Consider the following 133,463-nt stretch of genomic DNA (forward strand, 5'->3'; position numbering starts at 1 on the left):
CCCTTTCAGCCACAGCTAAAATGGCTGGGACACAGGGCACCAAGTCCATAGGGTGCACACAGCACAGGGACCCTGGGCCTGGCCCACGAAACCATTTTTTCCTCCTGGGCCTCCAGGCCTGTGATGGGAGGGGTGTGTGAAGGTCTCTGACCTGGCCTGGAGACATTTTACCCAAGGTCTTGGGGATTAACATTAGGCTCCCTACTACTTATGCAGATTTCTGCCGGCTTGAATTTCTCCCCAGAAAAAGGGTTTTTCTTTTCTGTTGTATAGTCAGCCTGCAAATTTTCCAAACTTTTATGCTCTGCTTCCCTTAAAAAACTGAATGCCTATAACAGTATCCAAGTCACCTCTTGAATGCTTTGCTGCTTAGAAATTTCTTCCACCAGATACCCTAAATCATCTTTCTCAAGTTCAAAGTTCCACAAATCTCTAGGGCAGGGGCAAAATGCTGCCAGTCTCTTTGCTAAAACATAACAGGAGTCATCTTTGCTCAAATTCCCAACAAGTTCCTCATCTCCATCTGAGCCCACTTCAGCCTGGACCTTACTCTCCATATTGCTGTCAGCATTTTGGGCAAAGCCATTCAACAAGTCTCTGGGAAGTTCCAAACTTTCCCACATTTTCCCATCTTCTTCTGAGCCCTCCAAACTTCTCCAACCTCTGCTTGTTACCCAATTCCAAAGTTGCTTCCACATTTTCAGGTATCTTTTCAGTGATGCCCCACTCACTCTACTAGTACCAATTTACTGTATTAGTTTGTTTTCATTCTGCAGATTAAGACATACCCAAAACTGGGAACAAAAAGAGCTTTAATTGGACTTACAGTTCCACATGGCTGGAGAGGCTTCAGAATAATGGCAGCGGGTGAAAATTACTTCTTACATGGTGGTGGCAAGAGAAAAATGAGGAAGAAGCTAAAGCGGGGCTGGGCGCAGTGGCTCATGCTTGTAATCCCAGCACTTTGGGAGGCCAAGGTGGGCAGATCATGAGGTCAGGAGTTCAAGACCAGCCTGGTCAACATAGTGAAACCCCATCTCTACTAAAAATACAAAAATTAGCTGGGCGTGGTGGTGGGTGCCTGTAATGCCAGCTACTCGGGAGGCTGATGCAGGAGAATTGCTTGAACCCGGAAGGTGGAGGTTGCAGTGAGCCGAGATTGTGCCACTGCACTCCAGCCTGGGTGACAAAGCTAGACTCCATCTCAAAAAAAAAAAAAAAAAAAAAAAAGCTAAAGTGGAACCCCTGATTAACCCATCAGATCTTGTGAGACGTATTCACTATCACAAGAATAGCATAGCATGGGAAAGACTGGCCCCCATGATTCGATTACCTCCTCCTGGGTCCCTCCCACAACATCTGGGAATTCTGGGAGATACAATTGAAGTTGAGATTTGGTGGGGAGACACAGCCAAACCATATCATGCCTCATTATACCCCCTCCCTCGCTAACCACCATTAGAATTTTTTCCCTAAGGAGTAAACAGAAACCAGCCCTTTGGAAAGATTCACTCCACCCTTCGTTTAACCAACACCCTGACACTGACCGTCCCTTTTGCAGTTTCCACAAAACAACAAACCAGCATTCCTTCATGATAAGAGATCACCAACCATGGGCTGGTTCTTTTTTGTTGTTGTTTTTCACTCAGATCAAGTTTCCATATATTCAAAAAATAAATAAAAGTTTAAAAAGTTGTCTCACTAACTTTAGTTTTAGAACTGACTGACATGAGGCATTTCTTATTATCAAAGTCCACCCTTCAGAGAAGATAAGAAATTTCTGAAGTCTACCTACGGATTCTTTTGGGATTCATTCTGACTAAGGAATATTTTTTACAAGAAAAACCTGGAATTATGTAGAAAAGCATTTCCCCAAAATGGGAGGGAGCCAAGAGGGAGCCAATATTTCATTGAGAGAAACGTTTCTTTGTTTTGCTCACATTCTTTGAGGAGCAAGAAGATACTAACTCTCCAGATGTAGGTGTTCTGAAATCAATATTGGGCGCTTGCCTTTGGAATCAGACATCTCATGATTTGGGTTTGCAGTCCTTCTTTTTGGTGTCTTCAGGCTGAGTTTACTTGTAGGAGTACTAGGATTGCTCCTCAATGCTAATAGAAAGCTTCTGCTCTTACCATGATGTTTCACTGTTCTGTGGCATGTTTTACAAGTAATCAACAATACACTTTTGGAGTCTCTGAACTTTTTCACAATTTTTGCTTCTTTAAAACTGAGTGTATAATTTCATCCTTCTAGATTAATCAGTTTCTGTATTTTGGGTGTCAATGTGGCTTTGGGTTTGAGACACACTCAAAAGTTATCCAGAATCAACAACTGCAAACAGTATGGACATGTTTCTTCAAAAGTGCTGTTATCATAGGAGATAGCAGGCTTGGCCCTGGCAGCTGTTGTGCAGTTCCTGCTCTGAAGCTTCAAGGTAGTGCTTCTGTGTCATGGCCGTCACTGCCACTTCCTTGTCACAGGGACCTGGTGAGAAAACACGGCACCAGAAGTTGGCTTCCACCATGGGGTGGTTCTTGCCAGCCTAAGGAGGATGTGCAGTGAGGATTTTCATGTCTCAGCTTCACATTTTGTTTTTTGTTTTTTGTTTTCTTCTTGTTCTCATTCACTCTGTTTCCCAGGTTATAGTGTAGTGGCATGATCACAGCTCACTGCAGTTTCCCCAGCTAATTTTTGTATTTTTTGTAGAAATGGGGTTTTGTCATGTTCCCCAGGCTGGTCTTAAATTCCTAGGCTTAAGTGATCTGCCCATCTTGGCCTCCCAAAGTGTTGGTACTACAGGTTTGAGCCAACACACTTGGCCTGTTTCACCTTTTGACATCAGAGGCCCAAAAACTTCACCCTGGGATCATGCTAAGGCCACCATTGTTGAACATGGGTCTCATGGAGAGGTGTAAGGTAAATGGATGTGCTTTGGTCAAGAATAGGCCGAGGCAGACATGCAGGCCAGCGTGACTCAGCAAGTTTGGAGCACAGGCACACAACTCCACTTGTTGTATAACGCATGTGCGTAAGCTTATACTTGGCTTAAAGCCACTATTGTTTGTAAAAGCTACAGCTGCCCTGCAGACGCTGTACATGGGGCATACACTCAGAGGGAGAGAGTGAAGCTCCTGACCCTGTAGGGAGAGCCAGCCATCTTGCAGATGGACATGAGGGGAGCCAGAAACCAGCAAGTGTGCCATGGAATGCAGCTGTAAGTGCGGGAGTGACAAGAGCTGCAGAACTGGCTGCTGAAAAGGGATGCAGCTGGAGCAGACAGTTAAGACAAAGGAACAGTGTAAGAGAGCTGCTGAATAAAACCATATTTTACCTGCCTACAGCCCCCTGAGTGTTCTTTCAGCTATCTGCCACCCATCCACCCACTCCCCTTGGACCTCAGCATGGGCTGGAACCTGACGCTTGGTGTGACAAGAGGCATGAAGGTCAATTGCACATGCGTTTCTCATTTTATAAATATTCATGACTCCTCCTATAGCTTATTGAATATGTATATGTGGCCACCCACTTCAGCATAAATTCCTGTCTTATTCTTCTCACCCTTGAAGTGCTTGTTCCTGGCTTCTGATGGGAGATTATGCTTTTCAGCCTATCAAAATGGCCACTTGCAGGCTGCAACCGTTTATGAAAAATAAAGCTCTTCTTTCCATACTTATGAACCTCATCATTCTTCAGTTGCCACTTTTTTTGAAACAAAGGTGATTTTAAGATCACATATAATTTATTTGAAAATAATACTAATATATATTATAATTTGGTCTTTAACCAAATTATAATAGATATAGTAGCTTTCTGAGCTAGTATATAATAGCTTTCTAAGAACATTTATATATATGTTCATTTATATGTACATTTCATTTCTTATATATAATAGTTCTTTAAGAACATTTACATAATATAATAGCTTTCTAAGAACATTTAAACAACAGAGAACTTGATCTTAAACCAATCAAGATTAAATAAGAAAATAACAATAACTTTGTGTTCAGTTTCCTCATCTGTTAAATGAAAAGAAAAAGAAAAAATAATAATAATTTGGTCAAAGAGCCCATCATGAAACCATGAAGAAATGTGTGTGTCCACATCTCTGACAGATCTTGCACTTTAACCATTGTAAGTAAAATGGCATTTGTTTGGGCAATATAAGTAAAAATAAAATTTTAAAAATCTCCCATTTCAGAAAACTTCTCTACAAAGAGAAGAAAGAAAACAGTGCTATGATTAAATAAGCATTAAACCAGAATGTGATGCTCAGCTCAGACAATCTGCTAAAGAGATTGCAAGACAGAAAGAAATCCACAGACATACAGCTAGCTGGACATAACCCATCACATTAGCAGGTGATTTGCAAATTGGAGTCAGGTGATAGCCAGTTAGCCCATCTCCTCCCAGGAGACTGGGAAGATAGGGTGTTATCTTCCTTGATGACTACCTTTCAAAGAAATGACTCCCAGGTCCTTGAGAAAACATTCCTGAATCATGAGCCTGGAAAGAGGCTTATTTAGCTATTTAAAAGACTTACATACCTTTGAAAAGGGCTGAGAGAAATTCTTAAAAAAAAAAAGATAGGGCAAAGTAGAGAGGTGGGTCTCTTATTTTCAACAGGAAGAATTAAGTTTCTTATTCACCCTTACACACACTCTGGGGTTAGTTAATCAACTGAATTCGTGTTAGATAATGAGGGATAAAAGGTAATTCAGCAAATGTCAAGGATACAGTTTTCCTTTTTGGCAAAGCAGCAGAAACATACTCACTTTCCTAATTGCCTAGGCCAGGGTTTTTCAACCTTAGCACTGTAAAGGGGAAAAAATATCTTTCCTTCCCCTCATCTTAGGTTCCTTGGCTGGGGGGCCCTGTAGCAAAAGATAGATTAACAAGAGAAAAGCATCCAAATTTACTTCATATAAGTTTTACATGACAGAGGAGCCTTCACAAGGAAATGAAGACCTAAAGAAATGGAGTAAACCTGAGTATTTTTATGGTAGGTTTGATGAAGAGTGGACAGTCATAGAGAAATATAATAGAGCAAAGAGTATGATCTAATGGTAGTAAACTAGGGGAAACAGCAAGTCTTGCTTTTCAGATTCTTCTCTGTGTCTCTTTGTCTTTGAAAATAAGGATGTTCCATTTCTCTTGGTGTACGGAGAGTACCTCTCATATATAAGGTCTTATGATCTGCTTCAGGGGAAGTTCAGAAAATCCTTTCCAGGTGCCTTTCCTTTTCCTTCTACTTTCCTTCCCCTTTTCCTCTCCTCTCCTCCCCTCCCCTCCCTTGCTCCTCCCCTTCTCTCCCCTCCCCTCCTCTCCCCTCCCCTCTGCTTCTTTTCCTTTCCTTACCCTTCCTTTCCCTTCCCTTCTCATTTCTTTCTTCTTTCTTGCAGGATCTTGCTATATTGCCCAGGCTGAAATCGAATTCCTGGGCCCAAGCGATTCACCCACTTCAGCCTCCCAAAGTGCTAGGATTACACCTCTGTGCTAGGAGCCACCATGCCTGGCCTGTTTTTGCTATAGGGGTGTCAACAGTGAACCTTATGACAAGTGAGGAGAATTACTTTTTCTCCCCTATGCCATTCTACTAATTTCAGTGATTGGCTTTGCTGTGCCAGGCAACCCCAGTTGGGTTCTGTAACACCCCCAGATGATGTCTGATGACCCTGGCCTGACTTCAGCAAGAATCCTGTTAGACTGGTTTAGCCAGAACCCCCCTTTACCCTGCATGTTTTCTTTCAATAATTTTCCATCCACTGACCCATACCCTGCTCCTTGGCTCTAAATTCCCACTTGCCCATGGTATATTTGGAGTTGAGCCCAATATCTCTCCCCTACTGAAAAATCCCATTACGGTGGTCCCTAAACGTATATGAATGGTCCTGAATAAAGTCTGCCTTATGAAGGGGTTAAGAACATGCCATCCCACAATATGCTCTGGCAGATTGAGTATTTTTGAGTTAGAGGCACTCAAAAAATGGCAGATGCAAGAAGATCACTCTGACCTTCCTTCTGTTTCCTAAAAGCAGGAGATGAAGTTCCCACATGTGGGATATTCTGCCTGTTCCAGAAGGAAAGTATCATTCTTATCATTAAGGATGGGAAGTTGAAGCTGAGGGGAATCTGAACAAACCAATCTCATAGACCAATCTTCCTAGCCACTGCACTACCCAATACCCTTTGCTGCGTCACATTTTCACAATTTACTCTTTGTTTAATTCTTTATATAAGTGTTCATCTCTAGCAATGTCTTTGGATTTTCATTTCCTTATGAAGTCCCCTGTGCCATGTAAAACTGTACTAAATTTTTTGTATGCTTTTCTCCTGTTGATCCCTCTTATGTCAATTTAGTTCTCAGCTTGTGGGGTGAAAAAAACAAATCCTGAGGGCATTTTGCCTCTCTTTATGTAGGGGAGGAAAAATAATGCTCTCCTCCAACCTTCATGAGCTCTTAGCTGGCGCTCCCTGTAACAAAAGACAGATTAACAAGAGAGAAACAAATGGAAGTTTAATAACATGTGTACCTCCTGTAACATGGGTGATAACCAGAGAAATGAGTAAATCTCTAGAGTAGATCTCAAAGAAAGATTTTAAAACCTCAGGCTTGAATGTCATTATTCTCTGAAACAAAGAAATAAGGATGGAGAGAATGGCCAGCTAAGATAAGATGGCCAGAAAAAGCATCTTAAACAAAGGTACATTTGTTATGCAGATTTAAGTTGATGCCTTCCTTCTTTATTGATTAAGCATCTCTAGAGACTTAGTCTTCCTTCTCTTCCTGGTGCAGAGAGGGAGGCACACTTAAAAACGGAGACTGCCTTTATAGCTTCAAATTTCTCTTACACAAAAGGATAACTTTCCAGAACTTCTCCTGTGTCTGCAGTTTCTCAAAATAACCAGCTCAAAATAAACCTTATGCCAAAGAGGCCTATTTTGGGGTGTCATATTCTGGACTCTGGCAGTCATATTTTGGAGTGGTATGTCCTGAGCCCTGTCACTTACTGTATTTTAACAAGGATCATCAGATGATTTTTTATCTAGCAGAACTTAGTGTGCCACTGGTATACAGCACTCACAGGTTCCCTTGTTACCGGAAAGGGGTCCCAATCTAGACCCCAACAGAGAGTTCTTGGACCTCCTGCAAGAAAGAATTCAGGACAAGTTCATACAGTAAAGTGAAAGCAAGTTTTTTAAGAAAGCAAAAGAGTAAAAGAATGGCTACTCTAGGCCGGGCGCGGTGGCTCACGCCTGTAATCCCAGCACTTTGGGAGGCCGAGGCGGGTGGATCACAAGGTCAGGAGATCGAGACCACGGTGAAACCCCATCTCTACTAAAAATACAAAAAATTAGCCGGGCGCGGTGGCGGGCGCCTGTAGTCCCAGCTACTCAGGAGGCTGAGGCAGGAGAATGGCATGAACCCGGGAGGTGGAGCTTGCAGTGAGCCAAGATTGCGCCACTGCACTCCAGCCTGGGCGACAGAGCGAGACTCCGTCTCAAAAAAAAAATAAAAATAAAAATAAAATAATAAAAAAAAAAGAATGGCTACTCTATAGGCAGAGCAGTGACATGGGCTGCTCAACTGAGTTTACTTATAGGTATTTCTTGATTTTATGCTAAACAGGGATGGATTATTCATGAGTTTTCTGGGAAAGAGGTGGGCAATTCCTGGAACTGAGGGTTCCTCGCCTTTTAAGACCATATGGGATAACTTCCTGATGTTGCCATGGCATTTGTAAACTGTCATGGCACTGGTGGGAGTGTCTTCTAGCATGGTAATCATTGTAATTAGCATATAATGAGCAGTAAGGATGACCAGAGGTAACTTTCATCATCATCTTGGTTTTGGTGGATTTTAGCTGCCTTCTTTACCATGGCTTGTTTTATCAGCAAGGTCTCTGTGACCTGTATCTTCTGCCAATCTCCTATCTCATCCTGTGACTAAGAATGCCTGACCTATTGGAATGCAGCAGAGTATGTCTCAGCCTTATTTTATCCATCCCCTATTCAAGATAAAGTCACTCTGGTTCAATCGCCTCTGACACCCATGCCGTCCTTTTTCCGAATGGGTCAGTGAGGTGGAGGTGGAAGCACACGCCTTTAACATCCTCTTCTAATCTCCCCCAGCACTATGTTCCTACCTGTCCTCTTCAATTCCTCTTCTTAACACTTTTGATACAGTTATTTATGAGGATGCCTTATCTCTGCTGCTAAGCTGCCTGTTTCCTTAGGACTGCATCCTGTTAGATTCACCTTTATATCCTCTGTAGCACACAACAAACCCTCAATAGAAAGTATGGGTGTCATGAAACAACTTCAAACAGGAACCAAACTGTAATCCACCTGTGTCTTAAATTGATGGCTTTCTGGTTTCCGCAGTTAAATGAGAGAAAGGTTTTCTGCAGCGTTCAGATTCTGGAAGCGAGGCCCTTAGCTCTACGGACTTCATCTTTCCCTTCTCTGTATCATTTCTTGCTCATATTTATGGAAACACACCATGGCCAAACAGCTCTATTGTTCCTTCCTTTGCTGGCCAACAACTGTTTCTCCAGTTCCCATTGTCCTTAAAGGGTACCAGAATGTCTCACCCCAGAATGTGCCTTTTTGGCTTATGAATTATTTTGAGCTAAAGACAATTAAGAGCCAGCAGATACAGGAAAAGTTTTTTATCTTCTGATGACTGCCTGAAAACAAAGTGTATTAGTCTGTTTTCGCACTGCTATAAAGAACTACCTGAGACTGGGTAATTTATAAAGAATAGAGGTTTAATTGACTCAGTTCCACATGGCTGGGGAGGACTAAGGAATCTTCCAATCATGGTGGAAGGCAAAGGGGAAGACAGGCACATCTTAAATGACAGCAGGAGAGTGGGGTGGAAGTGCCTCACACTTTTTAAACCATCAGATCTCATGAGAACTCACTCACTATCATGAGAGGAGCAAGGGGGAAATCCGCCACCATGATCCAATCACCTCCCACCAGGCTCCTCCTCCAATTTGACATGAGATTTGGGTGGGAACACAAATCCAAACCATATCATTCTGCCCTGTCCCCTCCCAAATCTCATGTCCTTTTCACATTGCAAAATACAATTATCTGTTCTCAACAGTCCCCCATTCTTTACTCATTTCAGCATTAACTCAAAAGTCCACGGTCCAAAGTCTTACCTGAGACAAGGTAAGTCCCTTCCATCTATCAGCCTATAAAATCAAACAGTTACTTCCAAGATACATTGGGGGTACAGGTATTGGGTAAATGCTGCCATTCCAAATGGGAGAAATTAGCCAAAACAAATGGGCTACAGGCCCCATGCAAGTCTGAAACCTAGCAGGGCAGTCATTAGATCTTACAGCTCCAGAATAATCTCCTTTGACTCCATGTCTCACATCCAGGTCATATTGATGCAAGAGGTGGGCTCCCAAGGCCTTGGGCAGCTCCGCCCCTGTGGCTCTGCATGGTACATCCTGCATGGCTGCTTTCAGGGCTGGAGTTTAGTGCCTGTGGTTTTTCCAGGCACACGGTGCAAGCGGTCAGTAGATCTACCATTCTGGGGTGTGAAGGACAGTGGCCCTCTTCTCACGGTTCCACTAGGCAGTGCCCCAGTGGGGACTCTGTGTGGGGGCTCCAACACCACATTTCCCCTCTGCACTGCCCTAGAAGAGGCTCTCCATGAGGGCACCCCCCCACCTGCAGTAGACGCCTGCCCTGGACATCCAGGCATTTCCATCCATCCTCTGAAATCTAGGTGGAGATTCCCAAGCCTCAATTCCCAAATCTGTGCACCCACAGGCCAATACTATGTGGAAGCTGCCAAGGCTTAGGGCTTGCACCCTCTGAAGCCATGACCAGAGTTGTACTTTGGCTCCTTTTAGCCACAGCTGGAACTGGAGCAGCTGGGATGCAGGATGCCATGTCCTGAGGCTGCACAGAGCAGCAGGGCCCTGGGCCTGGCCCACTAAACCATTTTTTCCTACTAGGCTTCCAGGTCTGTGATGGGAGGTGCTGCCATGGAGGTCTCTGAATTGCCCTGTAGACTTTTTCTCCTAAAAAAGTTTTAAAAGGCTATTAAAATTTGGCTCCTCTTTACTTATCAAAATTTCCAGAACAGGCTGGAATTTCTCCCCAGAAAATGACTGGCTACTACATGGCTGGACTGCAAATTTTCCAAACTTTTATGGTCTGCTTACAGTTTCAGATAATTTCTTTGTTCGTCCATATGAACATACACTTTTACCAACAGCCAGGTCATATCTTGAATGCTTTGCTGCTTAAAAATTTCTCCTGCCAGATACCCTAAATCATCTTTCTTAAGTTCAAATTTCCACAAATCTCTAAGGCAGGGGCAAAATGCCACCAGACTTTTTGCTAAAGCGTAGCAAGAGTGACCTTTACTTCAGTTTTCAGTAAGTTCCTCATCTCCATTTGAGACCACCTCAGCCTGGACTACATTGCCCATATCACCATCAGCATTTCTGTCAAAAACCATTCAACAAGTCTCTAGGAAGCTCCAAACTTTCCCATATCGTCCTGTCTTCTTCTGAGCCCTCCAAACTGTGCCAACCTCTGCCCATTACCCAGTTCCGGCATTGTTTCTACATTTTCAGGTACCTTTATAGCAGCGTGTCACTCCTGGTACCAATTTTCTGTGTTAGTCTGTTCTCACACTGCTATAAAGAACTACCTGAGGCTGGATAATTTATAAAGAAAAGAGGTTTAATTGACGCACAGTTCCGCAGGCTTAACAGGAAGCATGACTGGGAGGCCTCAAGAAATGTACCATCATGTTGGAAAGGGAAGCAAGCACCTTCTTCACATGGTGGCAGGAGAAGGAGCGGAGGTGCCACATCACTTTTAAGCAATCAGATCTCCTGAGAACTCACTATCACAAGACCAGCAAGGGGGAAATCTGCCCCCATGATCCAATCACCTCCAACCAGGACCCTCCTCCAATTCAACGAGATTTGGGAGGGGACACAAATCCAAACCATACCACAAAGTAAGTAAATTTTGTTTGTAAAAAATTTTATATTTTTGAAGGACACTTCCATTTCTAAAGATGTCTCTGTACCAAGGACAGAGCTACTCCAGGGAGATCAGTCCTATCCCCTCCATCCCCCTCCCGCCCCCAGAGTGTTATCTGCATAACAGGACAAGTCTTCCTTACCTTACATTTCCCCCTCCCCATCCCATCACTTGCTTCCTCTGCTCAGGAGCCCAAAGCCCCCTTTTATTTGTGTAGTTTAGTCTGTATATAAGCGTCAAGCATCTGGCTACCTCCTTGAGTCACATTTTCTCTCATTTGTACATATATAAATTAAACTGTTTTTTCTTCCTTGTTTATCTGCCTTTATCAGTTTGATTTGTGAGCCTCAGCCCTTGAAGCTAGGAGAAGAGAAGGAAAAAGATTTTCTTCTCTATATCCCCCAAACACTAACTAATTTCCTGTTCCTATAAAGAATTTAAAGAAGACTGGCACTGGAAAGGCCCTGACGGTGATGAGGAAGACCAAGCCATGGCTCTCTCTTTTATCAGAGAGTGTCCTATTTGGAAAACAGAGCCCATCTCAGATAATTTTGTTGAGGGAATTTGATGTAGGGAACCAAATAGAAAAGTGTTGAGAGAATTGGAAAGTCAAACAAAGGACAAGGAGGCAAGCCAAATATTAGCAACAGCAGGAGGCTGCTACTACCCATAGGACTAGAAAGAGCAAGAGAAAAGGTGGTATTGGGAAGCCAGGAGCCAGAACCACCACCACTGGGGGGAGCTAACCACTTTGGAGCCTGCCCAAGGAGCTGAGGCTGCAGAGGGGCTGCCTCACAGAAGCTGGGACCTTAGAGGAGATGTAGCCAGAGATGCTGCCATATCTCCTGCCAGTGCCTCCCACTGGCCTATTGAGAAGGAAAAACTTTTCCTTTACTATCTTACATTCAGTAGCTCAGGGCCTGTGAATTTAACAGACAAAACACAGAGTCACAGGAGAAAAGACAGTTTGTGTGTGCAATGCACACATGAGTGCTCAGTGAGGAGTCACTGGGTGTGGTGTGGTGGTTAGAATTTGGGGCTTACATTCCTAACTTCGTAGGGGAAAGGGAGAAAGGAGAACAGTTTCCTCATGAAAAAACAAATAGATTTCTTTAGGAAAGACAAATCGGTTTTTTGGGGAACAAACAAAAAACAAAAAACAGGAGACAAGAAAGTTTGTAATAATGTTTGTCTGTTAGTAGTCTTTCTGTCTTCTTCCTGGCCATGAAACCACACTGGAGGGGGGATTTATTGTAGGCTAACTCTTGGTCTCTCTCATGGGAGGAAATCTGCTCCAAAGAGGAAATTTATGGCACCTTCATTTAGAAGTTTCTGCTTTTTATCAGAGAAAGGAAGCTCTGAGAGGGCTCCTTTTTGTATCTGTTGAATCTCAGATGTCTTCAGCTTAAAATAATCTTTATATTGTCAACTTAAATAACAGAGAGAGGCTCTCTAAAGAAAAGATGTTTATTTGGGAATAGAACATTGCAATAGGAATGCACATACCATAGTAAACTATGTGCATATTTAGGGAGGTAAAGGAAGACAAAGATTTTTAAAGGAAAAAATGAGGATTATGTAATTGTTGTGAAATAATTATCCTTGTCTATGAAGATCAATAATAATGGTGGCACCAGTCCAAGGTTGGACTGGCAGTTGCTGGGCAGAAGTCCTTGCAGAAGTATTTTATGTGCAAAGTTGTGTTTAGTTGTAGAGTCTTTTTCATGATCAGGCGTACAAGCATGAAAACCCCCTCTTCATGGCCTTCCCGGGCTCTGTTGTCAGGGTTTTCTTAACATCCGTGACTCCATTTTGACTCTGACATCTTTCACAATACCAGCTCTGGAGCTCCAAGTGGGCTCTCACAGACTAAACTTAACTGGGCACCAGGTCAACAAGGAAGACTGGGAAATGGAAATGCCCAGGCTCTGGGCCCTACAATTCAGAGAAGAAAACAGCAGGGAATTGTTCTGAGAACAAATAAACAGCCATCCCATTTCTTTTTCTGTGGTCAGTGGTGATGTAGCTCCACCATTGCCCCTTTTGGAGTACTCCACCATGCAGGAAACACTGCCTACCCCCAGACAGCAAGCCCAGCAGTTCACTTCCGGCTTTCCTTGAATTGCCACCTTGATGGTACTGCCTGAAAAGCAAGAAGAGCTTTTAATCTCAGAGACCTCCACCGCCCTCCACAGTCGCCTACATGTAACTACTAACTTACATTGGTTTGTTAAGTAACATCAAACTGAAGTGCTTAAATAAAACACCCCAATAACACTCTGAACCTTCTTAATTCACAATATAGATGTGGCAAGTGTTCCCAGGGATAAGGACTGGAACTCATTTCCTTCCAAGCCACTTGAATTACCTGTGGAACAATTTATCTGCAATTCTAGCAGAGACCAGCCAGGACATCTGTTACCAAAGGTGGTAACAGATCATTGACGTTCTCATTCAACAGATCATTGACGTTCACTAAGGAAAAGCGAACTCTTGAGTGGGTTTCTCTGATCTCAGTCTGCTTAGTGGTCTGTATCAGACACAGGAACTCGATTGATCATTATTTATGGATGAAACCATTCGCCATTATGAATCAGTAACGTGCCAATTGTGCATTTGGAATAAATAATGGGAAATACTTTTTCTCATTGCTGAATTGATAATGAAGAAGTTTTGACAGTGCCTGCTCATTTTTCAGGAAAAGCCAACAAAAAAGGACACATGAAACTTGTAGGGAAGCCAGCCTGCACCTGCCGTTCACTCTGCCCACAGTAACAGAAGTGCGGATGCAGCCACCGTTAGTGTGTTCTGCCCATGGTACTATTCAGTGAGGCATCAGACCATGCATCAGACCATTTGCACATTTTTCTGTGCGTGGACTCATGTCCTACTTTTGTGCTTCTCTCAAGGACTTTCGGCTTCTCCTGAAAGAACACGTGTTCATCCAGCCCAACATCTTGGCAAAGGCAAGTTTTTTTGGCAGCAGGGCCATTAATGATAGTAGGTGCTGGCAAAAATGTAGGCAGCCGGGGCTCAGGGGAAGGCAGTGACCCAATTACTGACAGCTGTTAGAGCCTCGTTTCTCTGCCTTTTAGTTTCCCCAGCAGAGTGGTACCGACACCACCATCATTAACAGTTAATTTTGATTTAGTATGTCTGCACAGGCTGGGACAACTAAAGTGCAGCCTGTTGCCTATAAAAGCTCAACTCTCCCCTTGAGGTCATTTTGAATTGCACCTGCTCAGGCCTAAGCGATGGATGGAAGAAGCTTTTCAAGGTCATTCCAGTTTCTAAAGGCTTCCTCCTGCAGCAGGAGTCTTGAAAGACGAACTTAAGAGCTATGCAAAGGGCTGAAAAAACTTATGTAAAAACCCTCTTTCTACTCCCCTGTGATCATACTGAGAAAAAACCCAAGAACTAAAATTAAGTTAAAGACCAAGACCCAGGTTTTATAACAACCAAATGTCAAGCTTAGTGATGGTATTTTTAAAAACGAGCTAAGTGGAGCATTTTGAACAAATATTGGAGGGTGACAAAAACTCTCTTCTTGACCAAACTTTATTTATTACTTTGTTTTAAAAATAGATACAGGGCCTCAGTCTGTTGCCCAGGCTGGAGTGCAATGGCATGATCATATCTCACTGCAGTCTGAATCTTCTGAGCTCAAGTGGTCCTCCCACCTCACCCTCCCAACGTGCTGGGATTATAGACGTGAGCTACCACGCCTGGCTCAAACTTCAGAAAGACTCCTCTGAGCTCTCTTTTTGATGAGGCCTCAACTTTGGCCTATAAAAACTACAGACTCTCAGAATAAATGATTTCATTCACACTCTCTTCCCCACTAAAAGACTTGAACCACCGGTAACATAGTCTCTAACAGTTAAGGCTGAACCCCTAGGATGACCCCTCACTCCCCTTAAAGTGCCTGCCTGGGAATGCTCAAGGCTGCTGGAGAATTACTGTTTGTTCCAGCCCAAACCTAGTAATAGGCAGATAGGCCCCTTCACCTGCCTGCCTTTGAGCAGTACCTTTAGATTTGCAGGTGTAGATGCTTTCTCTCCGTCTTTGTGATGTTGGTCTTCCACCATCCAGAACTGCCTCCTCAAGAACCCGAGGGCCATCTTGTTTTTTTTTCTTTTTGAGATGGTTGAAATGATTCTCCTGCCTCAGACTCCTGAGTAGCTGGGATTACAGGCTCCCACCATCATATCGGGCTAATTTTTGTATTTTCAGTAGAGACGGGGTTTTACCATGTTGGCCAGGCTGATCTCAAACTCCTGACCTCCAGTGATCTGGTCGCCCAGACCTCCCAAAGTGCTGGGATTACCGGGCATGAGCCACTGCGCCTGCCGGCCATCTCTTTGAAATGCAAAAATTCAGGGAAATAACTCTGCTTTCCTTACCAGATCTCCCAGCAGGGTGACCACTGCGCTCTAACTAGCAGCAGCACTATCTCCTGTCACAAAGATGTGAGGGGAAATCTGCTTTTCTTCCACATAAGCACCAATGAACAAACCCAGTCCCTGCTCAAGCTCGGTCTGGTTCCCTCATCCTACTCCCTCATTCTCCCTTTAAGACACCCAGTCACCTCTGCACAATCAAAGTAAGCTCAGTTCACACTGGATCTCTTCCCTATTGCAGTGGTTATGACAGAATAATGTCTATTTTAGCACTTTACTAGTGTCTGACTTTGTTTTGACAAAGGTCAGATACATTTTCTTTTTGTCATAGGGAGCACGGATTAGTTTAGACAGACAGACCATGGAGCTAACGAGACGAAGGTTATTATGAACTTGACCTCCAGATGGCTCTGCCCATATTGTGGTGGCATGCGCGCACCTCTGTCAGGCGTTTCACACATGCTTTCCATTGATCACAAGGGAGACCAGATGAGAAAGTAGTGCTGGCTCAGCACAAACCGCATGCTGCTGCCCATTTCGTTTCTCGTTACTGCCTTAAGAGCTCCAGCATACAGATGGTGCAGCTCACAGCCTCTTCTTTGTACACCTCAGCTGGAAGAGTACCTGTGCTCTTGCTCCCCCAAATGCCTTCTCTCTGACATCCCCAATTCTCCCGTCCTTTTAGCATCTAGTTCATGGTCCCCTTCTACCACAGGTCCTTCCCAGACTCTACCTACCACTTTGCTCACTCTGGTGCCTACAATATTTATCTTGCATACTCAATATCTCATTTTGTTACCATGGGTAACAAAATTTCGCTACTCCTAAAAGAAATAAGGACCAAGTATTCCACCTCCTGCCTTCTACCAGTATCAGGCCAGTATATTGAAACTATTCAGTAAAATACACTTAAATATTTTCAATGAGCTTTCAATAGCTTTGACAAATTTCAGTAAAATGACGTTGAATTCCTTCATCATTTCTAGGATGGACTATAAACTTTTATTACAACTCTCAAAATGCTTACAAAGTTATGAAAAATCAAACTAGTGTTGCTGCACTTTGTATGGAGTAGGTAGTCTATTGCCTATGGATTTTTTTCCAATTTTATGTGTGATCATACACTAATATTATATTTTACCACAAAGGAAAAACGTTTAGCATTTGGCATTATAATAGCTAGTTCTTTACACTTTCATTGCTGTTAGCCTACATTTTCATAACTTTATGCATATCTCTTTCTTATGATAGTATACTTTCTGCCCATTTTAAAAAGAGAAGAAAGGTTTGGGAAAATGTTATAGACTAACTAAATGGCTCATAAAAACTCCTCTGCAGTTAGCGATTCAGACTTCCGGTTATCTGTGTTAATTGGATCTTTGTTGTTCTGTTTTAATCAACTAAGGATAGGACTTTTACATTTTACTTAAACTGTTATAATACTATAAATAAATACTTTAATACTAATATCATAAATAAAATATTTTCACTAGAGAAAAGTGCAATCAATAAAAATGTGAGGTATCCATCACAGTAATGTTTGTTTGTTTTTTTTCTTTTTTTGAGATGGAGTCTTGCTCTGTTGCCCAGGCTGGAGTGCAGTGGAATGATCTCAGGTCACTGCAACCTCTGCCTCTGGGGTTCAAGCTATTCTCCTGCCTCAGCCTCCCTAGTCGCTGGGATTACAGGTGCCCGCCACCACGCTAATTTTTTGTATTTTTTAGTAGAGATGGGGTTTCACTATGTTGCTCAGGCTGATCTCGAACTCCTGACCTTGTGATCTGCCTGCTTCAGCCTCCCAAAGTGCTGGGATTACAGGCGTGAGCCACCACGCCTGGCCACAGTTAACTTCTATATAGTTTTCAGGAATATAAAATAATCCTGTCATGGGTATTTAACTTAGATTACTCATGTGCTAAGATCCAGAAGGAATCTTCCAGAATGGTGGTTTTCCATTTGTGTTCCACAGAACCCCAGGATGCTGAGGAGTTACTTTCAGGTATATTGGTTTTCTATTACTGCTGTAACAAATGTAAAAAATGTAGTGGCTTAAAACAACACGGCTTATTTACCTTACAGTTCTGGAGGTCAAAAGTCTGAAAAAGGTCTTTCTAGGCTAACAACAGGGATCAGGAGGGCTGTGTCCTTCTTGGAAACTCTAGAGGAGAAACTGCTTCCTTGCCTTTTCCAGCTGCTGGAGGCCACCTGCATTCCTTGACTTGAGGCCTTTTCCATCTTCAAAGCTAGCAACGGCTGGCTGCGTCTTCCTCAGGTCAGATCACTCTGACTAACTTGCCTGTCTCCTGCTTTCACTTACAAGAACCTTTGTGATTACATTAGGCCCACCCAGATGATTCAGGTCAATCTCTTCATCTCAAGGTCAGCTGACTAGCAAACTTAATTCCATCCACAGTTCTAATTTCCTCTTGCCCTGTAACAAAACATGTTTATACGTTCCAGGCATTAGGAGTTGTTGAACTTCTATGGTTGGCCATTCTACTGCCTACTACCTCAGGTATCTCACAGATTTGAGTTCAAATTCTAAAACAGCAAAAACAGGTTATTTAAAATATTTAGAAGAAACAAAACACACACTCAAATTAAAAATGTACAGCTTTCTATTTTATTTTATTTCTGGAGACAGGGTCTCACTTTGTTGTCCAGGCTGGAGTTCAGTGGTGCAATCACAGTCCACTGTAACATCGAGCTCCTGGGCTCAAGCAATCCTCCTCCCTCAGCCTCATGAGTAGCAGGGACTACAGGTGTGCAACAGCACACCCAGCTAATTTTCTTATATTTTGTAGAGAAGGGGAGTCTCACTATGTTGCCCAGGCTGATCTTGAACTCCTGGCCTCAAGCGATCCTCCAGCCTTGGCCGTCTAAAGTGTTGGGATTACAGGTGTGAGCCACTGTGCCCAGGCAATGTACTGAATTTTAAACACCAGAGTCTACCAGTGTATTAACTTGTGCTGCTAGGTCACTTGTTTCTTTGAGCACAAACCTTAGACGAAAACTTCTGCTGCCATCGATGTGCAGATACCTCATTTTGGCAGGGAGTTTGATCATCTAATACATGTGGTTCAGTTAAAGCAAAATCCAGTTATTTCCTCCAGAGTAAGACTTATTCTGAATAGCAAAATTTTTATATATTGCATACCTGTGTTATCTTGAAAGACATTTATCACGTCTTCAAGAAGTACTTCCAGTGGTCACATATCACTTCCATAGCTTCTGAAGACAAGGATTGAAGGACTATTTTAACAATGAAAAATGAAGGAAATGAAGCCCACTAATTCATCATACTCAGTTTTCTCCTCCAAGTTTGCTTTAGAACATTCTAAACATAATCATAAGGGACAACAGAGAACTCAAAGCCACCAACTCAGTGGGGAAGGCAGATCATACCTCCCTACTATGCAGTGCAGAGTCCCTTGTTGGTGTGCAGTCAGTGGCAGAAACAACTGCCCAATATTTTGGTGTGATTGTTCCAGCTGTCTGGAGGGTATGGCTCTCAGAAAACTATCCACTCATTTTATTTAGTCTGGTGCAATACAGCTTTAACCCACTGTCCTTTTTCATATGTATTAATGTCTTTCAAGAACATTTGAGTAAATCCATCATATAATATCCTGATAGATCCTACATTTTCACAAAAGGAACATTAAAAATCACTGTTGCTCATCAATATTGCATTTCTTGTAATCTTCACACCTACCTACATGTTTTAAAAGTAGAAGAGAAATACTAATTTATCTCTTGACCTTGCCTCAACCTGGACATTTTCCATTGTATTTAGAGAGTGAAGACTGCTTCACAGATACAAAGCTAACATCAGAACCTTTCTAAGAGACTGACATCTTCCTATTCCAGGTTAGGTATGAAAGGTGGAGTCATACATTAGATATTTTCCTTTGAATCTGATCTTTCTGAATTGTGCTAAAATAGCTCTCGCTGTGTTGACATCTACAGTCAATGAAGAATAAGGCACAGGGTTCTAATAGGTTACATCCTTTGAAAAAAGGATAAACTGTGTGCCTCAAATTTAAATGGCTTAAATAAATTAAATTCTCTCTCACAAAAAGCCTGAAGTCTTAGAGAGAATGTCTAATTCTGTAATTTCTTGCATGTCTCAAGATGTTTATTTTGTCTCTACACTAGGATGGGCATGGATTACTAGGGTCTTTTCTCTATACCTCTGAGGATATGGCTTTATTGTCTTTCAGCACAGCAGTAAATAGGTATTAATAGAATTCTCATACCTTTGGACTGTAATCTGTTCTTATTTTTTTCTCTCTAGAGGCTTTATCCTGAGTGTTCTGATTTTTCATTGCCATGTGTCTAGGTATTGGCCAGGACCTGGTGGGGCCCTTTCAATCTGTTTTTCATCAGCTCCAGGGAAATTTATCTTGTATTTGTTTGTTCTTTCCCTCTGGTATGCTTTTTAGACATACAGATGTCTGAATCTCTCCTCCATGCCTTTCATTGTTTTCTTTCATAGTTAGCAATTTTTTTGTTCTATGGTTATGCAGCTCAGAAAGATTCTTCAACTCAAACTTGGAAATCACAAATTGGCTCTCCAGGTCTGACTATTCCTACTATCTAATCCACCTTTTTTTTTTTTTTTTTTTTTTTTTAAACACAGAGTCTCACTCTGTCGTCCAGGCTGGAGTACAGTGGTACAGTCAAGGCTCACTGTAACCTCCACCTCCTGGGTTTAAGTAATTCTCCTGCCTCAGCAACTTGAGTAGCTAGGACTACGGGATGCCTGGCTAATTTTTGTGTGTGTTTGTGTGTGTGTATTTTTAGTAGAGATGGGGTTTCGCCATGTTGGCCAGGCTGGCCTTGAATTCCTGGACCCAAGCAATCTACCTGCCTTTGCCTCCCAAAGTGCTGGGATTATAGGCGTGAGTCACTGTGCCTAGCCAGCTATTGAGTTTTTCATTTTGATCAAAATATTAATTTCTGATATGTTAATTTGATCTTTGCCTTCTATCTAGCATCCACCCTAAAATATTAATTATGGTTTTCTGAAATCTTGATCTGTTGCTTATTAATTGCCTCCTTCGATTGTAATTCTTCTGTTCGCTGAATTGCTGTCTCTATTTTATGGTGTTGACTTACTCACAAACATTTGGCATTCTTGGTTCTCTGAGCAACTTAGTACCTGAGAATCCTTGTTTTCTGCGTTTTCTGTTATCAGACTGTGGTAACATGCTGAGGGTTTGAGCCAGTAGCTTTTCTTGTGGGTGTATGGAGGTTATCTTCTATCTTTTACTCCTTGCTGGATCCTGTAGGATACTGTTTTAGCTTTGTGGGAAATGCCACTAGTGTGTAGTATTCTGCATCAGTGAGGGAGTAGGAAAAGCCTGCTGGCCTAGGATGCTCCATTTGGCTTTTTAATCATCATGATCCTATGTGTTAGTGCCAGTCTTCACTGTTTTTCTGTGCTGTTATATACTTAGGCTATTTTCAAATCTCTATTTTATTTATTTATTATTTCGAGATAGAGTTTCGCTCTGTTGCCCAGGCTGGAGTACAATGGTGTGATCTTGGCTCACTGCAACCTCTGCTTCCAGGGTTCAAGTGATTCTCCTGCCTCAGACACCCAAGTGGCTGGGATTACAGGCGTCCACCACCACGCCTGGCTAACTTTTGTATTTTTATTAGAGAAAGGGTTTCACCGTGTGGGCCAGGCTGGTCTCAAACTCCTGACCTCAGGTGATCCACCCACCTCAGCCCCCCAAAGTACTGGGATTACAGGCATGAGCCACCACGCCTGGCCCAAATCTCTATTTTAAATCATTTCATGGGATTTTAGGCAAGACGAAAGGCAAACACATATGCTCAGTCTGCCATCTTGATCCACTCCTTTCCAAACACGTGTAGAGTAGCTTGTGCTGCAAATGAACACAATCAAAAATAGAATTATCAGTGTGATCAGGGATGGGTCTAGGCTCTGTCACTTGATAATGGGGGTGATCCTGGCAAGCCACACTTTTCACACTGGTAACGTGAGGAGAAAAATGGCTGCAAGGAATCATCTAGACAAAGCATGAAAGTGTTCAGCATAGTGCCAGCACTTGGCAAACCTTCAAAACATGGTAGTTTATTGTCACCCTTATTATTGTCATTGAATATAACAAAAGAAAATATTACACTTTTGGCTGGGTGCAGTGGCTCACCCCTGTAATCCCAGCACTTTGGAAGGCTGAAGTGAGCGGATAACCTGAGGTGAGGAGTTCGAGACTAGCCTAGACAACATGGTGAAACCCTGTCTCTACTAAAAATACAAAAATTAGCCAGGTGTGGCGGCACATGCCTGTAGTCCCAGTGACTGGGAAGGCTGAGGCAGGAGAATCGCTTGAACCCGGGAGATGAAGGTTGCAGCAAACTGAGATTGCGCCACTGCACTCTAGCCTGGGCAACAGCGTGAGACTCCATCTCAAAAAAAAAAAGAAAAAAAAAGGCCAGGCGCGGTGGCTCACACCTGTAATTCCAGCACTTTGAAAGGCCAAGGCAGATGGATCACCTGAGGTCGGGGGTTTGAGACCAGCCTGACCAACATGGAGAAACCCCATCTCTACTAAAAATACAAAATTAGTCGGGTGTGGTGGCGCATGCCTGTAATCCCAGCTACTCGGGAGGCTGAGGCAGAAGAAGGGCTTGAACCTGGGAGGTGGAGGTTGTGGTGAGCCAAGATTGTGCCATTGTACTCCAGCCTGGGCAACAAGAGGGGAAACTCTGTGCTCCTGTCTCAAAAAAAAAAAAAAAAAAAAAAAAAAAAAAAAGCACACTTATCAACATGATTATAAATTACTAGAAATTGTTAAATAAAACCAAGTATAACAATGCTTATATATTTTTGGTGTTACTTCCTATCACAGTGAGATGGAGTTCAAAAGCTGCAGTGATGCTTGTGTGGAAAGGCTCTCACAAATGAAAGCATGAAGTCAGGGAGGGCTTTCTGAAAAAATAGCAGTGTGGAGATTGGAGGAGAGGGTGGCTAGGTTTGAAAAGGCTCACACTTCACCAAAACATGGGTGTGCTCCAACAGAAAAGCCTCTTTTGGGTAGTTGTTTAAAGGTATAATGCAAAGCAGAAGAGACTTGGATGTTAGAAAGATCTTGAAGTTAAGCATCTTAGAAATGGGCCAGCTGGCTCGTAGCTTGAAAAGAATCTATAAAGAAAACAAAATAAAACCTGACACCACACTGGAACTACTGACATTTTACTGTTTTGAAGCCTTAGAAGAAGGAACTGCAGATACGTTCTTTGATGCTTCAGCATAGATGACACCTTCAAAAATTCCACATTTGAATCTTTGATTTGCCTAAAGTTTAATTTGGTTTAAACCAATAGGTAGAAATCAGCTATTTATAATATAAAATATATTTTATAGAGTGCTAAATATATGTATGTAGAAAGAGAGAAAGGAGAGAGAGGGTCTTGCTCTGTTGCCCAGGTTGGAGTGCAGCTCCCTCTAGCCTCATACTCCCAGGCTCAAGCGATCCTCCCACCTCAGCCTCCTAAGGAGCTGGGACCAGAAATATGCGCCACCAAGCCTAGCTAATTTTTTAATTTTTTGTAGAGACAGGGTCTCGCCATGTTGCCCAGGCTAAGCTTAATATTTTTCTAAATGGCATGGTAGCCATTTGTCTCAATTCTATTCACTGAGTTATCCATCTTTTCCACTGTGACTTGAAGTGTCATCTGTACTAGCTGTTTTCTCTGCTTACCCCCACTTCTCTGTCTTCTGAAAAACCAAAACCCAAACCTAAACCCTATATCCTGCTCACAGGGGTGGGAAATGGACCCACAAAGGACTAATGGGAACCCTTCCTGGAGACTTTTCTAACTAGAGTTGGCAGCAGAGAGCTCTTTTTGCTTTCATCTTGAAGCCATAAGGAAGCAAGTCTGGTGCTGCCCGACAAGAGATGGTGAGTATGGATGGTGTTAGGATTCTCTGGTTCTAGCTGCCCTAAGGCCAATTCTATTGCTGCCTACTGTTTGAGAGCCTGGCCACTAAATGTCCCTTTTGCTTAAGCTACATATGCTTGCATTTCTATTACTCAAAACTGAAAAACCATGTTTATTAAATTCTTTTTTTTTTGAGATGGAGTCTTGTTCTGTCACCCAGGCTGGAGTGCAGTGGTGCGATCTTGGCTCGCTGCCTCCTCTGCCTCCTGGGTTCAAGTGATTCTCATGCCTCAGTCTCCTGAGTAGCTGGGACTGCAGGAATGTGCCACCACACCCGGCTAATTTTTTTGTATTTTTAGTAGAGATGGGGTTTTGTCATGTTGCCCAGGCTGGTCTCAAACTACTGAACTCAGGCAATCTTCCCACCTCGGCCTCCCAAATTGCTGGGATTACAGGCATCAGCCACTGCGCCCAGTCTATTACATTAAATTCTTAAACGTATTTAGGTCTATTTCTATTCCCTACTTTGTTCCTTCCCACTTGTCTGCTTCTCTAGAACTAAACTGTTTCAGTTTCTTTATATTTGAATATCTTTTAGGGCTAATCATCCACCATTACACTTGATACAACCTTCCATTGAGATTGACTTGGAGAAACATTGATAGAAGAGTGAGGGGGTGTGTGTGTATGTGTGTGAAGATCGTCCTAAACTGCAGATACAGGTATTCAAGTTACTGTAAAGGTACCCTTCTCCCCGCCCCCTCACCTCTAATCTTAAATTAATAAATTAATCTTGGATGATAAATCAGTCTTTCACAAATTGGTTAGCAAGAATTAGAGCTTTGGCCTGGCACAGTGGCTCATGTCCATAATTCCAGCACTTTGGGAGGCCAAGACGGGCAGATCACTTGAGCCCAGGAGTTCGAGACCAGCATGGGCAACATGGCAAAATGCCTTCTCTACAAAAATTAGCTGGGCAGTGACACGCACCTGTAGTCCCAGCTCCTTGGAAGGCTGAGGTGGGAGAATCACTTGAGCCCGGGAGTAAGCCTTGAACTAGGTGACAGAGCGAGACCCTATCATCTCAAGAAAAAAAAAAAAGACAGAGCTTTACTTAATTGGGTCAACTAGTAAACCTGGGGTTTCTAGACTTAAAAAAAAATCCTTAAGACTGGACTATGGCCCATTGTGAATGCAATTCAGAGGCTGGTTCAAACAGCCAGCAGGCTAGCCAGCTGCTGTTTTACAAATCTTTTTAACTGCAACAAATGGAACATGTGCGGTGAAGCCCAGAATTCTGCTAGGACATCAGGATGCCGTACTTTGACTTGTGTAAGGAAATGCAGGGATGGGAGTGGGGCAAGGATGATGGAATGTAATACTAAAGATAAAATCAAGGACAGGTATAAGAAACACTTAGGAAGGAATAAAATGGACAAATTTACCAAGACATTATTGTATAATGATTAAGTGTGTGGATGTTACACTGGGGCTGCATGGGTCTGAATCCTTGCTCTGTGACTGACGAGTTCATGGCCTTGGGAAAGTTACTTTAGTTTCTCTGTGTGTCAGTTTATTCATCTGTAAAATGAGGATAATAATAGTACCTGTCTTACAGATACTATTGTATAAAAATTAAATTAGTTAACTCATATAAAGCACTTACAAGAGTTCCTGGCACATAGATATTTTCTATGCATTTGCCTAGTACTCTAGGTAAATGACTACTAGATTATAATGGCCTAAAATGTTAAGGCACAAATAACTTAGACTATGGATTTATTTGCAAAGTTTCCAAAGGATGTTTCTTAGACAGGTGGGTTGATCGTTAATCAAGCAAGTTCAGTACTCATAAATATTGCTAGTTAACACTTTTTTTCTTGCACTAGTGTCATCTACATTTGAGCTATGATTGTGAAAAGGGAGCGGCAATATTTAAATTGTGTTTAAAGAAAAGCTTCCAATTGTTAATTGTGGGTAGTATTCATTCTTCACTGAGATTCCTACTTCTTAAGTGTGTGGGTGTTGGTCGCATACACACATGGAGAACTTGGACATCCAGATTATAAAGTAGTGGCAGCAAAAAGACCTGGGCATAAATGCGGGGTCTATGATGCTTATAGGAGGGAAAGAGCACCTAGGTGTGGGGTAGGGGTGAGGATGAACCTGGAATAATTTCATAGAGGAGACAGAATTCTAGCATTTTTTAGTTACTCCTTGAAGTATTAGTACATTTTAAAGATAATTTTCATGCACTGGAAATAACAAAAAGCAGTTAGGAAATGGAGGGTTTGGAAATCCTAAGGAAAATTCTGGGGATTTCAAATAGTCCAATTTGATGAAAGAAATGGGTAAGAGAATAATGAAAGATCGGGATACAAAGGTTGAGCATAATGTTGATGAAATTGAATTTCATTTTGTGGTGGACACTATAGACTGTTCAGCAGAGAAATAAGTATTCCAAATAATGAATTGTTAGTGAGAAGAGGTATATTCAATGATTCATAGTTCTTAATGCATACTTAAAATGTATTTTTTCATTTATAAAGTATAAGTTATTTTTAATAAAACACATGTACAATAAATAATTCATATGTGAAAATGCTCATCAGATAGCTTCATGCTTTGTCAGTGGAAGAAGCCACAGCACCAGGGAAATCAGAAGGTAATCTTAGTAGCTCTTCTACTTCTTCTTGCAGGGCCTCTGCTTTTTCATGCAACAGCATCTATATTTAAAAAATTAAGACGTGAGGCCAAAATATGCATTGCTAGAGAATTGCCAACAATTTTACCACTGTCCATGGAACACCTGAATCCTTACACATCAGAAATCTAGACATTAAAACTATAATGAGATTGAAAAATGGCCACTTAAGAATAAACGATTATAGTCAATGAAGAGGAGGCATTTAGTTAAAACCATTTTAGCTGATCACTGCCTTTTAGTATACCAAAAATAAAGCTTTAATTCTCCCAAAGATTTGTTTTATTGAAGACTCAGCCACTTAAAAATTAACTTTTAATCTATAAAATCTAAGACAATTTTGCAAAAATTTAATTAGCTCCTGAAAATGTTATCCTTTATATATATGCACTTTATTATTCCTCAAAATTTAGTATGCTTTTAAAAAGCTACCAGTATTTCAAATAAAAGTTTTATTCAAGTTCCTAAACTTAAAACTGTTAATTTCAAAAGCAACATAATGAGCAAAAAAAGTATTTCCAAACATGGCATATAAAAGATGTCAACGAATTTTTGCCAAATAACAAGCTATATAGATCAATAAGAATAATAAGTAAACTACACAAAACCCTTGTGTCAGTATTATTATAACACAGAGAGTATCAACAACCTCAAATTACTTGTTGTTTAAAAAAGCCCACCAATTTCTGGAAGAACAAATCCCGCCCCTCCACTTTTTTTTTAAGACGGAGTCTTATTCTGTCACCAGGCTGGAGTGCAGTGGTACGATCTCAGCTCACTGCAACCTCCGCCTCCTGAGTTCAAGCAATTCTCCTGCCTCAGCCTCCCGAGTAGCTGAAACTACAGGCATGCATCACCATGCCCAGCTAATTTTTGTATTTTTAGTAGAGATGGGGTTTCCCCATGTTGGCTAGGATGGTCTCCATTGCTTGACCTCATGATCTGCCTGCCTTGGCCTCCCAAAGTGCTGGGATTACAGGTGTGAACCACCGTGCCCAGCCTCTTTTTTTTTTTTAATTAAAAAAAATTTAAAAGGCTTTTTTCGTAGAGACTGGATCTCCCTATGTGTCCAGGCTGTTCTCAAACTCTTAGGCTCAAATGATCCTCCTGCCTTGGCCTCCCAAAGTGCTGGGATTGTAAGTGTGAGCCACTACCCCCAGCCAAAACCAGTTTCTTGAGCTCCCACCCAAGTGTTTGCAGAGATCTAGATGGGGTTGAGAAAAAAAGCACAAGACAAGAGGGAAATAGAGGGTCTAAAATGAAATAAAATCACCTCCAGAGAGAAAAAGCCTACCCAAATATAAAAATGCTGAAAACAGAATGTTGGTTGATTAAAGCATTGTTTATAGGAAGATATTTAACATGCATGTGGGACTCTAGGAGGCAGTCTTCAAAAGACAATGCTTTTAGGGGAGAGAATGGGTGAAAAGGGAGGTGCCTTTTGGAAGCTCAGACATGAGGGGAAGAGGAAAAAAGGAAAAAATGGATAATCTTGTATGGCAAAAGGAAATTAAAAAAAAAAAAAAAAAAGACAACAAAGGATACAAACCCTCCTTGCATTCCTCTCCCACCCCAAGTCATCCATTAAAAAAAAATACTTTGCTACTCTGACAGAAGAGAACACTCTTGAAATGGGATCTCATAAACCATTCCAAATGACTATGTTGTCTAAGATATGAAGAGGTACAAGCAGTTCTCATCTATACAAAACTACTATATAAAAAGAAAACAAGGCCGGGCGTGATGGCTCACGCCTGTAATCCCAGCACTTTGGGAGGCCGAGGCGGGCGGATCACGAGGTCAGATCGAGACCATCCTGACTAACACAGTGAAACCCCATCTCTACTAAAAATACAAAAAAAAAAAAAAAAAAAAAAAAAATTAGCTGGGCGTGGTGGCACACCCTTTTAGTCCCAGCTACTCGGGAGGCTGAGGCAGGAGAATGGTGTGAACCTGGGAGGCAGAGCTTGCAGTGAGTGGAGATCACGCCACTGCACTCCAGCCTGGGCAAGAGACCGAGACTCTGTCTCAAAAAAAAAAAAGAATACAAATAACCCAAACTCTTCAGCTCATAAAAATTTCCCTCCCTGAAAGCAAACCATGAAGCAGAAAAACTGTAACACAACACTCCAAACAAGATTAAATATTCTCAAATAAAAATCTGGAGATATGAGGAGGAGTGGAAATGCTCACTGAATAAGAAGTTAAAAAACTAAGAAGCAACATGGACAAAAACTGGAAGAAATGATACAAAAGTTGACTGAGCTCAGGGATGAAATAAAAGAAAAAGGCAAAATCACATTAGAAATAAAAACTAATAACTATAACTAAATAATTGGGTGTCCAAAGAAAAACAGATTTAAATAACCTAATTAGGGCTACTGAAAAAATTTAAAAAGCAGGAAAACAATAAAGAGAATAAAAATGAGACAGGCCAGGCATGGTGGCTCACAGCTATAATCCCAGCACTTTGGAAGGTTGAGGTGGGAGGATTGCTTGAGGCCAGAAGTTAGAGACCAGCCTGGGCAACATAGTGAGACCAAGCCTCTACAACAATAACAAATTAGCCAGGAATGGTCTATACCTATAGTCTCAGCTACTCAGGAGGCTAAGGTGGGATCGCTTGAGCCTGGGAGTTCAAGGCTGCAGTGAGCTATGATGGTGCCACTGCACTCTAGCCTGGGTAACAGAGACCTAGTTCCTCCCCCTCCTCCTAAAAAAATATCCGTGAGGGAAGGAGAAAAAGTAAAATGGAATACCAGTAGAATTTGTGTTTCAAATGTGTAGCAGCCACACTGAAGCAGATTTTTTTTTAAAACCCCAAACCAAATAACATTTTAACACATTGTTTTAATTATATACTCTCAGAATGAAGACAAAAAGTGCTGTAAATAAATACTGAATTTGTTTGTTTTTTTTGGAGTGGTATAAGTTAACAATTCTGCAGTTACTTTCAGTGCATTCTAAGATTGAGGAAAATAGAGAAATATATTAATAAACACAGGGATGAGGTTTCTCATTATTGGAGAAAGGAAGTACAAATATGAAAAAGAGGAAGACTATAGCAAGTCCTGTATGGGATTAGTGTGGCAAATTAATGATTGGAAATTCTTTGACACCTTCATTGAGAGATGGGATCTAATTCTACTCTTGAATCTGTGCTAGCCTTTGTGATTCACTTGTAACTAATAGAATGCAGAAGAAATGATGCCGCATGACAGGGCTCAGTTTAAAAAAGGCCTTGGGGTCTTGAAATGAGATCAATCCAAGGTCATGTGAATCCTCCCTCTCAGACCCTAGCATCCACACTGTCAGAAAGCCAAGCCTAGGACAGGCAAGGTGGCTCACACTTGTAATCCCAGCACTTTGGGAGGCCAAGGTGGGCAGATTGCTTGAGCCCAGGAGTTCAAGACCAAACTGGGCAACATGAAGAAACCCCTTCTCTTAAAACAAACAAACAAACAAAAAAATGTAAATTAGCTGGGTGTGGTGGTGCATGCCTGTGGTCCCAGCTACTTGGGAGGCTGAAGTGGGAGGATCACCTGAGCTTGGGAGGCTAAGGTTGCAGTGAGGCAAGATTGTGCCACTGCATTCCAGATGGGGTGAGAGGGTGACCTTGTCGCAAAAAAAAAAAAAGAGAAAGTCAAGCAACATAGAGATTATAAATAGATAAATAAGAAACTGCAATATTTTAAAAGATATTATACCAGATTGACTAAAAAGAGACAGAGACAATACAAAACATCAAGTGCCTCTGAACATATATATATATTTTAAATTTAGAGATAGGGTCTCCCCCAGGCATGGTGGCTCACTCCTGTAATCCCAGCATTTTGGGAGGCTGAGACGGGTGGATCGCTTGAGCTCAGGAGTTGGAGACCAGCCTGGGCAGCATGGTGAAAAAAAAAATTAAAAAAGGTAATTTAGTTGGGCATGGTGGTGCCTGCCTGTGGTCCCAGTTACTTGGGAGGCTGAAGTGGGAGGACTGCTTGAGCCTGGGAGGTCGAGGCTGCAGCAAGCCAAGATCATGCTACTGCACTCCAGCCTGGGTGACAAAGTGAGACCCTGTCTCAAAATAAATAAATAAATAAATAAATAAATAAATAAATAACATTAATTAATGAAATTAAATTAAAATAGAGATAACATTGATTTGTCGCCCAGGCTGGAGTGCAGTGGCCTGAGCATAGCTGACTGCAGCCTTTATCTCCCAGGCTCAAGTGATCCTCCCACTGCAGCCTCACGAGTAGCTGGGACCACAGGCGCACATCATCATGCCTGGCTAATTTTAAAAAAAAATTTCTTTTGTAGGAACAGGGTCTTGCTATGTTGCCCAGGCTGATCTCAAACTCCCGGCCTTAAGTGATTCTCCCACCCTGGTCTCCCAAAGTGCTGGGATTACAGGTGTGAGCCACTACACCTGACCCTGATGAACTCTTGAACTTCAGTATTCTTGAATTGTATATAGGAAGCACACGGAGAAAGCTACCTAGCAGCAAACATGGGCTTATTGTTTATGGAAAAGGGAGAATGACTCAAATGAGGGAACCCAAAGCCAAGAAAAATCATTCCGAGAGAAGAACTGGGACATAATTAAAGAACTGGCCACATGTGGCTGGCTGGATTTCAGAACTGCTGTTATGCACTACCGATTTTCCTTCTTTATGAATGAGAGTGTACTATGGTTATCCTATTTCTGGTTTCACTATTTTATGTAGTATCTCTTTAGGTCACTGGTCTTCAGAGTAAGAACTGTAACTTGTGAAACTGTACTGAAGGTGCATCACTCACACCCGGACTTGATCTAGAATACTGGATCTGAGTCTGATGTTGTGATATTATGATATACATATATTGGTTTTCATCCACGGTTTCTGGCTCATAACTCCCACAGCCCTTGTTACAATGTTGGGGCACTTTAGACCTCAGGAAACAGAATTTCTGTCTCTGACCTTCTGCCCTCCTTTCGCCTAAGGCAGAACTCTACTCTGATCATTGGGTCTTAAAACCCTCATTCCAGGCTGGGTGCAGTGGCTCATGCTGTAATCCCAACACTTTGGGAAGCCAAGGTGGAAGGATTGCTTGAGGCCAGGAGTTCAAGACCAGCCTGCGCAACATAGCAAAGCCTTGTCTCTATTAAATAGAGCAAAGATTAATTAAAAATTAAAAACATTAGCCAGGCGTGGCACCTGTCTGTATTCCTAGCTACTCCTGAGGCTGAGATGGGAGTATTGCTTGAGCCTGGGAGGGGATGGCTGCAGTGATCTATGATTGTGCCATTGCACTCCAGCCTGGGCAACAGAGCAAGACCCTGTCTCCAAAAAAAAGTAAAAAGACCCTCATCCCAGAGTGTCCCACCCCATACTCTGGAGAAAAGAATGCTGCACAGAGAGGCCAGAAGCATCTGAACAGACAGGTCTTGCTGGGTTTCCCCACTTGGTCTGTTAGTATTATTAATAAATCATACCCTTTCGGTCCAGTCACATTTCTACATGATTGTCGATCATGCCAACCCAATAAAGTTTCCATAAGAGGTCTAAGAGTATAGGGTTCACAGAGCCTCCAGACAGCTGAGCACATGGAGGGTGATGTGCCCAGCGAGGACATGAAAGCTCTGTGCCACTTCCCCCATACCCTGCCTTATGAATCTCTTCATCTGTATCTTTGTGATATCCTTTATTACATACATGTTTTCCTGAGTTTCGTGAGCTGACTGAACCCAGAGAAGAGGCTGTGGGAACCCCAACTTGAAGGTGGTTGGTAAGAAGTTTTAGAAGCCCAGACTCCAGCTAGATAGTGTCAGGACACCCAGCTGATGTCTGCTGCAAAAATAATTGCTTGTTTTTTGGGAAGAAATCCCTCACATTTGGTCACAGAAATCTTCTGTCTGTGTTGTGTTTGTTGAGTGTTCAGTGGGGGAACAACAACAACAAAAAAGACTGAGTTTTTCCTAATAGAAGCTATAATGGAAAGGCCTTTTGGGGGTTAATATATTTTGCATGCGGGAGGAACAGAAACAATTTGTGAGCAGAGGGCAGATTTTAAAGATAACTGCAAATTGTTTGAGACTCTTCTCATGAGGAGGTGGTCTGATCCCCTTTCCTTTCAATCTAGGTCTTAATGGTTTTCTAGTAACCAACAGTATGCAGTGGAAATGACATTGTCTGACTTCTGAGGTTGGCTCCGAAGATTTCTTGCATTTTCTGCCTGTATATCTTAGAATGCTCACTTTCTGGACATTCCCTCTGAAAACCTAGTTTCTACGCCATAAAGACTGAAGCCACATGGAAAGGCCATATGTAGTTGCTCCAGTTGACTGAAAAGCCCCAGTTGCCTCTCATTATCAGCTGTTGGTCATGTGAGTGAGTCACCTGAGTCATCCAGCTCGGCTGGGCCTTATGACTATAGAGCCAGTCAACTTCTCACTACAGCTGCATGGGACCCAAGTGAGAAGCACCCAGCTGCACCCCTCCAGAATTCCTAATCTACAAAGACATGAGCAAAATAAGATGGCTGTTTTAAGCCACTAAGTTTTGGAGCTAGACTCTGTTATACAGCATATGTACCTGGAAAAATCAGAATTAGAGTTATCAGTATGAGCTCATGGCCTTCAGTAATTTACACGTAAGTATAGAAAAATGCATAGACATACATCAGCTAGGGTGTTCCTAGCTAGTGCCCTAGTTCCACGGGCCTTAGAGCTGGCTTTTGGGCAAGTTCAACAGTACATTGTAGGCAGCTTCCTGGCAGTTTTGTCAGCACTCCAGTGGGCAGTTTCTGCTTATTAGCCTTGGCTGTAGAACCACAACAAACTTTCCAGCATCCAGTGGCAATGAAGTCTGAATCCCATCCATAGGGGTGCTGTGGGGTGGGGGTGGACCACCTCTCAAATGTATTCCTTCCTGAATTCTTCAACGTTCTGTTGACCCCTTAGAGGCCTGTTGAAATTACTATGTGGTTTATGCCTCCTAATGATTAGATGCTGACAGACACAGCCAGAAAGTAAGAAAATACTTCAAGAATGATGATGAAGGTCAAAAAGCCACACAAACCAGTTTTCAGGGGCTTCCACTGGCCAAATCTGAGGCCATTTGAGCACCAAAATAAGTAACGTTATTAATGGGTTATAACCCATTGAATATGTCTGAACCTATAAGCATGTACTGATAAATGAATAAATAAAGGAAAAGCTTTTCCTCATAGTAAAACATCAGTAAATAAATCCAGAAGGAATAATGAAGTTAGAAAATCACCACTTGATAAACATGGAAATAATGGAGTTAGACAAACATCACTAGTAAATGCCGAAACAAGCGTGTCAAAGTTTAATGAACTTTTTTTTTTTTAGGTGCTACAGCAAAGGAAATGACTATAACTTCATCCCTACCAACCCCAAGAACTCCTAATTTAACAGGACAAGGTCAGTCTTAGTGGTTTCATCTATAAACTCAGGGTAACACTGACTTTGTCCACCTCATAGGTTTGTTGTAAAGAACGATTAAGGTAATGTAAGCAATGTGAGCACCATTAAAAGACGATGGAAATTTGCTTTTTAGCTAATTCTGATTTATATATGAAAATAGTAAAACAATGAAGTTTCAAAGAAGCCAAGCAATTTCAGACTTAGAACTATAGTTGAGATCAAGAAGGAAATAATCTCAAATTGCTGTGGAATAGCTTTACCCACAGGGAGCAGAAGGCAATGACAAACTGGGTTGTATCTAGCAAAGGGTAACTAGGACAGTGAATGGCCTAAAACTCGATTATTTAATACAGATAAAAGCAACAGAAAAGAAAAACCCTTGGGGACAATAAGAGCTGTTTTTGAATATGTGAAAAACAGCATACAAACAAAAAAACAGTCCAGTTCCAGACGTAGTACTCTGATGCAATGGTAAAAATTTTAAGAAGGCAAAATTTAGCCTCGGTATATCAGGATCATTTTTGTAACACTAAGAGCATACAAAAATAGAACCACCTAATTTTTGATGAACAAGCTCCTTGTCAATGATGGTGCTCAAAGGTGGAGAGACCAGATGTCGGGATGCTGAGGGAAGGATTCCTGTGATGAGAACTTTGGGAGGCAGAGCTCAGTGACTTCCAGGGTTCTTTGTACTTCAATGAACCCTTGAAATTGTCTTTTTTTTTTTTTTTTTCTTTAAGATAGACTCTCACCCTGTCACTCAGGCTGGAGTGCAGTGGCATAATCTCAGCTCACTACAACCTCCACCGCCTGGGTTCAAGTGATTCTCGTGCCTCAGCTTCCCAAGTAGCTGGGATTACAGGTGTGGACCACCACGCCTGGCTAATTTTTATATTTTCAGTAGAGACAGGGTTTTACCATGTTGGCCAAGCTAGTCTCAAATTTCTGGCTTCAAGTGATCCACCTGCCCCTTGGCCTCCCAAAGTGCTGGGATTACAGGCATGAGCCACTGCACCCAGCCATTTTTTTTTTTTTAAGACAGAGTCTCACTCTGTTGGCCAGGCTGGAGTGCAGTGGTATGGCCTTGGCTCACTGCCACCTCCGTCTCCTGGGCTCAAGCAATTCTCCTGCCTCAGCCTCCTGAGTAGCTGGGATTACAGACATGTGCCACCAAGCCTAGCTAATTGTTGTATTTTCAGTAAAGATGGGGTTTCACCATGTTGGCCAGGCTGGTCTCGAACTCCTGACCTCAGGTAATCCACCCGCCTCAGCCTCCCAAAGTGCTGGGATCACAGGCATGAGGCACCATGCCCAGCCTTTTTTTTTTTTTTTTTTTGGAGAGGAGGGGCGGGACAGGGTCTCACTCTGTCACCCTAGCTCACTGCAGCCTTGAACTCCTGGGCTCAAGCGATCCTCCTGCCTCAGTCTCCTGAATAGCTAGAACTACAGCACAAACTACCATGCCCAGTTAGTTTTTACATTTTTTTGCAGAAACAGAGTCTCATGTTGCCCAGGCTGGTCTCAAACTCCTGATTTCAAGCCATTCTCCCATCTTGACCTCCCAAAGAGCTGGGATTACAGGCATGAGCCACCACTGAAATTTTCTTTATTTTTTAGCAAGTCGTTTCTCTGTTTAGCAAGGTTTGTATCATAACAGATGCGCTATTTTTACTCACAAATATGAGTATGTACTTTTGTATCTATAGAAATAAACAGTTATGCAATGTTAAATGTTTTTGTTCTGATGTCTACAACACAAGCAAATAACAATACACAAGATTATTAAGGTTAAAAAATGGTTTGCTTACCTTTGCTGACGCAATAATTTGCTTGGCTTGACGTCTTGATAAATGATCAATTGTCTTTATGAGCACTTCAGGATTTGCATTAGCTAAGTGCATTAGACTTTTGTAACCTGCACTGTATAACTGTCTTGCTCGACCCTGAAAAGTGTTGCAAAAATCAGTAGGATAATAATTTGGGATTAGAAAAAAGAAAAGCAAGCACTTTACTGAAAAGAACAAAAACTGCATGTAAGAGACCAGGATAAACTAAGATAATAAAGTAAATATGAAGAGATAAGACATGAGAATTCTGAGGAATTTTAAAAAATGCATTTGGGTGGTTGCAAACTGACCACAAGATAACTATAGTTCTATCCAGCTTGAGTCAACTGATGTGTGCTGCAATCAACAATAGAAGCCCATTAAGGCACTTAGGTTGGTGGCATCATCTCATATTCTCAAGTAAAATGTTCCAGTCCAGTATCTTTCTTTCTTTCTTTCTTTTTTCTTTTCTCTTTTTTTTTTTTTTTTTTTTGAGACAGAGTCTTGCTCTGTTGCCCAGGCTGGAGTGCAATGGTACAATCTTGGCTTATGGCAACCTCCACCTCCCACGTTCACGAAATTTTCTTGCCTCAGCCTCCCAAGTAGCTGGGATTACAGGCGCATGACACCACACCTGGCTAATTTTTGTATTTTTAGTAAAGATGGGGTTTCACCATGTGGGCCAGGTTGGTTTTGAACTCCTGACCTCAAGTGATCCTTCCAAAGTGCTGGGATTACAGCAGGAGCCACCTCATCAGGCCAAGTCCAATATCTTTCAATGTTCTCACCATCTACTCAGGGGACCACTGGTGTCTCTGTGTGTGTGTGTGTGTGTGTGTGTGTGTGTGTGTGTGTGTGTATCCTAAGTAGAACTCCTCTGACTCAAGAACTGAGTAACAGAGAATAAACTGAAGTTGAGGGTTGGCTGAAAATAGAAAGCCAGAAAACCAGTTGCGAACCCTTTCTTCTTACTCTCTTAGAAAAAATACAAATGACCCTTGCTGCCACTGAATCACCATTACCTTAAACAAGCACTGAGTCCAAACTGACAGAAGGTAATTCTTCAAAGGATTGGAGGAAGGAACAAGTGTTAAGGACAATTGGTAGCACAACATACTTGGAGACAGTCACCCCCACCCTTCCTGTTATGTTTTTTTTTTTTTTTTACAACTGAGATTTTTCATCAGGTATGCCATCTAATAACAGTGGATTTCTGGAAGGCCATAGCAGCTATTTGTTTTAAATAAAAGACTCCCATGACAAATGAGCAATAAGGCTCTTGCTGTCACTTCCCCTGTAATAAGACTTCACAAAATAATAAAACCTGGCTTCTGTATTAATTGACATAATTTCAATTGGGAAACCGCAAGCTACTGACCTCTAAAACTCCAGTAACTTCCATGAGAGGGATTAGTTCTGCCTTTACACAGTAAGTCAGCTTCTTGGTAAGTTCTACCAAAAGGGCTCTGTAAACCCAAAACTCCTCAAGCTCCTATAGAACACAAAGAAATACATAAAATTTAAATTTTATAAGTTATTTCAAAGTTTGGTTTGTGTGATAGGGGGCTGAGAGAATGTTCCTTATATAAGTTCTGGAACTTGAGTTAAGCCACAGATGAAAGATGATTCTAAGCAGAATGGATGTGAAGAAACATGGTGAGAACCCTAAGGAATTTGAGGAACTGGTTTTAGGATGAGGACAAGACTGAAAATTGAAGAATAAGTCAATAAAAAGTTCTGGTCATCTTAATCGAAATACCTGGAAGCAAACGCACAGTTTTTCTTTCCCAAGTGACTAAAAACAATTCCTACGTCTGGGAATTTATCCTGAAGATGAATATTAAATATGGAAATATTCAAATATAACATGATGTTCAATGCAACAATACAATAATAAAAATACTGGAAGTCATGAGTCAGTAACTGTTCAAGTTAGATGGATAAATGAGAATTCAATATAGTATTTTGTCAAATATATTTGCAATATTCTATTATAGTAATTTATTTTATTTTAAAGATCCCTTTCTAGCCTTTGGATATCACTGTGAGAGTACATGATGAATGGAACAGCATTAGCTAGCCTCTTGTGACCACTAAGAAAGAAATCAACATGGCCGGGTGCGGTGGCTCACGCCTGTAATCCCAGCACTTTGGGAGGCCGAGACAGGCGGATTACGAGGTCAGGAGATCGAGACCATCCTGGCCAACATGGTGAAACTCTGTCTCTACTAAAAATACAAAAAAAATTAGCCGGGCGTAGTGGCGGGCGCCTGTAGTCCCAGCTACTCAGGAGGCTGAGGCAGAAGAATAGTGTGAACCCGGGAGGCAGAACTTGCGGTGAGCCAAGATCGTGCCATTGCACTCCAGCCCGGGTGACTGAGCAAGACTCTGTCTCAAAAAAATAAAAAATAAAAAGAAAGAAATCAACGTAATGAAGATGGTAGAGTAAAAAGAAGAAAACCTTGAACAGAACTATTGAATCAATCAACCCTGAAGCTGCCTTAGTTCTGGCATGCCTGTTATATAAAATAATTATTTTTTCTTATTGTTTAAACCTTGATGGGTTTTTCTGTAACTTGTAATTAAAAGCATCTTAGCTAAGACAATTAATGTACCATTTCACAGCATTTATAACTTTTTAAAATAAAAAATACCTTAAAACAAGGTTGTCCAACCTGTGGCCCACAGAGCACATGCGGCACAGGATGGCTTTGAATGTCACCCAAAACAAATTTGTAAACTTTCTTACAACATCATGAGTTTTTTTTTTTTTAGCTCATAAGCTATTTTTAGTGTATTTTATGGGTGGCTCAAGACGATTCTTCTGCCAATGTGGCCCAGGGAAGCCAAAAGATTGAACACCTCTGTCTTGAAATACTGAAAGTAGACCAGATGTGGTGGCTCATGCCTGTAATCCTAGCACTCTGGGAGGCCAAGGTGGGAGGACCGCTTGAGTCCAGGAGTTTGAGGCCAGCCTGGGCAACACAGCAAGACCCCTGTCTCTATTGATAATAATTTGAAAAATTATATACATGTAATATATATCATATAATTATATAATATTTACATTATATGTAATTCTATAATTATGATATATAAAAATGAAGTAAATTAATTAGAGCACAAATTGTCAGCTAGATTTTTCTTAGGATGAGCCATCAAATTATTGCTGTGTTTCTTGATGCTTTATAGAGTTTTTTACTTGAACAATTTTATAAGGCTCAAGTCCTCATAGTCACAATGAAAACAAAGGGAAAAAATATTAGGGAGAGTATCTTTAAATATAAAAAAACCACACACAGAGAAAACCTAAGAAAATACATTTTAAAGGCTAGTTTCTTCTTATTACCAATAATTTTTGTCTTCTGTTTAACTAGCATGTGCTCAGGGGGTATAAACCAACATTTAAAAATCAGCACAAGTAAAAGACATTTAGAAAGCTAAATTTGTTAGAACAATTGTCATTTAATCCAAAGTCAAGTATTTTTGAATTATTTACTCCCTTCATTAGCACATACGATAGAATTAATTGCCATATGCATATACAGAATATGAAAGTTTAAGAAAGGGAAAATGAAGTAAATTTTAAGTTTAGAAAACAATTCATGGGAAAAAGTTTTAAAAAATTGACTTGGAAACAAATATGGAAAGGATTATTATGCCATCCAATAAGAAGAAATTTAAATGCAGCAAAAATGGCTTATATTATAAACACACAAAAAATTATCTGGATGTAAATGTCTGGTAAGCTTTATTGTGCTATTTAAAGGAATTCTGAAAGCTTATTTTAATAAAGTCTTAAATCCATCGCAAATGCATATGGCCAGAATAAGGTTTTCTTCTTAAACTGTTCTATAAAATACACATTTGATGTAAAAACTTTAAATAGTTGCCTGACACTGGAAGCAAATATAATAAATTACAGTGGCAATCAAGAGAATATGGGGCCAGGCGTGGTGGCTCATGCCTGTAATCCTAGCACTTTGGAAGGCCAACCTGGAGGATCATGTCAGCCTAGAAGTTCATGACCAGTTTGGGCATCATAGTGAGAACTCCCCATTTGTACAAAAAAATTTTAAAAACTGGCTGGGCGCTGTTGCTCATGTCTGTAATCCCAAAACTTTGGGAAGCCCAGGTGGGCGGATCGCTTGAGCAGATTAGTCTGGCCAATATGGTGAAACCCTATCTCTACGAAAAATAAATAAGTTAGCTGGGAGTGGTGGTGTGTGACTGTAATCCCAGCTACTCTAGAGGCTGAGGCAGGAGAATTGCGTGAATCCGGGAGGCGGGGGTTGCAGTGAGCCAAGATTGCACGACTGCACTCCAGCCTGAGACTCCATCTCAAAAAAACAAAAAAAAATTAGCCAGGTGTGGTGGCACATGTCTGTAATCCCAGCTACTCGGGAGGCTGAGGCAGAAGGATCGCCTGAGCCCCAGAGGTCAAATCTGCAGTGAGCCTGGATCGCTCCATTACACTCCAGCCTGGGCAACAGAGTGAGACTCAAGTAGCTGGGACCACAGGTGTGTGCCACCATGCCTGGCTAATTTTTGTTATTTTTTGTAGAGACAGGGCTTTGCCACATTGCTCAAGCGGCTGGTCTCGAACCACGGGTTTAAGTGATCCACCTGCCTCAGCCTCCCAAAGTGCTAGGACTACAGGTGGGAGCCATGGCATCCAGTCAAAATTAAATTTTTTTATTTTTATTTTATTTTTTTGAGACAGAGTTTCGCTCTGTCGCCCAGGCTGGAGTGCAGTGGCGTGATCTCTTCTCACTGCAAGCTCCGCCTCCCAGGTTCACACCATTCTCCTGCCTCAGCCTCCCGAGTAGCTGGGACTACAGGCGCCCATCACCTCACCTGGCTATTTTTTTGTATTTTTAGTAGAGACGGGGTTTCACCGTGTTCGCCAGGATGGTCTTCATCTCCTGACCTTGTGATCTGCTTGCCTCGGCCTCCCAAAGTGCTGGGATTACAGGCGTGAGCCACCGCGCCCAGCCTAAATTTTTTTAAAAAGAGAATATGGTACTACATAGTCGCAGGTAGCTGTTGGATATAGGTAACTTAGTAACCAAACACCTGACATTTTTATTACTCAGGTGAAAGACATTCACACGGAATCTACATCAATAGGTTGTTTTTAACAGTTAATTCCGAATACCTGAAACTATTAATGGTGGCTTTAACAGCTGGGTTAAAAATACACTTTTCATTACGTATTTTAGTTGACTCAGTAATTTTTGTATTGTTACTATAAGTACATAATAGTACTTTCATAAACAGATAAAGACAAAGGTACATTTTAAATAGTTTTTTAGTGCTCCGTAATAACAGAATATGTCAACAAGGAGAAAATGCTGACATACTAACTGGCTTATTAGTTTAGTAACAGTTAAAACCAGAAGATGCACAAAGTACATATCATATATTCAATGAAATTACCTCACAGAAATGTAACACACAAGATGAGAATGAGGCAGCTCCAGTGAGAAGATTTTGTATATATCCTCGAGGCATATTAAATTTTTCAGATACAGTCCAAATGTTGGTCTCTTTGAGCAAGGTATAAAGAACAAAAGACAGATATAGCCTGTTGACAATGTCCTTGTCCACCTTCTAGAAAGACACAATCAAATAAATTCATTTACTAGACCTGCTAAAAATGTATGTTATTAAAATTGGACAAAAGGAAAACTTGTATTACAGAATAGCAAGGATAGAATAATTCCACAGAAACAAAACTAATTTCTGACAGATGTACTCCAGATTAATTCAAATTTATTATCATTTTTCCAACTATAAAAAAAAGATAAGGCCAGGCAGAGTGGCTCATGCCTGTAATTCCAGCACTTTGGGAGGCTGTGGCAGATGGATTGCAAGAGCCCAGGAGTTTGAGATCAGCCTGGGCAACATGGCAAAAATCCGTCTCTACAAAAAGACAAACTAACAAAAAATGTGGCCAGGTGTGGCGGTGCGCACCTGTAGTCCTGGCTACTTGGGAGGCTAAGGGATCACTTGAGCCCAGGAGACAGAGGTTGCAGGGAGCTGAGATAGCACCACTGCACTCCAGCCTGGGCGACAGAGTGAGACCTTGTCTCAAAAAAATAAAAATAAATAAAAGTTAAAAGATAAACCAAATTATTTCCAATATAAATTAAACTTCCTTCTACAGGGAAGGAATTGTACCTCCTCTCCATCACTCCACAAAAAGAAATGTACAAATCCTAACCCCTGGTACCTGTGAATGTGATCTTACTTGGAAACAAGATATTTGCAGATACAATTAGTTAAGTATCTCTAGGTGAAATCATCCTGGATTTACAGTGGGCTCTAAATTCAATGATTAGTGTCCTTATAAGAGGAGAAGACACAGAGAGACACAGAGAAGGCAGCAATGTGAAGATGGAGGCTGAGATTGGAGGGACACATCTATAAGCTAAAGAACACCAAGGACTGCCAGTAACCACCAGAAGCCAGGAGAGAGGCACGGATGGCTTTTTTCTCAGAGGCTCCTGAAGGAATCAACATTGCTAATACCTTGATTTTGGACTTCTTGTCTCCTGAAGTGTGGGAGAATAAATTTCTGTTGTTTTAAGCCAACCATTCGTGGTAATTTGTTATGGCAGTTGTAGAAAATGAATACAGGAAAGGAGGGAGGTGGGGACAGAGACCTTTACAGTTATTTGGTATTTGTAAATTGTATATGTGTGTGACTATCATTATAAACTAGACAAATGCACTTTAGATAAATATGTTAATAAGCTTGTCTATATTATAAACTAAGAGTAAATATTAGATCCTATTATTTCCACATGGTCCAAGCTAAAACACCTGAAAGAGATAGAAAAATGCTTCCTGTAGTTGATGATTTTGATTCTGTGTACCTGCTTTTGCCTGTGGTGCCTAATGACCATATTTGTGCATAAAAGATTTCATAGCTAGTATCAAGCTTAGAAACTAATTAATTCTTAAAACTGAGGAAAAAACGATGAACTTAAAAAAGAAAAAGTAGATATAAAAAATAAAATTAGAGGCTGGGAGTGGTAGCTCACACCTGTAATCCCAGCACTTTGGAAGGCCAAGGCAGGAGGATGTCTTGAGTTCAGGAGTTCAAGACCAGCCTGGGCAACATGGTGAAACCCTGTCTATATTTTTTAAAAAATTGTAAAATAATAAAAAAAAAATAAAATATAAAATTATATCCTCCATCATAGTAAAAGAATGAGATGAGAACTTACGGTGACATATTGAAGGATGTATGAGTTACAGATTCTGCAGGTTGATACTGGATCACTTTTTTAAAAGCATTAAGCTGAAAAAGTATGACAGTTGAATATCAAGTAGGAAAAGAAAGCTATTTAATTTCCCGATTTTAGTGCATATTCAGTACTAACTATAAATTGAGTCAATGTAGGTTTTTACTTAGAATGTATTTCCTAAGCCAAGAAAAATGATATATTATATGGCAAAACATAATGATTTATGCCAATTTCAAGATCTTTTGTGGCAGAGCATTATAGGTGGCTCATGCCTATAATCCCAGCACTTTAGGAGGCCGAGGTAGGAGTTTAAGATCAGCCTGACCAACATGGTGAAACCCCGTCTCTACTAAAAATACAAAAATTAGCTGTGTGTGGTGGTGGGCACCTGTACTCCCAACTACTTGGGAAGCTGAGGCAGGAGAATTGCTTGAACTTGGGAGGCGGAGGTTGCAGTGAGCTGAGATCATGCCATTGTACTCTGGCCTGGGCGACAAGAGCAAGACTTCATCTCAAAAAAAAAAAAAAACTTTTGCAAGAAATCAAGAAATGTTCAAAAAAGGTGGATGGGGGGGCTCTTTTTCAATGTGGAGAAATCAATTAGATTTTAAGCGTTTAAATATGTTCTGTAGAGTTTTAAAAAATTATACCTCCAAAACATTAAACTAGTAATTAATCCATTTGTAATAAAGATAAATTCATGTTCATACTATTTTAAATATGTATCAATTTGACAAATATTTGTTGACTATATTACATTAAATGTAACATAAACTCTGGATTCAAGCTTAAAAAGATGCATTATTCTAATAAGATTTTTGCATGTTTATTATTTGATAATGAGTTCCAAATTAATAATATTGTTTTTATTTTACATTTTAGAGTTTGATATAAAAGGTTTGTTTTAAGAAATATTTTTATTCAGTATTTTGAAGGTCTAAACAACACAGCCATTTCCAAAGTAAAAGACTCAATCTAAAAATTGTGATAATGTGAATGCTTAAGTACTACAGATACTTTTATTTTTATTTTTGAGACAGGGTCTCACTATGTTGCCCAGGTTAGCCTCAAACTCCTGAGTACAAGTAAATCTTTTGCCTCAGCTTCCTGAGAAGCTAGGAGTATAGGTGTGTGCCACTGTGCTGGGCTTGCGGGGTTTTTTCCTTTTTTTTTTTTTAGACAGAGTCTCTCTTTGTTGCCCAAGCTGGAGTGCAATGGCACAATCTCGGCTCACTGCAACCTCTGCCTCCCAGGTGCAAGTGATTCTCCTGCCTCAGCCTCCCGAGTAGCTGGAATTACAGGCACCCAACACCACACACAGCTATTTTTTATATTTTTGGTACAGACGGGGTTTTACCATGTTGGTCAGGCTGGTCTCAAACTCCTGACCTTGTGATCACCCGCCTCAGCCTCCCAAAGCGCTGGGATTACAGGCGTGAGCCACTGCGCCCGGCAGGATATTTTTGATTTTATGACACAGTGATGCATGGGACACCGCACCATCAATTTAAGTGTAAGTAAACGTCATCTTCCCATTTTACAAAATGAAATCTGTACTGTCTACGCAAATTTAAAAGGTATAGCGGAGGCTGGGCGCAGTGGCACATACCTGTAATCCCAGTACTTTGGGAGGCCGAGGTGGGTGGATCACCTGAGGTCAGGAGTTTGAGACCAGCCTGGCCAACATGGTGAAACCCTGTCTCTACTAAAAATACAAAACTTAGCCAGGTGTGGTGGTGGGCGCCTGTAATCCCAGTGACTCAACACGCTGAGGCAGGAGAATCGCTTGAACCTAGAAGGCAGAGGTTGCAGTGAGCCAAGATCACGCTGCTGCACTGCAGCCTGGGCGACAGAGTGAGACTGCATCTCAAAAAAAAAAAACCAGGTGTGGGGGAAAATGGTAGCTAATTAGGTTTCAATGTAAGTTGAACTGCCAAAGAAAATTTTAAATGGAAAAAAAAAAAGTGTATTACAAGGGAGAAAAAAACATTCTCTTAAGGAAATTGAAGATATGATTACCAAAGAATTACTTCAACTTCTCTTAAAGTTAGTGTATGCATTTGATAACTTGCTTCATGCCTGCTGGCTGAATTTCAAAACACCAAAATATATAAGTATTAGCTTATCCCCTTTAACCTTCTAAAATGCTTTATGTAATATAAGTACTAGACTAGGAGTTCTTTGAGGATGACAAAAGCAATAACAAAAAACCCAGACCTGCCATATCTTAGAATCCTTGATACCAAATAGAAAGCCTAATATGAAGTTTCTAGAAAATGTATTTCCTCCTTTGAAATGAACTTATATCAGGATTGTGTAATATTATGAAAACATTTCATGCTACCCAAAAAAAGGCCATCACACCACCCAGAAATAAATGTTGTTTAAAAATATTCATACATTTTGGGTGCTCAGGTATGTTTTAAGTAGTAAAATGAGAATTATACTAATTTAAAGGAAAAAATGTAAACCAAAAAAGATCAATATCATGGTACTAATTTTGTTGAAGTGAACTTAGTGAGTGAACTAAGTGTTGATTGAACTTATTATGTAGAAAGAAAAAAAGAATGTGGTACCTTTCTGATGGCTTGACCTGATGCTTTCTTCCCAAGAAAGCTTTCAGAGACTCCAAGAATGGCAGCTACATTTTGTTCTGCTGGACTGAGTTGGCTAAACTACATGGAAAAAGAGCAAATAGATGGAAACATAAAAAAATCCATCATGTGAACCAAATCCAGTATTTCTTTTGATATCACATTCTCATGATTCAGGACACAAAAAAACAAGATAAATATATTTGTAAATATTGCAGCTTTTAAAGTTGTATCATTAGAATATAACATACTCTAGAATTACTTAAAGGCATGGCCACAACTACTGGTTTCCATGGACTATGTGATTATGTTTAATAACGGATGGCTGAGGGGAAGGAGAAGGAAAGGTTTTGAGAGTAATTGCATTATATAGTACCACTTAAAAACAACTTACTTCCTGAATAATGTAAACTCAGCAAGTTGAGAAGAGATGAAGGAAAAAAAAACAAACAGTAATGATTTAAAAATATGACATTAAAAATAAAGTTAATTTCCTGCAATTAAAAGATGTACATTACCTCTGCCTAATAAATGTTTTTGTTTCTGTTTTTGCTTTTTTTTTTGAGACAATCTCATTCTGTCACCCAGGCTGGAGTGCAATGGTGTGATCTCAGCTTACTGCAACCTCCACCTCATGGGTTCAAGCCAATTCTCCTGCCTCAGCCTCCTGAGTAGCTGGGACTACTGGTGTGCAACACCATGGCCAGCTAATTTCTGTATTCTTTTAGTAGAGACGGGGTTTCACTGTGTTGGCCAGGCTGGTCTCGAACTCCAGACCTCAAGTGATCCTCCCACCTTGGCCTTCCAAAGTACTGGGATTACAGGCATAAGCCACCACACCCAGCCCTAATGTACATTTATACAGCTAGCCTATTCACAGTAAAATCATAATATACTGTATGTTACCATTTGGCTTTATAATAAGTATGGACAGTTCTACTTTGTGATGGGTTGTAAAATAAATATTCCTTTTCAGTTATTAATATCATTGGGTTTAATGTATTATCATACCTGGCTCTGACTGAGCTCTCATATAATTAAACTCTCAATCATCAGAGATGGTTTTCACTGTTTTCTTTGCATTCTAGGCATTATAAAATGCAGTGATCATAACGTTAACTTTCTGTGGGGAAACAGGACCATCGATAATTCTTTTTTCTTAACCTTTATTTTTTCAATAACAAATATGTTTATATTTGAGAAAAGTAACATTTCAGTTAAACAAACCATAAATGCTGTTGCCAGATTACAATTTTTAAAAACTGAAAGAAAAAATATCCAATTCCAAATATATTTTAAGAGAGAAAAAAAGTGAATAATCACTTGATAAAAAGCATATAATAGGCCGGGCACAATGGCTTACACTTGTAATCCTAGCACTTTGGGAGGCCAATGTGGGAGGATCGCTTGAGCCTAGGAGTTTGAGACCAGCCTGGGCAACATGGCAAAGCCTCATCTCTACAAAACAAAACAAAACAGCATGTAATAACTAACAAACGAAGTAGCCTAAGTTGAAAAATGTTATATTCTCACCTGCCTGAAGTATATCATCCAATCAGGGTTACTCTGTGAAACCAGATCATAGGGGGTTGTTAGGTAGATTAGATGAAGAAGGCTTTCAAGCACAAGTCCTTCAAGACCTTTCTTCAAGTCTCTGTAGAGAATGTCACAATAAGCTAAATCTATAGTTCCTAAAAGAAAGATACAAATACTCAATCTTTCACAATTACCAGAGGGGCAAAGACATGGTTTTAAATAAAGTATTGTGTAGAAATTGCTTAAATATAGCAAAAAGTCTTCAAAATCTCTTATAACATCTTATTATATAACTATTTTGGAGGTCATTTTGATAGTATTCATCAACATTTAATATGTACATACCTTCTGATCCAACTATTTTGGGGACTCTAACCCAGAGAAACATTTCCATATGTACCCCAAAATACATAGAGATGTCCATGCAGCCTTGTTTATAACAAACAAAAATCAGAAAGAATGCAAATGTCCATCAACATTGAATGGTTAAATAAATTATGGTACATCCACACTACAGATAACTACAGTATTAAAAGAAAAATGAGATAGATTTAAAGAGATTCATCTGATAAGATGTTCATGATATTTTATACATGAGAAAAGCAATTTGGAAAAAAATATTTAAATGATGATTCCATTTGAAAAATACATGCATAAAAATATTTGGAAGAATACATATCAAACTGGTAGTAGTAGCTCCTGAGAGAGTAGAAATGGGAGAGGAGTATGGCATTTTCCTTAGCATAATTCTGAGTTCTTAGGTTTTTTTTTTTTTTTTTTTACCAGCAGACATGTATTATTTTTCATTAAAAAAGAGCCTCAGCCTAGACAACATAGTGAAACCCCACCTCTACTAAAAAGACAAAAATTAGCCAGGCATGGTGGCATGCGCCTGTAGTCCCAGCTACTCGGGGGGCTGAGGTGGGAGAATCATTTGAGCCCAGGAGACAGAGGTTGCAGTGAGCTGAGAGTGCGCCACTGCACTTCAGCCTTGGCAACAGAGCATGTTGTATGGTTGCTAGGGAGGGGAGCATGAAGGAGGGATGCCCACCTTATTCTCTATATACTTCTGCAGTACTTTAATTACTTATAATTCAAAACATTTTTCAACTTTTGAAAGTTGAAGGAGTTTATCAGCTTACAAAATAAGATTACTGCAATTAATATAAAATTATAAACGCAACTTAAAGAAAGTATAATTTTTTATTTTTTTATTTTTGAGACGGAGTCTCACTCTGTTGCTCAGGCTGGAGTGTACTGGCATGATCTCAGCTTAATGCAACCTCTGCCTCCCAGGTTCAAACGATTCCCATGCCTCAGCCTCCCGAGCAGCTGGGACTACAGGCATGTACCACTATGTCTGGCTAATTTTATTTTTGTATTTTAGTAGAGACAGGGTTTCACTATATTGGCCAGGCTGGTCTCAAACTCCTGACCCTCAGGTGATCTGCCTGCCTCGGTCTCCCAGAGTGCTGAGATTACAGGCGTGAGCCACTCTGCCCAGCCTAAAGAAAGTATCATTTAATTTTCATTTTTTCCAATGTGTTTCCTGTGATCAATAAGATTTAGGTAAACTCTTACCCTTAAATGAAGCTCGTCCCAACTTTGTAATATGAAAATTATATTGGACCTCCTCTTCAGACTTACAAATAGTGTCTTTTTGTAGGAGTCCTTTTTCTGTCAGGTATCTAAGTGATTCAACAGTTATTTCCCAAAGACTTTTTTCTTTCAATAAAATCTTTTGCTGAACACCAAAAAATGTACCATTCATGAAGTGATAGATGTCATCAAGATTCGTTGCAATCTGAAACAATTCAGGACATCACTGGAGCATTTTCCTTAACTCAAGGCATCACCTTGAATGCATATTAATCAAGATGATAACTCATTTCCATACCTCAAAGCTATTTAAATAAAAAATTAGTATTAAATCTACACAGTTGCATATATAAATTGATAATAGCAATTTAAAATTAACAAAAAATATAGGGGGATGATAGCTATTATATTCATGCTTTTTATGAAAATATGTACACATTTTTCTTTCCAAAACTCCTTTGAATAAGTCTTTAAATAATTTTTCACAATATCTCCAAAACTGTGCTATTTACTCCCCAACCAATTTTCACTAATTCTTACTCAGCCTCTTCTCTGCACTGCTTTCCACCCACCTGTGAAAACATCCTTTAGCTCTAAAAGTTGCATTAAAAAAAAAAAAAAAGCATGGAAAATACAACAATTTCTACTAAAACAGGGTCAGACAATACTTTGCCTAAAATGTTACCTAAAAATAGTTGATCTCTACCTAATTTTGTCTCTCATATTCCTATCTCCATTTCTTGTTCTTTCACTGCCTTTTTCTCTCCCGCTGTTATTCGCTATTTACAACTTACAATGGCAATCATAAGGAATACTTAACCCTCCATTTAGTATTCAGATGTAGAGTTGGCTCTGAATTAGAATAATTTTTATTAGCCAATTTCAATGAAATCAGCATGTTATACTAAAATATAGTCAATCAATAAGTATATTTCTCTCTCTTACAATTCTGATGCTATTTCAGCTGGAAAATTTAAGTCATAATTTCATGTTAAACCAATATAAGGGGTAAGAAAAATATTATGGGGCACAGACATTTTCTATTTCTTCTTCTCACTTTAATAAAAAATCATTCTTAATATAGTATTCAATTAAGCTAAAATTATACTTTTAAGATATTTAAGAAGTGATACTTGGTTTTTGGATTATTAATGTACTTAGTTTTTGTGCTATTTCCTACCTAAATGATTAGATTTAACACTGGAAGAGTGCAGGAGGGCAGAGGAACCTTTACTTGATCCCTCTATCTACCATCATGTCATCTTTCTATCCCTCCCTGATAAAGTTTTTGACATAGTAATTGAAACCCACTGGGCCAGCCTCTGCTTTTGGCTTCTCAAAGCCAGATCTCCACTGATGCCCCAACTTGTAAGTTCACCCACGCTCAGTCCAAAGTTAATTTCATCACCATATCCCAGGTTAAAGAACAAACAAACAAAAACAGGCCAGGCGCAGTGGCTCATGCCTATAATCCTAGCACTTTGGGAAGCTAAGGTGGGAGGACTGCTTGAGGCCAAGAGTTCAAGACCAATCTAACCAACATGGCAAGACCCCATTGCTAAGGAAAAAAAGCCAATTTCATTAATTCAAGTATTTATTAAGTGCCAACCACATGCCAAGCACTAGGATTCAGTGATTTTTTTTTTTTGAGATGGGGTCTTGCTGTGTTGCCCAGGTTGGTCTCAAACTCCTGGGTGCAAAGAATCCTCCTGTTTCAGCCTCCCAAAGTGGTGGGATTACAGGTGTGAGTCACCACACCTGACCATTCCATGATCTTTTCAAAATTATTTACCTTAATCACTGAAGTGGATGAGAAAACAAACAAAATTAAAAGAAAAAGATTAAATAAAAAATTAGTGTAAAATCTACGCAGCTGCACATATAAAGTTACTGTATAACTTTTTCACTTCGATTATCTCAGATAACAGTAATAAGACAAAAAAATTTAAAAAAATACCTTCAAACCAATCAAAGAGAGAAATAATGTTTGGATTCCCTTGGTGAATTCCTGAACAAGATGGCTGTAACAGTTTTCCAATGGTCTAGTTATTAACTCCAATATCTATAAAGGTCAAAGCAACACCATGCTTTGTGTTATTATTAAAAATAAATGGCATTTAATATAAATATTTTATACTTTACATAAATCTTGTGGAGCCAGAAGACGACCAAAAAAATAAAGACAAAAGAATTTAACATTTTGTTAATATTTTTTCATTGTCTAAAATATATACATTTTCAAACCACTCTTTCTAATTCTTAACCATATAGGAAAGAAAGCATCATTTAAAGAAAATTAGTAATTAATTTTTAAAAGATTACTTCATAAAAGGGCTAGACCAAAGACCAAGAAAAAGACAAAAACAACCAACCAACCAAACTGAGTATTACCTGTTGTTTGTCTTTTTCTTGCAGTATGAGGATACTCTCCCCAATAGTATCTATTCCAGCACGACCAGCTCTCCCAATCATCTGTTTATATTGATTCCTCTTTAAAAATTCCTTAGCAACATAGGGAGCTCTTAAAATAACTCTGTGGAATTAATAAAATTAATTAAAAGTAACACTCTACAATAAACAGCACCAATTTAAAAAATTCTTAATTTCATTATATATTTGTGATATTAAATTTAATGACATACTAACACAAAATAATAGATAATTAGTGTTTATGAAGAATCTATGATTTCTCAGGTTTTTACATATGTTATCTATAATTCTTACAAAACTCATAGTAATAATATACTTTTTAATTACATAAAATGAAACTCAGTTAAGTGACTTAACCTAAACTAAAAAATCAGTAATTACCAGAGCTATCGTTTGACCTCAAGTCTGCCTAGTTGCAATGCCTACGATCAATCTGTAGCAGTAGTCTTCAAAGTGTTTTGACTTTATACTTCATAAATAAAAAAAGTGACCATACACCATTAACCTATACATAACTATTTATGAATTCTTGTTATTTTGAACCGTATAAAATTGCAGATTTCAGCTGGTTTTGACCTACAAAAATGGTGATTTCAGCCAGGCTCAGTGGCTTATGCCTGTAATCCCAGCACTTTGGAGGGCTGAGGTGGGAGGTTCGCTTGAGTCCAGGAGTTTGAGACCAGCTTGGGCAATACAGTGAGATGCAGTTTCTACCAAAACCAAAACAAAACAAAAAAACTGGTTGGGCATGGTGGTGTGCCCCTGTAGTCCCAGCTACTTGGGAGGCTGAGGTGGGGGGATCACTTGAGCCAAGGAGGTTGAGGCTGTAGTGAGTTGTGATTACATCACTGCACTCCAGCTTGGGCAACAGAGTGAAACCCCATCTCTTAAAAAAAAAAAAGCGTGATTTCAATTATGTTCATATATACAGAAGTCTATAGTCAGCTAGTCAGCTTTCCTATCCAAAGGGAAGAAAAAAAATCTATTGTTTACCTATACTAATCAACTTCTTCTTTATTTATAAATCTCAATATGCAGAAAAGATTACCAAATACTTGAAGAAAACTAATAACATAAAAGAAACATAACATGAATATACAGAATAAATGACCACAAAAACCAGATACTATAGGGAACAGAAGAGAACTTTTAAAAATCCTTCCCAGCACTTTGGGAGGCCGAGGTGGGCAGATCACGAGGTCAGGAGATCGAGACCATCCTGGCTAACACGGTGAAACCCCATCTCTACTAAAAAATACAAAAAACTAGCTGGGCAAGGTGGCAGGCGCCTGTAGCCCCAGCTACTGGGGAGGCTGAGGCAGGAAAATGGCGTGAACTCGGGAGGCGGAACTTGCAGTGAGCTGAGATCCGGCCACTGCACTCCAGCCTGGGCGACAGAGCGAGACTCCATCTCAAAAAAAAAAAAAAAAAAAAATCCTAATTAGCATTCATAGAAAATTCCAAAGAGTATTATATCCACAATATAAGAGTAGACTATTGGCTGGGCACGGTAGCTCACACCTGTAATCCCAGCACTTTGGGAGGCTGAGACGGGTGGATCACGAGGTCAAGAGATCGAGATCATCCTGGCCAACATGGTGAAATCCCGTTTCTACTAAAAATACAAAAATTAGCTGGGAGAGGTGGTGCACACCTGTAATCCCAGCTACTTGGGAGGTTGAGGCAGGAGAATCGCTTGAAGCCAGGAGGCGGAGGTTGCAGTGAGCTGAGATCATGCCACTGCACTCCAGCCTGGTGACAGAGTGAGACTTTGTCTCAAAAAATCCAAAAAAAAAAACCAAGTAGACTATTATAAGGAAAGAACAAAAGAGAGTTCTTAGCAATAAAAAAATTAATTTAAAAATTCATAAAAAATTTGAAGGGCTGGGTGTGGTGGCTCACACCTGTAAATCTAGCACTTTGGGAGGCTGAGGCGGGTGGATCACCTGAGGTCAGGAGTTCGAGACCAGCCTGGTCAACATGGTGAAACCTGTCTCCACTAAAAACACACAAATTAGCCAGGTGTGGTGGTGGGCACCAGTAATCCCAGCTGCTTGGGAGGCTGAGGCAGGAGAATCGCTTGAACCCAGGAGGTGGAAGTTACAGTAAGCCGAGACCGCACCATTGCACTCCAGCCTGGGCACCGGGCAACCGAGCGAGACTTTGTCTCAAAAAAAAAAAAAGAAAGAAAAGAAAAAAGAAAATTATATTGAAGAATTGAATAATGAATGAGAATAGTTCATGGATACAGGTAAATACTGATTTTCTTTTTTTGAGACAAGGTCTCTCTGTCGCCCAGGGTGGAGTGCAGTGGTACAATCACAGCTAATTGCAGCCTCAATCTCCTGGGTTCAAGCAATCTTCCCACCTCAGCCTCTCGAGCAGCTGGGATCACAAGTGTATGCTACCATACCCAGCTAATTTTTTTTAATTTTTTAATAGAGATGAGGTTCTTGCTATGTTGTTCAGGCTGGTCTCAAACTCCTGGGCTCAAGTGATCCTCCCACCTTTGCCTCCCAAAGTGCTGGGATTACAAAAAACTGATTTTTTAATATGGAAGGTAAAGTTGAAAAAAATCACATGGCACAAACATGTGCTTACATTCTCACACACTATGAAAAATGTGTAAGAAAAGATATGAAAGCTGAATCTAAGAGGCCTCGATCCTGTCTAAGTGAAATTATAAAAGCAAGGAACAGAGATAATGGGAAGAAAAAGAAATAATCGAAAAAAATTACTCAAAGAGGAAAGGCAAAAAGCTTAGATTAAAAGCATCCACCCAAGTGCTAAGCCCTGTGAATGAAAAGTAGTAATGTTGGGATTGTAAAATCAAACTTCCTGGGTTCAAACCTTGGCTTTAAAACTCATTTGTTGCATATAAAGTTGGGAAAGTTATTTAACTATTCAGTGCCTCAGTTTCCCCTTCTATAATAGGTATGTAATAAAATATGACCTTCCTCACAGAGTTGTTGTGAAGCTCCCTGAAGTCAATGCATGTAAAGTTGTTACTACATGAAGGGGAGGGGAATGTAGTAACTACAACTATTATTATACACCATGAGGAAATTGGAAGGTTAAAGAGAAAAGTCTAAAAGCTTCTGGAAAAGAAAAACAGCAAATCCATGCAGAGACAAAAATGAGCAACACTGGCCTCTAGAAAATATGGAACAATATTTACAAAGTCCCTAAAGGAAAAAAATTCAATCTAGAATTCTTTTCCTAGTGAAGTGTGTGTTAAAGTGTGAGGCCAAAATACAGGTATCTTCAACTATGCAGAGAGTCAAAATGTTTTACCCCAAAGCAGCATTCTAAAAAGGATTACTCAAGGAAGGCAAAATTAAAAAAAAAAAAAATCAGAGAAAAAAGATGTGGGATATAAGAGGCAGTGGTAAGCAAAAAACAAGTATGATTTACAGGTAAGTTTAAAGAATTACTATATAAGATGAAAGAAAATTTTAAAACCTGGCACTAAAATTCCAGGTAATTGCAACATTCATGGGGCAGAGTAGAACACATTAAGGACATGCTAAGCCTCTTGTTATGTTCAGGAGAGGATAGTTATTGATTAATTCTAAAGTAATAACAAATGTTTGATTACAACTTAAAATTTTAAGAGTAACCACTGGAATAACAGAAATAGGATATGTAACTTTCATTTTTTTATTCGATTGTCTGAAAAATGGAAAACTTAATCAGAGACAGAAATTGAAAATAAAAGAATGGAAAAGGGTACATACTTGGCAAAAAAAAAAAATAAGTCCTGGTATTCAAAGCAAAATTATTAAATGAGCAAAATGAGTACTTATTGTATTGATAAAAGGTATAATTCAGCAATAAGATATTTGAAGTAAACCTTTGTATATCTAAATAGTTTTGAAATATAAAAAGTAATGACTTCTAGAAATGCAAAAAGGAGAAACTGACAACTACATAATTTAAGTAGGAAACTAACACACTTCTCTGAAATTGATAGACCAAGGAATCAAATATAGTAGGAAAATAGAGAAGCTGAAAACACAATGAACAACTGTGATCTCAATGAGATGTATAAAACTGCATATTCAACCGAAAATACATATTTTTTAAACACTCATGGAAAGTTTATAAAAGTTGATCATTTATTAGCAAAATACCCCAGGATCATAAATTATAAAGGGTATAAGTCAATTACACAGGCCCATACCTTTGGTAATAACTGAAAAGGTAATCAAGGATCTGCTTTAAAATATATATATTAGACTCAAATTGCCTTATGGATCAGCTCTCCAAGATTTCAAGGAAATCTCTACATTAAATAAACTCTTTCAGATCATAAAAAAGGTGAAACATTTGCCAACTATTTCTACACAACCAGATTAATAAACCCTAACCATCAAAACCAGATATAAAGAGCATAAAAGGATGGAATTCTAAATCAAGAAATCTACTAATATTATTTTTCATCACATATTTCATTAAATATTCATTAAAATATTAAAGAAAATAAACCAACCAATCAACTCAGCATATGCTAAAAGAACATTTGATAAATTCTCAGCCACTATGGAGAAAGCATAAAACAACAAAACTCCTTGCAAGCTAGAGATGGAAAAGTTCTGAGCCTGGTCAACATTTACTTATCTCCTACCTTCGAGCTGGTAGGTTGACACCTGCTGCTAGGGTAGATGTGCAGGTAAAAAGACAGAGCACTCCTGTGGAGTAGGCCTCCTCCAAGAGTTTCCTTTCATCACTTGTTAAGCCACTATGGTGATAGGCAACTCCAAATGGGATAGTGCGCTTTAAAACAGGACACAGGTTGCCATTGCCAATATTCTTCAAGTTCTTAATTACCTCACATTTTTCTTTCTCCTTGTGCTTCAGATATTCCCTATGAAAAAGATCTGTTAGAAATATGAACCCTTGATCTTTTAGTGACAAAATTCCTACCATTTTCATTTTAGTAGATGCTAATGTAAACATTCTTTAATGTACTATTTTCATTAAGTACATTAAATGTTCTTAGAATTTTGATTCTGACTTCATTAACTATTAGGCAGTCTCTCAATCTTTCTGTGGATTACAGAACCTTGTGAAAATCCTATCAAAACTAAGGAAAGGTGGGGTGCGATGGCTCACGCCTGTAATCCCAGCACTTTGGGAGGTGGAGGCAGAAGGATTGCTTGAGCCCAGGAGTTCGAGATCAGTGTGGGTAACGAAGTGAGACCACCTCCCAACAAAAAACAACAAAAATTAGCCAGGCACGGTGGTGCGTGCACCTGTAGTCCCAGGTTACAGGGGAGGATGAGATGGAATGATTGCTTGAACCCAGGAGTTCGAGGTTGCAATGAGCTATGAACTTACCAGCCTGGGTGACAGAGCAAAGCCAAAGCCCTGTCCAAAAAAAAAAAAAAAAAAAAAAAAGGAAAAATACAACAATTTACATAAATATAACACTTTACATATAATTTCAGAGGGTTTGTGGATTTCCCGAAATTCATTCCTGTACTTCCTTTGAATCCATGGACACCAGGTTTAGACCTTTGCTCTGGATGTTATAGCTGTTTTTTCTTTATAATATACGTCTTTATAGGGAATAGTTTTTTTAAGACATAAATTTTCTTCTCTGAAGATGGAAACATATATATTATTAAATCATACTTCTATGGTAAAACACTGTCTAAACACTAGCACTTTAGAAACTTCATTCATATCCTGCAATGTTTCCATCACTTAGCCAGTGTCTCCATCTTACTACCTTGAATTATTCTAAGAAAATGAATGATTTACTGAGAATACTTTTTTTCAATAATTTAATGTCCTTAAGCTTTTATAATCAAAATCGTTGTAAAAGCAGACTGTTACCAAAATGAGTGACTCCTTCCTGTTATCCCAAACATTTTTATCTTTTGCTATTCAATAAATTTAAGTCTATCTTAGACCAATCCATGACAGTAGGATTGAAAGAGGAGGTAGAGGTTGACAAGATTAGCATTCAGGTTAATAGACTATGAATAGTGATACAGCATTAGCTAAAGAGATGAAAGAAATTTCAGAAGATGATAAAACCACACATGAGACAAACAGGTGCATAAAAAACTGAACTGTTAGTACTTAAAGTAACTTCATACTTATCTCTATGAATATGACAGAGCCAATATTAAGACACTACAAAATTACAAGCCAACACATTTCTTACTCAGGAAATTATATCCAAATGTCCATACAACTTAAGTGTGAAGTTTACTAAGAAAACAAAGGCAGGCCAGGTACAGTGGCTCACGCCAGTAATTCCAGCACTTTGGGAGACTATGGGGGGCGGATTGCTTGAGCTCAGGAGTTCAAAACCAGCCTGGGCAACATGGTGAAATGCTATCTCTACCAAAATTACAAAAAATTAGTTGGGAGTAGTGGTGTGTGCCTGTAGTCCCAGCTACTTGGGAGGCTGAGGTGGGAGGATCACTTGAGCCCAGGAAATGGAGGCTGCAGTGAGCTGTGTTTGTGTCACTGTATTCTAGCATAGGTGACAGAGTGAAACCCTGTCTCAGGGGAAAAAAAAAAAGGAAAAGAAAAAAAAAAGGCAATGGAAGATACAATTCATCTCCTCAGTGGTAAACAGCGATTAGTCCGTTGACTGACTAAACCAGTGGTTCCTGTCTTTGGCTATATGTTGGACTTGCCTGGGGAGCTTTACAAAATGATATCTGGGTATCACTCCCAGAAATTCTGATTTATCTAAGATGTAGCCTGGGCTTTGGAATTTTTAAAAGCCTCCATGATGATTCACTATGCAGCCAAGGTTTTGAACCACTGACCTAAGCCATTATATTACTTAACATTCTCTTACATGTTACCTTAGAGTTTTCTTTTTCTTTCTTTTTTTTTTTTTTTGATGGAGTCTTGCTCTGTCACACAGGCTGGAGTGTAGTGGTGCGATCTCAGCTCACTGCAACCTCCGCCTGCCAGGTTCAAGAGATTTTCATGCCTCGGCCTCCCCAGTAGCTGGGATTACACGTGCAAGGCACCGCACCCAACTAATTTTTTGTATTTTTAGTAGAGACGGGGTTTCATTATGTTGGCCAGGCTGGTCTTGAACTCCTGACCTCAAGTGATCCGCCCGCCTCAACCTCCCAAAGTGCTGGGATTACAGGCATGAGCCACGGCACCCAGCTACCTTAGAACCCATTTCTCTGGCTATTTGACATGTGATTTTCACAGTTAAAATTTCTTTCTTCAAGGTCAAGGCCTTTAGTATACTGTAACAACTCAATATGATGTTTTGCGAGGCATAATTAGTGTTTGCCCAATCAACATAATACACAGTCTGTAATTCATAATAAAAATAAAACAGGATATTTAAAAAAATTAACATACTTGCTTAAAAATTTGCATATCATTTCTGCTACATTTTCACAGTTCTTCTTACTAGGACAAAAAACTAAGCAGGAATAATTGGGAATAACTTCTGTAACCAATGCTACCAAGTGATCAGGATCCATCTTTTTTAGGGTATCAGAATACTGCAAAACAACAGGATGTAGGAACAAGGTGGTTAGTAAACATGAAACCCTGTCAATTTTTTACCAGTGTGATTTGAAGGTAAATAAACCATCTATAATTCTAAACTTCTAATTTAATAATCTGATCATTTAAAAGATGAAATCTATATTAAGAATCAAAATGTTCAATCTCACTTTTTTTTTAGGTTATTATGATTTTCTTAGGTCTAGTTAGTCTAAAAAAACTAGAATTAAAGAAGTGAATTAAAGAAAATTAAAGAAGTGAAAATAGTTAGTTATTAATAGCCTCACTACATGCCCATCTCCATCACAGCAGAACAAAAAGTCCCACAGAGAGAAACACAAATTGGTCCTAATAATAGCCTGTTTTCAAAAACACAGATTCAATCATACTACTGAATTATAACAATTTTTGTAGTGACACGAGGAACACAAAGAACATGAAGAAAAAATGTGAAGTTATTTAAAATCTGTTTCTTCAACTTTACTAAAAACTAATGAAGACATAGCTTTAGAATAACATACCTTCAGAGAATTCTAAAACTACTATATAATCTCTTCTTCCCCTTTGTAATATCCTTCATATAAGTCATAAAACACTAAAATTTACATAGTAGACATTAACATTTTAATACACCAATATCTGAACCACATGGTCCATAAATTATTCTTCTGTTGTTGTTAAATGAATAAGCATTTACAGAAAAGGTTTCCAAATTTTCTTGGTTCACAGCCCCAATGCCAAAAGAAATACTTAACAGTTTTGTTAATTAAATAGTGAGGTCCAAACAACTTAATAAATATGTACTTCATCACAACTTAGTAGCTGTTAGAATAAATAATACATATCAGTTGAATGAAAAAATATTTTTATTTCATTTTTAAATAACCACAACAGCTCACTAATGGGATGTGTGCACCACTTGGTACTGTCTTTCAAACTCTGGAATAAGACTGGACACAGCTATTCTTTTCTGTTCCAGATTGATTTTCACACAGTACTTACAGCAACCGCAAAAACCCCAACTTCACAAAGATATGATGTCATAGAAAAGAATATGGTGTGATCTAATGTTAAAATTGGAAATGAGCTATCTTGAACTGGTAGTCTGCATGGTGTCCAACAAATGTCAAGCATCAGCTGTGTCTCGCAAGAATGTAAACTATTCTACGGAACCCACTGGAAACTTCTGTGGTGCCCCAGACACAAAGTCTGGTAACCTGGAATTTAAAGGTTATCAACGTTACCTTATAATTAAGGAGGCGTGAAAAAGTCATGCCATTCTCAGCTTTGCTGTCAATTTCATATATTGTATCATTTATTTTCAGATATTCTTTTAATTCAACCTTGAATTAAAAGGACATTTGCAATTAATACCACATATAAATTCCTCTTTCCAGAGTTTTAAATGTTATAAAATAGGTTAAAAAAGGACAGCTATAAAAGATTTTAGCTTTTCTAAGATATATAAAACATGCTTCAACTTAAAAGTTCTTGCTTTACCATTTCTTGTTCTTCTTCTTTTTTGGTCTCTTTTTCCCTTGAAATCAAAATAGGGATCAATATCCTTGAAGAAATATGTTTGAATTAAGTAAACATCATATCCAAAAAGAAACCACACACTTCTGTATTTGTCACGAAAAGTGTCAGTCTTGGTGTTCTTATCTTTTACTAAGGTGTTACCTGTCTTATGTCTCAAGATCTAAAACTTTGTCTTTTTTCTTTTTTTCTTTTGAGACAGAGTCTCACTCTATCACCCAGGCTGGAGTGCAGTAGCATGATCACAGCCCTCTGCAGCCTCAACCTCCAGGGCTCACGCTATCCTCCCACAGCCTCCCGAGTAGCTCGGATGACAGGCATGCACTACCACACCAGGCTAATTTTTATAGAGATAGGGTGCCTCTATGTTACTCAGGCGGGTCTTGAACTCCTGGGCTTGAGCAATCCTCACACCACAGCCTTTCAAAGTGCTAGGATTACTTATTACTCATCAGTTTTAATTCTAAAATCAGTTTTAATTCTAAATACCACCACATCATTTTCAGTATTTGTAGACAAAAACAGTTTGTAAACACAGCTCATTGCATTTTATTAATAACAATAACAATGTCTAATGTGGCAATTAACTTCAAAAAATCTCTCTCGAAAATGTTCATATCTGGTACAAATGTAAAAACACCTTTTTTTTCTTTTTGTTTTTTGGAGATAGCGTCATCACTCTGTAGTCCAGGCTGGGGTGTTGTGGCACAAACACAACTTACTGTATCCTCGACCTTCTGGGCTCAAGTGATCCTCCCACCTCAGCCTCTCAAGTAGCTGGGACTATATGTGAGCACTACTATTCCCTAATTTTTTTTTTTCTCTGTCGCAAGGCTGGAGTGCAGTGGCGCAATCTTGGCTCACTGCAACCTCCATCCTACTAGGTTCAAGCGATTCTCCTGCCTCACTCTCCCAAGTAGCTGGGACTACAGGCATGCGCCACCATGCCCAGCTAATTTTTGTACTTTTTAGTAGAGACAGGGTTTCACCATGTTGGCCAGGATAGTCTCGATCTCTTGACCTCATGATCCGCCCGCCTTGGCCTCCCAAAGTACTGGGATTACAGGTGTGAGCCACTGCACCCAACTGCCCTAATTTTTTAATTTTTTGTAGAGATGGGAGTCTTGCCATGTTGCCCAGATTGGTCTTAAAACTCCTGGACTCAAGCAATCCTCCTGCCCCTGCCTCTTTAAGTGTTGGCATTGCAGGTCTGAGCCACTGCACCCGGCTAAAACATCAAATTTCAAATTAAAATTCGGCAATTAAAAAAAATTATTTTCTGAAAACCGACTTAGACACTGAAAACCTATTTAGATACAAAACATACACATTAGTACTGCACACAAATATATACACATTACAAACTATTTTCAAATAACTACAAATTACATTTGTTTACTTTCTTCGAGCATTTTGAGAATGCTGCTATTGAGGAGTTTACACGTAAATCCATGTGAAGCCTTTACTTTTAAAAAAAGTATTATAACTACTAACATATAAATATTTTAAAATATTTAAATTTTAAGATAAATTTTTTAATGTGCCAATAACTCAAAACATGTCTCACTAAAATTTTGCCAAATAAAAAAATGTAGTTTAAAGAATAAGGAGTGAAAAAATAAAATGGGGGTCTGGGAAAACTCATTCAATGAATGTTCACTGAGGGCCTGTGGGCCAGGCTATAGATACATTAGTGACCCAACCCAAGATCCCTGACCTAGACACAAACTCTTAAATTCTCTATACACAACCTCTTATTGGTATATCGTCATGGTGAGTAAAATATGCCCCTTTGGTACTCTATAGAATTATTTAAATCCTATGTTTACTACTTTCATTTCTAAGTTAGATGAATACAAAACAAATCAATACAGTGCAAATCTTAGGTACATACTGGTCTAAATTGACTGGTATAATATTCTGCTTGAAGAAACTTTTGTAGGTCTTCAACATTGTTTAATGTTGCACTCATACCAATAATTTGAGTTGTTCCTAAAACACAAACAAACAAAAGCCAAAGTGTTAAGGAAAATATATTATGTAATATATCATAAAGTAATTTTAGCAAATCTTTTGTGCTCTGAATTCTTCCTGAGTGATCTGGGAAAGGGGTGGGAGAAGTAAGTAAGAAAAATACAAATAGCTGGGTGCCAACTTTGGGAGGCTGAGCTGGGAAGATCGCTTGAGGCCAGGACTTCAACACTAGCCTGGGCAACACAGTAAGACCTCATCTCTACAAAAAACTTAAAAATTACCTGGGCATGGTAGTGCACATCTGTAGTCCCAGCTACTTAAGAGACTGAGGTAGGAGGATCGCTTGAGCCCAGGAGGTCAAGGCTGCAGTGAGCCATGATCGTGTCACTGCACTGTAGCTTGGGCAACAGTGAGACCTGACCTCTTAAAAAAAAGAAAACTACAAATATATTACCAGAGTATTAATCTGGCATTTGAAGAATGAAATTTTTCAGGTATCCTGAAAGTTACTACTTAGAAGTTTATCGAGTTTTAAATTTGGCAAGAAGTAGGATATTAAGGCTTCTAAACAATAATAATGAGTATAAATTTGCTTTTAACTGTCTATCTGGATCCCCTTTACGAAAAGCATGATATGTTCCACAGGTATGGCTATAGACAGACGTACAGTTAGTAGGATAGAGGGCTAAATGAGTCTCCAACTCTTGGCCCATGAAAAGTCCTTTATGAGATCTTGCTATCAAGCTAACTTTTAATTTTATTTATTTATTTATTTATTGAGACAGAGTCTTGCTCTGTTGCCCAGGCTGGAGTGCAGTGGCATGATCTTGACTCACTGCAACCTCCACCTCCTGGGTTCAAGCGATTCTCCTGCCCCAGCTTCCCGAGTAGCTGGGACTACAGTTTTTGGTGATGTTATTGCTTTAAATAAAGGTGGAGTGAAGCTTATGAAGCCATATGACATCCTGGGCAATACAAAATGGATACTTTCTATAGACTTAGCTATTGAATGAAAACCCAAATAGGCCTTCCTTGCAAATGTTTCTTCATTGCTCCTATGTCTTGAAATAGTCATTCAAGAAACTGGCTGAAAGAGAAATAATTGGGAGTATCCTTCTCATTCTATAAGGATAGACTATGAAGCTGAAGAGGTGGGCATGGGGCCAAATCAAGAAAGGCTGTACTAAGAAATTAGGGATTTATGCAGAAAGCAAAGGGAAGCTATTAAAGAATGGTAAACAGTAAAATAAACTAATAGGATTTATATTTTGGGAAAGATCATTCTACTTGCGCTAAAGAAAGATGGATTTGGTGGATGAAGGGCAGTGGGTAGACAGAAGAACTTGGTGATTTCTGTGGCAATTCAAGTAGAAAGGATGAGGTACTGAACTAAAGACTTAGTGGTAATGAGGGATAGGAGAGAGAGAAGTAAAAATATATTTATGAGGTAAACCAGATAGGATTTGGTTGCTGATAGAATATGTAGGATCCTGGCTTGGCTGGCTGGAGAGTGCTGGTTGAGAATTCAGGCTGAAGAATGGCTTTGAAGGCAATGAGTTGGGCTCAGACTAAGCCTTAGTTAGGCTTAGCTGTTCATAGAATAGTCAAATAGGAATGCTCTAAAATACAGGCTTGATGAAAGCAGGGACTGTTTTATTCACTGCTGTATCCCTAGCACTTAAAATAGTGCCTAGCACACAGTAGGTGATCAATATTTTTTTGAATGAACAATTACAAAATGCTATAACCTGCTTAAATATTATTGCTGTTGAAATTTTTTAAATACTTTTTAAGATTTGACCTTTATAGTTAAATTTTCCATATAGATGGTAAATATTGCAATAGCATATCAATAGTAGGTTATGACATTTAGAATAAATTTTTCATATACTTTAAAGACTACCTGATGCTGTAAAATAGCTCCTTAAAGTGACCTATTTAAATGTAGTGCTTTACAATATTATTATTATATTTATATTATATATATTATTATGGTGGTGATGAAGATAGCCGCAGTAGCAGCGGCAAACCCTTACTGAATGCAAGGCAAACCCTTACAGTGCTAAGCACTGCTGAATGCAATACGTGTGTTAACTCACACAATCCTTACAACAATTCCATCAGGCTGGTACCATTATTATCCTTGTTTTACAAATAAAGAAACACAGGGGTTGAGAGATGTGCCTGGGCACACATAGCTGTTAAGTGGCGGATAATAATAGAGGACTTCTTCAAATACCAATTTCATTTACCTTCAAAATTCTATACATTAGAAATTTTAAAACAAAGGCAAAAAGCTTAAGTATCTTGCTTTAGGTTACATAATGCAGCTAGTGATAGAATTAAGTGTTTTATAAGTCTCTTGATTATAAATCAATTCATGACCTCATTTAAAAAATACTTACTGCTAGTGTAGAGGATTTTTGCTAGGGTCATTTCCAGTGTAGCTCCACGGCTTCCTTCACCAATCATATGCAACTTCGAGATTTTTTTAAAAAAGGCAAAGAAGTAAATCTTCATATAATGCTCATATAAAACATGGATATATTCATATGAAATTTGTTTGTAAAGAGTTGCTTATAACTCTCAAGTATTTTGAATATAACAACTATAATACATGTGTATTATTTCACTGGTATTTAGGATAATGAGCTTTTTATACAAAATCCTTATAAATCTGGGATTCATAAGTACTATTAAAAAAATTTTTTTTTTGAAATGGAGTTTGGCTCTTGACCCCCAGGCTGGAGTGCAATGGTGCGATCTTGGCTCACTGCAACATCCACCTCCTGGGTTAAAGTGATTCTCCTGCCTCAGCCTCCCGAGTGGCTGGGATTACAGGCGCCCACCACCACGCCCAGCTAATTTTTGTATTTTTAGTAGAGACAGGGTTTCATCTGTTGGCCAGGCTGGTCTTGAACTCCTGACCTCAAGTGATTCACCTGCCTCGGCCTCCCAAAGTGCTAGGATTACAGGTGTGAGCCACCACGCCCGGCCTATAAAATTGTATACTGCACACATATGTGTTCACACTTTAAGAAACACTTGACACAAAACCAAATTTAAGATTATCAAGCATAGAATGTCTTCACCTATATTGTCTATATGTTAAAATAAATTTATTTTTATAGAGGTCCTAAGGTACTAAGCAGATCCACACAATAACCAGAATAATAAATATTTAGTATAATAAAAATGTTGACAAATTACAAAAGTATTAACCAACCTCATCTACAACAACCAGACCCAGACTGTCAATTCTTCCAGTTTCAATCAAGGAGTTCACCAAGCTATGTCCTTTTTCAATAGTGGCAATATATAGCGATTTCTTTTCCCTTCTTTTCGTTGGAGGAAATCTTCCTTTGCTTCCAGCATATTCTTCAACAAAGAAACCAAGTTCTACACCAAAACTTGACAAACCTGAAATCTAGAATATTAGTTACAATAAAGAAAAACAGGCCAGGCATTGTGGCCAATGCCTGTCATCCCAGCACCTTGGGAGGCTGAGGTGGGAAGATCAGTTGAGCCCAGGAGGGTGAGACCAGCCTGGGCAACACAGTGAGAACTCATCTCTATAAAAAATAAAAAATTAGCTGGCCACCGTGGCACAGGCCTGTAGTCTCAGCTACTCGGGAAGCTGAGGTGGGAGGATTCCTTGAGCCCATGGAATTGAGGTTGCAGTAAGCCTTGGTCATGCCACTGCACTCCAGCCTGGGTGACAGAGCAAGACCCTGACTCAAAAATAAATAAATAAATAAATAAATAAAATAAACAAAACCAAAAAACACAGATAAAAACTCCATTAGATGTTCATGGGGTTCAAAAAAGCTTGTAGTGTTTAATACCCATCAAATAATGTTTAATACCCATCAACAGGAACAAGGTCACAGGTAAGACATACATAAGAAATGCTGTAATGTCTTGATCTTTGCAAAACAAATGCAACTCCTAAAATACATGTGAAAATAAATTTCAACTGTCTCCTTTGATGTCAAAAAGCATCAGGGGCATGGTGGCTCATGCCTGTAATCTCAGCATTTTAGGAGGCTGAGACAGGTGGATCACTTGAGGTCAGGAGTTTTAGATCAGCCTGGCTAACATGGTAAGACACCATCTCTACTAAAAATATAAAAATTAGCCGGGTGTGGTGGCGTGTGCCTGCGATTCTGGCTGCTGGGTGGGGGGTGGGGCATGAGAATTGCTTGAGTCTGGAAGGCAGAGGTTGCAGTAAGCTGAGATCACGCCATTGTACTCCAGCCTGGGCGACAGAGCAACACTCTGTCAAAAAGACTGCGGTAATAACCTATTTTGTCGGCCATAGCTGCTGAAAGCAAGGTAAGGCCGGGCACAGTGGCTCACACCTGTAATCCCAGCACTTTGGGAGGCCAGAGTGGGAGGATCACTTGAGGTCAGAAGTTCGAGACCAGCCCATTCAACATGATGAAACCCCATCTCTACTGTGGGTCATTAAAAAGGCCTGCAAGGTGGCACACGTCTGCAATCCCAGCTACCTAGGAGGCTGAGGCAGGAGAATCACTTGAACCCAAGAGGCAGAGGTTACAGTGAGCAGAGATTATGCCACTGCACTCCAGCCGGGCAACAGAGGGAGACTCCACCTCAAAAAAGAAAAAGCAGGGTAAATAGTAATAGAACATTTAAGATGATGTTTAATCCAATAGTTCAGAAAATGTAAAACTTTCAGCAACAGGTAATTAGTATTTGAAGAGATTTTAAGTAGTGTATACTACTTTTATATATCCTAAAAATATTAATTCTCCATCAAGAGATACTTCTCACCAGGCGCAGTGGCTCATGCCTGTAATCCTAGCACTTTGGGAGGCTGAGGTGGGCGGATCACTGGAGATGAGGAGTTTGAGACCAGCCTGGCCAACATGGTGAAACCTCATCTGTACTAAAAATACAAAAATTAGCTGGGCATGGTGGCACAGGCCTGTAATCCCAGTTACTCGGGAGGCTGAGGCAGGAGAATTGCTTGAACTTGGGAGGCGGAGGTTGCAGTGAGCCAAGATCATGCCACTGCACTCTAGCCTGGGTGACACAGCAAGACTCCATCTCAAAAAATAAATAAATAAATAAATAAATAAATAAATAAAATTTTAAAAAAAGAGGTACTTCCCAACAATACAAAATTACTACATTTAGGCTAATTTTCAGATCTTAATGTCAAAGTATCAGCAAATAACATTTGTTTTAAAACACACACGCGCACACACACACATACACACACCTTTTCTTGGACAATTGCCACATATGGAAGAATCATTAAAACATCTTTCCGACAGCAAAGCAGTTCTTGTAGCATTAAAATCTCAGCTACGAGGGTTTTTCCACCACTTGTTGGCAATGAATATATTAAATTTTTTCTTTCTTGCACAGAATTCAATGTTAAACAAGTATGTTGCCATTCTGTGGAATTAAAAAAAAAAGGCATTATTTTCTCCTTCCAACCTTTGAAACTCAAAAGTTTTCTAAGAAAAAAATCAAATCCCTTCCTGTGGGGCAATCTTCTCATAAAGATAAATGTAATTATAACCAATGGCACATGTCAAAAATCCCAAATGTGCAAGTAGTACAGCAAGTGAGCCTAGTTCAGGCCTAGGCAACAAGGTGGGCAACCAGCCCATTTATTCACCAGCTGCAGACATGGGTCCAATATTACAGCAGGGCAGGTAGCAGCCTTGTGGACAAGGAGTGCCATCTGGGATATCAGAGGAACAAACGGACAGTACAAGGACCTATGTGAATTCTAATGTCTTCCTCTTATGTTCTGCAAGGAGATTATGTAAGCTTCCCTTCCTCATTCAGCCAAAAGCCATCTCAGAGAGAAGTGTAGGGGGAAGAGGGAAACAAACCTATTAGGTTTTACACAAACCAATAAAAACTTTAACTAGCTCTCATGGAGACCTGAATTTTGAATGGGTCCAAAACCATTTTAAACGGTTAAGACTGTTTAAACCACAAAAGACTAGAATTATTAACTGGCACATCTAGGATTCCCACAATTAGGCAAGGCGGGATTCATGAAAATAGATCAGATCCAAGATATTATGTGAAAACTAGTATTAATTACTCTGTAGGATAATTTGACAATAAAAATCATCAAAAGTCTTTAAAGATGTGCTTCAGTGTTTTATCACTAGAAAAATGAGCAAAAAATTTAAGACATTTCACAGCAGATGGCAAATGGCCAATAAATAGATGGTCAATAAACAGCAGAAATGCAAATGGCCAATAAATACATGAGAAGATGCTCAACTGTTCTCTACTGGGTTGGCAAAATTAATTTTTAAAATAAAAAACCAGTAACTACCAAAAAAGAAAAAGCCCCACACATGTAAAATCCAGAGCTGACTAACGTGGGGGAAAAACAGCCAATCTCATGTATGGTTGTGAGAACACAAACTGCTAGAATCCTTGTGGAAAGTAACCTAGTATAAAAAATAGAACTGCACATTGCCTTTGATCTGGCAGTATTACTTTTGGGATTCTACATCTACAGAACAGAAGCCAAAGCATATAAAGATTATTTGCAGGATGTTCACACAGCATTGTTGGTAGGTGACAAAGTGCCATGGTGGCAGGGGTAAAGGCTGAATAAATTATTGTACAATCATCCAATGTGATTCTTTGCAGTTTAAAAATGAACTGTAGATGGATCTATGTATGTTCAATATACAGGTAAGTATATATAAAAAAAAAAAAAAAGCAGATCATTGGCCTGGAGTGGTGGATCACGTCTGTAATCCCAGCACTTTGGGAACCTAAGGCAGGAGGATCACTTGCAACCAGGATTTCAAGATGAGCCCATCTCTATTAAAAAAAAAAAAAAAAAAAGTTATATCTGAAAGACAGTTACAAGTGACTTTAACTTATTGTGCTTTTGGGTGATTCCCAAATACTACAAGTGACTGTGAATATGTTTTCTTTAAAAATATTTCAAAAATACTTAAATTTAATACTGAATAAATATTGAAAAATACTTCCGATTGGTATCACCCGAGTTATCAAATTAGATGTTTATGCCAAAATATAATGTAACCATAGCCACATTTTATCCAATTCAGATTTTTAAGTATAACATGACAAAATAATATATATGAATATAATCTTCACATCAAAAAAATAAATTAGCCAGGTACAATGGCTCATATCTGTAATTCCAACGCTTTGGGAGGCGGAGAGGAGTTCAGGGCCAGCCTAGGCAACAAAATGATACCCTATCTCTACAAAATACAAAAAAATTAGCCGGCTAGGATGGCACATGCCTATAGTCCCCACAACTTCGGAGGCTGAAGTGGGAGGATTGCTTGAGCCTGGGAGGTTGACGCTGTAGTGAGCCATGATCATAGACTGCGAGGTCGTACTCCTAGAGGTTCTGATGCAGTAGGTCTGGGGAAGTGTCTGAGAACACGCGCTTCAACAAATTTCCAGGTGACATTGATGCTGCACTCCAGGAACCACACTTGAGAACCACTGCTTTAGCTTAATAAAAAGCAACACATGTATTTATGCTTTAATCTGTCATGTTATTAAGCCAGATTTAAAGGTAAAAAGATTTTAAAAGTTGTTATTTACTGAAGTTCTTACTTAGAAGCTACCAATATAATTACTGACAATCATTACCAGCATCTAATTTGGCATGTCCTTAACACAGCCTCTAACTTGCAAAAAATTTATCCCTTTTTATAGACAAGGAACTAGGCCCAGAATGCTAAAGTTGCATTGTTAAGTGACAACCCCCAGCAGCTGAGAACCTACCAGAGTGTACCAGGCACAGTGCTAGTTAAGAAAAAGGTGAGTTAGATAGAGCCCTGTCCTCAGGGTGTTCATTCTGGCAGACTAAACAAAAAGCAAGGTGCTAGGAGAAAAGCAGAGAGAAGAAAGTTAACATCTACTTCCAGGGTAATACACACCATTAGCTCTTAAACCATGAACCTCACAATTTAGATTCTTGTAGAGTCTTTTATCAGACTTTGTTTCCTGTAGTTCTGCTCCAACCTGACTGTCTTCTCCCTAAGAACCCAAGTTTTCATATCATTCGTAAGATCCTAACAGGAGTTCCAGAAAACTCATGAAGTGGAAGGTTGATGGGCTGACTTTCCAGTATGGCAGCAACTGTCCCTTATTTGTCTGAAATGACACGTTTCTGAAATACATGCAAGGACCCTGGATTTTTTAAAAACATTACAAGATACCTTCTTAATATTACTGTTTCTTTGCACTTAAAACAAGCCTGTCCAACCCACAGCCCTCATGAGGCCCAGAATGGCTTTGAATGTGGCCCAACACAAATTTGTAAACTTTTGTAAAACATTATGAGATTTTATTTTTCCAATTTTTTTTTCTTAGCTCATCAGCTATCGTTAGTGTATTTTACTGTGGCTCAAGACAATACTTTTTCCAATGTGGCCCAAGGAAGCCAAAAGATTGGACATCACTGACTTAAAACTTAATTGCAGCTGTCTTTAAAGATGTCTAGTTTTGGGAGAGGCAGCACAAAGCAGAGCACCTGGGTGGTGGTGGGGATGTGCCCGTGGAGAGAGGTGGCTGCGGCTGCCGGTGAGGGGGGAAAGATGTTTGGTTTCATCAACAGTATTACTAATATGGATTTCTTTCACTCAAGACATGTGAGTGTCCAAGACATACTGCAACAGCTAAGTTTTAGTAGAGAAGACAGAGCCAGCCAAGGAAATACAAGCTAAGAAAACTAAGGATCTACTAGACAATCAGAGTCAAAAAACAGGAGTGGGTGTAAGGACATCCAGAAACAAGAATTTCACGAAGGGTGTAGTCACAGCATCAGGTAAGTTATTGAGAAGTCAGGTAAGGTAAACATTAAAAGTAACATTGTGTTTAGACGTCAGATCTTAGTCATCAGATCTTAAGTGAGAGCACAGAACCCAGAATTAGAGTGGGGTAATTTACTAAAGTTCTTACTTAGAGGCTACCAATATAATTATTGAAAATCATTACCAATATCTAATTTGGCATGTCTTTGAACCAGAATCTAACTTGCCTAACAATTTACTATCCCTTTCTTATAGATGAGGAATTAGAGGAATTATGTGAGGTAAGGAAACAGACAGAAAGGATAACTGGTTTGGTAAGCGTGACTGTGAGGGAAGGAAAGAGGTTCAGTGGTAGCAGGATAGGTAGGAACGGAAGGGGTTGAGAGATCACTAATATTTTGTTTTCAAAATGAGAACTAGTATGAACCATGAAAGCATTCGCTTCCATTGACTTGCACTAATATTATGGTAATGATAGGAAAAAAATTTTTTTATTCCAGCAAAAAGCATTACCATATAATTTTTCAATTCCCTTGAACTGGGCATAAAGGTCTCTCACTTTGCTGGGTAATGAATAAAAAGGACCAAGGTCATTTGATGATGACTCAATTGTTTTCTTAGCAACATTAATTTCCTCAGATAGGAGAGTGTCTTTGAGCTGTTTACTTCTAGAAAATATTGGTGTCTGGGCCTTGGCATTTCCAGTCATGGCACTTTTTAGATGATCTTTAATACTTTTTCTCCTGTTCATATCTGAACTATTTCTGACTTTGGAAGAGGTCTCATCATTTTGCTGGGGTTGCTCTATGCAATTATGGGGCAGTTCCTCATTCACAGTGTTGTGAGAGGATGACTTCCAATCCCTTTCTTTCATAGAACAATTGCCCAAATCATTTGAAGACTTCTGTAAATTTTCAAAGTATATAGCCTGTGAGGAAGGTACATCATACAAAAGATCAGCTCCAGGTTCAACAGTGACACCTTCATATCCACTCTGGTTCTCTGTGTGCTTATCAGTTTGTAATTCAGTAAGGTTGCCTATGGTAGTAATGCTGAGTTTGTTTTTGATACTTTCTGAGTAAAGATTTTCAGTGGCAAAGTCTGTAGCATGTTTCTTATGTTCAGGAAGTTGCATATATTTTTGTTCCAGGTCGTCAACTGGAGCTATAAAGGAGTTTTCAGTAAAGCTATCATAGTCACCAAACATGTCCTCTTCACTGTCATTATGCTGCAAAGAGAACAAAAACGCTTATGGTCAATTCCAGTTTCATTAAGAAGAAAAGCTTCACCAGCCTGGCCAACATGGTCAAACTTAGTCTCTACAGAAAATACAAAAACTAGCTGGGCACAGTGGCACGCTCCAGTAGCCCCAGCCACTTGGAGGCTGAGGCATGAGAATTGCTGGGAAGCGGAGGTTGCGGTGAGCCGAGATTGCGCCACTGTACTCCAGCCTGGGCAACAGAGTGGGACTCTTTCTCAAAAAAAAAAAAAAAAAAAACCCAAAAACACTTCAGCCTAGGGCTGTACCAAGTATATAATTATATGGTCACATATGGATCATAGACCTATATGTAAATAGATATCACCAATTTATAGCTGAAGAAATGGAGGCCCAAAGAGGTTAAATTACTTGGCTAAACAGCAGGTTTACGAGTGTTACAATGACACTGAGATTCTAATTTTTGAGACAGGGTCTGGCTCTGTCACCCAGGCTGGAGTGCAGTGGCAGCCACTGCACAATCACAGCTCACTGCAGCCTTGACATCCTGGGCTCAAGCGATCCTCCTGCCTCAGCCTCCTAAGTAGCTAGGACTACAGGTGCAGGCCACCACACCCGGCTAATTAAAAAAAAATTTTTTTTTTTTTTTAAATAGAGACTGGGTCTCTGTTGCCTAGGCTGGTTTTGAACTCGAACTTCTGGGCTTAAGTGATCCTCCCATCTCGGCCTCCTAAAGCACTGGGATTATAGGCATGAGACACCACACTTGGCCAGATTCTAATTGTTAAAGCTATACTAAAACAGCAGGAAGACTGGTAGACATCTACTGAAATGTCAGTGCATTCGAAGTTTCTGATAACTGCAGTGCTTCCCTCCCAGACTACAATCTACAGAAACTGGCCTGTAACAGAAACATGGTTGTACCCCTAGACACTCCAAGGAGTTCCTAGGAATTTGGAATTGAGACTGATAATCTGAATACTGACTTGGAGTGGTCTACTACACATTAGAAAAACAAACCTGGAGGCAGCAATATAGTAAAGTGATTACGACAACAGGATTTGGAGCAAGAACTGTAGTATCTCAACTTTTCAGGGCCTGATTACTGTTGTAAAATCTAGACAATGTAACTAGTTTAACATAATGGGTCTTCAATAAACAGCAGATTTTATTTGTACAGTAGGAGCTGCAGTTATTTGGAAGCCTAGATTTGTGTTTCCGTCAGCCACTTATTTGCTGCGTGTACAACTTTTATGTCTCGGGGTTTACATTTCATATTTATATAGAGGCAATCAATACCTCCTAAGTGCCGATTAACAGTGGTAAAGAAGAGAAAAGTAAACGAAGGCGATAAAACTGGTCAACTCTTTGCATCTGGGAAGGATGCCAAAAATTTGCAGTTTCAAGTTCCAAGCCCTTCGTACCTGGTCTCCCACCCCTCTGTCAGTGGGCATGCGACGTAGGAGGTCCGGGTTTGTATCACCACCTCCAAGGACGAGACATTCGGGGGAATCTGAGAGTAGAAGGGGCTGTACCTCGACCGGCAGTACGCCCGCGGTTTTCCGCCTCCTGTTCTCAGCCACCATTTCCTCCTCCTCTTTCCCCTCATCTCCGGGCTCGAGCTCGGCCGCGGTGGGAGCGACAAAAATGCACCCCAGGCTTGGACGGTTCCTTTTGGGGAGAGACACCCGCCGGCGGATGCGGGAACCACCTTCATCCATGGCAAGGATCCAGGGCCCTATTCAGACGTCGTTCTCAGTGACCCAGACGCTAAGCCCAAATGGAAAAGAGAGTGGGAGGCCAGCGCCCGCTTCTACATTCACCTTCGGAAAAGACCCCAAGTTAGTGCTCTGGGCTCGCGGACCGGAAGCAAGCATAAACTTCTACGTTCTCCTTCTCCAATCATAAGCCTCACGTGACCTGCAGCGCAGCGAGGGCTAGAACAGAAAGGTGCTGCGCATGCGTATTGAAAAACCTCACCTACTCTCGCGGGTCCTCAGCGTTCTCCTGCGGAACCTTTGAACCGCGTACTCGAGCCCACAGGGGAAAAGCAGCGGAAGGGGCCTTTCGGAACGATTCGGAGCGAAAGGAAGTGGAACAAACGCGGAACCATGGCCGCTATGGTTGCTGTTTGCCGTGGTCTAGGGAGGAAGAAGTTGACACGCTTGGTAACGGCTGCTGTCAGCCTTACACATCCCGGGACTCACACGGGTAAAGTCTCCATATTCTATGCTCCGTTGTAGCGTTGCAGGCATTAACCTTAGTCTTAATGGTTGGTGGAGTCGTCCCTGTTAGCAAAACGACTCTAGTTTCTAGGCAATTAAGTTTCTCCAAGATGGTTGGGAATTTGTAATCGCCTTTGACTGTTTTAGAGTCGTCTAATCCACTCCTTTCTTTAAACGTATGAGGAAGCTAGAGTGGTTCTTATTTAAAAAGCAGAGACCTTCCTAAGATGTCCGGATAATCTTAGTGAGGAAGGGGCATTTCCAGAGTCGCCCAGCAGCAAATTCCAGTTGTCTAAGGTCCCCAAACAGAACAAAATTGTGTAATTTTTGCCATTTTATCTCCTCTGTGTTTCTCTATAAATTCTCTCTGGGACGGGTCTGTTACTCATTTCTTTTTGTATGATAGTGCCTGTTGCTTCTCCTGTAAGAATTTGCATTAAGAATTTTCTCTAACCATGGAATGAAGGGAAAATCAATGTCAGAAAGAGAGCAGGTATGGGTGGGAAAATACGTGCTTTTCCCCCAAAGCCCTGGAAAGCACACCCATGTTGAGTCTTACTCTGTCCCAAATATAAAGGTTTTTAACCAGTCATTCTGAATATAATGAATACAAAACCTTTAATATCGTGTCCCTTAGTTCATCCTGTCTCCATAAAAACAAAAATATTTAGCTATTCAGCTATGAAAAATAAATAGTTAATTGCTGTTTCTGTTTAATCACAGTGCTTTGGAGAAGAGGTTGTTCACAATATAAACAGGTATCCAGCAACGAGGACCTGGTAAGAATTTTTTTTTCTATTAGTAAGGCATTTGCAAATCTGACCAAATGTTTTTTTCTTTTTAAAACGAGAACTGGTATTAGACTCTAACATCTTTTATTTTAGCTACTTGAATAGAGTTCTGCTGTAGGACAAAACAATTAGATAATTACTCTGAGTTCAGAAATGATGATGAATTGATTGTAGTCAGTTGAGTTTTGAACTAGGGGAATTCCTAGATTAGAAGCAAAGCTGCTATAATACCGTATTTTTCTTCCTAGATCTTAAATTTCAGGATATGTGATTTGGGAATCGGTTTTTTTACATAGCCCTTTATAAGCAAATGATTTGGCAATTTTAAAAGGTAGTTTGGGTGAGTAGAATTTTAGATAACTGAAAAGAGACTGTACAAAGCTTAGCTATAGGTTGGCTATAGTATTAGCATGGACTTGAAAGCACAGGTTCTTACTACATGCAAAGGTACTTTGACACTAATCAGAACATACAAAGCACTTGGCACAGAGCTGAAGAGTAGTCACGTGAGCTGAATGTAAAATGGAAAGTTTGAAGAATTGGAAAAAACAAAAGAACTTGTCTAGTTTCTCTGAGCATCTGTCTTGGTAATCTAATCCATGCACCACACTTTAAGAAAGTAAAGGGACATTATTCCTTTTTTAGTTCATAAATCCCACTTTGTCTCTAATCAAAGTTATGGACCCTCTCCACAGAAAAAGGCACAAAGTTCCATTCATTTGAAGTTTTGCATACGATTACAGGGAGTCATGGGCTTCAGAGCCATTTCTAGATTAAGAACCTCTATCCTGGAGACAGCCATACTGACGGTAGGAGGGAGGCACTGTGGCAGAAGCATTAGGGCAATGGTGGTAACAGAAAAGCCAAAAAGGCTAATGCAAACTTATATAGTAGCCTGGGGTGATAAAGTCAAACAACCTTTTATTACAGTAAGTCATGGGCCATTATGTATAAAAATAGTGAAAAAATACTTGATAGAGACATGGAGATGGATAAATTAGGGATTGCACTCATTTAAGAATGCCGTATGTTATCTATTGTGTTACAAGTTTTCTTAAATCTAAAAATTTTTTCATTATCTACAATCTGAGCAAAGCATTGCAGCAATCACTTTCTTATCAGACATCATTTTTGTTCTGCCGTAAACTCTTTTATTCTACAAAGATTGTACTTTATTCCAGAATCTTCCCATGAGTTCATTTGTAGGCTAAACTGAAACAAAATAAAGTGCTTATATAAAATATGTACACAGTAAGAAAGGTATAACTAATCCTTTGAATGGATTTGAATGTAGAATAGTAACCTTTTAAAATTCAGAATTAACACATCCTATTATCACACTTTTCGTTTTTTTCCCTAGCCCATTACAATGGAAAATCCTTATAAAGAACCTCTTAAGAAATGTATCTTGTGTGGAAAGCGTGTAGATTATAAGAATGTACAGGTGAGATCTGATTTTACTTCACTATATTTTAAGGTTTTTCTTCTGATAGATCTGCTTAAAGAGAAGTCAGTTTATAGCAGGCTTTTGTAGAGGTAACTGTTTTAGCAACTTCATAATTTCAAATTTGGTTATAATTCTATGTATAAGCATATCTCTGTTTTATTCAAGTAAAAGCACCTTGGCTCTCCCCACTTACTATTATTTCCACTCTGTTTTTTTCACTACACCAAACATAATAGCTCACTGTAATTTTTTTTTTTTTTTTGACAGAGTTAAAATTCTGTCAAAATTCTCAACTGGGGAGGGTCAGAACTTTGGAAAAAGCTCATCTGGTGAAGCTGATCTCTTTACCTCACCACCCATATCACTGATTCACATGTTACTTATCTCTTGTCTAACTCTCAGCAAGTTAGAAGTTGCAAATTTGGGGCAAATGAATAGCGCTACAGTTCTGTATGTTGGCCGGGCGCGGTGGCTTACGCCTGTAATCCTAGCACTTTGGGAGACCAAGGCGGGCGGATCACCTGAGGTCAGGATTTTGAGACCAGCCTGGCCAACGTGGTGAAACCCCGTCTCTATTAAAAATACAAAAATTAGCTGAGTGTGGTGGTGCATGCCTGTAATCCCAGCTACTTGGGAGGCTGAGGGAGGAGAATTGCTTGAACCCAGAAGGCGGAGGTTGCAGTGAGCCGAGATCGTGCCGTTGCACTCCAGCCTGGGTGACAAGAGCGAAACTGTCAAAAAAAAAAAAAAATTCTGTATATTGACAATAGTATAAGGTGATAGCTGCCTTTGAGAGAGAACCAAGAAATTACAGAAACACACATACTAGGAAGATTATGCAAAGTGCCAAGAATAATGACTGGCACCTAGAAAGTTCTAAATAAGTATTTAAATAAAGCATAAACTATAGCAAATGCCTGGTGTACTTGTACCTCTGGAAAATCTTATTACCCTCTGATAATTTATCTTAATGATTATTATCAGAGGGTAATGTGATAGCTTGTCATGATAGATGAAGTTTTTTAGTAGCTTGTTTCAAGCAATATTTTAGAAAAGTATCTGTGGAGGTCAAGAAAACAGATTTAACATTGAATGAATATGCTAATTAATCTGCTATTTAATTATATATAGACTTTTGACACACTAGAAAATATTTAAAAGGTAACAGGATGGATAACAATATTTTTTCTCATATTTCATGAAATGTCTGAAATGTAGTAAAGCTTTATATAACTTGAAGGTTGTTTTTTGAAATTTACATATTCAGAAATAAATAACAAATACTTTTTTTCCCCCTCCGAATAAAACTCCAAAACAGCTTTTGTCCCAGTTTGTTTCTCCATTTACTGGATGCATTTATGGAAGGCACATTACAGGTATTTTGTTTTTTATCATGGGAATATATATGTAGATAAGAATTATATCAATGTATTTCTGTCATTTAAGAAAACTGTCAAATTTTCAAATTGTGCTATAAATTACTACTAGATCAGATACTACAGGGACTAGAGCTAGTTACTATGAAAAAGCCTCCTAGGCCAAGGGGATTATTATTTTGCTGTCTTATGCAGAGTTGACTATATAGAAAACTTGGGCTTTATAAAACTGTTGTTGGTGTTTTGGAAGATCCTATAATCATTCCTAGATTGATACTTAAACTTGCTGTCAGCAAACTATGGCCCATAGGTCAAATCCGACCTGCCCCCTTTTTATCTTGATCAGGTTCATCATATACAAATGCCACCTTTTTTTTTTTTTTTTTTGAGATGGAATCTCACTCTGTCACCTAGGCTGGAGTGCACTGGCACAATCTCGGATCACTGCAACCTCTGCCTCCTGGGTTGAAGCGATTCTCATGCCTCAGCCTCCCGAGTAGCTGGGATTACAGGCATGCACCACCATGCCTGGCTAATTTTTGTATTTTTAGTAGAGATGGGGTTTCTCCATGTTGGCCAGGCTGGTCTTGAACTCCTGACCTCAGGTGATCCGCCCACCTAGGCCTCCCAAAGTGCTGAGATTACAGGCATGAGCCACTGTGCCCAGCCCCACTTGTTTTTGCAGTTTTGTTTACATAGTACCATATGGTTGTTTTCGAGCTACAACAGCAGAGTTGAGTGGTGGTGATGGAGACTATGGCCCAGAAATCCTAGAATATTATTATTCTAGCACTTGACAAAAATGATTTACCAACCCTTGACTTAAAAACTTGTTGAGGCTGGGTGTGGTGGTTCACGCCTGTAATCCCAGCACTTTGGGAGGCTGAGGTGGGCGGAACACCTGAGGTGAGGAGTTCAGGACTAGCCTGGCCAATATGGTGAAACCCTGTCTCTACTACAAATACAAAAAAATTAGCCGGGTGTGGTGGTGCACACCTGTAATCCCAGTTACTGAGGAGGCTGAGGCAAGATAATTGCTTGAGTCTGGGTGGCAGAGGTTGCAGTGAGGCGAGAGTGCGCCTCACTGTACTCCAGCGAGACTCTGTCTCAAAAAAAAAATTGCAAACTTTAAATATTGACATTTTTTATGAATAAGAAAGCTTTTTATTTTACAGGTCTTTGTGGGAAGAAACAGAAAGAAATCACAAAAGCAATTAAGAGAGCTCAAATACTGGGTAAGAAAGAACACCTCAACAACTGAATTGAGCTAGCTGAAGTTTTGTTCATTATGTTTTCTCAAGAACTTTAATTATCTCTTTACAGGGTTTATGCCAGTTACATACAAGGATCCTGCATATCTCAAGGACCCTAAAGTTTGTAACATCAGATATGGAGAATAAATTATATCACATTTCCACCAATAAACTTATTTTACAGTAAGTGGTTGTATGATGCCAATATTGACTCAAACCAAACTTTGGATAGAAAAGTGTTTGAGGAGTGAGGTAAAGAATGACACTTCCCTTCATACCAATGTCCATTAAGCAGATTGCTTATTTAAAATGTTAACACTCATCACATTTTACATATGTTGAATAAAAGTGGTTCTGTGTGATTTTCATTTATATCTGATTCCCAAATAGCTCATACAATAATCCATTCAATTGAATGGAATTAAAACTGCTCAGAATGATTTTCCAACTAGCAAATGTAAGTATGCCTGGTTAAGGTATCTTCCCTTTGTAGAAATGTTACATTGGGATGGATAGTGGTGTTGTCACAGGAGGACAAAATATTCCTAGACAAGTCTATCCTCAAACCAGTAGTGTCTTTTACATAAAGATGATTTACACCTAATAGACATTGAATATGATAGACATGTATGTATATATGTACCAATTCTGAGTTCCACTGGCCTATCCCAAATACACTGGATTACCAGGCTTGTACTGTATTCAAAATGATGGATTTGCTAAATTTCGTGCAAAGGACTCTAGGGGAGAGATTACTGTTTGTGTTGCATTATAGTTGTGTAATAATTAAGGCTGCCAGATTTAGCAAGTACAAATGTAGGACAAATTTAAATTTTAGATGATGTTTTGCAAATTTATTGCATGGTATCCAGCATTTTATCTGGCAACTCTAGCCATAACGTACTTTTTTCATATAAATTTCCTTCCATATTGTGAAAATAAAGCTATTCTTGATTTTCCAATTTTTTCTTTTTTAATAGAGATGGGTCTCAATACGTTGCCCAGGCTGGTCTCTAACTCCTGGCCTCAATCCTCCTGCCTTGTCTTCCCTAAGTGCTGGGATTACAGGTGTGAGCCACTGTGCCTGGTCTCACTTTTCCAATTCTAAAGGATGTTTCTGTGTAAGCCTTCCCCTCAACAACTTAGTGAAAGGTGAAAAAAAGGTTTGGAAATAAAAGCATCTCATGTTTGAAAAAGCACTTTGTGAAATAAATGCACTAAGACTTATCTGTGTACTACTGCAAACAGGTGAACACAGTAAAAACAAATGAACTTACTGCAAGTAGCTCAACATAGTAAAAACAATAGAAATGTTTGGCTTTACCCATCAGCCAAATAAAAAAAATCTCCTTTTAAGGTTAAAAGGATCAAAATGTAGGAGACCGTGAACATTCACCAAAACCCTTCATCTTCTCAATTTCTTCATCCGTTTCTGGGCTGCTCATTTTGGACGCTTTATCTTCGTTACTACTATCAGTATCTGCTTTAGATCGTTTATCTTGTGTATCTAACAACCGTGATCTCTTAAATTGCCATCTGTCATCTAAGTCTAAGGCTTTATGCTTAATGATTTGTGGTGTACTAGCTGAACTAGCTTCAGGAATGTCAGTGTGTTCTACCATTAAGGTCAGATTGTCTACTATGTCGAGGTGGTGGTTGATGTTACAGCTACTTTTAGAAACATGTCTACTTTTTAAAGACATAACACATGAATGAAGAAATTCAGAATTTGGAAAAAAGGTCCGTAATGCTTGGCAAAGAAAAATATTCTCCTGAGGGTCTTTTTGGATGTTCTTCTCTCCTAAACAAAATAGAGTAACAGTTCAACATACAACATTTCTTCTACAAAGCTTTTATAATTAACTATTGTAAAATTAAGTCAAAAAGATTTTAACAGTTTTATTATCTAAAGTGAGAATAACATACATAATTCTGAATTCTAATTTATATGCCACAGTATTCTAAGACAAAATTAAAGTTGTGTTCTTTCATGTCAGCAATATAGCTACTGTAGTATTATGTTCTTTAAAAGCACAGGAAGGGCCGAGCGTAGTGGCTCACGCCTATAATCCCAGCACTTTGGGAGGCTGAGGCGGGTGGATCACTTGAGGTCAGCAGTTGAAGATCAGCCTGGCCAACATGGTGAAACCCTGTCTCTATTAAAAATACAAAAAAATTAGCTAGGCATGGTGGCAGGCACCTGGAATCCCAGCTTTTTGGGAGGCTGAGGCAGAAGAATTGCTTGAACCCAGGAGGCAGAGGTTGCAGTGAGCTGAGATCACACCACTGTACTCCAACCTGGGTGACAGAGCGACACTCTATCTCAAAAAAATAAAAAATAAAAATTTTTAGCACAGAAAGTAGAGACGTGTTGTTTACTTACGTGCTGCCTGAATCTGTGCTCGTTTCCTTTTCTCAATTTCTCGTTTTAATCTGTTTACATCCTTTACTAGTTTATCTACTGCTTGTTCACTGTCTTCTACCTTTTTGCATATACTCTGCAAAATAAAATAATTTAAGGGCATAGGTTAAGATTTCAAGCTCTGTACTAATATAGCCTGGATTCACAAATAATATAAAATCATTGGTGGTATATAATACCGAAAACTATTTGCCTTTTATATACATTTTATTTATTTTCTGGAGGACCTCAGTAACAAGCACTTGTAGGTTATAAATAAGCCTTATATGTTATAAAATGCTTTTTCAGAGGTAGTAAGTACTCATTTATACAGTTTTTATCATGCCAGTTAATTTCATTGAAAATACACAGAAATAAACAAATATGAACTCATGGGCCAGGCTGCAGTGGCTCACGCCTGTAATCCTAACACTTTGGGAGGGTGAGGCGGGCAGACTACCTGAGCTCATGAGTTTGAGACCAGCCTGGGCAACATGGTGAAACCCCGTCTCTACTAAAAATATAAAAAATTATCCAGGTGTGGTGATGCATGCCTGTAGTCCCAGCTACTCGGGAGGCTGAGGCACGTGAATTGCTTGAGCCCAGGAAGCAGAGGTTGCAGCGAGCCAAAATCACACCACTGTACTCCAGCCTGGGCAATACAGTGAGACCCTGTCTCAAAAAAAAAAAACAAAAAAACTTTGAAACAAAAAATACAGATGCAGAGTTACTGCATACATTTAACACTAAGAAACTCACAGTAAGTGAAAACAAAGTGACTTTTACTATTATGAAAGGATACTATTGAAGAGTTTTTCCTGTAAGACACACTACTTTTGAAAAGCAGATCAGTTCTGTGTGTCTTTAGCTTTAAAAGTATGAATACCAATAACTTGATGCCATAATTCCATTTGGGAATATATCTTAATAACAACAAAAATATAAGATGATGTTTCTTAGTATAACATAAAACAACTGGGGGAGGGGAGAACATTTAAAAAAAACTAATTTCCAATTGTAGGCTAATAGTTGTTTTGCCAGTTTTAGTGGACACTTTTTAGGATGTCTGCCAAGCCTACTTTTTACAAACTTTTTGCCCTGACATAAGAGTTTTGCCGGTTACCCCTGTACCCATCTTTCACCCGAGCTGACCCAAACAGAACCAATTAGATTCTTGCCTGGCAATCTGGAGGTATTACATAGCCAATTGGCAAATCTTATGCTCTAGAAGACATCTAAATGCAGGAGCTATAGGTTGGCTGTTTTCTGGCCTGCCAGTGGATGAAGAAACAAAGGTCTGGAAGGATAACAACGTGCAGACAGAGAAAGTTCTATTGGCTTTCTAGCTCCTGGTTACAATTCCTTCCTAAAGTTCAGCTGCTTTCTGCCTACAGTTCTTATGATATACCTCTACGTTACATTCCCTATTTTAGCCCAAGTTGATATTTTTCCATAACATTGCTCTATGAAATATATTGCCATTAAAAATAAAGAGGCCAGGCGCGGTGGCTCACATCTGTGTACTTTGGGAGGCCGAGGCAGGTGGATCACCTGAGGTCTGGGGTTAGAGACCAGCCCGGGCAACATGGCAAAACCCCGTCTCTACTAAAAATGCAAAAATTAGCCTGGCATAGTGGTGGGTGTGTGTAATCTCAGCTACCTGGGAAGCTGAGGCAAGAGAATCGCTTGAACCTGGGAGGCAGAGGTTGCAGTGAGCCAAGATCGCGCCATTGCACTCCAGTCCGGGCGACATACTGACACTCCGTCTCAAAAAAAACAAAAAAACAAATGCAAAAACAAAACAGCTAAAGAATATGTAGCAACAGGAACAATGTTTGATGTATCAAATTTTTTAAAAATCATGACACAAATTTATGTCACTGTGACTATCAACTATATCAAAGTATACATATATTAAGGAAAAACTGGAGCACATGGCAGAGTGAAAATAGTTATGTTAAAATAGTGAGAGTCCAGGCTGGATGTGGTGGCTCACACCTGTAATCCCAGTACTTCAGTACCTTTGGAGGCCAAGGAGGGTGGCTTGCTTGAGCTCAGGGGTTGGAGACCAGCCTGTAAACATGGTGAAACCCTGTCTCTACACAAAATACAAAAAAAAGCTGGGCATAGTGGTGCACACCTGTGGTCTCAGCTACTCTGGAGGCTGAGAGAGGAGGATCACTTGAGCCCAAGAGGTGGCGGTTGTAGTGAGCTGAGATCATGCCATTGCACTCCAGCCTGGGTAACAGAGCAAGACACTGTCTCTAAAAAATAAATAAAAGGGTGAGATTCTGGATGTTTTCACCATCTAAAATTCCTGTTTCATATGAAAAAAGTAGTGTAATACGAATCAAAATATTTTAACTGCTTTTCTGTTAGTGTGCTCTACTGATGAGTATGGTGGCCATGGAAATATACTCCTTACTAAGATTTCCAACTGGGGAAAGCATAGTTGACTTAACAGCCCCAGCTTTGGATCTACCAGTGTGTTTGCTCTTAAGCCACACTTCCCCTGGGCTGTTCCTAGCCATTGACTAAGCACAGTGCAGATATTAGTGCAAGTCCATGCCTATAGAACAATTTTTGGGCAACTTTGCTCAAACACTCCCCATCAGCCTAGTGGAACTTCCTTAAAATGGCACTGCAGTCTGAGGCTCTTCCTAACCACTTGTCCTCTTCCCCCCTCTCCTTTCGCAGGGGTCAGACTTGCAGTGTTGTCTGAAGGCTCTTCATGCCTGTTATTGCTTCCTCTTCTTTATCCTTCTCAGGTCCAGTAAATCTCCTGCACTTATAATCCCATCTTGACATCTAGTTCTCAAAGGACCTGAACTGACACATGAAGTAGAACTGACACATGAAGTAGAGGGAAGTATATACTGTTATCAAATATACGTCCCTCTATTCTGTAAGAAGGATTATATATCCCTGCCTATTACCATGTGATGTGTTCAGGTCAATGAAATGTGAGTGGAAGTGACATGGCCATTTTAAGCAAAGTTTTCAGAGCTGTTGTGAATTTCCATTAGCTTTTTTTTTTTTTTTTTTTTTTTTTTGAGATGGAGTCTCACTCTATCACCCAGGCTGGAGTGCAGTGGCACGATCTTGGCTTACTGCAAGCTCCACCTCCCGGGTTCACACCATTCTCCTGCCTCAGCCTCCCGAGTAGCTGGGACTACAGGCGCCCGCTGCCATGCACGGTTAATTTTTTTTGTATTTTTAATAGAGACGGGGTTTCACTGTGTTAGCCAGGATGCTCTTGATCTCCTGACCTCGTGATCTGCCCACCTCAGCCTCCCAAAGTGCTGGGATTACAAGCGTCAGCCACCATGCCTGGCTCCACTACCTTTCTTACTGTTTGCCTTATGCCATGAGAACATGTCCCAAATAAGGGCTGCTCCTTCAGCCTGGATCCTGGATGAAGGTGACATTCAGAAAAGGAATAGAGCTACAGCCAAAATATAATGTGAGCAAGACCACACCATGGTTGTTGTAAGCACTGAGATTGCAATCTTTGTTACTACAGCTAAAGAAATACGTCTCAGTCAATGAAGCTAAAGGAATAACAACATCTTGTTCAACAAGGGACAGCATATATGATGGGGTCTCACGAGATTATAATGGAGCACATACAGAAAGCTGATATACAGCACGTGATATTGGCATTACAGATCAAATAGGGGAAATGATTGATATTCAATAATTTGGGGACATTTGGTTTTCCCTGTGAAAACTAAAAAGTAAAAATACAGGTTTGTGTAAGTATATGTTTGCACAATGATGAAATTGCCTAATGATACATTTCTCAGAAGGTATAGCCCTCATTAAGCAACGCATAACTGTATAAATCTAATCAAGATGTCAGGTTATCCCTAAAAAATGTCAGTCATTAACTCGATATGAACTCTATCTAGAAGTGGTTGAAGTGTTTGATATGTTAACTTACCTTTAATTCCTCTTGTAATGAAGCATACATTTCATTTATCTTATGTACTTCCCTTAAGGATCCATCTTCTTCAAAAAATTTAGAGCTGTAAAAAATTACCATTTCCTCAGGCAAATACACAAAACTCATTTTCATGATAAGGTGAAAAACTTATTGTCAAAGAGCAATGGAAGATTCTTTTTACTGGTTTTGTAGGAACCATAATTTTGTCAATCTATGTGTATGCAGAAAAACCAACCACAAAACCTACTTCATTGATCTTCACATTAGCAAACATTTTAGCCTCCGAAGTACTACTGACAGGTCTCCCAAAAAGGCGAGGATGGGCAGGGGATGGGGAAGATTGCATAAAAATAGATAAAAATTGAAGGAAGGAAAAAAGGTCTCTATTGGCAATGGGAACTGGAGTCAATTTTTTAAATATTTTACTGAATTCAAGTTACCTTTACTTGAAAGAGACATCATTATTTTATTATCCATGAAATAAGGAAAAAAGTAATTCTAAGAAGGCATGACTCGTAAGACATCCCAATGTCAGAGATAAATATGAAAAATGTGCATCTTGCCAGGTGTGGTGGCTCACGCCTGTAATCCCAACACTTTGGGAGGCCGAGGCAGGCGGATCACCTGAGGTCGGGAGTTTGAGACCAGCCTGACCAACATGGAGAAACCCCATCTCTACTAAAAAAATACAAAATTAGCTGGGCATGGTGGTGCATGCCTGTAATGCCAGCTACTCAGGAGGCTGAGGCAGGAGAATCGCTTGAACCTGGGAGGCAGAGACTGCAGTGAGCTGAAATCATGCCATCACACCTCAGCCTGGGCAACAAGAGCAAAACTCCGTCTTAAAAAAAAAAAAAAAAAAAAAAAAACAGGAAAATGTGCACCTCAGAATCAAAGAAATATGGTATTCAGTTTTTAAACTGGTAGCACTGTGGGGACACAAAAGTAAGTAAGTAAAACCTAACCCCTTAAAGTTTACACTCTAGTAGGTATCCTATACTACCAGTGTTGCTGTTTTTGACATTACTTCCTTAATGGCCACAAAGAAAGTTATATCTAAGCAGCCTACAGTATGAGTGAGTCTTGGCTAAAGTCTGATTTTTACAAATATCTAATTTCGAAGCCTTTAATCTGAACCACTGCCTTAGAAAATTGTAATTTTTAGGCTATATACTTATTCTCACCTAGAATAGATATGCTAAAATTAACAGGATATGCAACAAGCTCCTCCCAGTACTTTTTTTTTTTTTAATTTCTTTTGTAGAGATGGGGTTTTGCTGTGTTGCCCAGGCTAGTCTCCAACTCCTAAGCTCAAGAGATCCTCCTGCCTCAGCCTCCCAAAGTGCTGGGATTGCAGGTGTGAGCCACCATGCCTGGACTAACCACCACCTTTTTTGTATCTTGTAAGTAGACAAGCACTAACAGGAGGGGATGAGGAAGGTAAAAACAGCCTAGTTGGCCAGGCGCGGTGGCTCACACCTGTAATCCCAGCACTTTGGGAGGCCGAGGCGGGCGGATCACGAGGTCAGGAGATCAAGACCATCCTGGCTAACACAGTGAAACTCCGTCTCTACTAAAAAAAAATACAAAAAAAATAAAGAATAAAAATAAATAAAAATTAGCCGGGCGTAGTGGCGGGCGCCTGTAGTCCCAGCTACTCGGGAGGCTGAGGCAGGAGAATGGCGTGAGCCCGGGAGGCGGAGCTTGCAGTGAGCCGAGATCGTGCCACTGCACTCCAGCCTGGGCGACAGAGCGAGACTCCGTCTCAAAAAAAAAAAAAAAAAAAAAAAAAAAACCGCCTAGTTTACTTGAGTAATGGATTAGTTTTCCCTTTCATTTTTATTCTGCTGTTGTTTGAGAAATAAGAAAATTAATTTCAAAGGTGAATAGAAGTTTTGTGAAAAAGCAGTTGAATCTTACCTGTGTGTTTGTACTGCTCGGCTAAAACCAGTGGACATACAGGAACCTGATACAGTTTTATAACCTAGTTGTTCAGACATGCCCAGATTGGCAACCACTAAAGGTACCCTGTGAAAAAGTCTGACAAAATAAAACTTTATAAATTTAGAATGAAAAGAAAGATTAGTATCTACCTGCCAGAATAGACTACTTGTCCCCTACAAGATTTAAAAAATATGCTCCCCCAAACCCATTCTTTACTGCTTATCCAAAATAGAATTTACTGACTTGAGACAACTGTTTTCTTTTTTTTTTGAGACAGCGTCTCACTCTGTCTCCCAGGCTGCAATGGAGTGGTGCAATCATGGCTCAATAATGCAGCTTCAACCTCCCGGGCTCAAGCAATCCTCTTGCATCAGCCTCCCAAGTAGCTGGGACTACAGGTGCCCATCACCACACCCGACTAATTTTTAAGTTTTTTGTAGAGATGAGGTCTCCTTATGTTGCTCAGTGATCCTCCTGCCTTGGCCTCCCAAGTGCTGGGATTACAGGTGTGAGTCACCACACTAGGCCCAGGTGACATGTAAAGCTGTGAAATGTGCTTAGTATAATGGTGTGGAAAAGCAGTTTAATGGCTCCTTGGATTAGTACATGTGTAAATAAGGCAGTATTAACATTGAGATTTACCCTATCTTCCATGAACAATAAAATTATTCTTAGTTGGTACTCTTTTAACGTAATTCTCATATTCTATGAAAATGTAGTTTACTATATACAACCTGTAGGGAGTCCCTGGTTAGACTCATTTTAGTGGACTATCAAAAGCTACTTTGTTTCTTTGCTCAGTTATAGAAAAGCTACTCAAGTATCTAGGCTTAAATTCTAAATTATACCCTTTATCAATCAATATAAAGGTTTTTTCCACCTTAAATAGTAAATAAGAGCAAATCTTCAGTGCCAGAATACAAGTCATCATTCCACACTAGGCTTCTCATTTCCTTATCTGACCATTATTTTCCCACCTATAAAGTAACAGATGGTAAGATCTACTTCTGAGGGTTATTGTGACAATCTGATGCGACAATATATGAGAACACTTTGTAAGCTGCAAAAACTACTAAATACTATATTTTTCTATTAGTTTAATACAGCCAGTGACTGGCCAACATTTACCCTTTTTGAGGTTTATATAAGGAATGTTCCAGTCGATGAGTAGAGCAGCTTTCTGTTATTATACTTGGTGTTAATAGCAGAAAAACAAGGTCTTGGTTTGAAAAATGCTCCTGCAAGTTTTTGTGAAGCAGCCTCTCTCTAAACGTCATGATCTGATCTGAATGACGACGGAATTTGTACCAACCTACCACATTCTGAAATACAGAAAAAAAAGAATGTACATCTTAATAGTTACAATATGTCTTACTACTATAATTAAATAAAATAAACAACCTTAAAATGGTTTTCTTAATATTTAGAAAGATTTTGGGCATATATAAACAAAGAATACACTTAATCATATGCTTAAAAAAATATACAAACTGACTTACTTTCCATTCATTTAAAAGCGTATAATTTTGATCAATATAGATTAAAAGGGAGAAGTAAATTCTTGACTTCCTGTAGTTTCTTTTATGGCATTTGCTATCTGGCAATCTTAATCTTTAGTCAAAATTTAAATGAAAAAAATATCAATGCCAATGATTCACTTAAAAGGCAATCACTCCCTGAAAACAAATTAATTGCCTGTATGGACACTTGGTTGTTAAATAAGTTAAACTGAACCCTACAGCTTTTACCTAAAATTTATATGGGAATGATATCACCTACCTGACAAAATTGGTTTCAAGATTAAGATCAGATTAAAGGGTTTTGTAAACTACAACATACTAAGCAAATGTGTTTATATTACTAGACCTTTTTTTAACTCGGAAAATAATTCTCCTTTACTTAAGACAAAGAGAAAACCAACAACTTTGCTTACAGATCTATGAGTTTCAGCAACTAAATTTTATATCTGCACATTTAAATTGAGGAAATTAAAATTAGTTTTTAAAAATAAGGTATTTTTATAGGTACATTTTTAAATACTCAAATTGATTGGGGGGGGAACAATCATTTTCAGCCAAACACATTTTTTGAAAGAAACATCTTTTTTTTTTTCGTTTTTTGAGACAGAGTCTGGCTCTGTTGCCCAGGCTGGAGTGCAATGGCATGATCTCAGCTCTGCAACCTCTGCCTCCCGGGTTCAACTGATTCTCCTGCCTCTGCCTCCGATGAGTAGCTGGGATTACAGGCATGCGCCACCACACCCAGCCTTTTTTTTTTTTTTTTCTATTTTTAGTAGAGACGGGGTTTCACCACGTTGGTCAGGCTGGTCTGGAACTCCTGACCTTGTGATCTACCCTCCTCAGCCAACCAAAGTATTGGGATTAAAGGCGTGAGCCACCGTGCCCAGCCAAGAAACATCTTTCAATTAATCTATTTTTATTTTCAAATCAAAGTTTTAAGAGAAAAAGTAGTGCCTTGAAAAAATTTTGTATTTGGGGGAAAAATCCATTTTGATCATTCAACAACTTTTAACCAAACACGAAGTATGTTGTAGAGGATCCAAATTCAGTGCTATATAGGAAACATCCCTGCAGTATCTATCAAAAATAATAACTGAGGCCAGGCACGGTGTGTGGTGGCGGGTGCCTGTAATCCCAGCTACTTGGGAGGCTGAGGCAGGAGAATCGCTTGAACACAGGAGGCAGAGGTTGTAGTGAGCCGAGATCATGCCACTGCACTACAGCCTGGGTGACAAAGCCAAGACTCCATCTCAAAAAAACAAAGCAAAAAACCCAAAAAACTACAGCCAAGTAAAATAACAGAACTGATTAGGTCACAGAATAAATGGTAGCGGGAAGGGGTATGGTGGAAACACAAGAGAAAGAGATAAATGTTAATTATATTAGTCAAAGGATGAGAACAAAATTAATATTTTTAATTACTAATTTTATTTTCAGAGCAACCGCTTTGAATTTCTGGGAAGAACAAACCTTTTCTTACCTACTTTACAGGATACCATGGTGTCAAACACTGCTTAAAAATTCTGTCAAAGTACTGTGTGTTTTTAAGAACCAAAAACAATGCAAGTAATACCAAAAAAAGGAAAGATAAATTAGAGAATACCTTTTTGACATTTGATAATATTTTCTTCAGTGCTTGCTCGTTTACTTCACCTGAAGAATTATAAAAGCTGTAAAAGCCAAAATTAAAGATATTTCAAATATGCTAAAAATATAAATAATTTTATTAGTATTTTAAATTTTAGTTATTCCTAACCCAATACCCAAAGCCCATATACCTATTTGCTCGTCAGATGAAGTCCTAAAACAAATAGTAGAGAAAATTCTCAAATTAACTGACTTAAAGTGGTAGAAACATAAAGTCCATAAAGCAATGAAAAGGAAAAAGGTGTAACTTAAGAGACAAGTTTTGGGAATCGTTTTTTTTGAACCTAAAACAATAAACTATCCATGAAATATAGGTATTATAATGTAAGTTCACATAGCCGGTTCACAATTCATTCAGTTTACTCATTTATATTTTTTACAACATTGATACATATGAAAGAATGTATAACCAGTAATGAAGCACAATAACAAAAGGTCAATTTATTATTCACTGCTAGTTACAAAAGCTATGTATTTTAGGAGGTGACTGGGTTTTTTGGGCTGGGGGAAGGGAATAGGTTTTGTTTGGTTTAGAATAGTAGTCTTTGTTCAGGAGTTGGAATATCCAAGATGTAGGAAGAATTAAAAGATAATTCTAAAAGATTCTACTTCCAGCTTTCTTTCTCTTCCAATAACAGAGACTGCAAATAATATTTTCTTCTTTTTACCATTCATTAAGATCAACAATATTTTCTATGATGGTTAAATATGTTATACAAAATCCTTTATAAATAATTTTTGCCAGGGCACAGTGGCTCACACTTGTAATCCCAGCACTTTGGGAGGCTGAGGGGGGTGGATGGCTCAAGCCCAGAAGTTCAAGACCAACCTGGGCAATGTGGCAAAACCCTGTCTACAAAAAAATACAAAAATTAGCTGGGGCGTGGTGGTGTGTGCCTGTAGCCCCAGTTTCTAGAGGGAGCGAGGTGGGAGGATCACTTGAGCCTGGGAGGCAGAGTTTCCAGTGAGATGAGATGGCTCTACTGTACTCCAGCCTGGGCAACAGAGCAGACTCTGTCGTCTAGTTGTATTTCCAGTATTTGCCTACTTACAGTTCCAATATCAAAATACAAGAAATTATTCTCTAAATACAAGAATTTATTCCTATATTTCCCTAGAATGGTCCACTTCTGAGCTCAAATCGGAGCATAAAGCAGTATATTAGGGTAACATTAGCAACAGGATAACAGTGCACATCATCTGTGGAAGCACTAGGTTTATGTGAAGTTTCTGGGGAGAAGATGAATGGGGTGGCATTTTATGTAGAAACTGATATATCATGCAGAAGTCATGTCAAACTGCATAATTTTTTTTGAGACATGGTCTCGCTCTGTCACCTGGGCTGGATCTCGGCTCACAAGCAATCCTTTCACCTCACCCTCCCTAGAAACTGAGACTACAGGCACGCCAACACACCCCGCTAATTGTTTTGTATTTTTTGTAGAGAGGCAGTTTCGCCATGTTACCCAGGCTGGTCTCCAACTCCCTGAGCTCAAGTAATTCAGCCACCTCACCTTCCAAAAGTGCTGGAATTATAGATGTGACCCACCTGCATAATTTTTTAAAAAGTGACTTTAAGTTTCAGAAGCCGGACACAGTGGCTCACGCCTATAATCCCAGCACTTTGGGAGGCTGAGGTGGGTGGATCACTTGAGGTCAGGAGTTTGAAACCAGCCTGGCCAACATGGCAAACCCCCATCTCTACAAATACAAAAAAGAAAAAAAAAGCCAGGCATGGCGGTGCACACCTGTGGTCCCAGCTACTCATGAGGCTGAAGTGGGAGAATCGCTTGAACCTTGGAGTTGGGAGGTTGCAGTGAACTGAGATCACAGCACTGCATTCCAGCCTGGGCAACAGAGACCTTGTCTAAAAAAAAAGAAAGAAAGAAAAAAAAACTCTATCTATCCATCCATACACTAAGTTTCAGTAGGCTATTTCGGAGGTACTTCCTCCAGATTTCTGAGGTAACCAAATCAGTGTATTTCAGTGGAAAAGTCTGCATCACAATGTATTTAGTGCAGGGTTAACACACTTTCTGTAAAGGATTGTATAGAAAATATTTCAGGCTTTGACAGCCACATCCAGTCTCTATTGCGTATTTTTCCTCCTTTTTTTTACAACCCTTAAAAAATGTAGTAAACAAGGCCAGGCATGGGTGTCTCACACCTGTAATCCTAGCACTTTGGGAGGCCGAGGCGGGCGGATCACGAGGTCAAAAGATCAAGACCATCCTGGCCAACATGGTGAAACTTTGTCTATACTAAAAATACAAAAAAATTAGCCAGGCGTGGTGGCACCCGCCTATAGTCCCAGCTACTTGGAGGCTGAGGCAGGAGAATCACTTGCACCCGGGAGGCAGAGGTTCCAGTGAGCCAAGACTGCGCCACTGCACTCCAGCCTGGCGACAGAGCAAGACTCTGTCTCCCAAAAAAAAAAAAAAAAAAAAAACAGTAGTAAACAGTCTCAGATTGAGGGCTATATAAAAATACATCATGGGGCTCTATTTTAGCAACCTCTGTATCAGAGCAGGAAGAGGAAGAAACTGCATAGTATGATGCTGGATTAGAGCTCAAGAAATCCTTATTCTTCTAATTTTTGCCCTGCCATTAACTAGATCTGTGGCCTTGGTTAAATCATGAACTTTTCAGGCCTATTATTGTGTTGTTTAATGACGTATGTAGTTACCCTCTGAATGAGAAGTATTTCACATGCCTCTCCTAATGCCTTTCCACTCTGCTTTAATCCTGTAAGAGCTAAAAGACTCAGACATTGGTTTCTCATCACTGAAATAGATGGTTTCTTCACGTCTCAGCCTCTATTAAGTTAGTCTAATTATTAATGTGGTTGAAAAAGGTACTGAATCACTTTTTGCTCCTCCTCTAAATCCTTTGTTGGTCCAGAAGATCCTTCAATAAAGTCCTTTTTATGAGTCTCCACTAAGAGTTCCTCCGTTATCTAACAAATATTTTTGCATATCCATTACACATAAGGCAGTGTAGAAGCTATACCTTTTCTTGGTATAGCAGTTTAAGACCACGCTAAGCTTTTTTCTGCTCTCCTCCTACAGTTATTTCTCACCTTAACCATATGCTCCACTGTAATTCTTACATAACTTTAAAGATGTGTATAGTACGTAGTCTGTAAGATAGTTATGCTGATCGTTTTCTTTTTTTTTTTTTTTTTGGAGACAGGGTCTTGCTCTGTCACCCAGGCTGAAGTGCAGTGGCATGACCTCAGCTCACTGCAGCCTCTGTCTCCTGAGTTCAAGTGATCCTCCTGCCTCAGCCTCCCCAGTAGCTGGGACTACAGACGCATGCCATCACTCCTGGCTAATTTTTGTATTTTTAGTGGAGACAGTGTTTCACCACGTTGCCCAGGCTGTTTATGCTGATTTTTCTTGCATAGTTTATATAAATCATAAAACTATTTCATTAAAATTACACATTGCTATGGTTACATGATTACATATGTTTGCTTTCTGAAAATTCATTTATTTGTGTACTTTTCTACGTGTATGCTATACTCAATAAAAAGCTAAAAAATACACAATGTATTAGAGTTAACAGTACTATGACTATCTGTAGGACTGAGTGCAAGCGTTCATCCTAGAAAAGCAATAGGAAACAGGTTAAAGAACATAACCAGCTGAGTGCAGTGGCTCACGCCTGTAATCCCAGTACTTTGGGAAGCCGAGGAAGGAGGATGGCTTGAGTCCAGGAGTTTGAGACCAGCCTGAGCAACATGACAAAACCCTGTCTCTACCAAAATACAAAAATCAGCCGAGTGTGGTGGCTGGTGCCTGTGGTCCCAGCTACTTGGGAGGCTGAGGTGGAGAGGGTCACCTGAGCGCAGAAGATGAAGGCTACAGTGAGTTGTGTTCACGCCACTGCACTCCAGCCTCAGTGACAGAGTGAGACCCTGTCTCAAAAAGAAAAACAAAGAACATGACCAGCTAACAGATAAAAGATAACACTAAAAAATATAAATAAGGAACCAGTTGCTAAAATATGCTGAAATAAAAGGGTAGAAAAAAGGGCTGCTATTGATGATGTATAATAACACTTCATTTACTGAGTTTATAATATGCAATGAGGTGACTGGGTGTGAGAAGGAAAAGCAATTCTCAAGGTAAACTGGTGCTTGGGAAAGGTAATGAAGATCAGCTTAAAGTAATATAAATACAGAGAAAGAACTACTAGGGTAGATCATACACAAGTGATTTTTTTCAGCTATTTAAAAAAAACTTTCCATTCTACTCAGTACCACCATGTATAGGTGATAACTAAGATAATCTGTTAGTTTTAAAAACTATTTCACTTGCAGAGAGTAATTTTCACAATGGATCATTTACTTACTAGCACTACTACTTACCTAAAAAGCTGATAGCATGGAATATATTTCTGAATGTCTGGAAGAAAAGGATTTTTTAGTTATGATTACATTAATTCAATTCACAATCATTTGAATACTGCATATTGAACCTTTACCTCATGCCAGGAAGTATCTTACCACTGATCATCTGATGTTTATCCTCACAACAAATCTGAGACATATACTATCATTATTCCCCTTTCAAAGATGATATAACAGGCAAAGAGAGACAAGTGGCTTGCCCAATCCAGTGGTAGGGCCAGAGTTCAAAACCCAGAACCTCACCTGGAACCACAATGCTATATTTCCTCTAAATAATGGTCTAACAAGTCCAACACAAAAGATAAATTCAAAGTTGCCACATTTTCACTGAGTTCTAAAAACGCTGTGCTCTAAATTTACCCAATTAATAAAATCACCTGTTAAAGGAATTTAAAATGATGAAAATCTTCTTAACCAAAGCAATGGAATAATATGTTGATGTTGGATTTTATGTGTTTAAACATCTGTGATAATCCAACATTTAAAATAATTTGAGCAAATACCTTACAGCTTAGCACTGTACCTAATACCACAATGTAGTTGCTCAGCAAACATTTGCTTAAGTAAATCGAATGCCTAGAACTATGTTAGATACTTTGGGTGGCACGCTAATTTCAATTAGGGGAAAAAAATACGCTCTAAGGGCTTGCTTTTATTTTTTAATTTTTAAAAAATAATCTTGTATTGCTATAAAGGGCTTGCTTTTAAAACTCAAGTGTCTGAACCAAAAAAAAAAAAAAAAAACTACAGTAAAATTATAAACTACAGGGTTTCAATGCTTCCGGGTTGGCACTGCAGTGGCATTTCTGACTGTGGGAGCCTCAGTTTCCCAGTCCCCCGATGAGCCTGAACAGCAGCAGCAAAGTACCACAGCCAAGAGATGTCTGGTCTGAATTGGAAACCCTTTGTATATGGCGGCCTTGCCTCTATCATTGCTGAGTTTGGAACATTCCCCATGGACCTTACCAAAACACACTTCAGGTAGGTTCAAGGCCAAAGCACTGATGTCTGTTTCAAAGAAATAAAATATAGACGGATGTTTCAAGCTTTGTTTTGGATCTACAAAGAGGAAGGTGTATTGGCTCTGTATTAAGGAATTGCTTCTGTTTGCGAAGACAAGCATCATATGGCACCATTAAAATTGGGATTTACCAAAGCTTGAAGCAATTATTTGTAGAACGTTTAGAAGATGAAACTCTTTCAATTAACATGATCTGTGGGGTGGTGTCAGGAGTGGTATTTTCCACTATAGCCAATCCCACCGATGTTCTAAAGATTCGAATGCAGGCTCAAGGAAGTTTGTTCCAAGGGAACATGATTGGCAGCTTCACTGATATGTACCAACAGAAAGGCACCAGGGGTCTGTGGAGGGGCGTGGTTCCAACTGTTCAGCATGCTGCCATCGTTGTGGGAGTAGAGCTACAGTCTATGATATTACTAAGAAGTATTTAATATTGTCAGGAATGATGGAAGACACAACTTTAACTTGCTTTGTTTCCAGCTTTACATGTAGTTTAGCTGGACCTCTTGCCTCTAATCCGGGTGATGTGGTAGGCACTCGTATGATGAACCAGAGGGCAATCGTGGGATATGTGGATCTCTGTAGGTGTACTTTGGATGGTATTTTAAAGATGTGGAAACATGAGGGCTTTTTTGCACTCTATAAAGGATTTTGGCCAAAGTGGCTTCGGCTTGGACCCTGGAACATTATTTTTTAAATTACATATGAGCAGCTCAAGAGGCTTTAACTCTAAGGACTGAATTATACGTGAGCCCAGCCCTGCCAGCCTTTCTACTGCTTTTCCCTTTTCCTGTGTTCTAATGTATTTTGGCAAAGTTTTAAGTGTTTACCAAACTGTTGGTCTCCTAAGGGCCTCCTGATGGAAGAACAGTAGGATGGTTCAAAGTTATTTATATGTTTGGGTTACCATGTTAACTTTTCCCTGAGAGAAAGTGTTAACATTGAGACTCTAGCCTCAGACTGGTACGTTCTATGAAGATGGATACTGACAGATGACACTGAAAATGGCCTGCTTTCCAAATGTGGGTTAAATGTAATTGGTTGGGACCCAGACTTGGGCTAGAGCAGAAGGCATAGGCCAGGGTGGTTATTGCTATATATGTTATAGACCTCGGTTCTCATTAAAGTATTTATTGGCAGAAAAAAAATTATAAACTGCATTAGCATATGTATAAAACATATGACAAAAGCCCAGTTTCCTTAAGTAATGTGATTACAAATCACTAAAAGCAAAATAGTACAAATGCAGCCAAAGAATAGGATAGGCCTATCCTTTTCAAATAAAAAGGCCAAGAAAAAAAGTAAAAAGTGTGAAAAAATACTTAACCTCTTTTGTAATTACGAAACGCAAATTAAAATGCTATTTTTTCACTTATCAAATTGGCAACGATTAAAAAATTTGATAATACCTAGTGTTGGCAAGAGCATGGGGGCCGGGCATGGTGGCTCAGGCCTGTAATCCCAGCACTTTGGGAGGCCGGTGCGGGCGGATCACCTGAGGTCAGGAGTTCCAGACCAGCTTGGCCAACATGGTGAAATCCTGTCTCTACTAAAAATACAAACATTAGCTGGGTATGGTGGCAGTCACCTGTAATTCCAGCTACTCAGGAGGCTGAGGCAGGGAGAATCACTTGAACCCGGGAAGCAGAGGTTGCAGTGAGCTGGGATCCCACCACTGCACTCCAGCCTGGGCGACAGAGTGAGACTCCATTTCAAAAAAAATAAGGAGTATGGGGACCTAGGCACTTTTAGATACTGTGGAGAAGCCTAAAATGGCCTAAGTTTTCCAAAAGGCAATCAGCTAGTCTACCTCCAGGAATGTGACTTTTAAATATACACTCAAAGGCACAAAGATACGTACAATACTAAATGTTCATGGTAATACTGTTTAACAAAAACACAGAAAATCATTCTTAGACGGTTAAATAAATTATAAATTATGGTACGTCTATACAATAGGATATATGCAGCCAGCAGAAAGAATGATGGGCCCAGTACAGTGGCTCATGCCTGTAATCCCAACACTTTGGGAGGCCATGACAGGAGGACTGCTTGAGCCTAGGAATTTGAGACATGATGAAACCTCATCTCTAATAAAAATACAAAAAATTAGCTGGGCATGGTGGTGCACGTCTGTAATCCCAGATACTCAGGAGGCTGAAGCAGGAGAATCACTTGAACCCGGGAGGCAGAGGTTGCAGTGAGCTGAGATAGCATCACTGCACTCCAGGCTGGGAAACAGAGTGAGACTCTGCCTCAAAAAAAAAAAAAAAAAAAGAAAAATGATATTGTAGAGGATTATGCATTATGCAACACTGGAAAGTGAACATGACACAATATGATGCTAAACCTTTTATAAGGTACACTACCAATTTTGTTTAAAAATATATATACACATATAGAGAAAAACTATGTTAGACAATCAGAAAACTCCCTATACATTTTATTTCTTTTAAACATTTTTTCCCTATACATTTTAAAGGTTCTCCCCTGCTTTTCCCTGACAGAAAAGCTGCCACCAGCTGTAACTGCTTTACCACCCACCCCTCAAACCCTTTGCAGCCTGGTCTCTTCCCCATTACACTCCAGAAATTACTGAGGGTTTTCAGTCATCTAATAATCCAATTACCGCATTTTCTCAGTTCTCATCTTCCAACTTTTCTGCAGCATTTAACATTTTATCTTTTTCCTTGGTCTTCCTATTGCTGGGTCATCTTCCTGCCAACTAAACAGCAAGTGTTTCATCCTTGTTTCCCTGGCAGTAATCTTATCTGCTTCCTAACTCTCATACTATTTCTTACTTTAGACCAGTCCATGGCCATAATTTTAACTGCAAAATGAGTACAACATATCCTTTTAAATTATTTTAAAATCAATATATATTTCTTAATTTATTTTTCTTTTTTGAGACAGAGTCTCGCTCTGTTGCCCAGGCTGGAGTGCAGTGGCATGATCTTGGCTCACTGCAACTTCTGCCTCTCGGGTTCAAGCAATTCTTGGGCCTCAGCCTCCCAAGTAACTGGGATTATAGGCATGCACCACTACACTTGGCTAAGTTTTATATTTTTAGTAGAGACGGGTTTCACCATGTTGGCGAGGCTGGTCTCGAACTCCCGACCTCAGGTAATCCACCTCAGCCTCCCAAAGTGCTGGGATTACAGGTGTGAGCCACCTTGGCCAGCATCTATATTTCTTAATTTAAAAACAATAACTTATGCTGACCCCTTTCAGCATACACTATCAAATATGGGAGACACAAATGACTCAAATATAGGAGAAATAAATAACTCACCAATTGTATAAACAACTTCAACATCATCCATTTGGGAATCGGTAATGCTATTCTTGGCTTCACCTTTTACTTCCCCAAGAAGAAAACCTTCCTATGAAGATAAAGAGGCAGTATATAGAATACACTGATAGAATTACTGTTCAGACACTTAACTAACCAGTATTTTCTGAGTATTTTACTATGTATACAAGTATGTGCTACCAGTCGGGGGCACATGAAAGATCTGAGATGCTTCTAGTTTACTTGGGAAAGATGAAGAGTTAAATAAAAATGAGAAGAGGCCAGGCACGGTGGCTCACACCTGTAATCCTAGCACTGGGAGGCTAAGCTGGGCAGATGGTTTGAGCCCAGGAGTTCAGTACTAGCCTGGGCAACAGGGTAAAACTCCGTTTGTACAAAAAATACGAGAAAAATTAGTTAGGCATGGTGCCACATGCCTGTAGTCCCAGCTACTTGGGATCACCTGAACCCAGGAGGTTGAGGCTGCAGTAAGCTGTGATCATGCCACTGCACTCCAACCCAGGCCATAGAGTGAAACTCTGCCTCAAAAGAAAAAAAGTAGAAATAAAGAGGAGAGGAAGGGAGAGATTAGCTTGGCCTGAAATAATTAGAGTTGGCCCTGGGGAGGCAAGTACAGATTAGACTAAAGCGGTGGGCAGTATTTGTGTAAGCAGAGCATGGAGAACTCGGCACACTTGGAAGCATACAAGACTTAAAGCCAGAAATGAGCACACACCGAGGAATGAGTAAAGCACTATGCCTTGGAGCAGAAGGAAATCAAAGGTAAATCAGAGCGAGCCAATAATGGGACACCCTGAATGACTACTCTGGATTTAACCACATGTGCTTCTGGGAGTTACAGAAAGCTTCTAAGGTACGAAATGACATGATTAGTGTTTTCTGATTAAAACTCATGCACAATATGAAAGATTAAAATTCAATTTCAGAGTCTCCTTTCTAAAAGGAGTGCTCTGAGCCCAATTCTTTTAATCTACTTGTATTCTGCCACCCCAGTGGTAATTCATCTGAGTTTTGGAGAATTCAATTTCTCTAGGTACACTTAAAGACCCAATGTGCTTGACAATGAAGATTTTATATCTTTTTTTTTTTTATTTTTGAGAAGAGGTCTAGCTCTGTCGTCACCCAGGCTGGAGTGCAGTGGTTCAATCACTGCTCACTGCTCCTTTGACCTTCCGGGCTCAAAGCAATCCTCCCGCCTCAGCCTTCCAAGTAGCTGGGTCTACAGGCATGTGCCACCACACCGGGCTAATTTTTAAAAATTTTTGTAGACATGAGGTCTCATTATGTTGCCCAGGCCGGTCTTGAACTCCTGGGCTCAAATGATCCTCCTACCTCCACCTCCCAAACTGCTGGGATTACAGGAATATTTTATATTCTTAATAATTAATAATGTTTTCCCCTAAAAGTAAAAAAGGATTTTTCCATAATGTGAGTCTTTACTGGAATCACGCGGGGGGATATCCAGAATCTAGTGTTCTTGATTTTGATACTCCCAAAGACGAACTCAGGGAAGGGAAGCAGGGGCAACCCAAGTGCACCCTTTAAAGACTTCAGGAAAAAGATCTGAGAAACAGGGGCCTCCCTAGCACCCAGGTATTTCCCAAGGGCTAATCCTTTCAGCTACCGAGGAATTAAGGTCCCACTCTATCTACACTAAAGACATTCCAAAATAATTTCCACGGCTACACATATATTTTAAATGGTCATATATTTGTTTTTATTAGGTATTAATGTGTAAGGTTATCTGAAATTATATACATAAAACATATCAATTCCAATCTTTATTAGGATTGTGCTAAAAAGCAATTTTGTAATGTTTAGATTTCGTAGAGACCGGGTCTCACTAGGTTGTCCCGGATGGTCTCCAACTCGTGGGTTCAGGTGATCTACCCACCTCGGCCTCCCAAAGTGCTGGAATTACAGGCGTGAGCCACCGCGCCCGGCCTATATTAAGGCAATTTTGAGAGTAAAACATGTGTTGTTATCTTAAAATGTACTTAGCAGAAATTACTAGGCATTGTTCAGCAGGGTATTCTCCGAATTGTACCACACAGCAGGGAGGTTATTTTAGATGCTTAGACGTTCTTTCTGCAAGTTACTCAAAGTACTACAGGACATTAACTACTTCCGAGCTCAACGTTTTACAGTGTTTCTTTAATTTCATAGAACTTTTAGAAAATAGGCAACGTACTTTTAAAAACTGTTTTACAAATTTAATAACGCAAATAAAAAGATATCTGACATACCAGATTAAGCTGTTTCATCCACTAACATCTATTTTTATTCCCTTACCATCCTACCATCTCGACAAACATGCACAGGCGCTGCTCTGCCTGACAAAGTCCGCCTGGCTTTGCAAACGCCTGTCGGACGTCGCGAGAAACGGAAAGTTTACCGCAGGCTCCGCAGAGCAGCGGGAAGACGCTCCGTGAACTTTCCATCTTTTCACGCCCAAGTTTCCACAGCGAAAGGGGCGCTGAGGAAAGATGGGAGCGTGTGGGACACTGGTCGGAAAAGGGAAATCAACGGAGGATAGCAGAGGGAGGGCTAATGCTGGAGAAAAGACTTCGTGGGCACGAGGCACCTTAGGGACCGCTGAGGGGGAGAGAAGGCAGAGCCGCGACGGCAGGGAGGAGGCGCGGCGGCGTCGGGGGAGCGGGCGGGGGACCGGGGCAACAGCGGGGAGGCAGGCCGCGCGCAGGGCTCTTCCCAGGCCACGCCGGACCCCGCCCCGTCCCTCGGCTCACCGTGTCCGAGTCCGTGTTGAGGTGCTGGAAGGCGAGTGCACCGAGCACAAAGCCCGAGAGCACTGCCGACGTACTCTCCCCCTCCATGCTACCGTCGCCTCCGGCTCCACGAGAGGACGAGGGCGGGGTGCCCGGGGCCGGATCCCGTGGTGGCGGCGAGGCGGGGCCCAGCGAGGAGGCGGGGCCTGCGCCGGCGCACGGGCTGCTGCACGCTCCGCGGAGGGGCCGGGCGAGGGGGCTGAGGGCTAGCGCGGGCGGGTCCCCAGCCGCGCTCTCGGCTCCTCCTTCAAGTCTGCTGCCTACCTCTCCCGGAAGGCCGCTCAGTGCAGGTACTACTGCAGAGGGCCGCGAATTGCCTTTTGGTGGCCTGCGGCTGCTGAGCGACCTTTCACAAAGACGCAACGCTATCAAAATGAACACGATTGACAGGATCGTTTTAAGACCAGCAATGATTACAAGATTTAAAGAGTTGAGGAGCAACATTACGATACCACATTGGATATGCCACGGTTTTGGTTTTCAAACTGCATTTTAGCGCCCTTCACTCACTGAAACTTCTAGAATACTAATAACCATTTGGGTATTGTCTCTGCTAGAACTCTGAAGCCATGCTCTTTGTGTGTGTATGTGTGTGTGTGCGTGCGTGTGTGTGGTCCCTTGCTTTTAGAAAACTTAAGCCTAATTTAAACAATACATGGATTTTTAATGTTCTGACAGTTTAATGATGGGCATAATCATAGTGTGCTGCTTCATTTAATGTAAATGGTAAGGTGAGTGGACCAGGGCTTAGCAAATATATTTTACACACACGCACACGTAAACCTATGTTTTTCACATGACTGAAAGCGTAATAACAGACTACTGAATTAGTGTGGCACATTTGTGGGTTTTGTTGTCCAGCAGTTGTCTGTGGCTGCATAACTCACAGTACATATGTATATAATTAATGATTATATATTTTTCCCTAAAATTGAGTTTCTTGCCTTCATTTTGTAGCGGTGAAGGGAAAGCTCTGCCCTCTGAAGGTTCACTGTAGTGAAATAAAAGAAAAGAAGAGAAGAAAAAGGCATATGAATTTATTTTATTTTTTATTTTTTCGAGACCGAGTCTCTCTCGGTCACCCAGGCCAGAGTGCAGTGGCACTATCTCAGCTCACTGCATCCTCCACCTCTCAGATTCAAGTGACTCTTCTGCCTCAGCCTCCTGAGTAGCTGAGATTACAGGCACATGCCAACAAGCCCGGCTTATTTTTTTTGTAGTTTTGTTAGAGACAAGGTTTCACCATGTTGGCCAGGCTGGTCTTGAACTCCTGACCTCAGGTGATCTGCCCCCTCCCCCCCCCCCGCCTTGGCCTCCCAAAGTGCTGAGATTACAGGTGCTCCTGGCTGGCATATAAATTTATTAATGTGCCCTGGAGAAAATCACAGTAGAGTGATTACCCCATAACCCAGTTAGGTTCAGATGCTTATGTACACTTTTTCGTAAGGGAGAGGGAGATGGAGGAATGTAAGTAATTTTGAGGGTCACAAATGATTCTTTGGATGAGCTTGAGAGATGGACGATTGCTTGCAAAGGATTCTTTGTGGAAGTTGGATGAGCCCAAGCAGAAGTCAATAGCTTCCGACAAAGTTCCTCTGTACTCTAGGTTTGATGTTTGACTTTCAGTCTTCTTGCTGCAGTCAGTAGATAATGAAATTTCAATGAAGGGGTGGAAGACAATTGTCATAGCGTTGATAAAGAGTGGACAGTCGTCCAGGAGTATGATTACACAAAGGGAGTGTGATGTAATGGTAACAAACTGGGGGAACTTAGAATGGACTGTTTGTTCAGGTTCTTTCTTCTCTGTGTCCTGGGGTCTTCAGAGGTAAGGATGTTCCTTTTCTCTATGTAAGGGGAGGGTACCTCTCAAATGACGGTCTTATGACCTACTTCAGGGAAGGACACAGGGTTTTATGGCCTGCCTCAAGGGAAATGGCCAGAGTATTCTTTCTATGGTTTATGACCTGCTTCAGAGGAAAAGGAGTGAGGTGAAGATGAAAATGATCTCTCAAATGCTCAGGTGCTATATTTTGGAGTAGTGTGTCCTGAACCACATCACTAGTTTTACTGCCTGCAAACCAGAGCAGCACAGTAGCTGAACCAAATACTCCTTCCAAAGCCAAAAAAGCTTGGATATGAGTGGAGATAAGGAGAAATAGTAGATGAGAGTAAAGGAATAAGTAAATGGGTTATATAATGAGGGAAATCCAATATTCATTAAGATCTCCAAAGAAACTCAAGGGAAGATATTGTCTCTTAGCTTAATTATATCAGATGCCTGAAATAATGAAGATATATATTGCTAAGAACTCTGCTTTTGAAACCTGAAAAGATCAAATGGAAACCTGAGTGGCTACACCCTGGGAGACATTTTCATATGATAGGCTGATGGACTGGACAGATTATTAGTGATTGAATGGGGTTTTAGAAATGTGCCACTGTCTTTTAACTCTTATGATTCTTTGCCTAAAGGAATCAGTGGTCAAAGATCAAGGATTTGTCTGTAGTATAGTAAAAAAGAAAATAAATATTTAGTCTTTGTCCTGAGTTCCTGGCGTGGAAGCTTCTAAAACGTTAGGAATTTACTGGTTTTTGTATGCTAAAGAATGACTCATGGGAGAGTGTATTCGTCCCTTCTTGCACTGCTATAAATACCTGGCCGGGAACAGTGGCTCATACCTATAATCCCAGCACTTTGGGAGGCTGAGGTGGGCAGATCACCTGAAATAGTAGTTTGAGACCAGCCTGACCAACATGACAAAACCCCGTCTCTACTAAAAATACAAAAATTACCCGGGCCTGGTGGCATGCGCCTGTAATCCCAGCTACTTGGGAGGCAGGAGAATCACCTGAACCTGGGAGGTGGAGGTTGCAGTGAGCCGAGATCCCTCCACTGCACTCCAGCCTGGGCAACAGAGAATCTGTCTCAAAAAAAAAAGATTGGGCACGGCCACTCATGCCTGTAATTCCAGTGTTTTGGGAGTCTGAGCAGAGAGTATGGCTTGAGGTCAGGAGATTGAGACCAGCCTAGGCAACATAGCAAGACTGTGTCTTCAGAAACTGTTTAAAAATTACGCCAGGTGCGGTGGCTCATGCCTGTAATCCCAGCACTTTGGGAGGCCAAGACGGGTGGATCACGAGGTCAGGAGTTGGAGACCAGCCTGGCCAATATGACGAAACCCTATCTCTACTAAAAATACAAAAATTAGCTGACCATGGTGGTGGGTGCCTGTAATCCCACCTACTTGGGAGGCTGAGGCAGGAGAATCACATGAACCCAGGCGACGGTTGCAGTGAGTCGAGATCACACCACTGCTCTCTAGCCTGGGTGACAGAGCAAGACTCCATCTCAAAACAAAAACAAACAACAACAAAAAATTAGTCCAGGTGTGGTGGCTCATGCCTATAATCCCAACTCACGCCAGTAATCCCAGCACTTTGGGAGGCCAAGGCAGGTGGATCACCTGAGGTCGGAAGTTCAAGACCAGCCTGGCCAACATGGTGAAACCCCGTCTCTACTAAAAATATAAAATTAGCCAGGTAGGTGGCATGTGCCTGTAATCCCAGCTACTCAGGAAGTCGAGGCAGAATTGCTTAAAACCAGGAGGCCAAAGTTGCAGTGAGGCAAGATTGTGTCACTGCCCTCCAGCCTGGGCAACAGAGTGAGACTCTGACTCAAAAAAAAATAATAAATAAAAAATAAATAAAATAAAAGAGTTAGTTGGCCAGGCATGGTGGCCCACACCTGTAATCCCAGCAATTTAGGAGGGTGAGGTGGGAGGATCACTTGAGCCCAGGAGGCGGAAGTTGCAGTGAGCTGAGATTATGCCACTATACTCCAGCCTGGGCCAGACCCAGTTTCAAAAAATAAAAAATCAGTCAAGTGTGGTGGTGCACACCTGTAGTCCCAGCTACTGGGGAAGCTGAGGCGGGAGGACTGCTTGAGTCTAGGAGCTTGAAGCTGTAGTGAGCTTTGATTGTGCCACCTCAGCCTGGGAGACAGAGTGAGACCTTGTCTCTTAAAAAAAATTTAGAAAGAAGAATAACTATGAAAATAAGACAAACATTTTAGCTGCTATATTAGAATCATGTTAATTATAGGGTTGATTGCTTCAGAAGGATGTGCTTGCTTGCTTTAATTGGGATCCAATAATATTCATCTCTGTTAAATTTGTGGTATTCTATTTTAAATAGGGTTAATGGAACCTCAATTTCAAGAAAAAACTATCTTTTACTTTTCTATTTGAATTTTTGGATATTGATTTTTTCTCATGAAAAGGATAAGAATATGATTTTTAAGTAATGATTTCACTCACAACAGATAAACTTTTAAACAAATATGCTTACAAATAAATGAGTATCATAAAGGGAAATATATCTTATCTTCATAGAATATTATTAATTATACAGTTTATTCAGAATGAATGGAGTATTTGATGACCATGGACATGCTCCACTCTGGTTGAACCTGTGGGGAGAGCCACTGTTGGCTGAAAGCTCCCCCCCTGCAGCTTCTGTGAACATTACCACCCTCTAACCTTCTCTGCCACAGCATCCCTGACCATGGTGGGGTATTAACATAGGCCCATTCTTGCAAGATGCAGGATTCCTGTAATGGGGCTTTGGCTCAAGGACTCTGCATCAGCCTGGCTAAGATTATGTTAGCTTGTGCTGAAGTCTGAGACTCCTATCCTTCCCTTCCTCCTTTCCCAGATGTCAGATAAGCATGGTTTTCTGCAGCTTCTCCTTGCTTACTCCTGCTGTCTTCCCTTTATCTTTCACAGACATTTCCCCAGTAGGTCTCTCTCTTGCACATGGACTCCTGTCTTTGTGTCTGCTTTTCAGAGCATCCAAAGTGAAACAGTGCTTGCTTTTTCATATCACCTGTGAAGGGCTTTCAGGGCCATAAAGATCACATTTTCAAATATCTGCCAATTAAAAAAAACTTCAAATGCAAACATACTCAAAATATAATATGATGAATTTCATGTTTTAATTATAGACATGATTTATTTCTAATGGTGAACAAGTATTATTTTAATTTTTTTTTTTTCGAGACAGGGTCTCAATCCTGTTGCCTAGGCTGCAGTACAGCTGCGTGATCATGGCTCACTGCAGCCTCCACGTCCCAGGGTCAAGCGATTCTCCTGCCTCAGCCTCTTGAGTAGCTGGGATTACAGGTGCACGCCACCATCCCTGGCTAATTTTTTGATGTTTTGTTGAGATGGGGAGGTCTCACTATGTGGCCCAGGCTGGTCTCAAACTTTTGAGCTCAAGCAGTCCTCCCGTCTCAGCCTCCCAAAAGGCTGGGATTACAGGAGTGAGCCACTGCCCCTAGATAAGTATTATTTGTTAAGGCTATGTTATCTGGGAAATACTGTTATAAACACATTTTGTTTTCTTTGTAATATTTTTGTGTATTAAAAATGTAATGAGAGTTTTAAAAATCTCTGATAAAACTTGATATAATTCTAAGATTATAGACACAGAAATAAATTTATCTGAAGTTCCAGGGAAATTTGAAGATGTATTAATGTGATAACATTCCAATTTGTTATTATTTCATTCCATCTGTTAAAGAGGCATAAGGAAAATTACACAAACACCGTTAAGAAATATGCCCCCTCAGGATGCATGTCTACCTGGTGACCTGCAGGGGACACTGTGATAGTAGTTCTGAAGGAAAAGGCCTTTGATGGGGACTGCAGACCTTATTATTATGTAAAAATAGTTAATAGGGCCTAATCTGTTATAATGTGTTAAAATAGTCTGCTTTGAAAATCCTTGGTGATTTAGTAAAAATGACTTAAATGATGTATCTTGGGTAAGGATCATTGGTTTTTTTTAAAAAAAAAAAGTACCCTTGAACATCCACAAATATAAAAACAATAGAACTCTGGCAAAGGAGATAAAGTAACTGCAGAAATAGTGGTGCGACTCATGCTTTAAGAATTATTGCAGACAGGGTTAAGAAGCTAATTTGAATTCCAACAGAGTCCTCCTTAAGATAAAATTCCAAGAGCAAAGTAAAAGTTTCAGCAGTGTCAGTTCAGCTAATCCTGAGAAGGCATTCTGATAGAGAATTCCAAGAGGCATTAGTTTGATCTGAGCTTGTATAGATGACTCTAGATATAAGGTTGTTTCTGGTAGAAAATTAATTTCTATAGCTTCAGTGAATAATTTACACTAGTTTAAATAATGAATAAGTGACTGGTTTGGGTTAAACAAAAAAAGCACCTGCTCACACCTGTAATCCCAACTACTAGAGAGGCTGAGGCGGGAGGATTACTTGAGCCCAGGAATTCAATGTTACAGTGAGTTATGATGGCACCACTGCACTTCAGCCTGGGCAACAGAGCAACATGCCGTCACAAACAGACAAAAAGTATGTTATATATTTATATAATGAGATAAGAGAAAGTTCCCATAATCCTTCCATCCAAAGATATTACAGTGAATGGTTTGGCTTATATTCTTTCAGGTTTTTAATATATTCATATGTGTATTAATGTATATAGGTGTTTGTGTATATTTTGATTATTATATTACAATATATTTATTTATTTTTTTGAGAGATTCTCACTCTGTTGCCCAGGCTGGAGTGCAGTGGCACTATCTCGGCTCACTCCAGCCTCCACCTGCCGGGTTCAAGCGATTCTCCTGCCTCAGCCCCAAAGTAGCAGAGACTACAGGTGAGCACCATTCCCAGCTAATTTTTGTATTTTTAGTAGAGACAGAGTTTCACCATATTGGCCAAGCTGGTCTTGAACTCCTGAGCTCAGGTAATCCTCCTGCCTTGGCCTCCCAAAGTGCAGGAATTACAGGTGTGAGTGAAAAATCATTTAAAAGTGAAAGTCTATTTTCACTTTTAAACATACATATTATACTTTATTATTAATTTTATAACTGAAACATATTAATGGGATTCAGGACACACCACCCCAAAATATGACTGTAGAGTCCAGAATGTGCTATCCCAAATATGCCTCTTTGTCATAAGGATTATTGTGAGCTGGTTATTTTGAGAAACAACAGACATAGGAGAAGTTCTGGGGAGTTACCTTTTTGTAAAAGAAATTTAAAGCTGTAAAGGAAATCTCTGTTTGTAAGTGTATGTCCCTCTCTGAATCAGGAAGAGAAGGATGACTAAATCTTTAGAGACTTTTAATCACTGGAGAAGGCATCACCTTAATCTGTATAAAAAACCTTACCCTGGATTTATGATATCTTTCCTGGCCATGTAATTTTTTTTTTTTTTTTTTTGAGACTAGGTTTTGCTCTGTTGCCCAGCTTCTCATTACAACCTCAATCTCCTGGGTTCAAGTGATCCTCCCACCTTGGCCTGCCACAGTGTTGGGATTAGGTGTTACAGTTGTGAGCCACTGTACCTGGCATTTTGGTTCTTTTTTATTTTATTTTATTTTATTTTTTAATTTTCTTTTTAATTCTCAGCGAGTCAAGTTACTTCTATATAGAAGGGTGCGCCCTTACAGATGGAACAATGGTGAATGCACCTTTTGGTTCTTAATTATTGAACTGCCAGGCATAGTTGGGCACAGCTAAGTGTTTCCTGAATTTTTTTTTTCTTTCCCCAGGAAGATTCTAATCTCTTAAAGGGCAAAAATCTTGCTTTCCACTTCCCTTATGTTCATGAATTCACAGATATTGACTGCCTGCTTTACATCAGGCACTGTGCTAGCTGCTGGAGGTACACTGAATAACAAAATAGAGGTAGTGCCTGCCCTAATAGAATTTATACTCCTGTGGGGGAAAGGAAAATTACTTACATCATCTCTCATATGATGATATAATTACGATTCCAATAAATACGTACTAGGAAAAATAGAAAACTAGAAGCAAGGGTAACTGAGATCCCCACTCCCCTAGTGCTGGGATCAGAGAAAGTCTTCTCAAAGACCTGGATACTTGGGAAAAGGGAAATAAGTGGGGAAGAGTGTTCCCAGTTAAAGGAACACCATGTGTGAACACACTGAGGCAATTAGAAGATTCCGAAACCTGGAGTGTGGGAGGGAGGGAGGGAGACAAGTGAGAAGAGCCAGACCATGCTGGCTGTTGTAACATAGGATTTTAGAATTTATCTTTTTGGTTTTGAAACAAGGTTTCACTTTGTCGCCCAGGCTGTGGTGCAGTGGCACGATCATGGCTCACTGCAGCCTCAACCTCCCTGGGTTCAGGTGTTCCTGCCCCCTCAGCCTCCTGAGTAGCTGGGACTATAGGCATGCACCACCATACTGGGCTAATTTTTGTAGCAATAGGATTTCGCCATGTTGCCCAGGCTGATCTCCAACTCCTGGGCTCCAGCAATCCTCCCACCTTAGCCTCCCAAAATGTTGGGATTACAGGTGTAAACCAACATGCCCGGTCCAGAATTTATCTTAAAAGAATGGAAACAGCCGGGTGCAGTAGCTCACATCTGTAATCTCAGCCCTCTGGGAGGCCAAGGCGAGTGGATCACCTGAGGTCAGGAGTTCGATACCAGCCTGGCCAACATGGGGAAACCCCATCTCTACTAAAACTACAAAAAATTAGCTGAGAGTGGTGGCAGGCATCTGTAATCCCAGCCACTTGGGAGGCTGAGGCAAGAGAGTCACTTGAACCCAGGAAGCAGAGGTTGCAGTGAGCCGAGATCGCGCCACTGCCCTCCAGTCTGGGTGACAGAGCAAGGCTGTGTCTTAAAAAAAAAAAACAAAAAAAAAAACGCCAGGCCTGGTGGCTTATGCCTGTAATCCCAGCATTTTGGGAGGCCGAGGCAGGTGGATCACAAGGTCAGGAGATCAACACCATCCTGGCTAACATGGTGAAATACTGTCTCTACTAAAAATACAAAAAATTAGCTGGGTGTGGTGGCATGCACCTGTAGTCCCAGCTACTTGGGAGGCTGAGGCAGGAGAATCTCTTGAACCCGGGAGGTGGAGGTCTCAGTGAGCTGAGATGGTGTCACTGCACTCTAGCCTGGGTGACAGCAAGACTCAGTCTCAAAAAAAAAAAAAAAAAAAATGTGGGAATGGCTGGTGGCCCAGGCCTGTAATCCTAGCAATTTGGGAGGCCGAGGCCAGGAGTTGGAGACCAGCCTCGCTAACATAGTGAAACCCCATCTCTACTAAAAATACAGAAATTAGCCAGGCATGGTGTCAGGCGCCTGCAATCCCAGCTACTCCAGAGGCTGAGGCACGAGAATCGCTTGAGCCTGGGAGGCAGAGGTTGCAGTAAGCCAAGATTGCACTGCTGCATTCCAGCCTGGGCAACAGAGTGACACTCTGTCTCAAAAAAAAAAAAAAAAAAGAAAAGAAATATATATAAATATACTTTAAAAATTAAATTTAATTATAAAAAGATACTGAATGGGCTGGATGTGGCGGCTTATGCCTGTAATCCCAGCACTTTGGGAGGCTGAGGTGGGAAGATCAGTTGAGGTCAGGAGTTCAAGACCAGCTTGGCCAACACAATGAAATCCCATCTCTACTAAAAATACAAAAATTAGCCGGGTGTGGTGGCACACTTCTATAACCCCAGCTACTAGGGAGGCTGAGGCAGGAGAATGGCTTGAACCCAGGAGGCAGAGGTTGCAGTGAGCCAACATTGCTCCGCTGCACTCCAGCCTGGGTGACACAGCCAAACTCTGTCTAAAAAAAAGAAAGAATACTGAAGGGATAGAAGCTAAAAATGCTACAAAAACTAATCCAATTAGTTGCTGTCAATACTACATTTACATGTTTTTTTCATTTTTTAAAGAATAGTAATTGTATATATTCATGGGCTACATAGTGTTTTAATACAAACAATGCATAGTGATCAGATCGGGGTAGTTAGCATATTGGTAATTTCAAAGATTTATCATTTCTTTGTGTTGACAACATTTAATATTGTAAGAATTAAAGAGGAGAGAAACACAGAAGATGGCTTTTCAGTCAACAGGGACAGGTTTATTTTAAACAAACCTGAGAGGGGCAGTTGGCCAAGTTAGGTTAGAGTCACACTCTCTTACAGACTAAGAGTTTTTAAAGATTCAGGGTGGGAGAGTTTATGAGAGGCTTGGACTGCTTCTGTGTCTCTTTGTTGTGCTTCTCTGGGAGGGACAGTTGCATGTCTGTTCCCATACATCTTTTTGCAGCTGCAGGCATATCCCCCCAAGTCTGCTTTTAGCTTTTCTATCTTAGTGTACCTGAAGGGAAAGAAAAGTGCTTATTAAGGCCACTGTTTTACTGGGGCCCACTGTATGAGGGTGAAGTTTGGCAGTTACCCCAAGAGACTTTCTCCTCACCTCCCTCTGTGCCCAAGCGGTCACTTGTGTTTTATTGTCTGCTCTTTCTGGCTGCTTGTAGTTAGAAGAGAAGTGATTTCCTTGAAATGCATGAGGCTAGAAAGGGAGTTGGAACTTAAAGTGGCAGTGTTTGTCCGAGATGACGGTGCTCCTGCTCTATCAAATATCCTGCCAGGCATAGTGGCTCACGCCTGTAATCCCAGCACTTTGGGAGGTGGAGGCCGGGGGATCACCTGAGGTCAGGAGTTTGAGACCAGCCTGGCCAACATAGTGAAAAAATCTCTACTAAAAATACAAAAATTAGCTGGGCATGGTGGCGCACACCTGTAATTTCAGCTACTTGGGAGGCTGAGGCACTAGAATTGCTTGAACCGGGGAGGTGGAGGTTGCAGTGAGTCGAGATTGCACCACTGCACTGCAGCCTAAGTGACAGAGCAAAACTCCATCTTAAAACACCCACACACCCACACACCCACACACCCACACCCACACACCCACACACCCACACACCCACACCCACACACACACACACAGAGCAACATTCAGTATCTTCTCTTCTAGCTATTTGAAACTATACAATGCATTATTGTTAATTATAAGCAACCTGCAATGCTACCGAGCGCTAGAACTTACTCCTCCTATCTAGCTGTAATTTCATATCCTTTAACAATTCTCTCCCTGTCCTTCCCTTCCCAGTCTCTAATATCCTCTGGTTCCACTTTTACTTCTATTAGATCAACTTTTTTTAGCTTCCACACGTGAGTGAGAACATGCAGTATTTAACTTTCTGTTAAGATCATTTGCCTACTTTATAATCAGACTTTTTCTTGTTTTGTTTTTTGCTGTTGAGATGTTTGAGTTCTTTGTATCTTCTGGATATTAATCCCCTGTGGGATGAGTGTCTGCAAATGTTTTCTCTGATCCTGTAGGTTGTCTTTTCACTCTGTGGATGGTTTCCTCTGCTGTGTAGAAGATTTTTAGTTTGATATAATCCCATTCATTTATTTTTGCTTCTGTTGCCTGTGCTTTTGAGGTCTTATTCATAGAACCAAGCCTGCTGACCTCTTGATTTTGGACTTAGAGCTTCCAGAACTGTGAGAAACTACATTTCTTTTTAAGCCACCCAGTCTAATGTAACAATAATATATGTAGATACATTTTGACTTCTCTCCCTGCCCCCACCAAATATTTAATGGTCAGAATAAATAATAGCAGGGAAGACAAACATGTTTTGTTTTGCTTGAGAATGAAATGCGCCTGATCGTAGTGGATTTTAAGCTCTTTCTGTAGATATACTGGGGGGAATGGCTGGATGTCTTTTTTTACAATTATTACACTAAGATCACATACTAGTTAGTAACTTCAAATAGGGCAGCCAGATAGGCTTCACTTGCCTCCTTCAAAGCACTAAAACCTATACTCTGGAAGCTCCAAGATCAGTGTTAAAGTCCTACACAATTTCTCACACCAGATGCTGGATGAGACATTTGAAAAATAAAAGTTTAGTGAACTTCTAACAATGTCTGGTTTCAAGGAATGCCAGAGTGCCAAGCCTGTAGTGATAAGATTTCTTCACTCCCTGGTTAATTTGCAGGCAATCAGCTTGGAAAGAGCTATGGTATAGAAAACTTGTTCCTTACCAGCCCCCTGCCTTTTGCCCGGAGCTCAGCAAGCTAGAGGTGGCACTGATGCCTGAGAGAGATGGCTGAGCAGCTGCAAACACAACTGAGAGAGGATCTTGGCTATGTAAATTTTATCTCAAAGTAAATTGCTACCTTCACAAAGTTGTGGAAAAGTTAACTGCATTTAGATAGGACAGTTAGGCCAGGTGCAGTGGCTTACACCTTAATCCTACCATTTTGGGAGGCCGGAGCAAGAGGATTGCTTGAGCACAGGAGTTAGAGGCTACAGTGAGCTATGATTGCACCACTGTACTACAGCCTGGAGCAAACACTTGTCTCCTGGAGAAAAGGAAGAAAAAGAGAAGAGAGGAGAGGGGAGAGAGAGAAAGAAGAGAGGGAGGGAGGGAAGGAAGGAAGGAAAGGAAGGAAGGAAAGAAGGAAGGAAGGAAGGAGGGAGGGAGAAAGAGAAAAAAGAAAGAAAGGGAGAGAGAGAGAGAGAAAAAAAAGAGAAAGGAGAGAAAGAAGGAAAAAAAGAAGGAAAATGGACTCTCTATGTCCTGTAGGTTCATGCTAAAAAGTTAAAAAAACAAAATAAAATAAGGACAAACTCTTTGATAGCTCTTTAATGAGACGGAGAGGAAATATATATAATGATCTTATATATTACTGTGTGTGGTAGTTTGTCGGCAAACATGACCATCAACAATTTCTCCCACCTTATGCACTCATGCTGCTTCTGCCATCAAGTAGTCTATTTTCCCTTCCTTTTAACTGAAGTGGCCTTGTGACTTCCTTTAATCAATAAAATGCATCTTGTGTGACTTTGCCACTTCCACACCTAAGCTTTAAGTATTCTGGAAGCTTCCACCTTCAGTATCTTTGAAGTCAGCCACTGTGCTGTACAAAAGCTCAAGCCAGACCACTGAATGATGAGAGCCATGTGGAGAGACACTTTGGAGGATGTGCTTCTCTGGAATGGTTTGGCCCCAGGTGTGCTTCAGGCTGAGCATAGCCTCATGAGTGACTTCAAATACAAGTGGAGTGGAAGAACCATCCAGCTAAATTCAGTCAACCTACAGAATCATGAGAAATAACAGATCATTGTTATTTTAAGCTACTAAATTTTAGAGTGATTTTTTTTTTTATGAAGCAAGAGAAAACTAAAATATCTTATTTAAATGTTTATTTTTATTTTTTTGAGACAGAGTCTTGCTCTGTCACCCAGGCTGAAATGCACTGGCACAATCTTGGCTCACTGCAACCTACACCTCCCAGGTCTGAGTGTTTCTCGTGCCTCAGCCTCCCGAGTAGCCAGGATGAAAGGCATGCACCCCCATGCCTAGCTCATTTTTGTATTTTTAGGAGAGTCAGGGTTTTGCCATGTTGGCCAGGCTGGTCTTAACTCCTGACCTGAAGTAATCCGCCAGCCTCGGCCTCCCATAGTGTTGTGATTACAGGCGTGAGCCACCACGCCCAGCCTAAATGTTTATGGGTTTATTTATTTATTTTTTGAGATGGAGACTTGCTCTGTTGCCCAGGCTGGAGTGCAATGGTGCCATCTTGGCTCACTGCAACCTCTGCCTCCTGGGTTCAAGCGATTCTCCTGTCTCAGCCTCCCAAGTAGCTGGGATTACAGGCACATGCTGCCCCGCCCGGCTAAGTTTTTGTATTTTTCGGGAGAGACGGGGTTTCACTGTGTTGCCCAGGCTGGTCGCGAACTCCTGAGCTCAGGCAATCCACACGTCTCAGCTTCCCAAAGTGCTAGGATTATAGGTGTGAGCCACCGCACCCAGCCATTTATGTATTTTTTTAATCAGAAAAGCTAAACTTAAGAATATTTCTCTTTTTTGTGTATACAATAGAACCTATGTGTTCCTACATAAAAGATATTTAATTACATGCAAAATATCACTGTTCTTTTGCAAATAAAGTCCACAACACACATTTTCTCCATGTTTATGTATTTGTCTTCACTTCGTTTGTTCAGAAGAGAAGATATCAGGGAAATAAAAATCATCTCATAAGAAAGTTTAATTCATTCATTTTATTTTATGCTACCTTATAAGAAATATTTCTACTTCAGGTATTGGCATGATTTATAGAGGAAAAGAATGCGCTAAATTCTTTTTTGGCTGGGTTCGGTGGCTCACACCTGTAATGCCAGCACTTTGAGAGGCTGAGGAGGGCAGATCACTTGAGGTCAGGAGTTTGAGACTAGCCTGGCCAACATGGTGAAACTCCATCTCTACTAAAAATACAAAAAATTTAGCTGTTCATGGTGGCGGGTGCGTATAATCCCAGCTACTTGGGAGACTGAGGTGGGAGAATCACTTGAAAGTGGGAGGCAGAGATTGCAGTGAGCCGAGATTGCGCCACTACACTACAGCCTGGGCAATAGAGTGAGACCCTGTCTTAAATAAATAAATTATCTCTTTTTTAATGTAGTAAACGCTTTTTAAAAAAAATAAAACCTTAACCTGGTGTGGTGACTCACACCTGTAATCCCAGCACTTTGGGAGGCCGAGGTGGGTGGATCACCTGAGGTCAGGAGTTCAAGACCAGCCTGGTCAACATGGTGAAACCTTGTCTCTACTAAAAATATTAAAATTAGCTTGATACAGTGGCGCACACCTGAAATCTCAACTACTCGGGGGGCTGAGTGAGCCAAAGAATTGCTTGAACCCAGGAGGCGGAGGTTGCGGTGAGCTGAGATTGTGCCACTGCACTCCAGCCTGGGCGACCGAGTGAGACTCTGTCTCAAAAACAAAAACAAACAAAACATTTTTGTAGAGATGGGTTTTCCCTCTGTTGCCCTGGCTGGTTTCAAACACCTGGCTTCAAGTGATCTTCTCGCCTCCATCCCCCAAAGTGTTGGGATTACAGGCATGAGCCACTGGGCCTGGCCTTTCTGATGTTTTTAAATAAAAGCTTAACTTCAAATTTGTATGTACTTTGGAAGACTACAGAAACTTTTATGTAAATAATGACAATGCAGCTCTCATTGAGCTTATATAATGATAGCTTTTTCTTTAGAGCTCAAAGCTATTTAAACAGGTAGAAAGCTCTCAAGAGGACATGAAGGTTTATATGACTAAAACTGGAGAACCCTAAATTAAGTGACGTGCCCATTTAGTGGCATTGCCAAAGCTAGAACACTGGTTTCCTAATTCTTAGTCCAAGTGCTCTGCCCATACAATTGCGCTTTCTCCTACAAGGTAGAAAATGCAATTAAATAATTGTTACTTATGTGTTTATACTTATACACAATAATCCCTAAAAAAGTTTTAGGTAACAGGGATTTTTTTTTTTTAATGTATATTTCTAGACTCCTTGGATACATATACAACAAAGAAAGCAGAATTAAATGTGACAGGGTCTTGCTCTGTTGCCCAGGTTGAAGTGTAGTTGTGCAATGATGGCTCACTGCAGCCTCGACCTCCTGCGCTCAAGAGATCTTCCCACCTCAGCCTCCTGAGTAGCTGGGGCTACAGGTGCACACCACCACACCTGGCTAGTTTAAAAATTTTTTTGTAGAGATGAGGTGTCACGATGTTGCTCAGGCTAGTCTCAAACTCCTGGGCTCAAGCGATTCTCTCGCCTAGGCCTCCCAAAGTACTGGGATTACAGGCATGAGCCACTGTTGGACTTGATACCAATGGGCTAGGGGAGAGGTCCCCAAATGCCAGTGGGACCTCTGGTTGGTGTCCAGGCTTTTGACACCATTGCAAGAAAGAATTCAAGAACGAGTTGGTAAAAATAGTGAAAGTATGAAGATTTGTTGCAAAGTGAAGAGTACACACTCAAGAAAGGGGAGTGCAGGTGTACTCAAGAGAGGTGCACAGTGGGGTCTGGGGTTTCTATCTCTATGAGTTTCTTTAATCAAGGGGTGGCTAAAGAAATAAAAAAACAATAAAAATTAAAATATATTAAAAAAATAAAAATAAAAATAAAAAATAAAAATCAAGGCATGGAATATTTCATGAAGATTCCTGGAAAGGTAAAGATTTCCTGGAACTGTGGTGCCACCCATTTTTACACCAAATGTATGTGTTCCTGGAACTGTCATGGTGCTGGTGGGTGTGAGATCGAGTATTTTAATGAGCATATAATGAGGTCCTAGGTGAAACTCAGGTCAAATCCAGCACTATGATGGGTCTGGTCAGTCTTAGCCAGCTTGGTTCACACCTGGTTTTCAGGGTCTTATCAGCCCCTAGTTTATGCAGACATTTCAACAGTTTCCTTTCTTCTAATCATGTGTAACTCCTGCCTAAAATTTTCTATTCTCCTGTGACCATCCTGTATTCTTTCTGTTTCAGACTCACTGAAGCCCCAAACTCCTGGGCTCAAGAGATCCTCCCACCTCAGTATCCTGAGTGGCTAGGACTATAGACATCCACCACCAGTCAACTAGTTAAAAAAATGTTTTTTGTAGACATGGGGTCTTGGTGTGTTGCCCAGGCTGGTCTGGAACTCCTGGCCTCAAGTGATCCTCCCACCTTGGCCTCCCAAAGTTCTGGGTTTATAGGCATGGACCACTGTGCACAGTCATCTGCTGTTCTTAATCAATGAGACTGTGATGATAAATTGGGACATATGGTCTCCAAAGAGAAAGAAGCTGGATGGCTCATGGCCTGACAATTGATGTAGCTTTACTGAATGCTTTACAGATACGGAAAGCTAAGAGTAATGCAAAACTACAAGGGCTGCATAGTATTCCATGGGGTATATGTACCACATTATCTAGTCTTCCATTGATGAGATCTTGTCCTTTGCAAGAATATGGATGAAGCTGGAGGCCATTATGTTACTGGTGGAAGGTATCTGAGTTACTGGTGGCAAATCTGTATGGGTCTGCAGCAACCTCAGTTCCTGCCTCCTCAGAAGAAAGAATTCAACTGAGAGGCATAAGGCAGAAAAGGAGACCCAGACAAATTCCAGAGCAGGAGTGGAAATTTATTTAAAAGGCTTTAGAACAGAAAAGAAAGAAAAGGAGAGTAGGCTTGTAAGAGACCCAAGCGGGCACTGAGATCAAGTGTGGTGTTTAACCTTGATTCTGGAACTTTATAGGCTGGCCCCTTTCCCATGAGTCTTCCCTTAGGGTGGGCTGCCCACATGCACAGCGCCCTCCTTATCTTTGGGTGCACGTGTTTAGGAAGTTGTACACATGCCCATCTGAGGCTTTCTCCCCTTCTTCGGTGGTGTTTTCTTGGAGGGTCATACCCCACCATTTTATCTCTTAATGCGCATTCCTGGGAAGTTGCTTCTCCCTGGTGTCTGCCTTCAATTAACGCTTTAGTGCAAAAGGTGTGGACCATCAGGAAATGGCCTCTCCCTGGCACCGGCTGCCAATTTATCACTTTTAGAGAGGTGATGTGATAATACTGAACCATCATCCACATTCCTAGTGGGTTGGGGAGTCTTCTCCTGCCCCACTCATGCCTAACTACCTGTAACAATTATCCTTAGCAAACTAATCCAGGAACAGAAAACTGAATACTGCATGTTTTCACTTACAAGTAGTAACTAAATGATGAGAACACATGGACACAAAGAGGGGAACAATAGACACTGGGGTCTACAGGAGGGTGGAGGGTGGGAGGAGGGAGAGGATCAGGAAAAATACCTGATGGGTACTAGGCTTAATACCTGGGTGATGAAAAAATAAGCTGTACACCAAACACCTATGACACAAACTTACCTATGTAACAAACCTGCACACGTATCCCTGAACTTAAAGTTTTTTATTTTATTTTATTTATTTATTTATTTTTTAGACAGAGTCTCACTATGTTGCCCAGGCTGGAGTGCAGTGGTGCAATCTTGGCTCACTGCAACCTTCACCTCCCAGGTTCAAGTGATTCTCCTGCCTCAGCCTCCCAAGTAGCTAGGACTACAGGCATCTGCCACCATGCCCAGCTTTTTTTTTTTTTTTTTTGTATTTTTAGTAGAGACAGGGTTGCACTATGCTGGCCAGGCTGGTCTTGAACTCCTGACTTGGTGATCCACCCTCCTCGGCCTCCTAAAGTGCTGGGATTACAGGTGTGAGCCACTGCGCCTGGCATAAAATTAAAGTTAAAAACAAACCAAACAAAAAACTATAAGGGCCAGGCCCTTACTCAGGGTCTTTTATGGAACTTTCTCTCACTGGCCCCAAAGCAACACTAGTATAGCCCAAGTCTCAGTCCCACTACTACTGTGTGTAGCGTTAAGATTCTCTACTCTCAGAGTCTAAGCCGAATGGCAGAAGACAAGATAAAGGAAAGTTTTTCCTTCCTCCCTTCTAATGAAAGGTGCACTGCCCCACATTATTTTCTGTTCTAGAATCCGCCTCCCCTCAGGATGACTGCCAGTGAGAATATGCACACCTCCAAGCGAAGATCTGCACCACCACAGAGGGTGTGGTCTTGCCCGCCACAACTCTCTTAGACCAATTGCCTCAGAACCCATTGAACTATCTTTCTTTCCTTCCTTCCTTCCTTCCTTCTTTCTCTCTCTTTCTTTCTCTTTCTTTCTCTCTCTCTCTCTTTCTTTCTTCCCTCCCTCCCTTCCTTCCTTCCTTCTTACCTTCTCTTTCTTTTTTTTGATAGAGTTTTGCTCTGTCACCCCAGGCTGGAGTACAGTGGCGCTTTCTCGGCTCACTGCAACCTCTGCCTCCCAGGCTCAAACACGATTCTCGTGCCTCAACCTCCGGAGTACCTGGGATTACAGGCATGCGCCACCATGCCCGGCTAATTTTTGTGTTTTTAGTAGAGATGGGTTTCTCTATGTTGGCCAGGCTGGTCTCGAACTCCTGGCCTCAAGTGATCCGCCCACCTCGGACTCCCAACATGCTGGGATTGCAGGTGTGAGCCACTGTACCCAGCCCCATTGAACATTTAGATTAAATTTTTGGCACCCTTTAACAAGGTAATGGCATTTGATGCCATTTTAAGTAAATTAGTTAACAACACATTTATATCCCAACTAAAAAAATGTACTAGAATATATGAATGAAGATTTTGTATAAGTAGCTGAATAGTGGGATTGGGAAGTAGTATAAATAGTAACTAGAAAATTAGGTTTTAGTATGCCAGTAATATGTATGTCTATAGAACCCTATTATAAACCTGATAAATTTTAGTGGGAAGTCATTAAAGCCTGCAAAAATGGGGAATGTACCTGAAAGGCAGAACTGGAGACTATGATTTTAAAAAATATTTAATGTAGGCTGTGAAGAACTTTGCATTGTGAGAACTCCTTCCTTTCTTGCTCCCTGGCTATCTTAGTGGCAGCTCTTAACCGAGGAGCATCACATACCTAAGGCAGGAAGATGCTGGCTGCAGTGAAGATGAAAAAGTCACTGGAGTTGATAAACTCTAGGTTCCAACTCATTGTGAAAAGTGGACAGTACATGCTGGGATACAAGCAGACTGTGAATATGATCAGACAAGGCAAAGCAAAATCAGTTGACCTCACCAACAATTGCCCAGCTTTGAGGAAATATGAAATAAAGTACAATGCCACACTGGCCAAAACTGGTGTCCATCACCACAGTGGCAATAATATAGAACTGGGCACAGGGTGGGGAAAATACTACAGAGTACACACACTGGCTATCATTGACCCCATTCTGATATCATTAATAGCATACCAGAGCAGACTGGTGAAAAGTAAAACAAGTAGAGTTTTTCTTTCTTTTTTTTTTTTTTTTTGAGACAGAGTCTCTCTCTGTCATCCAGGCTAGAATGCAGTGGCATGTGATTTTGGCTCACTGTAACCTCTGCCTCCTGGGTTCAAGGGATTCTCTCTCCTGCCTCAGCCTCCCAAGTAGCTGGGATTACAGGCGCCTGCCACCATGCCCAGCTAATTTTTATATTTTTAATAGAGACAGGTTTCACCATGTTGGCCAGGCTAGTTTTGAACTCCTGACCTCAAGTGATCTGCCTGCCTCAGCCTCCCAAAGTGCTGGGATTATAGGCGTGAACCACCACGCCCAACAACCAAGCAAAATTTTTCTTTAATAAAACTTGCCTCAGCTTGTTTCAAATAAATATTTAACATAAAAGTTAAGTCATAATTTCTTAAGAAGAATAAACTATGTACAAGTGGCCCAATTTTCAAAAGTCAGACTCTTTCCCAAAACTTACTTTCTTTATTCATCAGAGAAAGAAACCAGTGATATACCACTGGGCATACTTTGAAGGTTGCATATATGCTACAATATTATCTCGTGCAGCTGGACTTTTCAGGTCTTTTTCTTAAGATGGTAATTTTTTTCTTCACTAATGTATTTTTTCATCCCTGTTTCATTTTATTTAGTTTTGAGATAGAATCTTGCTTTGTCACCTTGGCAGGAGTGCAGTGGCACAATCATGGCTCACTGCAACCTTGAACTCCTAGGTTCAAGTAATCCTCTCACCTTCGCCTCCCAAAGTGCTGTGCTGGGATTACAGGTGTGATTCACTGCACCCAGCCTATTTATGTGTGTGTGTTTGTGTGTGTGTTTGAGACAGGGTCTTGCTCTGTCTCCCAGGCTGGAGTGCAGTGGCACAGTTATGGCTCTCCATAGCCTCAACCTACCAGGATCCAGTGATCCTCCCATCTCAGCTTCCCAAGTAGCTGAGACCACAGGCATGTGCCACCACACCTGGCTAATTTAAAAAAATTTTTGTAGACAGAGTCTTCCTGTGTTGCCTAAGCTCTGTTTATGTTTTAAATTAATCTTTGCTCATTGTTGTGGTGAGTTACTCTTCACAGAAATGTGTCAGGAAATTGAAATAGACTTTTTTGTAATGTAAAAGTTGTGATTGGCTGGCTGGGGCTGGGACCAGGGGCAGGAAGTGGAGAAGTACTGTGTGTCTGTTGTGTTTGTACACTATTTCATTTCATAACAAACCGCTATTCTACTATATCAAAGTCATAGATTTAAAAATTTAGGCTCACAAAAGTTATTTGCTGAAGGCCATGCTCACTTCAGACCAGGCACTTTGCATTCATCATATTATATAATTTTGTCTCACTAAGATCCTAAGAGGTACTGTACTTTTCCTATTTAGGAAGAAACTGAGGCTTAATGCTTTCCTTCAATTCAAACTCACAGTTAGCTGACTCTAAGGTCTGCATCTTCACCTGAGTTCACTGTGAGTGAACCTGTATGTAGCCTTGGGACAGAGATCTTGTTACTGGAACACCAGGGGTTTGGTCTCTGTCCTGCTGCTTGCTGCATAGAAAGCCAACCACTGAAACGACGAGTATTACCAAGGAAGAAAGCTTTAGTCAGATGCTGTAGCTGAGGAGATGTGAGCTCAGTCTCAAGTGCATCTCCCAGACTACTAAAATGCCAGGTTTATATATCAGGGAAGAAGTGTAACAATGTGTAGGAAAACAAGAACTGGGGAGGGGCAAGGAAGCAATCATCTGGTGTGGTGATCTGGTGACTTTCAATTCTTTGATACTTACATTTTGAGAGGCCTGAAGGTCCTTTCCTGAGGAAGGAACTCTGAATAAAATAAATATAACTTTCAAGCTGAGACCAGAAGGGTCAATTTCTATGTTTATCAGAAAGAATAGTCTATGGAACTATTGGGCCAGTTTCAATCTTTTTTTTTTTTTTTTTTTTTTTGGAGCAACATGCTGTTTTAATGAGCGCCTGGGTGTAGGCGGGCTGAGGCCTAAAATGGTGTCAGTCCCAAGTTAGGATGGGGCAAAGGTTTTACAGTCTCATGTAAACAGGAAGTGTCCTAGTCTGATGTAACTGCTACGTCATATCCGGATGGCCTCTTTCTTGATCTTCAGGGGTATGTGTCTTCCGGCTGGCTCTCTTCCTGCTTCTGCTATCTTGCTGACGCACGCTGCTGATGCAAGTGGCCTTGTGCCTTGGGACTGGGCCTGAGCAGGGAGGAGCTACTCATCCCCTTAAGCTTTCAGGTCCCGGGGAGAATCTTACATTCTTGTCTATTTGGTTATAGAAAAGGGAAAAGGAATGACTTTCTCAATAACTACTTAAGGCATGACATAGTGGGTGGCATGGGCACCTTGGAAAAAGAAAACCTCAATTTTTTGGGTATTCTTGAGAGATGGGTTGGTATCCACCATGTCGCTGTAGCAGGAGCATCGTCTGGATCTGGAAACACGTCTGTGCCTGTAAGACAGTTATGTTGAGAGGACAAGGAGGTGTCGACAGGGAGAGGCATGGCCTCATTTGCTGCTTTACGAATGAAAGATCGTGTCTGGGTTAAGGATGGGAGGTAATTCCTGAGTGGCTCAGAGTCTGGTAAGGGTGGAGGCCCCAAGACAAAAGTTTGGCCATACATGATTTCAAAGGGACTATAAAAAGAGGGTGCCTTTGGTGTTGTGCAGAGTCTCATGAGGGTGAAAGGAAGATTTTTTTGTCCACGACTGGTGGGTTTCTAGAGCCAGCTTGGTGAGTGGGGCTTTAACGACAGAGTTAACTTTTTCAATTTTGCCTGAAGATTGAGACCTATAGGGTGTGTGGAGAACCCATTTTATACCTAAGGATGTAGAGATGCCTTGGGTAATTTGGCTGATGAAGGCGAGTCCATTATTGGACTGGATGGATGTTGGGAGTCCAAAACTGGGAATTATATGCATGACGAGAGTATGTATGACAATATTTGCACTTTCTGAAGTTGTTGGGAATGCTTCTACCAACCTGGAGAAAGTACAGACAAAGACTAGAAGATAGCGAAGCCCTTTATCGGGTGACATGCGACTGAAGTCTACTTGCCAATCTTGCCCGGGTACCTGGCCCTGGGCTTGGTGGGTAGGAAAAGACTGTGGCAGGAGGGAGCCCTGGGGTGACACTGAGTGGCAGATAGAGCAGGACTGGGTAATTTCTCGAACACGGATGGAAAGGTGAAGACAACTGAGAATAGGGCAGAGAAGTTGCAGGAGAGGTTTGTAACCAACATGGAAAGAGTTGTGGAGGCTTTGGAGGTGAGGAAGAATGAAGCACTGTTCCTTGACATACCATGGTCCTTGCTTTTTGAAGGTTTTGGGCTCGGAAGTCCTCGTTTCTTCTGAGGAGGAAAGAGGAGAGAACAAGGATAGGGACAGAGCATGGCCGGGTTTAGACGGGAGCTGGTTAGCAAGGTGATGTGGGGAGTTTCAATGAATAGAGCATACAGTTGGAGGAGCCGTGGGGCAGGGAAGAGACTTAGTACACTGTGGTGAGCTAGCATGTCTTTGATGTTATGGGGTGAATGAACTGTTAGGTTGGCGTGGACAGATAGTTTTAGGCTTTCAAGACTGAGGACAACAGCTGCCACCAATGCTTGGAGACCGGCAGGCCATCTGAGAACTGTGGCTTCAAGCTGTTTTGAGAGGTGGCAACAACCTGGAGGGTGGGTCCCTTAGACTGGGTTAGAACACCTAGTGCAACTCCATGCTGTTCATCAGTATAGAGGGAGAAAGGTTTGGTGAGGTCTGGGAGAGTGAGGACGGGAGCTGAGATGAGAGCCTTCTGGAGTAGACGGAAAGGTTGGGTAATAGGCTGTGCAGGGTTTGAAGGCTCATGGAGAGGGCCTTTAGTGGCTTGGCATAACAGTTTGGCAAGTAGAGCAAAGGAGGGAACCCAGAGCTTAAAATATCCTGCTAGTCCTAGAAAAGAGAGAATTTCTTACTTAGTTTGTGGAGGCGGGAGGGACTGGAGGAGGGATATGCGGTCAGTTGTTAGCCCTCGGGTTAGCGGGGTAAGGACTAGGCCTAGATAGGTGAATGAGGGGGTGCATATTTGTGCTTTCTTAGGGGAGACCTGATACCCCTGTTCTGCCAAGAAGTTTCAAAGAGCATGGGCGTTGCAGTCTCTTTGAGAGGGGTGACACAGGAGCAGATCATTAACACATTGAAGGAGAGTGGATGGTTTCAGGGATAAGGTACAGATGTTACAAGCAAGGGCCTGTCTGAAAAGGTGGGGGATGTCTCTGAAACCTTGAGGTAGTACGCACCAGGTGAGCTGATGTGAAATGTGGGTGTCGGGGTTTTCCCATGTAAAGCCAAAGTGGTTTTGGGAATCAGAGTGTAAAGGCACTGTGGGGAAAAAAAAAGCATCCTTTAGGTTTAGGACAGAAAAATGGGTGGTATTAGAGGGAATTGTGGAAAGTGAAGTATATGGGTTAGGAACTACTGGACATACTGGGAGTACAGCTTGGTTAATGAGCCTGAGGTCCTGGACTAAGTGATTAAGTTCCATCTGGCTTTATTAACAGGTAGAACTGATGTGTTAAAAGGGGGATTTGTTGGGCGGAGTAGATGACCAGCGAGGCGGTGAGAAATGACAGGCTTTAGGTCTATGAGAGCTGCTTGGGGATAGGATACTGCTTCTGTGATAGGAACTGGGTGGGCTGTTTAACGGTAACGTGGACGGGGGTGTGGTGTTCTGTGACTGAGGGTGTGGAAGTATCCCAAAAAGCAGAGTTAACTACGGATGGGGGATAAGAACAGGTTGCATGTTTTAAGGTGGGAGGTTGGAGGAGTAGAAGAAAGTTAGACGCCCTGGAGGGGTCTGGATTGATGTGTTGGGTACAACAGGGAATGTGTAAGTGGAGAGTAGTGTGAAGTTTTGAAAGGATAGCTCTGCCTAGGAACAGAGTTGGGCGTGAGGGCAGGACTAAGAAAGAGTGAGTGAAGGAAAAGGTGTTCAAGGAGCAGAAAAATGAAGCAGGGGACTTGGGGTTTGGAGACTTCTCCATCAATTCCCACAACAGAGACTTGGGAGGACTGGGTGGGTCCTGAAAAATTAGGTAAAGCAGAGTAGGTTGCCCGGTATTAATTAAAAAAACATACTGGCCTACCTGCCACCATCAGAGTTACCCTTGGCTTGGATGAAGCGATGGTAGTTGTCGGGGCGTCTGTTCCAGAGCACCGTCAGTCTTCAGCCGCAAGGCCGATGAGATCCGGGTAGGAGGTTCTGGCTGGCTCAGGAAGGGATGGGGGCGGTCCTCGCGGGAGCTGCTCACAGTCCAACTTCCAGTGGGGTCCTCTGCAGAGGGGGCACAGCTTGGTGGTCTTATTTGGGTTTGGGCATTGTCTGGTCAAGTGGCCTTCATTGCCACACTTGAAACAGGTGCCAGGTGGAGGTGGATTGCTAGGAGGCTTCTGTGTGGAGCTGTGGCCCCGTGGGCCTGCACGGTCTCTAATGGCAGAGGCAAGCATTTGGAACTCTGCCTGTTTTTGCCTTTTACTTTCCTCATCACGATTGTTAAAGACTTTGAAGGCTAAATTAAGAAGGTCTTATTGTGGGGTTTGAGGGCCGTCGTCAAGCTTCTGAAGCTTGCACCAAATATCGGGGTGGATTGGGAGATGAGCTGAAGGTTTAAAATAGTGGTTCCTTCTGGGTTGATTGGGTCTAGGTTGGTATATTTTCTCATGGCTTCAGTTAAATGAGAGAGAAAAAGGGCTGGGTTTTCCTCAGGACTTTGGGGGATTTCTGAAAGTTTTTCATAGTTTACCACTTTATGGGCACCCTTTTTGAGTCCTGCAAGGAGACACAATCATGTGGTCTTGATGGCAGCATCCAGAGGCCCCCGTCTTGATAATCCCAGTGGGGGTCCTGGTTGGGGACCGCTTTTGCGCCAGTAGGCTGGGCAGGAGCTTGGTGATGAATTGTATCAGCATGTGCCTGAGCTAGGGTCCAGATATGGTCCCAGTCTTCTGGGGTGAGGGTGGAACAGAGGATAATGTAGAGGTCATGCCAGGTTAGTTCATAAGACTGGTTAAGGTACTGAAACTCCCGAATATAAGAGGTAGGGTCTTCTGAAAATGAACCGAGTCTTTTGTTAATTTGAGAGAGATCAGTGAGGGAGAAGGGAACATGAACTCTAACAATACCTTCAGTTCCTGCTACTTCCTGAAGGGGGCACTCCAGCACAGGCGCTGAAGTAAGAACGGGGCATGGACCAAAGATGGCGCCTGAGCGAGTGTGGGCAGGAGCAAAGGAAGAACCTGGAAGTGGTTCCGGCTGAGCGTTTGAAGGGGGAAGGGGAATTAACAGGCAGTGGAGGATAGATAGGGGTGTAAGGTGGCGGAAAGGGTTTACAAGCCCCAGGAGAGGGTGGTGGGGGAGGAGAATGGGCCCAGGCAATACTAGAATTGTCCTTAATGACGTGATAGTGTAGGAAAAGAAGTGGATACAGCTGACTGGGAAGATGGGTGGGAAGATGGCAGCTGGGAGGATGGAGGCTGGGAAAATTGCGGCTGGGAGGATGGCGGCTGAGAAGGTAATAAGGAGGCTCGGGGGGTTAAAGAAGATGGTTGAGAGGAAGAGTTAGGGCCTAGGAGAGGTGGACAGCAGTCAGCGGGATTGAATAAGGGAAAAAGAGGAAGGGTCAGGAAGAGAAAGGCGATCAGGGCAGCGAGAATGGAGGAGAAGGCTTTGAACAGGTAAGCAGTAATTGCAGAGGTCGGGCTGTGATCTGAATGCAAAAAGGCCTGGACCTAAGGAATTTCTCCCCATTTCTCCAGACGTTGGCAATAATTGCTTAAGTCAGTTAAAACTGTAAACTCGAATGTGCCATGTGGGCCATTTGGACCCATTATTTAATTCATATTGTGGCCAGACTGAATTGCAAAAAAAGACAAGGCGCTTAGGGCGGATATCTTGCCTGAGGCTTAAGGTTTGCTGGCGGTGGGGGAGGGGGTGTTTTTTTTGTTTTGTTTTTAATGAGGCAGCCTAGAGTGTTGTTTTTTGGAATGTAGGACCGGGAGTTTCCCATCACTGAGGGTAGGCTCGGGAGAACAGGGAAAAGTAGACCATCCTGAACTGCTCGTGGGAGACAATAAAAGGAGCAATCGTCACCGCTGCCTTTTTCGTTCTGGTTCTGGAACAGGATCAAATGGCTTAGAGGCGTCCCCCTAAGACCAAATGATCAGCGAGTGCCTGGCACACGCTCGGAACCTTCTTGGACCAACACTGGAATTTCGGATCGGAGAAACCAAGAGAAGCTGTGCAGATTTTCTCCTGTAAACCAAACCGGGCTCCCAGGGAAACTTACCAGTAGGCGAGATTAGTGATGGATGTGCATGCACAGAGAGGCGACTGGAGGCTGAGGAGCTTCCTTTGTCTGGCTACTGTGGCCTGCTTTCTGAGGTGGAGGCGTAGGTCCATGGGGGACTCAGACCTGAGCCCCTCCCGGGTTTGGGCACCAGATGTAAGGTTATTGTATAGGTCTGAACCCTGAGAGCGTGCCTACAGACAACCTGAGGCGGTGTGGAGCAACATGCTGTTTTAGTGAGCACCTGGGTACAGGCAGGCTCAGGCCTAAAATGGCGTTAGCTGACCAGTTTCAATCTTAATCACATTGTTGACAAATAGACCACTTTCCAATTTAGGACAGCACTACTTGCAGCTCTCTACCGTATGACCTGTTACTGCAAATAAGGCTTCTGCAGTGATGATCAAAACTTGGGGAAAGGGTTGTCTGAGCTGAAAGAGAAAACTAAAATGTATTTTGGAATCTCATTTTGAGTCCACTGTGAACTGTTTCTTTGTTGTGGGAAATCATGTGAATGGACCCTTTAATTGCACAAATGTAGAGGAAGCACTTATCCTTCATTTTCAGGAGGAAACTGAAAGAAAAGATTGGAGATGTTTTAGACATAAGTTGGGGGCAGTGCCATTTAAATAATTGTGTATGGTTAAATGATTATTGTGCCTTGGGACTCATTTACTTCTGTGTTGAAAGATGTTTTTGACTTTATTTACACCTGGTGAGTGTGGTACAGCAAAGGAGACCTTCCCTTGGGAAGATAGGTGTGAGCTTACTCAATAATTGCTTTAGTCTGGACAACATAGTAAGACCCTGTCTCTGCAAATTATTTATTTATTATTTTATTTTATTTTATTTTATTTATTTTATTTTTGAGACAGAGTCTCACTCTGTTGCCCAGGATGCAGTGCAGTGGCGCCATCTCTGCTCACTACACCCTCCTCCTCCCAGGTTCAAGCAATTCTCCTGCCTCAGCCTCCCATGTAGCTGAGATTACAGGTGACTGCCACCACGCCTGGCTAATTTTTGTAGTTTTTAGTAGAGATGAGGTTTCACCATGTTGGCCAGGCTGGTCACAAACTCCTGACCTCAAGTGATCTGCCCGCCTTGGCCTCCGAAAGTGCTGGGATTACAAGCATGAGCCACCATACCCAGCCTATTTTTGTATGTTTAGTAGAGACGGAGTTTCATCATGTTGGCCATCATTGGCCAGGGTAGTTTCGAACTCCTGACCTCGGGTGATCCGCCCACCTCAGCCTCCCAAAGTGTTGAGATTACAGGAGTGAGCCACCACGCCCAGCTTACAAATTATTTTAAAAATAGCCAGGCATGGTGGCACACACCTGTAGTCCCAGCTATTCAGAGGCTGAGGCAGGAGGATTGCTTGAGCCCAGGAGGTTGAGGCTGCAGTGAGCCATGATCTTGCTACTGCACTCCAGCCTGTGTGACACAGCGAGACCCAGTTGGAAAAAAAAAAAAGAATCGCTTGCTGAAGATCAGCGATTTTGTCGCAGAGTCTTTACCCTCGACCAGGAGAGCAGTAAGGAGGGATGAGACTGGGCTTGGCATAACCCAACCTATGCTGGATTGTTCATAACTTACACGTGACTGTAAGACTGAGTAAATCACAATACACTGATGCTTGCTTTAGAAATGACAGCTGTAACAGCAGAGTGGAAAAGAGTTTGAAAGATGCAGAAATGGATTCGTTCTAGGTTACTTTGTATTTATAGGCCTTTCTTCACCAGGCACAGGGTCATTTTATTCATTAAACTCCTAAGATTCATCATCATATCTGGGATATATATAATATATTATGCCGTCCACATTTACCTATGGAATAAATGGACTTTTTCATTAGGAGATTACTAATAAAGTCATTATATAAAGTATGGAGTAAGATATCCCCAGATTGCCAGAATTTGAAAATAAGAATATTCTTTGAGAATGAGAATAATGTATATATTTATTTATTGCCTATCATTTCCCCCCTCAATTACTTATTCTGAATCAAGGGGATGAATGAAACTATGCATAATGTCATTTGTAGCAATCAATCCCATCACAAAAAAACTGGTAAATGTGGTCCTGAAGAGATCTGAGGAACACCCATGAAGCTGACTTGAGTAGATTTCCCAGATAAATGACTGAAAATATGACTAATATGAAAGGAATTGGTGATCTCACTGGGTATTGTAATCTGTTTAAGGAAGGAAGACAGGGAGTCCAGGTGAATCAGGAACAAAGGGAGACACCAGAGAGCCCCACCTGGACTGTGTGCAGGTCACCTGGCCAGCAGAGGCACTGCATGTTGGTCACTCATCCTTTAGCCACACAACAGTGGCCTCATTTCAGACTTTTCCTGGCCTGGATAAAAAAGCCGTCAACAGTACACTGCTCTCTCACTCTCATTTCTTCTTCTGATGAGTTTGGACTTCCTTCCCTTTGACACAGTGAAGGAGGAGGCATTATATTTCAAAGATGTTCTAGTTACTAGAAAAATACATACAGCACTGTACATGGCATTCTGACTTATAAAGTCTCCTGTGAATTTGATTATTATGAACTGACCACAAGATTTTTGATGAAATCATGGTTTTGATCTTAAAATTAAGAACCATGGCCGGGCGTGGTGGCTCACACCTGTAATCCCAGCACTTTGGGAGGCCGAGGCAGGTGGATCACCTGAGGTCAGGAGTTTGAGACCAGCCTGACCAACATGGTGAAACCTGGTCTCTACTAAAAATACAAAAATTAGCTGGGCATGGTGGCAGGTACCTGTAATCCTAGCTACTCAGGAGGCTGAAGCAGCAGAATTGCTTGAACCCGGGAGGCAGAGGTTGCAGTGAGCCGAGATTGCGCCATTGTACTCCAGCCTGGGCGAGAAGAGCAAAATTCTGTCTGGGAAAAAAAAAAAAAAAAGAGCCACTTCATGTATATCAAAGGGAGATAATCACACTTAAGTAGTGCTGTGCCTCTGTTTTTGATGTTCTGTCTCACTATAACAACACAGGACTCCTGTAGAAGGAACCTGTCTCATCAGGATAGCTCATTACTAGGCAATCTTGCAGGATCTCTACAAGAGATGTGTACATTTGCATGGCCTTGGCTGTAGGAATGCTGGGGAGACTGGGTCACAGTATTATCCAGGTCTCTTGGTATTATCTAGGTAGGAGAGGAGCTAGTAAGAAACTGCCCCAGCTGGGCACGGTGGCTCACGCATGTAATCTCAGCACTTTAGGAGGCTGAGGCAGGTGGATCACAAGGTCAAAAGATTGAGACCATCCTGGCCAATGTGGTGAAACCCTGTTTCTACTAAAAATACAAAAATTAGCTGGGTGTGGTGGCACGAGCCTGTAATCCCTGCTACTTGGGAGACTGAGGCAGGAGAATCACTTGAACCTGGGAGGCAGAGGTTGCAGTGAGCCGAGATCACACCACTGCACTCCAGACTGGCGACAGAGCAAGACTCTGTCTCAAAAATAAATAAATAAATAAATAAATAAATAAATAAATAAATAAAAATAAAAAAGAAACTGCCCAGGCTCGTGGCTCATGTCTAAAATCCCAGCACTTGGGGAAGCTGAGGCAGGAGGATCACCTGAGGCCAGGAGTTTGAGACCAGCCTGGGCAACATGATGAAACCCTGTCCCTACTGAAAATACAAAATTAGCTGGGCATGGTGGTGCGCACCTGTAGTCCCAGCTACTCAGGTGGATGAGGCCTGAGAATAGCTTGAACCTAGGAGGTGGAGGTTGCAATGAGCCAAGATTGCATCACTGCACTCCAGCCTGGGCAAAAGAGTAAGATTCTGCCTAAAATTGAAAAGAAAAGAAAAGAAAAAGGAACTGCCCCTCAGCAGCACTTTCATAAAGTGTGTTAGTGTTCTCCAGAGAACAGAACCAATACAATAAAGACAGAGGGAATTTGTTGGAGGACTTGGTTCACGTAATTATGGAGGCTGAGAAGTCCCACAACAGGCAGTTGCAAGGAGATCCTGGGATGCTGGTAGTGTGGCTCAGTCCAAGTCTGACAGCCTCAGAACCAGGAAAGCTGATGTGTAATTCTCAGTTTGAGGCCAAAGACCTGAACACATGTGGGGTTGCTGGTCTAAGTCTGAAGTTGCAAGGTCAGAGAGTCCGGAGTTCTTATTTCCAAGGGCAGGAGGAGAAAAGTGTCCCTGCTTCAGGAGGGGAAAAAGAAAATCCTGCTTCTCTTCTTTTTTGTGCTATGTGGGCCCCCAGCCAAATGCTCATATTGAGGGTGGATCTTTCCCACTCAGTCCACCAACTCACACACCCATTCCCTCACAGACATGCCTGGAAGTAATGCTTTACCAATTATCTATTTCTTAATTCAGTCAAGTTGACATCTAAAATTAATCATCAGAAGTCAATCCCCAGCCAGCCACAGTGGCTGATGCCTGTAATCCCAGCACTTTGGGAGGTCCAGGTGGGTGGATTGCTTGAGGTCAGGAGTTCAAGACCAGCCTGGCCAAAATGGTGAAAACCCATCTCTACTAAAAACACAAAATTCTCATGGTATGGTGGCACGTGCCTGTAATCCCAGCTACTCAGAAGACTGAGGCAGGAGAATTGCCTGAACCCTGGAGGCAGAGGTTGCAGTGAGCCGAGATTATGCCATTGCACTCCAGGCTGGGTGACACAGAGAGATTCCGTCTCAAAAAATAAAAAAAAAAAAAGTTTACCCCTTGTCAGCTTGGCACCCACATGTATCCTTA

General features: G+C 40.8%; 3 protein-coding genes and 3 pseudogenes across 14 annotated transcripts; 3 read left to right on the forward strand and 3 right to left on the reverse strand.

Moving 5' to 3' along the window:
• Positions 1-1,399: 1,399 nt before the first annotated feature.
• LOC101007650 lies at positions 1,400-2,641 on the reverse strand (annotated as a pseudogene).
• A 23,086-nt stretch (positions 2,642-25,727) lies between these two features.
• Positions 25,728-73,662, reverse strand: HELQ (helicase, POLQ like). Of its 11 annotated transcripts, XR_646919.2 has the most exons (19): positions 73,175-73,662; positions 71,045-71,759; positions 66,970-67,148; positions 64,948-65,148; positions 64,127-64,199; positions 61,642-61,739; positions 59,456-59,554; positions 58,062-58,207; positions 55,339-55,578; positions 50,673-50,814; positions 50,239-50,343; positions 48,264-48,486; positions 46,680-46,837; positions 45,129-45,227; positions 42,532-42,605; positions 40,736-40,909; positions 36,675-36,788; positions 35,279-35,413; positions 25,728-26,069 (listed from the first exon to the last, which is right to left on the reverse strand). XR_646919.2 is itself a non-coding variant. In XM_003898671.3 (18 exons), the coding sequence occupies exons 1-18, from the start codon at positions 73,469-73,471 to the stop codon at positions 25,962-25,964; spliced, it is 3,306 nt and encodes a 1,101-aa protein (XP_003898720.1). In that variant the 5' UTR covers positions 73,472-73,662; the 3' UTR covers positions 25,728-25,961. The 11 variants fall into 11 exon arrangements, 9 of the variants coding, with proteins under 9 accessions (XP_003898720.1, XP_009205075.1, XP_009205078.1 ...); XR_646918.2 differs by lacking the exon at positions 36,675-36,788; XM_003898671.3 differs by lacking the exon at positions 42,532-42,605.
• Positions 73,663-73,720: 58 nt separating this feature from the next.
• Positions 73,721-79,214, forward strand: MRPS18C (mitochondrial ribosomal protein S18C). The gene is made up of 6 exons (XM_003898673.5): positions 73,721-73,961; positions 74,699-74,754; positions 76,127-76,210; positions 77,532-77,589; positions 78,765-78,824; positions 78,913-79,214. The coding sequence occupies exons 1-6, from the start codon at positions 73,862-73,864 to the stop codon at positions 78,987-78,989; spliced, it is 435 nt and encodes a 144-aa protein (XP_003898722.1). The 5' UTR covers positions 73,721-73,861; the 3' UTR covers positions 78,990-79,214.
• Positions 79,215-79,674: 460 nt separating this feature from the next.
• Positions 79,675-102,278, reverse strand: ABRAXAS1 (abraxas 1, BRCA1 A complex subunit). Of its 2 annotated transcripts, XM_003898672.4 has the most exons (9): positions 101,796-102,278; positions 99,028-99,118; positions 94,673-94,709; positions 90,257-90,323; positions 88,262-88,455; positions 87,110-87,229; positions 85,187-85,271; positions 81,226-81,340; positions 79,675-80,643 (listed from the first exon to the last, which is right to left on the reverse strand). In XM_003898672.4, exons 1-9 carry the CDS (start codon positions 102,276-102,278, stop codon positions 80,210-80,212), a joined length of 1,626 nt encoding a protein of 541 aa, XP_003898721.2. In that variant the 3' UTR covers positions 79,675-80,209. The 2 variants fall into 2 exon arrangements, with proteins under 2 accessions (XP_003898721.2, XP_009205080.2); XM_009206816.3 differs by lacking the exon at positions 87,110-87,229.
• On the forward strand, positions 95,595-96,462 carry LOC103884358 (annotated as a pseudogene).
• Positions 102,279-120,508: 18,230 nt separating the features above from the next.
• LOC108585924 lies at positions 120,509-121,391 on the forward strand (annotated as a pseudogene).
• The last annotated feature ends 12,072 nt before the right edge of the window (positions 121,392-133,463 follow it).

This window comes from Papio anubis, chromosome 3 (genome assembly GCF_008728515.1).
Source record: "Papio anubis isolate 15944 chromosome 3, Panubis1.0, whole genome shotgun sequence".
Lineage (NCBI taxonomy): Eukaryota > Metazoa > Chordata > Mammalia > Primates > Cercopithecidae > Papio > Papio anubis.

Bases quoted from the DNA above. Each gene is read 5' to 3' on its own strand.
- ABRAXAS1 (XM_003898672.4), bottom strand. From the start codon at position 102,278: ATGTTGCTCCTCAACTCTTTAAATCTTGTAATCATTGCTGGTCTTAAA. The intron at 90,324-94,672 runs GTAAGTAGTAGT...TGGCTTTTACAG, and splicing joins CCATGCTATCAGCTTTTTAG to CTTTTATAATTCTTCAGGTG. The intron at 87,230-88,261 runs GTAAATGTTGGC...TTATTTTGTCAG, and splicing joins TTATATAAACCTCAAAAAGG to ACTTTTTCACAGGGTACCTT.
- MRPS18C (XM_003898673.5), top strand. From the start codon at position 73,862: ATGGCCGCTATGGTTGCTGTTTGCCGTGGTCTAGGGAGGAAGAAGTTG. The intron at 74,755-76,126 runs GTAAGAATTTTT...TTTTTTCCCTAG, and splicing joins TATCCAGCAACGAGGACCTG to CCCATTACAATGGAAAATCC. The intron at 76,211-77,531 runs GTGAGATCTGAT...ACTCCAAAACAG, and splicing joins TAGATTATAAGAATGTACAG to CTTTTGTCCCAGTTTGTTTC.
- HELQ (XM_003898671.3), bottom strand. From the start codon at position 73,471: ATGGATGAAGGTGGTTCCCGCATCCGCCGGCGGGTGTCTCTCCCCAAA. The intron at 48,487-50,238 runs GTATTTTTTTAA...GAATTGTTTCAG, and splicing joins TCTCTTTGATTGGTTTGAAG to ATTGCAACGAATCTTGATGA. The intron at 36,789-40,735 runs GTAATTTCATTG...TGTGTTCTATAG, and splicing joins GTGTGTTACATTTCTGTGAG to GAGCTTGAGGAGTTTTGGGT.